The sequence below is a fragment of the Ceratotherium simum genome, chromosome 14, assembly GCF_057802395.1.
Source record: "Ceratotherium simum simum isolate JZ-2026a chromosome 14, ASM5780239v1, whole genome shotgun sequence".
Lineage (NCBI taxonomy): Eukaryota > Metazoa > Chordata > Mammalia > Perissodactyla > Rhinocerotidae > Ceratotherium > Ceratotherium simum.
In genome coordinates, this window is record NC_141913.1 from 7579961 (window position 1) to 7707199 (window position 127239).

Below are 127239 nucleotides of genomic sequence, written 5' to 3' on the forward strand. Positions count from 1 at the left end.
CTTGTTGTGTAGCAATGAGGCAAAAATGGGCAGCATGTCTCTTACATAACTGTAGTCAAATGGCTTTACCCAGCCCAATCTAACTCTCTTCGTTTGTTCAATTTCCAGTCATGGAATCCACGCCGAGACTGACCGCTTTCTCTGATACTGTGCACCATATAAGTCTTCGGCGTGTTCTAAAAGGAAGGGCTCTGAATAAGGTGACAGAACCCTGGGATCTAGTCCCCAGTGAGCCCCTAACAAGTTTTGTGACCTCTGAGCCCCAGTTTCTTCCTCCGCAACGTGAGGGTGTTGAGGAGACCAGATGTGAGGACCCTTGGGCCCAAACATCCAGCGCCTCCCCATAGCCCCCTGGCCACAACTTTGACACGCTGGTGGGAACATCCACCTCCCCTCTCCCTCACTATGGCCCCTTATCTTGGACACACACAGCCGGGTGTGTGGGGCTGGGGCTGAGACAGCAGCAGTCAGCCCTGGAGCTGTGGAGGAGGGGAGACAAATGCCGGGATGGGGGCGGGGGCAGAGGCCCAGGTGGGCGAGCTGCTCCCTGAGAAAGGCTCTGGAGTACCCCATGCAGGTGACTTAGGGTGGAGGGAAGGGGAAGTAAAGAGAGGAGACTTCTCAGGATTTTAAAAACCAGCTGAAGCAGGGCAACTTTCAGGACTCGCCTTGGGCGCTTTATATTTTTAGAAACAGTCTTTGTATTATTTTTCCATTAAAAACTAATAGATGAGTTTTGCAAGATGAAAAATTCTGGAGATCTCTTGCACAACAATGTGAATATACTGAACACAACTGAATTGTCCACTTAAAAGTGGTTAAGATGGTGCGTTTTATATTACGTACTTTTTTACCACAACTTAAAAGGAGTGGGGGAATGATAGACAAGCTTCACAAAAGTTGGAAAAGACTGAAAAGTAACAAAAGACAAAATCCAAGCCCCAAACACCATTAATTAATTAATTAACATTTTGACACATTTCTTGCCAGTCTTTTATTCTACAACTAGTTTGATTAAACCTAATTAGGTTTATGTTGCATGTATGCTTTAAAACAATGCACTTTGTAAACCTAACTCTTCGTGTTAGTGTGACGCTTCATAAAAACCATTTTTAAGGCCAGCCCCAGTGGCCTAGTGTTTAAGTTTGGTGCGCTCCACTTCGGGCAGCCAGCGTTCCTGGGCACAGACCTACTCTACTGGTCTGTCAGTGGCCATGCTGTGGTCAAAAAGAGGAAGATTGGCAGCGGATGTTAACTCAGAGCGAATCTTCCTCAGGAAAAAAAAAAATTTTAATGGCTGCACAGCATTTTATAGTGTATTCTAGTTATTCCCATACGTTTGGCCATTTTGCTTGTTTCCTATTTTCCACTATTATCAATAACGCTTCAACAAACATCTTTGTGCATGAAATATTATTTGAATTTAGAATTGAATTGGTTCCTGGAAGTGGAATTACTGGGTCAAATGATATGATTAAAAGGATTTAGACACATATTGTCAGTCCTCTTTCCAGAAAGAGGGCAGAGAATGGGTGCAGGAGGGAGCTTAGCACAACCTGAGGATGAGAATCACTTAGTGAGGAAGGAGATCCTCACCCACCCCCTCGCAAACCTCCTCCCCCATCTCTGGATGCCTGGAATTCTTTGAGGGGGAGACAAAGCCTTTGTCCCTCCCCTAGAGAAGAAAGCCTTTAGAGCCTCAGTTGGCAGGGGCGTGACTTCTGGTTTGTGTGAATGAAGGTTTGGGACCCAGACCTGATTAGAGGAGAAGGGATTAGAGAAGTGGAGGCAGCCTCTGGGGGACCCAGGATGTCACTGAGGAAGGGAAGGACACTCCCACCAGCTCTGCCCGGGGTCCGACCTGGGGCACTGCCCTGGTAGTGATAGAAACTGCCCTAACACAGCTCTGTGCCCCACAGGGCCACTTTATCCACACCCTTCTTACAGAGACTGTCCCTGACAGTTTCATTTGCAAAGTGTTCTGTGTCCCTTTCTATGTGACTTCTGCAGCGTCCTCTCCTTGGGAATGTTAGAGCACCTTACCTTCCTGCTAATAAAGAAAGGTAGCTGAGACTAGTGCCTCGTGGAGCTCTGAGGTCAGACAGAGTGGATTTAATTTCAGCTGTGCCACATGGGAAAATGGGGCTATACCTCCACCCTTACAGGACTGTTGGGCAGGCTGTGTATGGATAAGTAAGGAGTCTTTTCTTTGGGTATCTGGCACAGAGCAGGCACTCAACACGTTTGGCTCGGCGTATGTACCACATAAACGCACCTCTCAGTCCCAGAGTAGTAGAAGACGACCTTGTTTTGTTGAGGGCATTGGGCTATAAAAAATTAAGTTTGGGGGGCTTGCCCAGTGGCATAGTGGTTAAGTTCACACACTCCACTTCAGTGGCCCGGGGTTCACAGGTTCAGATCCCGGGCACGGACCTACGCACTGCTTATCAAGCCACGCTGTGGCAGGCGTCCCACATATAAAGTGGAGGAAGATGGGTGTGAATGTTAGCCCAGGGCCAATCTTCCTCAGCAAAAAGAGGAGGATTGGCAACGGATGTTAGCTCAGGGCTAATCTTCCTCACCAAAAAAAAAAAAAAAAATTAAGTTTATTAAGTAAAATAGAAATTGATCTAAGTGATTATGTGATTTGGAAGTTAGTTGTTTTGTGTGTGTGATAGAGAAATATATGCTCAATCACCTTTTATTTAAAGTAATACAAATATTTACCTGGTTGATATAACAGACAACGTGTTCAGTTCTGTCTTTTGTTCAGGAAAGAGAAGAGAGAGGGCAGGAAGAGGAGAAAAGGGAAGAGACAGACACAGAGAAGGGCAGACAGACCACCAGGCTTGAAGGGAGAAGGAGAAATGTAGAGAACACGGGCTGCACATTTTCACAGAGGTATCGTCCCCTGGGGGCGGCACCTGTGCCTGTCTCTCCAGGGCTCTCCCTCTGCGCTGCTGCACCCTGCCCATTGGCAGGCCCCAGGGGATCAAAGCTCCATGGTCAGGGCAGTATCAGTCTGTTCTGTCTGGTTCTGTTGTAGGATTCTGTTTTGAGTGTTTAATGACAATTCATTCATTTATTCACTCTTTTCTTCAATAAATATTGAGTACTTACTACATCCCAGACACTGTGTTAGGTACTGATTGTAATCCTCACGAAGTTTTAGTAACATCTGCAGCAGATTAAAAAAACAATTATGATAATGTGATGTGCTGGGAGCAAATAGTGATTGCCATCATTCTTACCATTAAATGACTTGGAAAACTTTTTTCATATTAATATTAAGGAAGAAAGTGATGAAAATGAATTAAGGAGGCTGCCCATAAGTCTGTGAGAGGGCCGGTATGGGGGAAACACTGCTGAAGGAGAATTCCAACAAGACTTACTTGTACAGGCAGAACAGACTCCCTAGGAAAGCATGAAAACGACCAGCCAGATGCCCAGGACCCAAAGGGCTCCTTCTGCTAAGACGTGGGATCTTCCATCAAGGCTGGGAGGATCCAACAGTGGGGGCGACCACATAGCTTCTAAGCTGGAGAGCAGAGAAGCCACCCATGCAAGTCAGCCTTGGGGCAATGAGTGGACCTTGTGCCACACCGCTGAGCCGAGCTGTGCGCAAAGTCCCAGGGAAGTGGGATTTCCTGGATATCCTGAGACCTCCACCTCCGCAGCCCAAGGTTGACCAGTAGTTTCCAGCACCTTATTCCTGATGAACTCAATGAACATTTGTATGCATGCCAGGATACACGTTTGCGTGTGTGTGATAAAAATCTTATAGACCAGAACTTGTGTCTGTTGATTAGTTACCTTTGTCTTTGCTTTGCGGTGTCATTCATGGAAAAGATTTAATTTCATTTGTCTCTGCTCTGAACCCTGGCCTTTGGTTCCAGTCACGGAACTTTGTTTCCCTGAGATTTGGAGGCTGCCATGGGTCGCCTGGCCTGAGTCTCTTAGGTCTCTCCATGCCACCCGAGCCTTCCTAGGAGCTGGAGCCTCTCCCTGTGCAGCCCCACTTCTTGTTTCCTGTGCTCCCCGGCTGCCACCTCTGCCCATTGGTCCGACTCCCACTTGTATCTTCTGCTTGGACCCCTGACAAGATGCTCCATCCACCTTTGGGACCCCCTCCCCCCACCTCTGTAAGAAGCCCTCAGGCCACTTCCTCACCTCCTCCTGGCACTTGTGGCTTGACTGTCCCTGCCCCTGGACATCTCTGGATCTTTTGGACCTATTCATCTTTTTTCCAGTCCTTCCTATAACCAATTGGGCTGTTATGTAATGAAAGGTGCCAGGAAAGATATTTAAAGCTGTGCTGCACTTTCACAACTAAAGGCACAAATGGGAATTTTTGGTTTTTTGCTACTTACCCCTGTGGATTGGATTAAATTAAATTAATCTGCATCATCCCCGCCTCCAGGCTGGAATGGTCCGTATGCTCTTTTTCTGGTCCCAGATTCCAGCTAGACATGACATCACCATGCAGGTATGTTGGAACTGAACTTATCATTTGCCCCTACATGTCTGCACCAACCACATCATCATGCCCATGATCAGATTGTCCAGGTGTTCAACATTTAGAAGTCTTATCTCCTGGATTAAATTATAAATTCCTAAGGTTAGAGACTAGACTTCCTGTATGTTGTCCATAATATTCAGCATATTACTTAACATGCAAATGCACTTTGTAAGTGATTATGAAAGAAGAAAATAGAATGGCAGAAATTTTATAGGACAGAAAGGCTTTCCTTTCTGAAAGGAGGACCCAGAATATTATGATGGGGAAAAAAATTAATAATGCTTCCCTAAACAAAGAGGTTTTTATTAGGGTTTTCTCACAGTTAAATATAAATTCAGATGGCGTTTTAAAAATAGAATCAGAATGGTTCACAACTGATTATGATCAACCAGTTATTTGCCTGAATTCCTTTTCTAGTCGTTCCCTGCTGGTCCCTTTAGCACCTGAATTTTGTATCTAGTCATAGTCTTGGCCCCGAATGTTCCATAGAAGGCGTGATGGGAAGGTAGGGTAGGAGGTCCCGCCCTGCCTTCCCTTTGACAAGCCCTGCAGCTTCATTTCCTGAGGCTCTGGGGTGGGGTGGGCGCTTTCTCTGCCTAACAGGCTGGCTGGGAAAGCAATGAGATAACGAATATAAAGCTGCCTGTAAGCCGTAAACTGGCAAACCAAAGTAATGTGAGATTCTTATTGTTTCTTCTCTACAGTAAAATGAAGGCTATTTGGAGAGTTTCACTCAGTTCAGGCTGAGAGCCCACTCCCCTCCCAGCTGTCTCAGCTGTTCTCAGGAATTCTGTAGCAACCTCTCCCTCAGTTCTCAGCTGGCCCAGTGATTCAGAAAACGTCCCTCCCCACCCACCGTAACAGCTCATCCCCCAGTTCTTTAGCCCTTCCCTAACTAAAGTGTATTGTGACTAATTTCCAGATATATGCTGCATGGCTCACTCGTTTAGTCAGGGAGAGACAAAGCCATCTGTGCTGAGTGTGCGCAGCGCCCCAGGGGGAGCCTGGTGCTCCCACCAAGGCATCTCATCTAATGATGGTCCTCTCCAAGGAAGGTATTGTTCACACTTTCACAGATGAGCAAACCAAATCTGAGAGAGGCCAAGTAACTGGTCCTGGCCACGTGTTTACACTCTAGCTTCTTCTTTTTTTATTTTTTTTACTTTATTGTATTGTGATGAGAACACTTAACATGAGATCTACCCTCTTAGCACAGCATACTCTGTACTATTGTTGACCATAGGTAGAGTGTTGTACAGCAGATCTCTAGAACTTACTTATCTTGCTCTATTGAAACTCAGCACCTGCTGCTCACTAACTCCCCGTTGCTTAGACCCTAGCTTCTAAACGAGAAGGAGGCCCTGGAGCTCTGTGGCTGTGTTTATACAGGCACAGTGCAACAGAACTGTTTCAGCTGCAATAGGATTGATTGGAAACTGAGGAAACAGGAAGAACCATTTGTCTAGTGCTCGTTCCAGGGAAGGCCAGTGCGGGGAGTCAGAAGGCTTTCCTTGTCTGGTGAGATATTCTCCTGGCCCTGCCCTTCCCATGTATCCTTGCTGGACAAGAGCCTGCGCTCACCCACCGTGAGGATGCACTGAGCAGCTGGCCTCTGCTCCAAGGCCCTGACAGAGGCCATGCCTTCTCCACCCTCTCATGTGGCTCCCGCTCACAGAACAGCTGGAGAAGTGCCACCTCAAGGGCTCCCCGACTATTTTTATGTGGCCATCTGCCTTCTAGACCAGGGCTGACAGCCAGCAACAGGCCGGAGGAATGCCACAGCAGGTGAGTGATGCCAGGACAGCTGAGGATGCCCAGCCCTGCCCCTGACTGTTGTTCTAGGGACAGTGAAAATGTGGCATGAGGATACCAAGAGGATAAAGAATGTCTTTTACACGTCATAGCTGGGGATGATGTGGGCGCCCTTGATTCCTTTTCCATTTCTGGAATGTGCTGAGGTCAGATCCGCCCTGTCATTGCCAGGGTCTGTATGGCAGGCCATGCGGGGAACATGGTGTGCAGGTCAGACACTTTGGCCAGATGCTGACCTCAGTGCCATCGGAGGGGAGGGACAGCAAATGCTCCGCAGAGAAGATGTGCCCAAAGGAAGCATCTTCCTTGTAGTAAGACCTGAGGTGTCCCTGGTCTGCCTTGACTGAAAGCTAAGCCTGGAGCAGACAAAATCAGGCAGGCAGGTCTTCTTCCAGAAACCTTGGCAGTCCACCTTGCCCAAGTGGCAGGGCCATCATCAGAGTTGTGGTTAGAGGAAGGGCTTGCTTTATTCACAGTGCCCTGGGAGGGAGGGAACATTGAAAAAATCAATCAATAAAAGCACCTTTTCATTACAGAAAATTTTAAACATACACAAATTAGAGACTAGGATGATGAAAGCCCATGTATCCATCACCCATGTAGAAGCATTTTCTTCTTTTTTTTTGTGTGTGTGAGGAAGATCAGCCCTGAGCTAACACCCATGCCGATCCTCCTCTTTTTGCTGAGGAAGATTGGCCCTGGGCTAACATCCGTGCCCATCTTCCTCCACTTTATATGGGATGCCACCACAGCATGGCCTGACAAGCAGTGCATCAGTGTGCACCCAGGATTTGAACCCGGGCCGCCAGCCACAGAGCACGCGCACTTAATGGCTACGCCGCAGGGCCGGTCCCAGAAGCATTTTCTACTTTTTTTTTTTTTTTTTTGTGAGGAAGATCAGCCCTGAGCTAACATCCACGCCAATCCTCCTCTTTTTGCTGAGGAAGACCGGCCCTGAGCTAACATCTATTGCCAAGCTAACATCTATTGCCAATCCTCCTCCTTTTTTTCCCTTTTTCTCCCCAAAGCCCCCGTAGATAGTTGTATGTCATAGTTGTACATCTTCTAGTTGCTGTATGTGGGACACGGCCTCAGCATGGCCGGAGAAGCGGTGCGTCAGTGCGCGCCCAGGGTTCCGAATCCGGGCCGCCAGTAGTGGAGCACACGCACTTACCGCTAAGCCACGGGGCCGGCCCCAGAAGCATTTTCTTAAACAAATCTTGAGTATACCTGTTTCCCAAAAGAAAGAAAAAGAAACAAAAGAGTGTGTGTGTGTCAGATTTATAAGTAAATGTTTTCATTTGCCCTTTCCAGGAAGAAATGGGGAAATAAATCAGATACTTTGAAGATAGCATATTGAATTTCTGTTACACCTTTCTTTCTCCGTGTAAAGTGTGTTCACTTCCCAAGTGTGTATGGTTGACGCTACATGCCAAGCTCTGGTCCAGCCTCTGTGTTCTCCACATATTGGAACAGCATCTGCCAGCTCTTGGAGTCCAAGGGAGGTGGGTCAAGGCGTCTGGAGCCCTGGGCTGGCAATGGCGGGACTTTGAGAAAAGCACTTAAATTCTAGATTCTAGGTTTCCTAATGTGTAGAGAAATCACAATAATGTTGATCTTAACTACATTGTTGTCAAAATCAAACACAACTATTTTCAAACCATGGAAGTATTTTTGTAATATTAAAAATATTAAAAAATTTGAAGGAGTTATTTGGAATATACCTGAACTAACAGGGGCCAGAGACTCTCTTGTGGGCCCCTAAAACCTCCCTCCTTCTAGATGGAGAGGTTGGAAAGTTGAACTGCAGCTCCCAAACTTCCCTGTGGCAAGGGTTCTAGATGCAAATGGCCATTGGCCAGTTAGATGCTCCTGGGCCTGGTTTGGAAGCAGAACTCTCCGCCCCGCTCTTTCTGCCTCCCAGCAGGACCCCAGGGTGCTCAGCCCTGCTGCTGCCTCCACCTCAGAGCCAGTGGGGTTGTTGTGGGAAGTCATGGCAGGAGCAGCAGCCCATGCGGCCTTGACCCCAGCCCTTCGGCTGACCAATGACTGTGAGCACCTAATTCCCTGTGCAAACCCGCTTCTGCTTGACCTGTCTAGAATAACTGTTCTTCCTGCATCGCACCCTGCTGGAAACAGGCGATGGAAGATGGGCTGCCGTCATGGGCACCACAGGAGCAGAGGGCCCTGACCCAGCTGGACCTTTGCTCTCTCTCAGTTTCTATTTGGTTTTGGTCTCTGTGTTGGGCTCCTTCTCTTAGGAAGGGATGCTTTGCAGACAGAAGTAACAGGCCACAGAAACCCGTAGCCAAGACAACTAAGACGAGTGCTGGACTCTGGCATCTGGGGGCTGCGTTTGCTGTTGCTGAATGATCCTGCACAACCACCCACCCCCAAAACGCAGTGGCTTGAACGAAAGGTATTTCTTTTCTTTCTTCTCTGGCTGCCACCTGGCTGCTTGGGGCTGCAGGTCAACTGAGTGTGGCTCCAGGCTGCGGGGCAGGATCAGACCTGCTCTGTGTGTCTCATTTTGGGGCCCTGCTGAAGGAGCAGCAGCTACCTGGGCATGTCGTTGTCATGACGGTCACAAGAGTGCCAGAGGCAGGACTGGCATGCACACGGAAGGCTTGACTCAGGTCCTATCTGCTAATATGTCAAGCCCGCCATCGTGGGGCTCCAGTACCCGGCAAGGCCGCGTTCACCAGGAGGGGGCAAAATAACCCAGTCCCCAGGAGCTTAGAGACAAGTCTACTGAAGAGTAACAGGGAGGAAACTATTTCTCATGTCTGAGGAACTGAGTTAATCTGATGTTTGTTTTTACAACCTATTTTTCTCATGTTTGTGACCTGCTGTAGATATTTTTGTTATTGTTTTTGTTATTTTTTGCAGCCATCAGGAACTACATATATTCTTGTCATTATTTAATAAAATTTTATTGTTTGTGTTTGTACTAATATTTTCAGCCTGTTTTAATACCTACTTTCTTATTCAATCCTTATAACGTTGTTGGTGGGCAGAAAACATAACATTACACCCACTTTACAGATGAGGAAATTAAATCTCAGAGACATTAAATAACTCTCCCAAGGTCACACATCTAGCAAAATAGCAGAACTGGAACTAGCACCTAGATATTGTATGAGCCTTCAAGAAAAATCTATGCCCAGCAAACACAGGGTGATATTTTAAAAATGTCAAGAACTAGTACAGTAATATGTTAATCAATCAACCAAGATACAAAACAATTTCTTTTTATTCCTAGCTAAACAAAACTATATATTAAGCTTCTAATCAAGTCATATAATTTGTAGCATAATTTGTTTATCAAATCATTTTAGTAATTTCTAATCCCTTTTTGATTTCTAGTAAATGTTAATGTGATCTCCCTCTATGACTCGGTGCTGCAAGCTAAATGATGCTGTTGTCTGAGCCACAATTTGACACAGGAAATGCTCCAAACTCTCCCAGTGACAATAATAGACAGCGGGTGACTTGTATGGAGAAATGCTCTTTTCATCAATGATATTGCTCCTGATGTTCATTCTACAAAACAGCAAATCCATTCAAAAGACTTCTAGAATTTCTAATACTGCCTAAGATTTTATTCAATATCTCTGTTATTAACCAAGCGATGAAAACAGTTTACTGGAATGCCATATTTAATTAGCGTCATCTTATTTTTATTCATTTTCAAGCCATGGAGCCTCATACGCATCACCTGGCAACATTTTGTGATTCAATAACCTGAAATAATATAAAACGTTATTACATTTTTCACTTTCGTCATCAAACCACAAATGCACTTTAATGTAATTGATTAGACATAATCAATAGAAAAAAAAGTTTTCTCCTGGAATTGAAATTTCAGTGTGTTTATCTCCAAATAATGTTTCATATACCTTCTTTTCTACAGTATCTTCTGCTTCTACCTCGTAGTTTATTTTATTTTATATATTTGATCACTTTTATAATTTATAGAATTAATCTATCATCTTTAATAACCAAAAATCTTCTTTCTTATAAAACTAAAGGAAGTATTTGCACCTTTATTAGATCATAATTTATAATTTCCAAATCTCTAAAGAAAATTTTTCTTTTCCACAGTTTTAAGGACTTCCATTCCACAGCGTGTTATTAGAGTGAACAGACAAGCATGATACGGTTCTCCTGCCACTTTTTCAGCTCTAGCCCTGCAAACTGTCCATCGAGGCCCAGCTAGTCCTCTTACTGCAGCTCCCAGCTTGTCAGTCATATTAGTCAGTTCTCAAGAACACTGTATGACAGCTGCAGTAAATAAAAACTTTATTAAGGAAGATTTAAGGCAATTCCTGGTTTACATATTCTGTTGCATTATCCAGAAGTAATTTAAGTAAGGTGATTTAGACAGTGACTTAGACCTCTGGAAATTTTCCAAAACTTTGGCTGAACTAGACTTTTCCTAAACATTACATTGGCCCTTCTATACAAAATCCAGTGGAATTTTCAAGTAAATATTTCTATTTTTTTATTTTTATTTTTTATTTTTATTCATTTATTTATTTACTTTTGTGAGGAAGATCAGCCCTGAGCTAACATCCATGCCAATCCTCCTCTTTTTGCTGAGGAAGACTGGCCCTGGGCTAATATCTGTGCCCATCTTCCTCCACTTTATATGGGACCCCTCCACAGCATGGCTTGATGAGCGATGTGTCAGGTGCGTGCCCGGGATCTGAACCTGCGAACCCTGGGCTGCTGAAGCAGAGTGTGCGCACTTAACCACTGCGCCACCAGGCCAGCCCCTCAAGTAAATATTTCTTATTGAAACAGTTTTTCTTGAATATCTAGATAAAGTTGCTATGTTATGTCAGATGTTTTTCCAGCTTTATGAAATCAACAAAAACTATAAAACTATCTTCAACAGAGGACATGAATCTTATATTTTAAGAAAATGATTAAAACACTTTTATGTGAAACAGTTGAAGCTCCCTTGATAAGCTTTTACTGCCTTGATTTACGTTTTCCAAAAAAATTTTCTCATTTTAATAGATACATATTTTAGAACAAGCAGGGCCATTAGTTGAAATTGTTGTATCTCCAGCTCATGAAAACCAAGTCAAAACACTTCATTGGAATATCATATTCTATATGAATGTTTTCCTGAAGTTCTATGAAATGTGTTTATCTGAAAATGCTTGATTTTTAAACACTTTTTATTATGGAAAATATTAAACATATACAAAGGTAGAGAAAATAGCACAGTGAACCCCCATGTACCCATCACCCAGCTTCAACAATGATCAGTTCATGAGTAATCTTGTTTCATCTATATTCTCATCTACTTTCCACACACTCCAAAGCATCTTGAGGCATATCCCAGATATTATTTATTTCGACTGTAAATATTTCAGTTTGTAGCTCTAAAAGGGAGTCCTTTTGGAAACATAACCATTATTATACCTAAAAAATAATTTCAAATATTATGTTTATTTTAACCATATGATAGACAATTGTGAGAACTTTGGTGTCTTCTAAATGCTTTTCATTTGCTTTATCAACTTTTTTTGATTAATTTTTTGAAAATTTTCATTATTATAAATGGCTTGTAGGGTGAATTTTTTTCCTTATCAGCAATTACACTTTTTCTTTTTCTTTTACATACGAGCTTTAACACAATGTGATTGCCATTCTGATGAAATATGTTTTTAGTATTTTCACCTTGAATGAACCAAAATTTATGTCACTACCAATAATAAGCCACTCTTTTTTGTTGTTGAAATAATTAGGTTAAAGTTATTTTTAATCCCCAAAATAAAATGTAAGGAAATGAAAAAAAATGCAGTTGATATTGGTTTTTTCCTTCCTTTGAAATCATTCTCTCTACAGGATAATAGGAGGGGGAAATCTACAAATCTGAGTCATTTGCAATTGAATAGCTCTTATAACTTTAAAAAATGTTCTCACAGTCTTTGTGAAGTTTCACCCTCACAACCAGCCTGAGATCTGATTTGGAGTGAGTGGATATTGTACTTTTATTATATAGATTCAAAATGGTGCACAGGGAGGCTGTGCCCTGCCTATGGCAGAACTGGTGGCGGTAGGCCGGGTGGAGGGAGAATGAGAGCCTTTTGGTCGTAGGGCCTCACACTGCAGTCTCCACTAAAGCCAGGTTTCTCTGAGTGGGCGTCTAATTCTCACTCCGAGAAGTTTTATACTGTATTTTAATTTAGACGATAACTTTACATATCATGTATGTGTATTTCAGTCCTCTGCATATTTTTGTGCTTGTTATTGCAGTGTGCCAAACAATCTTACCAAGAAAAGAGCAGAGGGGGCCTTCCTTCATTTGCTTGTTCCATTGACCAACATTTATTGAGCACTGTCTATGTGAAGACGCTCTTCTCAGTGCTGGTGGATGGTGGGAAAGTGTCAAGTGAAGGTGGCTGAATGAAGAAAAGTTCTGCAGTAGCCTGAAGAAACAAAGTGACAGGAGAATTGAGCGCTCATACAGTAGGTCACAGTCTCATTGCAAGATGCCATTTAATTTCAGCAAGCAACATCTACGCCGTTAAATTAATGTTAATTTGAATTTAGTGTTTTTTAATTTTTGTTTATATTTATTAGGAGAATTTTAAAAATGGTTGTATAGAAGCTATCAGCATAAAGGGTTCATATCTGATTTTATGTTTGTACATATTTAAATAACGTTATAATGAAAGTAATAGAGCTTCTTTGGGATTTTCCTCCCCTCCTACCCCCACAAGAACTATTCAGCAGTTTCACATCTCTCCTCTAACAACACAGGCACACGCACACATGCACACATATGCACACACGAGCACACAGGCTCACAGCACGCGGTGCACACACATGAGCGCGCACACGCAAACACGCACACAGCATGCTCACACACGCACACCCTAACATCGCCCAAAGGCCGCTCTGAAGGTCCCAGCACGGCTCAGAGCCTGAGCCAGCGGCGTTCCGGGTCCGAGGGAGGAGGAGGCAGGCGGGGGCTCCTCCTCTCGCCTCCCAGGGGTTTGGAAGTCGCTCTGGGAGGGGTCCTAGAGAGATCCCGCCGCTGACGCTCGGAGCCGGGCGCCCCGGGGCCAGCTGTGCCCCCCGCGAGCCTCCCCAGGCGGCGCGCAGCCTCTCCCCCGATACCCCCTCCCCACCAGCGCCCCTCAGGGCCTCGCCCCAGAACCCTCCTGAGCAGCCCGTTCTGAGGCGGGACCCGCACAGCCAGGGAGACCGGCTCCCTTGTCCTGCTCCTACGGGAAGGCTTGTTCTTGAACTTGTCGCGTCCACACTGGCGGAGACAGCAGGGGAAATAAAAGAAGTTAACGAGAAGAATCCGGATTCGCGGAGCGCTCCCTTTAGGTTGGGGGTTGGTCCAAGGAAGGGCCAGAATCCCGGACATAAGAGGACACTGGCGGTGCAGAGCAGAGGGCCCAGGTCACTGCCCAGGCCACTGGGGAAAGGATGGGAGGGACTGGGGCAGGGTACTTTGGGGGAGATGCTGTGATCAAGCATTAAAGGCACTGCTTGGGGAAGTAGGTAGGTTTTATTTTTTATAACTCAAGAGGGCAGAAGTAGAACCTGTGGGTGGAAGTTTAGGGACCCAGATACATGGCTAAAAAATCCAAAACTAACAAAACTGTCCACAAGCAGAATCAGTGGGCTTTGTGAGGGATGTTGTCCTTGAAAGTCTTCAAATCAGGGGTGAGGAGAGAGCACGAGGCGCCGGTGTGGGGTGGGAGGGTCTCTGCACACACTCATGACATCTGTGACTCGCACTGTGACTACAGCTCGGCCCTCAGGAGCCATCCTCCAGATCCTAATGCCGTCACCTGGGCCAGGCCCCTCCTTTGAGGGAAGAGGCGATCTTTTCTAAAACAAAGTCCTATTTGGAGTGAACGCTGGTTTATCAGGTACAGGGATACGTCAAAGCAACATCTAGGTTTTTACTTTGTGTTGTTTGAGGTCTAACTCTACACCAATGAGGCCAGTGTTGGTGTGTGGCTTGAAAGTAAGCCCATCTTAATTGTTTTCTCCCATCGCGTTCCATGAATCGGGTCCGAGAGGGCAAGGGCAGCCCGGTGCAGAGAATGTGCAGCACAGCATCTGTGACCCAGATGGTGGTTTCAACGTGTGCATAGTCTTTCTGCTCCCCCTGCCCCCAGCCTTCTTGGCGGGGTCCTGAGTTTCCAGCCCAGCCTCTGTGATGCTGAGGCAGTAACAGAAGGGGAGAACTGGCAGGATGAGGGAGAGGCTAGGTTCACTTAGAAAAGATGGAGCACTTTTAGGAAGAGTCAGATTCTGGATCCTGGAGTCAGGGATGGGGGTGGGGGTCACAGTCCCCCTAGAAGACTGGGGAACTGACACGCAAGAACCTGTGCTCTCTCACCAGTGTACTTCTGAGTTGTGCATACCCTGCACAGACCAGAAGCCCCAGACAGTGGCTGTGTGGGTGGGGGATCCCTTCTGCCCTAGCCTGGCCATGGAGCTACAGAATGTTCTCCTCTGTGGCCAGGCCAGGGCAGACCTGGTTCCCAGCAGTGCAGGTTGCGGTGGCATGAAGATGCAGGGCAGGAGGGCTGGGGAAGATGCAGTATGGCCTTCACAGACTGCCCTCCAAAAGGCACAGCGGTGAGCATCTTGGGTGAGGCCTGGGTGGGACACGACCACTGAGGGTCAAAGTATGTGCCCCAGTGTCTTGGCACATTAGCCCCCCAAGGCCTGGAGTGAACTCCTGGGGTGTGAGGTGGGGGGAGACCACTCAGCGGAATAGAGGCTTGAAATTAAAAGTAGTGCGCTGACAATCAGATGTAAAAAGCACAGTTCTTTAAATGTTATGTATATTTACCACGCACACAAATGTTGGAGCGGGGAGCTCCCCTCCCTGCCCACTTGAGTCTGTGGACGGAGACTTAAACTTGCTCTAAGAGTTGGGGGCAGTTGTGCAGCTGGAGGCCAGTGATAGCAGGTTTCCACCTTGGTCCTGTCTGAGGCACCAGCACAGGAGTCCCCTGGAGCTGTGCTTTTCTCAGGGGGCAACAAAAGTAAGAGCCCCCAGGACACGCCAGGTGTTTGCAATTGTTCATCTGAGGGTGGTTCCTACTACTTTGAGTAATTACTAAGATAATTGTAGCAAGGAACAGGAGTCAAAAAAGAGAAAGGTAGCAGAAGGGAGAGGAGATGCTGTCCACAGTTTTCTTTACATACAATTTATTTATCACAGAGGAGCGGGAGCAGGAGACAGGAGACCCCCTGAATGGGAAGGGCGCCCCTCAGATGTGGGGGCAGATCACAGTCTGTGGCTCCTTCTGGGCGGTAAGCACGCTGGGTCCAGCTTCCCGGAGAAAGGCCACATCCTCACAGGTCTGGGGCACTGAAGGAAAGCAACCTGGTGTCCCCAGGTGGGCCAGGTGCAGGGTAGGCCATGGGTGATGTGCCCACCTCACTTCTCTGGGTAGGAAGAAAAGCTGCGCTGTGTGAGGAGAGAGAGAACTTTCCTCTTAGGAAATGGATCTCAGATTTAGGATCCTAGTCTGAAAAAGCCTATAGCAATGCCACTGACTGGGGGCCCAGGGGCCAGCCAGGTAACAGACGCCTTCGCCAGGGATGGAAGGAGAGTAGAACTGTGTGAACTAAGAAGAGTCAGGCCGGCCTTGCGTCTGGCCCGCCTGTGTCTGGCAAAAGGAGAACGGAGAAGTGCCAAGAAAATCTGTCTGGGAATGGAATTCCTGGACCACCTCGTTTTGATCCTAATTTTTCAGATAAAGAAAGAGACTTGGGACAGGGAAGTCTGTTCACAGCAGGGTGATTTTAACCAGAGTCGGCCTTTGGCCATGAGGTAATGGCTTTTAGAATATTTCATTCAACGTCCTCAGTTCATGCCAGGCCTGTACTCTGTTCCCTGCTCATGGCAGAAAGTGCACCTGATTATGCGGTGGAGACAGCCAGGACATGTGGGGGTGTGGAGCCAACTGTGTATGTGCACCTCAAAAGGCGGGCACATTAATAAACATCAAGGTGCACTCAGAAATGGAAGGATCACGAACCCTGAGCTCACAGGAATGATTTCCTGTTTTCTGAATTATGATTCCAGAAGTCAGTAAATCGAGGGCACGTGGAAAGACCCTGAGCCCTTGAAAGGGACACATGCCACCCGAGCAGATTCAGCTAATGACTTAGTTATGGGTGACATCAAAAACCGTGCAACAGGGCCGGCCCCGTGGCTTAGCGGTTGAGTGCGTGCGCTTCGCTGCCGACGGCCCGGGTTCGGATCCCGGGTGCGCACCGAGGCACCACTCCTCCGGCCATGCTGAGGCCGCGTCCCACATACAGCAACTAGAAGGATGTGCAGCTATGACAGACAACTATGTACTGGGGCTTTGGGGGAAAAATAAATAAAATCTTTAAAAAAAAAAAAAAACAAAAAAAAACCGTGCAACAGTTTCTCCACAGAGTCCATGCTTGGTGGAGTTTTGCTGAGCAGCCCGTGCCAAGAGCTGTGGTTGAAGCCAGCCCGGCCCACTCCTGCTCACCATGGGGACCGCGCCTTTCTCTGGGCTAGTGGGCTAAATGTGGGTTGTGGAGAAACTAAGATTAGAACAAGAAAGTGCCGCTTTTGGAATGCACGTTGCCTAATCCGAACCAGAGACGAGAGGGAGCTGCACCTGTGGGGACCCTTCACGTAAATGGAGCCGGTTTTAATTCTGCCAGTTTTCTCTATCAAAAGTCTCATGAAGGGCCCTCTGAAGCGTTTGACTCAGCAAAATCAGCCTTCGTGCTTTAGAGCCTAGAAGCCCTTTGAGGCTTCCCTGTGGGTTCTGCAGAGGCTGCTCCATCCCCGGCCATCCCAGTAAGTCAGGGACATACAGGGTAGCGGAAGGCTGCAGGGTGTTCAGAAACTCCCAAACTCTAAGTAGTCCTTCTTTTGAATTAATCCTCCTTTTGATGATGAGATGACACTTCTATATTCTCCTTTTGCTTAATTTCCACCTTAAAACAGGCCGGGGTGCCCTCTGGATACCGTGAGGAAAAGGACACGCCAAGGGGGGGCGGCAGCTGAGGCAGCGGGATCAGGCACTTCAGTGAAAATTCCTTTTTTGGAAGCCAGGCAGGCACTTTCCAGGACTGCGAATCCTTGGGAAGTGACGCAAGCCCAGTCAGCGAGGGGCAGGGGCCAGCGCTCCTCGGAAGGTGCCGGAAAGCATGGCTGGCTGGCCCCGGATCCCGAGACTGATGCTCGCAGTTCCTGGGGCCTCCTTCCGTCTCCTCGGCCGGCTGGCCCGCGGCGGGGAGGGCTCTCAGCAGAGCTCCTTATATAGGAAAGCTCCATGAGGGAGGCTCTCGCAGGACAGCACAGGGCTGCGTCTCAGCAATATTGGTGAAACTCCCTCTACCAGCAGCAGTGTCTTGTTCTGAAGGATAGCAGAAACAGAAGGCGGGGGGGTGATGCTAAAAGTTCCTGTTTTCCCCCTGTGTTAAACAGAGAGGCTGTGTTCTGAGGAACGCTGCTGCGGTGCCTTTACTCCGGCCTCTCCGGCCTGCGGGGCGTTGGTTCCAGGCCGGCTTCTCCAAGTGGGCAGCTCAGAAAGAGTGTGAGCCCAGGACTGGGGTGGACACTGGTCACGGGGACTGCAGAAGGAGGCTCTGGACTGTGTTGGTGAAGGAGGGAAAGTCTAGGCTCCCAGGAAAGGTTTGACAGCGGGCAGGACCTGCAGGAATGGAGCGGGGCATTCTTTGCTTCTAGGGTTTGGGACAACAGGTGGCATCTTTTCACTGTGCCTGAGCTGTCAGCAGGAAAGGAGAAAGGCCTCTGGGCATTTCTTAACAGGAAAATCACAGATCTGAATAGGAGTAGATTTGTCTCCTAGCATCTGTTCCCCCTTATTCTAGTAGCAGCACCCCCATTTCCTTTGGGGAGCCACATTGCCCCCACCCCATTCATGTGGTTGGGGCTTATCCTTCCCTGTCTGCAGGACAGTGGCCCTGTGTGTCATGCCAGCTGCTGTGATTGCAGTGGGGAGGGGCCTGATCCAGGGGTCCCCCTGGGATGTAGCTCCAGGACTTCCTGCTGTGGGGGCTGACATCGCACTTCCCTGTGAGGAGGGCCTGCCTGAAGGTGACACCAACTCAGAGGAAAGCAGGCCCTTGTGGGGAAGCACTGTGTCAGACGGAGATGACAGATGGAGAGACAGATGCCTGGCCACCTTGTTTGAGTGCCACCTGCAGCTAGAGCCACTGCTGCTATCCTTGGCTGCCTCTTGGCTCACATCAGCCTGAGTCAGAGTTCTGTCACTTGCAACCAAGAATCCCGACTGACAACACAGGTGACATTAGGAAGTCAAGATGTGGTCCACTAGTACCGTGCATCAGGTCTAGGTTTCAAGCAGGTTTTTTGTTTTTTTGTGTTTTTTTGGTGAGAAAGATTAGCCCTGAGCTAACATCTGTTGCCAATCCTCTTCTTTTTGCTGAAGAAGATTGGCCCTGGGCTAACATCCGTGCCCATCTTCCTCTACTTTTATGTGGGATGCCGCCACAGCATGGCTCGACAAGTGGTGCCTAGGTCTGCGCCCGGGATCCAAACCTGCGAACCCCACGACGTCGCAGCGGAGTGTGTGAACTTAACTACACCACTGGGCCGGCCCCTCAAGCAGTAGTTTTGTTTTTTTTTTAAGTTTTGTTTTTTTTTTAAAGAAAAACACTGAAAGTGTTGCTTGGAGACCTCCAAAAATTCAGGTCCTTAAGCTTTTGGGTCCCTTTGGGCCCATTCAGGACCTATATAAAAAAAAAACAACCCATAGTAACATTTAACAGCTCGTTATTTCTGTGGCACCAAGAACTAATAAAGACTTAAAAACAATTACATCTGTCAGCAGAACATTTCTGGCTGAGTTTTGCTTCTATTTGAAAGTTTTGTGTTTTTTGGGGGGAGATGAAAGAGACACAAGAAGTATTATACATGTTAAAAGTAACTCTTGTGATTGGTTTATTGCAGGAGGCGAGGAACTGGAAAGGCCTAATGCGTGTGCGTGCTGCTCCTTAGCCACCCAAGACATTCCTGCTCCCCCCACGGAGGCCCCTACACATCTCCTCCCCTTCCCGGCATCCGCTGCACAGCCCTCATTTCTTCCACCTGGGTACCACTCCTGAGCAGAAGTGCCCGGCAGCCTACAAGTGCATGTGGTTGAGAACATAAGCATCTTCAAAATTCGTCATCTGAGAGGGAATGTTTGTGTCAAGAGCTGGCTGAGCCCCTGCAGCATGCAGCCCTATTCACACGTGAACCCTCGCCTGGAGCGTGACCCGGGAGAAGCCTGCTCTTCCGTGTCACCCAGCATCCGGAGCATGTATGTGCCCGTGTAGATGAGAAACCGTCCGGTCGCCTGGGCAGCATGGGACAGGAAGCGCATCAGGCTCCTGCAACAGAGGGGACAAGGGCCCGTGTCAGGCTTGGAGTTCTGGGCCAGCGAGGAGCAGACGGCGTGAGAATTCTCCACACGCACCTCCTGCTCCCCCTAAACGTGTGCTCAGAGCAGGCAGCCCGCTGGCTTGAACGCTGGAAAGAACGCCCCTGCCCCCCGCCCCCCGCCCCGGGGCTTGCTGACACGCGGGGCTGATTCAGGAGGTCTGGGCAGCAGCGGGGACTCTGTTTCTGGTGAGCTCCCAGGTGATGCCAAGGCCTTCCCGTAGCCACTTCCGAAAGTGGCCTGTTGTTCAGTGACTAGAAGACACTGAGCTGGCAGGCTGCGCTCCTGAGAGTACACACCCTGTGCTGTCCGCCGCACTGGCTTATCCTGTCGGCCTCGGGGGTGTGGGGCTTGTTGCTGAAATCAGTCAAGTCAGGTGCCAAAGGAGAAGTCAGGCTGAAGGACAGTCTTACACCAACTGCAGGCGTAACCCTGTGACCCAGTGTGCTTAGGGCGGCTGGGACAGCCCAACTTGACCCTGTTGTGACATCTCAGTCCTAAGGCTAAGCCTGGCATTCGTGTTATTTCAGACGAGAAAAGTAGCTCTAACTCGAATTCTTATTCTCTACTGAGCCCAAAGCTACAGGGTTTTATTCCAGTTTTAAAGGCCTATCACCTCATGAGGACAGCCAAGGCTGGGGTCAGCTGTGCTAGTCAGGAGAGCCCCCGACTCCCGGCATCCCACAACGGGGCCCTGGCAGGCAAAGCCTTCGATTTGGGGGCCTTTGTGACTTCTGTGGCTGCCTGTGGTGCCATCAGATGTATCAGATGGTAAGAATTAGCGACAAGACGGCTAAATTTGTCTTTTTGGGTAAGGTTTTCTTTCTTCACTATACTTTTCTATGTTGTTGTAACTCTCCTGTCTCACTTTAAAAATCAAGCAATAAAGCTATTTTCTCCCATCTCAGCCAAAAGAGGAAACTCTCCTGGGGGGGCTCAAGATTTCAGCACTACAACAGCAACTGTTGTCTAGGAGTTGGCAGTTGATGGTTCTCAGCGGGACGCGGAGGCCATGCAGGAGCCACCGCCGGCGCCAGCCTCTGAGACCCGTCAGAGGAGAGCAGTCGCATTTCTGCAGCATTCCCCCTCCTGGCGCTACGCTCAGCGGAGGTCAGAGCGGTCCACACGGGGCCAGGGGAGAGGAGACAGCACCTCAGAGAAACAGGAGCCCCCCTGCCCAGAGGGGCTATGCAGAGAGCACTGGAATATCAGAAGTTGCAATCTTTTTAGACTGGCTTCGAAGACCTTCTGCCACTGTCAGTCTCTCTCCTTCTACCCATCCCTCCACGGAGAATTAGTTCTGTAGAGAATCAATGACGAATTTACTAGAGGGCTAGGTGTATTGAGAGCCAATGCAACCATAAAGAACTTGGAGGCAACCTTCTCATTTTAGAGATGATGAAACTGAGGATCAGAGAAGTTAAGTAACCCGTTAAAGGTCACACAGCTGGTTGCTCAGAGGCAAAGCTGGGAGGGACTGCAGGTGTCCCTCTCAGTCCAGGGCTCAGTGGCAGGATGTCTGTCCCCTTTACAGCCGGGGAGTGTCCCTGGTGAACATACAGAATTTGTTCAAATAGGTCTGGGGTAGGGAGTGGGGAATCTGTCTTCTGCAGGCTCCCCTGTGAGGCTGTGTAGCCAGCCTGACCCCAGCCTGTGGGGTGATGGTGCCCTGGCGGTATGTGGAGAAGGAATGTGCCAGTGCCACCTTACCACTAGCTGCCAGTTGGCAGTAATACAGAAGATACGTGCAAAAGAGTGCTTATCCAGGCTAGCACAGCTGCTCTGTGCAGAGCGGATCAGAGTCTCCACGGCTCTGGTTTTACCTGTCATTGCTTAGAATGAAGGTTTTAAAGTGCACAGCTCTAGTTTGCGAAAGAAATTTGGTTCTTCTTTATAGTTATTACTTAGTTTTTGTTTCATTTAGTATTTAATGGTCTTTGGAGAAAAAAATATATTTTGGTTCAGGACTTTGTTTTCTGAAATAAGTCTGTGGCATAGGAGTTAAACTACTGTATGACCACTCGAATCAGAGTGAACTTCAACACTACTGGTCAGGTCAGGACCTCTGGGGGACTGGGCTCTGGGAGCTCAGAGGAGCAAGCTGGGGACTGGCTACCTGGACTGTGCCTTGTGCAGTTTCCAGACCCCCAAATTGACCGCAAAGTCTGTTACCTCAGCATGGCCTTGAGCCCTGTACACCGGATGTCATAGGACACTGAGTACATCTCATACATGGTGGCCTTCACGTTGAGGCAGCCAATGACATCCCTGGGATTCAGCTTGTACAAGTTGAAGGTGACTCTGGCTATTCCTGATTTCTTTGGCTGCTGGCGAGCTGGGACGGAGTTACTAGCCTATAACAGTGAAGAGAGGAAGAGACTTTAGGAGCGTCCCCAACTATGACATGCAAATCCTATAATTCTGGTTTTATGCTAGTTTTGACTCTTTTGGTTCAAAATCTGTTAGTGGCTAAGCTGCTAATTATTTGAAGAACATTTTTAGCCGATTGATGTGCTTAAATTGCTACCATGTCCAAACCCATGAGAAAGTATCCTTCTTTAACCTACTTTCAGCTTAGTGACTTGAGATGAGTGTCATTCGGCTTCGGGGCCTGGATTTCAGGATCCAGGGTTCAATGAATGGTTGTGCTATCGACATGTGGTATTGAGACACACTCACACCAGTCGCTTAGGGCACCCTATGGTTACTTGACTGACATGGACGGTCCCATGACTATAACACGGTCTGCTCAAAGAGAAGTAGGCAGCATTATTTCCATTTTACAAGAGGCTCCTGGGCGGAAAGTTTCAGAATCATGTGGCTAAAGTGAGAACCTTTGCAGGACTTCCCCTATTTTCTTGTAACTGCCCTGGATGAAAGCTGACTCCCTGGGGACACTGAAGGTTGTTTGGTTACAGTATCCACCCTCAGTCTACCTGATACAGCAGACCCTTCAGGTTGGGAGAGAAAGTCAGAGACCTCTGTAAATCCCCAGCGTTATAAATAGCACTGTGATATAGTCTGCCCCCCAAAGCTTTGAAGAAAGAAGAGAACAAAGTTGTCCTAGGGTACACATGCCCGGTCAGGGGCTGCTCTGCCTACAGGTTTTCTCCACACACAGATCTTGCGGTTTTCAGGATTCAGAGAGACACAATCAATAGTGTTACAATGTCTCCTGAACCTCTTGGGTTGGGATTGGTTGAGGCTGTGAATGTTAAATTCATTAATGACAATAATCTACTATATTTAAAGTTAAAACATAAATTCCCCTGAAAATCCCCAAACCCTTCTTGCTGGAGCCACTCTTCTTTCCTCCTCTATTCCTCCCCCACAGATCACACACACATTTCATGCGGGACAGGTCCTGCTGCCTCTTTAGGGGGTACTAACTAGCCATCATTTAGGAAACAATATTTTAAAAAATTAAAATTACAGAATCAAAAGGGGTTTTCACCTATAATCCTGTCACAACTCTTTCTCATTGCCTCACGTTCCTTTCTGACGGATGAAAGTTTTTATCTTACTCTCCCTAAATGTCTTCCTCAAGTCTGGGTCTTAAATCAAAACCAAGATGTCCTCACAAAGCGAATCTGCTCACGACCTGGCATATGGATTCTATAATCTGAGGACTAAGGAAGAAGGAAATGCTTCCTCACAGGCTAAGGCATTTAAACTGAAGAAGGGAGACCCCTGGTGGCAATTTCTTGGCTGGAAGTTCTTGTCCAAGTCAAACAAAACTGTCCTCACTGATAAAAACACGTACAAGTGGGGTATGATCTATAATCAGCTGTGAGGTGCCCGTTTCCACCCTGAAGGAAGATGGTGTAAGTCAAGAGAAGCCTCCAACCTAAACTCACATGTCAACTAGCCTGTTACTAGATGGAGAAGGCTATACGCCCCTCCTTGAACGCATCACATGGCAGTATTATTAGCAGCCATTGCATCCTGTCACCGCCTGGTAGGTCGGCTCAGTAACTCAGGGCCCACCCACTCTGGGGACTTAAACATGTTACATATTAACCGTCCTCCCTAGTAACTGAGTGTCTTGTATATAAAAACAAACAAAAATACCCTTCCCTTCTGAATTAGTTTCCTATTACTGCTGTTACAAATTACTACAAACTTAGTGGCTTAAAACAATGCAAATTCAGACTCTTACAGTTCTGGGGGTCAGGAGTCCAAAAGGAGTGGGCAGGGCTGGCTCCTTCTGGAGGTTGCTGGAGAGGCTCGGGTTCCTGGCCTCTTCCCGCTTCTAGAGCTGCCTGCATTTCTTGGCTTGTAGCCCTTTATCACATTACTCCTTCTCTTTCTCTGCTCCTGGCTCTCACTCTGACCCTTCTGTGTCCCTCTTATAAGGACTCTGTGATGACACTGGTCCACTGGGTAAGCCAGGATCATCTCCCATCCTTAACTTAATCACATCTGCCAAGTCCCTTTTGCCATGTAAAGTAACACATTCATGGGTTCTGGGGATTAGGATGAGGATGTCTTTGGGGGGACATTATTCTGCCTGCAACACCTCCTCAAACAAAAAGCAGTATAGCCCAAGACTGTCTTTTAAAAGATCTATCTAATTCACCCCATGATCTTCCAATTTACTGGCATGATCTCCTCACCTACTTTAAAGATACTTTATTTTAAATTTTATGCTTTTTATAATTGGTCTATAGTCTTTTTCTTCCAGTCAGAAAAATTACGAAGTATTTGATATGTATAGGAGTATACAATATGTGTAAAAATAAGGAATCATGAAATGATGGGTGTAGCCACCACTCCACATAAAACAAAACATTATCACCCCAGGTCCTTTCCCCAGTTATATCCCTCCATCTCCCCTCAAGATGAAACCATCTAAGTTGTGCATCATTCCATTTTCTTTATTTTTAGCACTTGTATATCTCAAACATTATATTGCTAATTCTGCATATTTTTGAATTATCTACAAATGATTAAATGCAGAGGTTCTCAAAGTGTAGTTTGGAGACACCTGGGGGATCCTGAGACTCTTTCAGGGGACTGAGAGGTCAAAACTATTTTCATAATAAACACTAAGATGCAATTTGCCTTTTTTGTTCTCATTCTCTCACAAGTAGTGGAGTTTTCCACTGTACATTTAGGAAACCTGCATAACTCAGTGAATCAATATTTCCTAAATGACCAATGCATGATATTATAAATCATCCCTGGGAAAAAGATCCCTCCAAAGTGCAAGACAGACCAATGGATTCCAGTGCAATGGGGAGGCAGCCTTCACTGGGATGCCTTCAGATTCCACGTTGCAGCCAGCCTTTATGAAACCCCACTTGTTGAGTTTTGGTGTAGTATCAAAGAAGAATATCCTCAATTTCTTGAAAAGATCACTACAATACTCCTCACTTTTCCAACTACTTCTCTGTGTGAGGTCATATTTTCTTCACATACTTCCATCAAAACAATATATTACAACAGATTGAATATGAAAGCAGAGATGAGAATTTAGCTATCTTCTATTTGGCTAGGCATTAAAGAAATTTGCAAAAATGTAAAACAATGTCACTTCACTAAATATTTTTGTTTTGGATAATAGTTACTTTTCATAAAAATGTGTGATTTATGTTACCTTGTATTGGGTTATTATTTTTAATGAAGTAATGCATATTTTAAAATTTCTCCATTTTAAGTTTGAATATGGGAAATATCTGTATCTATAGCTTATAGCTTCTCACTCTTGGCACTACGACATTTGGGGCCAGATAATTCTTTGTTGTGGTGGCTGTCTGTAATATTCATTACAGAATATTTAGTAGCATCTCTGGTCTCTATCCACTAGATGCCAGTAGTATCCCCTCCCCTAGTTGTAACAACCAAAAATGTCTTCATGCATTGCCAAATGTCCCCCAAGAGGCAAAATCGTCCCTAGTTGAGAACCTCTGATCAATGGATATCTACAGAGTCTATTTTTTTTTTTTTAAAGATTTTATTTATTCATTTTTTTTCCCCCCAAAGCCCCAGTAGATAGTTGTATGCCATAGGTTCACATCCTTCTAGTTGCTGTACGTGGGACTCGGCCTCACGTTGGACGGAGAAGTGGTGCCTCGGGGCGCGCCCGGGATCCGAACCCGGGCCGCCAGCATCAGAGCGCGCGCACTTAACCGCTAAGCCACGGAGCCGGCCCCAGAGTCTATTGATATAATCCACATAGACAAAAGCTGTTTGGGGTCCTCATTAATTTGCAAGAGTGTAAAGGGGTTCTGAGATCAAAAAGTTTGAGGACTTCTTACTTAACGGATTATTCTGCAATGTTTTCACTCAACATAGTTGATGAGATTTATCCATACGGATTCCTGTAGTTGTACTTCATGCATTTTCATAGCTGAAGAGTATGCCATTCAGTAAATATACAACAGTGTATTTATTTATGTGTATTTACATAGAAGTACATGGCTGGGTATCTGCGGGCTGTATATCTAGGAATGGAGTTGCTGGGTTGTAGGTGGTGCTTCAATTCTATGGGATAAAGGCAAGTTGTTTTAAATAGCTGTTGGTGGGAGTATAAGAGAGTTCATTGCTCCATATTTTAAAAATGGAAAAAATTAAAAAGCCTAACACCACCACATCTAATGGCATAAAAGGGTATCTTATTGTGGTTTTAACTTACATTTTCCTAGTCACCAGTGAGGGTTAGCATCTTTTCCTGTGTTTTATTGTCCATTCTGCAGAATGCCTGTCCCTGTTTTTTGCCTATTTTTCTATTTGATTGTCTGTTGTTCCCATAATCGATTTGTGTGAGGTCTTTAAATTTGCTGAATACTAATCCTTTGTTGGGTTATGTTGGAAACACCTCCTCCTCAATTGTGGCTTATTGTTTCACTTCCTTTGTAGTATCTTTTGATGAATGAATTTCTTAATGGAGTTGAATTTTTCATTTTATTTATTTATTTATTTTTTATTTTTTTATAATTTATTTATTTATTTATTTTTCCCCCAAAGCCCCAGTAGATACTTGTATGTCACAGTTGCACATCCTTCCAGCTGCTGTACGTGGGACGCGGCCTCAGCATGGCCGGAGAAGCGGTGCGCCAGTGCGCACCCGGGATCCGAACCCGGGCCGCCAGCAGCGGAGCGCGCGCACTTAACCGCTAAGCCACGGGGCCGGCCCAAATTTTTCATTTTAAAAAACACGTGTGTGTGTTGTGTCTTGTTTAAAAAAAAAAAAAAAACACCCTGAGGATGTCAAGTAGACATATATTAGATCTTCTCAGTCATGTCTCCAACTTCCTTCCTGTTTTGTATCTCTATCATTTTGTGTTATATCATAGGTACCTTCTTTACACTTATCTTCCAGGTCTTTTATTATTCAGTCCTGAGTCTTCATTTACTTTAATTGCTGTATTTTTCATTTCCAGAAATTCTATTTGAGTCTTTCCAGTCTACCTAGTCCTGGGGCCAGCCCCATGGTTTAGCAGTTAAGTGCACGTGCTCCACTACTGGCAGCCCGGGTTCGGATCCCGGGCGCGCACCAACGCACCACTTCTCCGGCCATGCTGAGGCCACGTCCCACATACAGCAACTAGAAGGATGTGCAACTATGACATACAACTGTCTACTGCGGCTTTGGGGAAAAAAAAGGAGGAGGATTGGCAATAGATGTTAGCTCAGAGCTGGTCTTCCTCAGCAAAAAGAGGAGGATTAGCACGGATGTTAGCTCAGGGCTGATCTTCCTCACACACAAAAAAAGTCTACCTACTCCTTTTTTTTTTTTAGGAAGATTGGCCCTGAGCTAACATCTGTTGACCACCTTCCTCTTTCTCTTTTTTCTCCCCAAAGCCCCAGTATATAGTTGTAGATCCCAGTTGTAGGTCCTTCTAGTTCCTCTATGTGGTACGCCACCTCAGCATGGCTTGATGAGCAGTGAGTAGGTCCGCGCCCAGGATCCAAACTGGTCATCCCCGGGCCGCCAAAGCAGAACGCGTGAGCTTAACTGCTATGCCACCAGGCCGGCCCTACCTAGTCCTTCTTGATTACCTCTTGTTCCTTCTTATTTTTTATTACTTTTTATATTTCTTTGAATATTTTAAATATATTTATTTTATAATCTGTATCTGATGAGTCCAACATCTAATGTCTTTGCAGGCCTGACTTTGTTATTTCTGCTTATTCTCACATACAGTGCCTTGAGTCCTTATGTTTGGTGTTTTTTTTCCCTGATATTTTATATTTTATTTTGTTTTAAAAAAATGTTCACTGTGACTCACAGAATTGATTTCATGACCTACCAATGGTCACACACATAATGTGAAAAACGTGGATAAAGAGACCTTTTCCTCTGTTGTTTTGGTAGCTTGAGTATGTCTGCTTGATGATCAAAGAAACTAGCTGATCTGATAGAATGTTGGCTGGTAGAGGAACTGTCTTGAAGTAGTAGGTATACATCTCAGATTTTCATTCCTGATACTTTTCGATGGGAAGAGTTTTAAAGGTGCCAGTTATGGTCTGATCTAGTGAGGATCCAATGAGTTTTCCATGGCTAGGTCAACTATCAGGTTGAAGCTGGTGACATATTTTTAGAACTTTCTTGGAATGCATCCTTGACCTCCAGCCCAGCGCCATGAACCTTGCGTCTTGCCTGTAGAGCGGCAGTTCAGCTCGCCCCCCTTCCCTACTATGTTTTGTGTTTTGATTGTGAACTCACATTTGTTAGAACTTTAGGAATGAAAACTCTGTGAACATTCAGACCCTATTTGCTCCTTCTAGTTAAATGGGGGCACTATCAACCCTGGGTCACTAGGGCTGGAGGGAGGGACTAGCTGAATAAAGAGAATTCAATGAGTTAACTCCTTCCACTGATGCTTCGTCCCCAGATCTCTGTAAACTAAATTCTCAGCATGGGTGTTTTTGGAATCAGCAGTCCCTGAAATCTCATGAGGGCAGCTTGTGGCCATAGATTCTCAGGAGAGACCTTTAAGATTCTCTGCTTTATGTGCACATCTCTAATCTGACCCCCCAATTTTGTGCCAGCCTACGACTTTGTCTCCTGTCCTCCCAGCATCCATCAAAACTGAGGCTCTTAGTCACTGAGGTCAGTAGATGCCTATGGGTGAGATGCCCACAGGCAAGACACCCACAGGTGAGACACCCATGGGTAAGATGCCCACAGGTGAGATGCCCACAGGTGAGTTGCCAGCTTCAGTGTTTGCTTTCCTCTCTGGATTCTGGCTTCCTTAAAAATGTTGGCCTCTGAGGATTTCCCTTTCTTGAAGGTGAGTTAGGCATGTAAAAAGATGTTTTAATATTTTGCTTTACATTTTGAGGTGTTTTATAGAGGGAGGGTTTCCTAAGATATAAAATCTATGGTTTTCCCAGAAATAGAAGCCTTTATTCTATCTCTTTATTTTCCTAAATCACTGTATTTACACACATACACTCACCCCTACTTAATGTCACTGGCAATGTTGGCTTGCCGGCCTCCTAAGGACAGAGACAGTAACAGTCACCAGGTTACATCTGCATGCTTTAACAGGATCTGTAGCTACTAACTGGCCAAAGCCTGTCCGTCAGAAGTATTTGCTTTAAATCATATAGCCGTAGTTCACAGAGTTTCCTAGGCATACTTATAAGAAACCTTTTGAGAGTAGTAAATCCAATTATTAGGTGAATAAAAATATATATTTAGAAAGTGGCCAAGTCAACACCAAAGTGGGGATGTACTTTTATAGGTAAAAAATCTACCCAGTAGCTGTTTGGATAACAGCATTTTTGCTTACCGGTGTCCACTTCTGTCCTTTTTCCAAGATCATGAAATGCGTGTTGTCTCCCAGGGTTTGAAAGAACTCTTCTGTATCCACCACCGTGCCGTCTTCTTCCAGCACCAAAATGACCAGTCCACTGGTGATGACAAGGGCATCCAGGGTCTAGAGTCGCAGTGCGTCAGAGACATAGAAGGAAGCGAGAGAGTCCATTTGACCAATCAATGACATTGATTAAGATATGGTTTCAGAAACGTTGGCTGATTTTGATCAATTTTTAATGGTAAAGATATATCTTAATTGGTGTCTATGGCTCAATCTTTGCTTGGAAAAGAGGAGTTAAAATTTTTAATGGACTTATCTTCTTTAGAGATTTCAATGACAAGAGATAAGTGATTACACTGAATAATATTTACAATTTCTAAAGTTACCTACTTGTTTTGACAAATAAAGAAGAATAATCCCGCACATATGATATTTAGAGAGCCTGAGCCTCAAGTGGCATATCTGGACATCCCTCTTGCTTCAGAGAGTGCATGTTGGATACCAGTTCTCATTTCCATGGGTCTTTGTCTGGGTCATGCCTCCAGGAGAGTCTAGGAGTCTTTCTTATTTGGTGATCTATGACACTGTTTTAGCTCAAGGACTATTCTTCCCTGGTCTTTGTAACCAAAAACAGATTTCCAAAGTCTCCTGGTTCCCTACATTCTCCCCTGTCAAAGATACAAAGCTACATTATCAATTGAGGACTACTTTTAAAGTTTTTGTCTCTGTACCTAAATATTTTGTGGTACAGTGATGCAGTAATGTTTCCTTTCATTCTTTTGTCCTCTCTTTAACCACTTAGGAATGGCTCCCTTCAGACTCTCCAAGGCCAAGACATTGATATTCTGTCTTGCTTTGGCTCAGTTCCCAAGACCATGGCCCTGGGAGAGTTGAGGGGACCTTCTATGAGCCGCTGGAGGAGGCACTGCCATTCATGGTACCTTGCTGAGGAGTTCCTTCAGACTGTTCGCCATCACCCCTCGCCGGCTGCTCCTGTCATGGTTGGAGACCCGGAAAGGGCGAGCTGAATGCATGAGGGGAGTTAGTAGGACTTTCTTAGTCTGTGATCTCATAAATGTCAGGGGCCTGGAAATGGAGGAGGAAAGTAAAAAATATCTATGACATTCCTTTTAAAAAAGAGTCTTTAAAGAGAGGTTTGAAGTACACAAAAATAAAATGATTTTAATATTTACACCTAAAAGAAAGAAATTCAATGTTGAAGATTATTAAAATTTATATATATATGCCCCAATATCCAAGGAACAAACAAATAATACATAAAATTAAAAAACACAACCATCATTACACCTATTTTACCAGAACATTCCAAGTCCTCACAGTAACTATTTGAGAAGGAATAGTAAGGGTAAAAAATGCGAAAAAGAAATAAGAAGTATATTCTTCAAACATGGGATTTAGAGCTGAAAAATCTAAGAAAATGATTTCTAGAGGCCATGGCATAGCTAAACAGAGTTAAAGAATTAGGCACACACACACACAAACAGTTACATATTTGTACAATAAGACTAAGCCAGAAATTTAAAAGCCAGATATTGGTCACTATAGCAATAAACCAATTTTTAAAATTAACTTAGGATAACCTAGGAACAACAGAATATTATAGTAACTGTGGTTGGAACAGCAAGAAGCAGAAGGATTTCAGGCCACATATCACATGACTCTTTGGAGTAAGTTCCACATTTATCAAAGAATTAGTTCAAAAATTCACTATATACAGGAAGAAAAGCAGAAAGGCACGAATGTGTGGCGATTAAACAAAATGCTACTGAACAACGATTGGGTCAATGAAGAAATCAAAGGAGGGCCAGCCCCATGGCTTAGTGGTTAAGTGAGTGCTCTCTGCTGCTGGCAGCCCGGGGTTCGGATCCCGGGTGCGCACCGACACACTGCTTCTCCGGCCATGCTGAGGCCGTGTCCCACATACAGCAACTAGAAGGCTGTGCAGCTATGACATACAACTATCTACTGGGGCTTTGGGGGGAAAATAAATAAATAAATAAAAAATCTTAAAAACAGAAAAGAGAAATCAAAGGAGAAATAAAAAAAATACCTGGAGACAAATGAAAAAGAAAATACAACATGCCAGAATTTATGGGATACAGCAAAAGCAGTTCTAAGAGGGAAGTTTATAGCAATACACACCTACCTCAACAAACAAGAAAAATCTCAAATAAACAATCTAACAGTGCACCTAAAGGAAGTGGGAAAAGAAGAACAAATGAAGCCCCAAATCTGTACAAGGAAGGAAATAATAAAAGCCAGAGCAGAAATAAATGAAATAGAGACCAAAAAAAAAATAGGAAACAAAATCAATGAAACCAAAATCAAAGCTGGTTCTTTGAAAAGATAAACAAAATTGACAAACTTTTAGCTAGACTCACCAAGAAAAAAGAGAGAAGGCTCAAATAAATAAAATCAGAAATGAAACAGGAGAAAGTACAATGGACACCTCAGAAATACAAAAGATTCTAAGAGAATACCACAGAAAGCTATATGCCAACAAATTGGATAATCTAGAAGAAATGGATAAATTTTTAGAATCACACAACCTTCCAAAACTGAATCAAGAAGAAAGAATTTGAATACACCAATCACCAGTAAGGAGATCGAAACAATAATCAAAAACCTCCCAAAAAACAAAAGTCCAGGACCAGATGGCTTCTCTGGTGAATTCTACCAGACAGTCAAAGAAGATTTAATACCTATCCTTCTCAAACTGTTCCAAAAAACTCAAGAGGAGGGGAAGCTTCCTAACCCTTTCTATGAAGCCAACATTACCCTGATACCAAAACCAGACAAGGACAACACAAAAATAGAAAATTACAGGCCACTATCACTGATGAACATTGATGCAAAAATCCTCAACAAAATACCAGAAAATAGAATACAGCAATACATTAAAAAGATCATACACCATGATCAAGTGGGATTTATTCCAGGGATAAAGGGATGGTTCAAGATCTGCAAATCAATCAACGTGATACACAACATTAACAAAATGAAGAATAAAAATCACATGATCATCTCAATGGATGCAGAGAAAGCCTTTGACAAGATATAGCATCCATTTATGATAAAAACTCTGAATAAAATGGGTATAGAAGGAAAGTACCTCAACATAATAAAGGCCATATACGACAAACCCACAGCTAATATCAGACTCAATGGTGAAAAACTGAAAGCTATCCCTCTAAGAACAGGAACCAGACAAGGATGCCCACTTTCACTACTCGTATTTAACATAGTATTGGAAGTCCTAGACAGAGCAATCAGGCAAGAAAAAGAAATAAAAGGGATCCAAATTGGAAAAGAAGAAGTGAAACTGTCACTATTTGCAGATGACATGATTTTATATAGAGAAAACCCTAAAGAGTACACCAAAAAACTTTTAGAAATAATAAATGAACCCACTAAAGTTGCAGGATACAAAATCAACATACAAAAATCATTTGAGTTTCTATACATTAACAATGAAACAGCAGAAAGAGAAATTAAGAATACAATCCCATTTACAATTGCAACGAAAAGAACAGAATACCTAGGAATAAACTTAACCACAGAGGTGAAAGAACTGTACACTGAAAACTATAAAACATTGTTGAAAGAAATTGAAGAAGACACAAAGAAATGGAAAGATATTCCATGTTCTTGGAGTGCAAGAATTAACATAGTTAAAACGTCCATACTTCCTAAAGCAATCTATAGATTCAATTCAATCCCTATCAAAGTTCCAACGACATTTTTCACAGGACTAGAACAAAGAATCCTAAAATTAATATGGAACAACAAAAGACCCCGAATAGCCAAAGGAATCCTGAGAAAAAAGAACAAAGCTGGAGGTATCACACTTCTTGCTTTCAAAATATACTACAAAGCTATAGTAACCAAAACAGCATGGTACTGGCACAAAAACAGGCACACAGATCAATGGAACAGAATCGAGAGCCCAGAAATAAACCACACATCTATGGACAGCTAATTTTTGACAAGGAAGCCAAGAACATACAATGGAGAAAGGAAAGTCTTCAATAAATGGTGCTGGGAAAACTGGACAGCTGCATGCAAAAGAATGAAAATAGACCATCATCTTACACCATACACACAAATTAACTCAAAATGGATTAAAGACTTGAATGTAAGACCTGAAACCATGAACTTCTAGAAGAAAACATAGGCAGTACTCTCTTCGACATTGCTCTTAGCAACATATTTTCAAGTACCATGACTGCCTGGGCAAGGGAAACAATAGAAAAAATAAACAAATGGGACTACGTCAAACCAAGAAGCTTCTGCACAGCAAAGGAAACCATCAACAAAATGAAAAGATAACCTAAGCAACTAGTAGGATGTGCAACTATGACATACAACTATCTACTGGGGCTTTGGGGGAAAAAAAAGGAGGATTGGCAATAGATGTTAGCTCAGAGCCGGTCTTCCTCAGCAAAAAGAGGAGGGTTAGCATGGATGTTAGCTCAGGGCTGATCTTCCCCACAAAAAAAATAATAAATAAATAAATAAATAAATAAATAAATAAATAAATAAATAAAAGATAACCTAAACAATTGGGAGAAGATATTTGCAAACCATATATCTGACAAGGTGTTAATATCCAAAATATATAAAGAACACCTACATCTCAACAACAAAAAAACTAACAATCCAATTAAAAAATGAGCAAAAGATCTGAACACACATTTCTCCAAAGAAGATATACAGATTGCCAACAGAAACTTGAAAAGATGTTCAATATCATTAACTATCAGGGAAATGCAAATCAAAACTACAGTGAGATATCACCTCACGCCCGTCAGAATGGCTATAATTAACAAGACAGGAAACAACAAGTGTTGGAGAGGATGTGGAGAGAAGAAAACTCTCATGCACTGCTGGTGGGAGTGCAAACTGGTGCAGCCACTATGGAAAACAGTGTGGAGATTCCTCAAAAAATTAAGAATAGAACTACCATATGATCCAGCTATTCCACTGCTGGGTATTTATCCAAAGAACATGAAAATATGAATGCATAAAGATACATGCACCCCTATGTTCATTGCAGCATTACTCACAATAGCCAAGACTTGGAAGCAACCTAGGTGCCCATCAAGGGATGAATGGATAAAGAAGATGTGGTATATATACACAATGGAATACTACTCAGCCATAAGAAACGATGAAATCCAGCCATTTGTGACAACATGGATGGACCTTGAGGGTATTACGCTAAGTGAAATAAGTCAGAGGGAGAAAGTCAAATACCGTATGACCTCACTCATAAGTAGAAGACAAAAACAACAACAAACAAACACATAGAGACAGAGATTGGATTGGCGGTTATTGGAGGAGAAGGAGGGAGGGAGGAGGGCAAAAGGGGGGATTAGGCACAGTGTGTGGTGATGGGTTGTAATTAGTCTTTGGGTGGTGAACATGATGTAATCTATGCAGAAATAGAAGCATAATGACGTACACCTGAAATTTACACAATGTTATAAACCAGTGTTACCACAATAAAAAATAAATATATAAAATTCACTATAAATAGAACTAACATAGGAAAAGAAAAAAAACTGTAGCAAAATCAAATCAAGACAATTTTCTGAGGAAAAAAATCCCCAACCCTTGATTATTAAGCTTTGGTTACCTAGCAAGTACAAAAAAGTGATAAAATGAGGGATAAATGAGACACAGCTGCTAAGAAGCTTACTACTTTAGTAGTTATTTAACAAATACATAATTTACTTTATAAATACTAACTCACTCAATCCTCAGAAAACCCTGTGATACAGTCCTCGTTTCTCAATTGACAGATGAGGAAACTTAGGCAGAGAGCCGCTGCACAGTTGGCAGGAGTGGGAGCTGGGACTCAGACCAGGCTCCTGTTCTTTGCCTCAGTAACGCTAAGTAACTAAGAGTAAGAAAAGTTTGCATGTTAGCAAACGCACGAAGGTTTTGATAGCAATTAAGGAAGTGTGAAACCACCCTTGACACACAACCATGTGCTTTTAAGCCAACGAGAAAAATGTTATTTATAAATAACTCCAGGAGGGGAAGCAGACGTGCCTTGCTGGTGGCACTAGAAGGTGGTTCATTCTCTTTGGAGACAAGTCTAGCAACGTGTAAAGAGCTCTCACCCAGAATGGTGGATGTTTCTTTTTCTTTTTTTTTTGTGAGGAAGATCAGCCCTGAGCTAACATCCATGCCAATCCTCCTCTTTTTGCTGAGGAAGACTGGCTCTGAGCTAACATCCATGCCAATCTTCTTTCACTTTATGTGGGACGCGGGCTCAGCATAGCCTGACAAGCAGTGCGTGGTGCATGCCCGGGATCCCAACCCGGGCCGCCAGTGCGCGCCTTCAACCGCTACGCCACAGGGCCGGCGGGACGTTTCTTATATTTAGGGATGTATCCATAAAGCGATTATTCAAAAGATTATGCACATAAACTAGCAATGCTTCAGGCAGGTCTTGCTTCCTGAGGGCGCTGCGATAAGTGACACGTGACCCGATTTAATCCCACAGTCACGGGGGCACGAGCATCTGGAGCTGCACTGCCACCACACTCAGAACAGCGCCCACCTATTTCAGCTGCTCAGATAGTTATTGACTATTTGGGCAAATACTTACACAGTGACATTCAGGAGCATGAAAAAAGGGGCTTTATTTTTAGGACAACCTTGTGGAAGATAAAAAGTGAGGACAACACTGCTTTCTGACACTTTCAACAGTTTATCTAGATTAACCCTATGAAGGCTGAAACTCTAGGGAATACCTGTACTGTTTGCCAATGCCTATCACCTACAATTTAGCACTTTATTTTATAGCTATATATATTACATATGTAATAATACATACAATATATAATTACATACAACATATAATTATATACATATGTAATATATACATATATAAAAATACATACATATATACAATACATGCATATACGTATACACACACGCTCATATTGTCATTTATTTATCTCTACTTTATTTTCCCAGTGAGATTGGAATTTCCTTATGGACAAAGGCTTCTTTGTTGTATCTCCCATAATACCTAGCCTGGTGCCAGGCATATAAGTTTTAAATAGTATATTTTCTAACTCTACCAATGGATATAAGTGAAAATTCAATGACTTACCAAGTAATCTGCTATATGAAAAACTGATATATTTCAATAAAAAAAGAAAAACCGGGGCCGGCCCAGTGGCGCAAGTGGTTAAGTGCGCACGCTCCACTGCGGCGGCCTGGGGTTCACTGGTTCGGATCCCAGGCGCACACTGACGCACTGCTTGGCAAGCCATGCTGTGGTGGCGTCCCATATAAAGTGGAGGAAGATGGGCACGGATGTTAGCCGAGGGCCAGTCTTCCTCAGCAAAAAAAGAGGAGGATTGGCAGATGTTGGCACAGGGCTGATCTCCTCACATACACACACAAAAAAGAAAAACGGATAGTATAGTTATGAACTGGCGCATAAAAACTGTCAGGGTTAAGTTCATGCTATCAGCATGGTCAGCCAGTTTCAGGAGGGTCTCCATAGTAGTGAGTGTCTCTGTCTTATTCCTATGCCTCGTCAACAAATTGGCATTCTGGAATCAGATCCAGATTGTTAGCAAGCATTTGGTCTGAAGTGTAGTCAACCAGCATTTCATTAGTGCCTTGTAACTGCTCGCATCGGAGCTCTTGCTATGGCCTGCAGTGTGCTGGCTCTTTAAATATATTAACTAATTATCATCACAACCTTACAAGGAAAGTATTACCCCATTTCTCAGATGAGAAGACTAAGGCTCAGAGGGTTTTCTCAAGGTCACTCAGTTAATAAGGAAGGAAGGTAGGACATAATCTTTCTGAACTTCAAGTCCTAAGCAATAAACATCAGCCCTGAGCACTGTGAGGAGGAGCTGCTCCACGGCTAAAAGGGCAGTAGTGTGCTCAGTTCACACCTGCAGCTCCTTTCCCTTTTAGTCTGCCAGAGTCACTGCACAGCTTGTTTCCCAGGGGCATCTGCAAGGGATTGTGCCAGGTCAGTGGTCCCTGACGCGGGCCCCCCATCAGAATGAGGAAAGACCCACTGAGTAAATCCAAGCCTTGAACCAACGCAGCAGAGGGACGGGCATACTGCCTCTGAACTTTTGCCCCGATTCCAAGGAGTTACACCAGGTTCCTTGGTTACACAACACAATGAACAAGATGCCCACATTCTGCTGAGCTGACGCTGCAGAGAACTCACTCACAGTCTCATCCCTGGTGACCTGGTGGACAGGGCAGCAAGGATTATCCATATTATGCTGTACATTTAGAACGTGGCTTTGTTCTCCACCTAATCCTAGCATCTGAAACAAATTCGCTGGGGAAGTCCCTATGAGGAGGCGAGAAAGAAAGATACGAGTTCCACTCTATGCCAAACACGGTGCATATTAGCATGTTACCTAATAACTCTACAAAACAAGTATTACAGATGACTAAAACTGAGGCTCCAGGGACGTTAAGAAATTAATAAGGCCAGAATTAGCAAGCGCTAGAACAGGGGTTTGAATCCAGCTCCTGCTTTCACACCACAATGCCTGCCCCACCAGAGGAAAACTCTCCTGCACGACAGGGGAACCCTGGACCCTCACTAGCAAGAGCCTCTCTTCTCCCCAAAGCAGGAAGTCATTGCCATTGAACCTGAGGCCTTCCAGAATCTATGCTCACCAAGGCCAGGGTCTGTCTGGACATTTTTTACTTCCCCATAGCACCTAGCCCACTGTTGGCACATGATCTATTTACCGAGTAAAAGATAGGCTGAGACAAAATTAAGAAATGAGAGAACAAAGTTCATGTCTTGGAATCTGAGGTCAGGCCCTGCTAGTCAATGCACAGCCTGTGGGCACGAAGAGCTCTGACCTAGCTGGTTGTGGTCCTATATCTCCTCATTGGATGCAGCCGCTCACGCCTTAGTAAGCGCCAATGCGCAAGTAACCCAGCACAGCCGATTGTACAAAGTTCATATTGTCTTTTCGCTTCTGACAAGACAAGTCCTGGCAGTCATTTCTGGTCTTCCCTCTTCACACTGCCCTCGAGATAGCCATTCTTGATAAAAAAAGACATGCAGCCTATTCTTCTTCTTACCCACCACGATTCCTCACCAAGAACTGGGGCATTGTTGGAGAAAAAGCCTATGGGGCACATATAAAAAAATCCGTGAAGACATGAAAATTAAATTCTGCCATTCTTTTCAAGGAACAGGATGAGTGATTTTATATACCAAACTATATAAAATCAAGACTATCCTATAGATAATACAAACAGGGATTAAATAAAATTTTATGTACACGAAACCTGTTTAACAAATGCTATATGAATACTTACTCTGCTTCAGCTAAATGAATAGCAGGTTAACCAGCCAGCTAAAAGAATAAAGCAACATATTAATCCAACTCACTTCTGGTCCTCTATTTGGGATAATTTATGTCACCGGCCACTAGCATGATGCCTAAAATGTGTTGCCATTCTCCCCTCAATATTTTAATATATCGAAGTTGAAAAGGGAACACTAAGAAGCCTTGGAATTCTGCTTTTAGGTCCACCACTTGTTAGTGGCCCTCTAAGCCCCAGGAGAGCACAGACAATCATATGAAGCAGGAAGGGAAACAGCTCACTAAAAGGAAAAAAAACAAGGAAACAGGTCGTGTAAGGAAATAGACTGTTTCGGGGAAATCAAGACGATAAGAGAAGTCAGACTTCATAGAATATTCTTGAAAACTGTGGAAGGGCATATCTCCCAGAAGTGAGGGAAACAGAGAAGTCTTTGTATTTTTTCCTGAGGGAACTGTGAAGTCCTCAACTTATGAAGGTGTGTGAAATAAAGCAACAAGCCACAGACTGACAGTAGACGTGAGCTTTACTCCAGCCAAGTAACCCCCATAGATCATGAAAAAGCATCCTCATACGCCACTTTATGGATTGATATTTATTCTGAAAGTGCTGGTGGAAAGAGACAGGCCCAGGAACAAGGTTGTGGCCAGAGAGAAACATTTTGGTGTCAGTAGTGACGACGTGGCTCTATAAGGCCATGTAAGATAATTGCCCAGGGATTATCTGGAGTGAAATGATGACCGAGGGAGCCCCACAGTTCATCGTTAGGTGGAAAGGAGGAACCCACATGAAGTAATAAAGCACAGACAGGAGTAGGACACAAGTCAACCAGCACTATTGCCAAAGCCAAGAGTGACAAGGAGAATGCTAAGCAGGGAAGTGGTGACAGCAAATATGGGAATGCAGAGAAACAGGACAACTTGGAAAGTATTTGTCAGCCCTGGCTAGGTCTCTGTGAGCTGTAGGGACAGTGTCAGAGGGTGGCAGGGTCTCACACAGTGGCAGGAGGTTGAGGAGGGGTGTCTGCAGCCTGGAGAGACTTCCTGGTCCCTAACAGCTCTGGGCGCCCTGTTACACACACACCCATATTGGGACATGTCTGCCCCAGAGAGGAGCCTGCTGACAGGGGCTGCGGCCGGCTCACGGCTTCGTGTTGATCAACCTGTCAAAATGCTTGGAGTAGTCAGTATATTCAATACATGACCATGAAGTCTTGAACACTTTGCAGTGTTATTAAAATAAGAGTTTAGACCCACGAAGGAGTAAGCATTAGCAACCTGGGAGATTTATTTGTAGAAAACTCAATTCCTTGCTTACATCACTAATAAGACTGTGGTAAAATTTGTACTGAAATGGCAGCTATCCAAACCTAGAGTTCCTTGTTCAAGGAGAGGAAAGATGTACTAAGTAGCTACAAAAGCAGCTATTTTGCACAAAGTATAATATATATCAGCTTCATAAAACTTCAAGGTTGGCAGGAATGCTATCACTGACAGGAGGCAAAGACAGAGCAGGTTTTGTCTACGACAACACACATTCGTGCGGACACCCTTGATGTCCAGAGCGGTGCTGAGACCTCACGCTGCTTTCATTTGTGACTCAGGCCTCCAGTGGTTACAGACAATTAACATGCTAATGACTGGTTTAAGATTTTATAATGGCTTACAATTTACATGCCACCATATGGTGCCCCGCTTGACCCAGTGGGAACCTCACACAGATACATTTTGAATTTGGTATACTGTTGCAGGAGTCAGGTGCAAGGGCAGGGTCAGCCTTAATTCCACAGGTGTCGCCGCCTCCTCCTCCCCCTGCTCCAGGCAATACCAGTGAGGAATTAGTGCCCTCCTTATCCCTCCTTCAAACTCAGCTCACCAACTCCTCAGCACTCCAGAGGAACTTGGAGAATGGGTGTTTGTATATTCATGGGAGAATAGTTTGGAGGACGCGCTCCAAACAGTTTGTATCCCCTGGGAGTGGGATTGTGGGGTGGGTGGAGCTGGAAGGAGAGAAGAAAAACAGGAAAGAAACCAAGGGCCTTACTTTTAAGCTTAAACCACGTTAGTGAAGATGCATGCAAGAAGTCTGTTTCTCATCTTCCCTGTGTCCCACGGCTCAACTCCCATTTCTTGTTTTTTTTTTTTTTTTTTTTTTTTTTTAAAGAAAAAACCAGTGCTGTCCAGACAAATCACCTTTACATTTGGCTTCTATTTTTCTAACCTTGAGTATTGTCCACAGCCTCCTTTAAGAACCCAAGTTCAGACCTTGTAGATCACACTAGTTTCCCTTTTCACCTACCCCTTGCCTCCACCCCTGGGAACAAATGGGATCTGTCACCCCTCAAAACCTGCGTATTAAAGTACTCAAAGTCTTCTCCATCTTTTTTGAAGTACTTTGAAGATCTTCAGAGAAATACGATCCCTCCCTTAAATCTATAAAGTTACTGCCACACAATATCTTTAGGATTTTACCAACAAGGATTAGTTTGGGTATGTCAGGATGTGAAGAAGAACCCAAGAGGGGGAAAAAAGTGATGCGGTGCCTTCAATCACGCAGCGGGTGGAGCGGGGCAAAGAGGCAGCGGGGGTCCAAGGGTGCCTGGTCCCTCCCTGGGCAGCGTCACCGCCTTTGGATGCCGCGAGAGGGGGGAGCGCTTACCCCCAAATCCCCCTTACAAACCTGGGTGGGCTCAGCCAGCAGGGGTCAGGGAGCGTTCAAGGCCCAAGGCGCGCCCCAGGTCAGCCCACCTTCCCCTCGGAGCCCAGAGCCCGCGCTCACCCTGAGGAGTAACCCTGGGCCATCCCGAGGCCGTCACCAGCGCCCCTCCCCTCGCCGCAGCTCCTGTCGCGAATCCGAGAAGCTGGAGAAGCCCTGTCCCCGCGCACCGCGGAGGCGTTGCCCAGGGTTCCCGGGACGCGGCCCTTATCTGCACCGGCGGCTGCGGCAGCGGCAAGAGATTCGACCACTCCCGCACTCACCACTGTCACCTGTTTCGCGGACGCCCACGCACCTCCCCAGCACCACACCTGGCACCTGCGGCCAGCTGGAGGAGGAGGAGGAGACTCGCGGCCGGTTCCGCCTCTGCCCGCTCGCGCTGGCCCACTGGCGTGGGCACCAGACGGGCGGCTGGGTGCGTGCGCTGGGACCCGGGCCTCGGGGCGCGCGGGGAAGAGGGGCTCGTAGCGTGCAGGGGGATGCGGGGCGCAGGCGGCGCGGGGGACGCAAGGCGCAGGCGTGGCCCTGAGCCGGGCCAGCGCGGTACTCGCCTGATGAGGGCTTCGGCGTAGTCCCGGGCGATCTCCATCGCTCGGGTCCCCTTCTCCGGCGCGGCCTCTCCCCGCCCGCGCCGCCTCTTAAAGCGCCGCCGCCTGCCCCGCCCCGCCCGGTGCAGCCAACCCCATCGCCGCCTGACCGCGCGGTGCCGGGACCTTGGCAATGGGCTCGCCGCTGCCGAAGGTAGCGGCTTCGCGTTCTGGTTGTGCGCCCGCGTCCACGCCCTTCGGCTCCCCGCGAGAGGAGCGGCTCTCCGAGACCGCTGCAGCGAAAGGTGCCGACGACCCTTGAACCCCTGCTGCTCCGCAGGTTCCTTGATGGCGCCTGTGAGCCTGTTTGCCTCGCACGTTCTGAGGGTTGGGGCAATGGCGACCTTACCAACCCCGGCAATATGGCCTTGGCTGTGGAAAGGCAGATGTGTTGTTTTTAAACCCAGGCCACAGGTGGGAGAAGGAGGCGCAGGATGTGCGCATCAGTGACCCCCCAGGGCCGCGCGCAGTCCGCCCAGGGACTGGAGCCCCCGATGCCCTGCTCCAAGCTCCGCGAGTTGGCTGGCTCCTGGAGAGGTGAGGAATTGCCGCAGACACCTGGACCCGCAGCCCACTTCAGGCTCTCGGAGGCGCCTGGGCTTCCTTCTCGTTAGGTTGCTTCACGGCTGCATCGTGGGCGTTTGGGGGCAGTAAGAAGGGCGTTCAGTATGGAGGGACTTCATTAACAATCTTTTAGCTCAGGGTAAGGGACTTCCTCAGAGTAAGGAAGGCAAGAGAAAAACCGAGCCGGGGCTGGAGGGGGTTCTATCCACGTCCTCCGTGCGCAGATGTCCACGTCGAAAGATGCAATTCGGCGTGGTTTAGACCCTAGAAGGGAGAGGAAGGGGGGCTTGTCAGGGATTCAAGAGAGCTCTTAATTACAGAATCGAAGCAGGTTAGAGTGGAACAGTCCCTTAATTCCAGCCCTTTTAAAGATGTAAACTTTCGGGAGCAGAGGTTTGCTAGTGCATACTCTCCTGCACGTGGTCAAGCGATGGCTTCTATAAATTATCGGTAACTGCTGACTGCCCTCTTCTGAACCGTGTTTCCAGAGAGCCATAGCTTGACCTGTGCCTTCCTTCTCCCAACTCGACTTGGTTTTGGGACATTGACTTAATCCCATAAAACGTGACCCCTTCTGCCTACACTCCTCACTTTAGCTCACAGAAACACACACTTCTTCCCCGTCGGGGTCACTGGTGTGAACAAGCTTCATTTGACTTGTAGGATTATTGAGACCAAAAGCGATTTCCTTCCAGAGTCCTGGACTCCACAGGGCCTGCTGGAACTTCCCAGCCCCAGAGCACAGAGGGGGTGTTTCCTGCCCAGAGCCACTGGGGCTGGACAGGGCATTAAGAGATCATTAGCTGCGCCTCCCACTGACACCCTGCTCTGGCCTGAATGTTTGTGTCCCACCCCAAAATTCATCTATTGAAATCCTAATGCCCGGGCTGGCCCCGTGGCTTAGTGGTTAAGTGCGAGCGCTCTGCTACTGGCGGCCCGGGCCGGGATCCTGGGCATGCACCGTCGCACGGCTTCTCCGGCGATGCTGAGGCCGCGTCCCACATACAGCAACTAGAAGGATGTGCAGCTATGACATACAACTGTCTACTGGGGCTTTGGGGGGAAAATAAATAAATAAAATTATAAAAAAAAAAAGAAATCCTAATGCCCAATGTGATAGTATTAGAAAGTGGGGCCTTTGGGAGGTGCGTGAGTCATGAGGGTGGAGCTCTCATGAAAGGGATTAGTGCATTATAGAAGAGGCTCCAGAGAGCTCCCTAGTCCCTTCTGCCGTGTGAGGACACAGTGAGAAGGTGCCGGCTGTGAACCAGGAAGGGAGCTCGCACCAGAACCTAGCCGTGCTGGCACCCTGATCTTGGACTTCCAGCCTCCAGAACTGTGAGCAATAAATTTCTGTTGTTTGTAAGCTACCCATTCTGTGGTATTTTGTTGTAGCAGCCTGAACAGACTATGACATGCCCCCAATTTGGTAGATGAGAAAAGGGGTCCAGTCCATTCAAGTCAACTCACCTTTTAAAAAACTTTTTATTGGGAAAAATTTCAAATATAAAGACAGATAGAAAGAACATTACATGAGCACCCTTATACCCTATGCCTGGATTCAACTGCTATTAACATTTTGACATATTTGCTTGTTATTTATCTGTATTTTTATTTTAACCCCTTTACATAAAATCCTTCGACTTACATCTCTGAAGAAAAGGAACATTCTCATACATACCGTAGTGACATTATCACTCCTAACAAAATAAAAATTATCTCCTACTAGCATCTAATACTCACTCTATAGTCAAGCTCCCCCACCATTCCAATTTAATCAACCTTATAAGGCCCCGTCCCCGTGCCTGAGACACAGGCGTTAGACCGGTTCTGGAGCAGTAAAAGTCAGGATCACAGGAGATTCTCACACACCAATAACCAATCAGGGCAGTAGGTGCAATTCATTTACTTATTCCTACTGCTTAGAGAGGTGTCGAAGTCAGAGGGCATTTAGTGTAGGCTTGTTAATGACTGACTGAATGAATGAGGTGCTATGTTAGCAGTAATACACGAATGCAAATTGAATCCTGCCTAAAGGGTGTCCAGGAAGGGTGAGTGAGGTGAGTGGTGCGTGGGGGTGATTGTGACTATTCTGCATGGCTTTTAGGAAGAGCAAAGGCACAGAGGGACAGTAATGGTGTGTCTGGCAGTCTTGGGTGTGTGTGTGGGGGGGTTCTGGAGGAGAACAGTAGGAACCAGTTGGGGCAGCTGTGTCAGAGTGAATCTGCACAGCTCTGAACACACAGTGGGTATTGCTCTTAGTGGGGAAGCAAAGGACATGGCAGGGTGACCTGTTCAGACATAGATTTGCAAAGATCACTCTGGGGGTGGCACAGAGGCCAGACTGGGCCAGGGGTAGCCTGTAGGTGATTCTAGTAAAAGATGTCAAAGGGTAAGAGCTGGTCATGGAGAGGAAGGAGGAGCCAAGGAAGATTTTACAGGATGTGGTGATGCACAAAAAGTGGAGCAGCTGAGATGACTCTAGTATTTTTAGATTGGCTGACTAGAGTGGCGGTGATGCCCTTAACTGAGATGAGAAACGCAGGAGGCAAAGTTGTAGTTGAGGCTGAGATTATGTTGAAACCCTTGGGCCTGAAGACCACACCAGACAGAGATATGGAGAAGAACCCATGGGCCTATAGACCACGTGGGACAGAGATGTGGAGAAGAACCCATGGGCCTGTGGACCACGTAGGACAGAGATGTGGAGAAGAACCCATGGGCCTATAGATCACACCAGACAGAGATATGGAGAAGAACCCATGGGCCTGTGGACCACATTGGACAGAGATGTGGAGAAGAACCCATGGGCCTATAGACCACACCAGACAGAGATGTGGAGAAGAACCCATGGGCCTGTGGACCACGTTGGACAGAGATGTGGAGAAGAACCCATGGGCCTGTGGACCACGTTGGACAGAGATGTGGAGAAGAACCCATGGGCCTATAGACCACATTGGACAGAGATATGGAGAAGAACCCGTGGGCCTGAACCACACTCAGATGTGTGGGCTGGTGCTCAAGGAGAGGTCCAGGCTGGAAGTCAAGGCCGGCCAGCTCCCTGCCTGCTCCTAAATTGGGATCTGTGCCATTTGAGTAGGTGGGTCACCCTAGGAGTGTGTGTGGAAAGGGAGAAGAAGGCAGGGGGCATGTTCTCCTCCAAAGGGCGTGGCTGCAAAGCCTGAGACAGCCGAGAAGAAAATGGGTACGAGTGGCCCATGCAGGCCTGTGTGGGGAGAGTGCCTTTCCAGCACATCTCCATCTTCCGGCTCTCACACAAATAAACTCCTTTCTCACTCAGTATCATTTAATACATCTGTATTCAGCCACTACTATGTTCCAGTGCAACCGATTAGAAATCCAGTGTTTTGTGCTTAATTCAACACCGTTTGTTGACGCGGTTCCTGTAGAGTCTGTGTACAGTGTCTCCACCTAACATCATGCCCTAAGGGAGGACTTCCAGAGCGCTGACCTTCCCAGTTGGCTTCCTGCAGCTGTCTATGGTGTTGATGCTGCTGTAGGCTCGGCTCCTTCTCCGAGGGGAGGGACACAGGGCTCTCTCTCATAGGGTTCAGGGGGAATCAAATCCTGTGAGGGGAGGGCTGGCCTGGCCCAATGTCCGGCCCAGAGTGCTCCATCAGTGTGGGCAATGAAGACCTGATGCAGGTGATGGCCAAGTGGACTTCACCTCTTAGCCAAGAGGGAGTATCTGATATGAAAACTGCTGCTCATTTATGGAGACTAGATTATGGGGAACATAGATGCTTAAAGCTCAAAGAAACTAGCAGCCATCTAATCCGATTTCTGTATGCTTTGTAGCAAAGTGGATAAAACAATGAACTCAGTCTGAACCCTGGCCTTGCTACTTTCCGATTCTGTGACTGTGGGCAAGTTTTCTTTGCATTTCTTTTCTTTTTATGAGCTTCACATTCTTTATTTCTAATAATCCCTGACGATCTGTATTCCTTACCAGCTCTCAGTGGGTTGCAATGAGGGTTAAATTAGACAATGCTTTTGAAATATATTGTAAGCTGTCAGCCACTAACAAGTGTTAGGTCTTATTATTGTATTGATAAGGAAATTGAACCCTGGAAAGGGGCTAACTCAAGTACTGTTGACCACATAACCAGGGCATCTTCCTCAGAATTGGAAGAATTGTCAGTAAGGCAAAGAATTTCTTTCAGTTTGCTCCACTATTTCCCAGAGCCAAGATTCCCAGTGTCCTCCTATTTCCATATTGCTTTTCAGCCAAGCTTACTGTTAGAAAAAAATCTCATATATTTATTGGTGCTAAGGTGTAAATGATTACTATCCCACTCAGCAAATATTTACTGAGCAACATGCTAGTTATTCCCCACCCGCTATCCATTCTCTGCCATTCTCTGCCCAGCCCTGGGCTCCAGAAGGCCAACTCTTAGGATTGCACTAGAGTCTCCTTGCCCTTTGGCTTCTAATTGGTTTCATTAATGGGAGGCACTAGTGGACTTTTTTTTTATTAAAAATAATTGTATTGCAGAATAACATGTATATGGTATAGTGCACAGCTCCTTAGTGTACAATTCATGAAATTTTTATTTTTATAAGCCACTCAGATCAAGTCAAAGAGTATTTGCAACACCCTAGGAGGCTCCCTCTTGCCCCTTCTAGGCAGTGCCCTCCACCAGCAATAACACTATTATGATTTCTATCACCACAGATAAGTTTTTCATGCTCTTTTTGTTTGTATGTTTGTTTGTTTTTGTTTTTTTTGGTGAGGAAGATCAGCCCTGAGCTAACATCCATGCTAATCCTCCTCTTTTTGCTGAGGAAGACCAGCTCTGAGCTAACACCTATTGCCAATCCTCCTCCTTTTTTTTTCCCTTTTTCTCCCCAAAGCCGCAGTAGATAGCTGTATGTCACAGTTGCACATCCCTCTAGTTGCTGTATGTGGGACGCTGCCTCAGCATGGCCAGACAAGCAGTGTGTTGGTGCGCACCCGGGATCCAAACCCAGGCCGCCAGTAGTGGAGCGCGTGCACTTAACCGCTAAGCCACGGGGCCGGCCGGAGTTTTGCCTGCTCTTGAACTTCAGATAAATTGAATCATACAGGATCTTCTCTTTTATGCCTGGCTATATTTGCTCCACATTGTGTCTGTGAAATTCATCCATGTCATTGCATAAATTAGTAGTTTGCTCATTTTTATTACCAAGTAGAATTCCATTGTGTGACATCAAATTTATTTATCCATTCTACTGGTGATAGATATATGGCTAAGAACAAGGCAAGGCTGCTATGAGCATTTTGTACGTGTCTTTGGGTGCACATATGTGCGGCTTTCTCTTGGTAAATACCTAGGAATGTAATTACTGGCTCATAGGGCGGGCGTATGGTTAGCTTTGTACATATTATTGGCAGGAAATTGGAGACTAAAGATCAGAAGGCAGCAGGATTTGGGCATTGCCCACCCACCTCGCCTTTCTTTGATTTGGCTCTGGTTCCAGGAACATCCCCAACTCCCAGCTCTTCAGACCTAGGGCCGTAATGGCTTCCTTCTGTCGTAGTGCTTCCGGGGCCTCGTCATCTCTGTGACTCCATTCACTCTGCCCGCTGCTGTCAGTAGTCCCTTTATTAAGTTCTTTCCAATTAAATCCTTTTAGTTTTACTGCCTGTCACCTGATTTTCTCACACCTACTGTGTTTCAGGCTCCATCATTGGAACTGGCTTGAAAGATGAGTGAGAGGCAATCCCTTCCCTTTAGGGGCTCAGCCTGAGCGAGAGCACAGATGCGTCCTCAAATCATTACAGTACAGGGCGCTATGGGAGAAAGGAGGAAAGCATCCATTTTTCCCCTCTGGGAGAGCAAGGAATCTTTTGGAGAGGAGCTGAGTCTTGACATCATGCAGGATTTTTCTAGAATAAAGTGAAGAACCAGCCAGGGAGCATAAAGCACGTATAAAGACACGGAGGCATGAGGAGGCATGGCACATTCTACAGAAAATGGGGCCATTCAGTTGGATGGAAGGCAGAGCAGTCAGAGAGACAGAGGGCTGTGTGCCATGGGGACACATCTGAATGGGCCAGTCAGAGGGGCAGAGGGACAAATGGGGAGAGGACACATTGGAATAGAGAGAAACTGCAAATCTCAGGAATGCAGTTCTGATGGACACACTTCATCTCTCCAGGCAGGTGTGGAAGGTGTGGTTTGGGAGCTGGTGCACAAGGTCTGGCCTGAGCATCTGCCTTTCTACCAGTGCAGGTTTGTATTCTAATGCCTTTGAAACCAAGCACAAAGACACAGGACTATGCCTTGGTCATGAACTGGGTTAGAAAAATTAGAGATGAATTTTCATAAAATCGAGGAGCATTGCCTGTGGTTGACTAAGCTGTTTTTTTCCACATGAGTTAACTAATGAGATCAGGAATTGCAGTTAGGAAAGAGGAATCGGGGATTTCGTGGATGTGTTTTTAGTCAAGAGGGGAGGGCTGGCAGGGCATTAGCCAATTCACCCTTCACAGCCCCAGGTCTGACGAGCCCCCATGTATGGAAGGGGTGTTCAGAAAGCCAGGGCCCAGTCTTTCCTTAGCATTTCAGTAGTCTCGATTCCACTCACCATCACTGTAATCAGGGAAGAGTGGGTACACTGTGGTGTGTGAGGGAGAGCTGCCCTTGAGCCAGCCCAGCCGCTTGTGGGGGCAAGACCTTGGACAAGTCACCCAGTCTGCCTGAGCTTGATGCCGGCTCTGATGTCGGTTCCCCTACGTTGAACCCAGCATATATGGGGTTAAAAACCAAAAAGCACTCATTCTCCCTTCCCTGCTTCTCTAAGGTCCGTTCACATGTAGATATTAGTTGTTTTAGCCTTTGTATCCCTGAATTCCACAAGGCAAATGGAAGTAATAAATTTTTAGAAGCCCGGGTGGCTTCACACGGAGTTCTGGCTAATTACCAGTTCTTGAGGTTTGTCACAGGGAAACTGACATCCAAAAGCTCTCAAGAAGCTGAAGCTCCCAATTCCTTGTTTCTGGCGCCAAATCCACCCTTCATCACGGAGACAGACAAACGGAGGACACCTGCAGCTTCCCTTATCTCGGCCAAACGCAGGCCGATGGGAGGACACAGGATGGCAAAGCCACAGCTCCCCCTCCCCCGTCTAAAACCTTGTAAGCTTTGTAATCATTAATTGGCGGCAGTTTCCTTCCCCTCCCTGGGGCCCAATTTCAGGTGGCGCAGGAAGATTGATCTATGGGGCCCTAAACCTCCTGCTGTAGACAGAGATAACAGCCACCCCAGCGCCAGATGTCTGGGACCCCTGCAATACTTCCCCAACAAATGGTTGGACAGTACATTCTTTCCCATGGATTTTCCTTTAAAAACCCCAACTCCTAATGCCTCGGGAGGACTGTGGGTCTTGGGGCACGAGCCTACCGCAGCCTCATTTTGCTGGCAAAATTAAACCATTTTTCTTTTCCTCAATCCCTGGTCATTGTGTTCATTGATTCGGCTATGGTGACAGGGTCTTGGGTTTTTCCAGCTACAAGCTTAGCCGGGACACTCTCAGAACAGGATGGATGAAAATTCACCTCTGCTGGCGCTGCCCAGTTGGAGGGCAGAGGATGGGTTTGAGTGATGTAAGCAACACTAGGAGAGGCCAGGGTGGGCGGGAGACTTGTGCAAGGAACCCTCAGTCTAGACAACTGTTTCTCCAACTAGATTAAGAGCAAAGGTGCCTTTTAATTCTGGAATGGACATTAAGATTTTCACAATTTCTTGTGTAGCCTGCATTAAAAACTCAATGTTGAGCTATTACATGGCTATGGTATTCATTGAGGCCCCCAATGCGGCAGTTCTTAGCCTTTTGGAGTTCAAGATTCCCTAAAGATCTGATGAAAGCTACAACCTTTTCTCTAGAAAGACTCATATAATTAACCTCCTTGGACGGGTCCGGGTGCCGCAGGCTGTGAAGCTGGCTTGGTTGGGAGGAATGGCTCATCCTGGCGGCCCCAGCCTGGCCCTAGCGAGCAGGCTGTGCTGGGCTGTGAGCCACCTGGGGTTCTCGGCCTGGGCAGGCTGTGCTGGGCTGTGAGCCACCTGGGGTTCTTGGCCCCCAGGCCCCGCCCAGCTCACATTTTGGTTGTTGTCACTTGGTGTGGATGTTTCTTTTCCTTACAAATATAGGAACAAAGGTGATGTTCTTTTCTGCTGACTTCAATTTGAATTTTTCTCTCCAAAGAAAGTGCCCAGAGAAGCCTGTTTGGGGCTAATTCCAGCATGAAATGAGTCCTTGGCCTTTCCCAGCTGGGCAGAGGACAGAGCAGAACTCTGCTGTATATAGTTGTGCCGACATCAGCAACAATGCTTTTCATACAAAGTGTCCTGATCTTTTAAAAGGTTTCAATGAAATTTTAACACTGTAAGTAACACACAAATACCTTGTCATTATGAGACATTTTTATTAAAACGTTACAGCTGTCAACTGAAATAAAGAATCTAGGTGACATTAGTGAAGGAGTTTCTTCAATAAATCAGTGTGAGGAGTTCGAACCCCAGGAAAACAGATCAGCAGAGTGCTCTGATAGAACTGCTCCAAGGGTTAAGTGCAGCTTAGATCTCTTTCACAGTATGAGGTTTTTTGTTTTTCTTTTCTAAATTTAGATTAGCAGGAGAAAATATTGGTGAAGCTAGCTTCTTGGACTCAGCGACTCTAGGATCTGGTTGAGTACTCATTGGTTAATTGATCCTTTTCCTCCCAGAAATAGTCATTATTGCTCCTTGTCTCTGTCTTTTTTTTGTCATTTGTCATAAGACACAGGCATCTCTATAAGCCTGTTGTCTGGGACTAAGCACGTGAAGTGAAAAGCTTCACTAAGGGCATCTTGGAAGCGAAAAGGCCGAAAAGTTGGTAGGCGTGGGTCGAGCAGTTGAGAGCCGCTATGGCCCACACCACCTCAAGAAGTCTCCAGTGAAAGGATGAGTCGGGTCATGGAACGGGGTAGATGACGCAGGTCCCCCTGCCAACTTTAAGAAAATGTCCATGCAACGACAAGGTACTCTGTAAAGCACACACAATCCCCAACCCCGAGGCACCTCCCCCCTAGGTATTATTCTCGCTCAGAGAGACCTGAGGCCTACCTAAAGCTGTTAATGTGCGTATTAGATGAGGTTTTTTCCCTTTGTCTTGTTCTGTGTCTTGAGAGCTTGGCTTCGTGACCTTTCTGGTCTCTGCCATCCAGAGGATACATGTACAGGCACGCAATCTTGGTGATCAGTTGAGTAGATCAGGGTTCTGGGACACGCTCTTTGTCCAGCTGTGTCTGCTCTTAGGGGTTTGTCATAAGGGGTCCCATTTGCTTTCATAAGGGGCCTTTGTCATCTCTACCTTTGTTGCTGTGCTTTCTTATTTTGGGGAGTGAATTCTCTGGATCTCTTTTGGGGACGCCTCTTGCGTCCATGGTTAAACTTTGATGTGAGTTGTGTTAAGATCCTACTCATCAATGTGGCCAGACAATGGATCGTTTAAATTGGAAAAACTTCTAAATTGGGGGAAAAAAATTTCGAGAGCTCTCACCATAATTGTTTTATTGATAGCTATAAAAAGGCCGGATTAAAAAAAGGAAAAAAAATTTTTGACTAGCTTTAAGACCCTGACTCAGGTTACAATTAAATTGAAAAAAAATGTAAAAGTGTAAGTGTTGATAAGATTATAAAGGTTGGAATGTTTGAGCTAATTTTATATAAAGAGGTTATATCTACTTTGCCTGAGTATGTTTTAAAATGTCTGACTGGGAATGCTTCCCCTGTCCAAAATTGTAAGACCAAGACCTATTGATAAAGTCCTCGGGGGCTGGCCCCGTGGTGTAGCTGTTAAGTGCGCGTGCTCCACTGCTGGCGGCCCGGGGTTCAGATCCCGGGCGCGCACCAATGCACTGCTTGTCAGGCCATGCTGTGGCGGTGTCCCACATAAAGTGGAGGAAGATTGGCATGGATGTTAGCTCAGGGCCAGTCTTCCTCAGCAAAAAAAAGAGGAGGATTGGCGTGTATGTTAGCTCAGGGCTGATCTTCCGTACCAAAAAAAAAAAAAAAATGGATGATGTCCTCTATGATTAGAGGTATAAGAGGTGATGGAATTCAGATGAAATTTTGTAGAAAAATTGATATATTTATGGGCTTTTATGTGAAGTGATTGTGTGTGTTTTTTGCCTGATTGTATTATAGATTGTATTGTGGGCATACACATTGTGTCTCACTGGGGAATGTTTCCCCTGCCTGATTGTAAGACAGCATGTAAATCTGCCCTTAAGACAACGGTAATTAAACTTACAAAAGGGGGAGTCAATAGGGTTGTCTGAGCCCACACTGAATGAGATGAAAACTGGAGGCTAATATCAGGATAATAAAAGCCCCCCACCAAGGTAAATTGGTCTAGGGTTAAATTGTACACTTAGAAAAAAGACCTGAGTTAAATGCTTTGTACAGACTTTTAAAGGTGTGATATACTGTCCTGAAGTTTTAGAATGTACAAATCTTTTGACTCACCTCTTAAGTTAAAATTTTCCCTGATATAAAAAAAAAATTGGAAAAAAATATATAGCTGGTAGTGTGGGTCAACTTCTTTGTCATTCAAACTCTAATCCAGTTCTTTGGGGGACCTGGAAGCAACTGTCTTTGTCTTACGAATCTCTGCAAGGCCAGACGTATGGCTCTAGAAAGCAGTTCAAAGTTCATTTGCCAATCCCAAAGCCTCCCCTCCGAACTCCAGAGACTCGTGCAAGTGCTTAAAATACCTAGCCCATCCCAGATTCCTAAGACTGAAAGAAAGAAAAAAAATGGAAAAAGAAGCTTTTGCAGATGCAAACTGCTAAAATTTTTAACAGAGGCTGTAAAAATCTTTGTTGCACCTGTCTGTTGTTCATGTGTCTGTCTGTCTGTATGTTACGTGTGTGATATTTTACCTCCGGATAGTATGGCCAAAATTAAGAGCTCTGTTTAATTGGCTTAAAGTAAGCGCTTACATGTCTTTCAAGTTAACGTGATATGAAATGATCTTTGGCAAATGAAAGCTTGTTTAAGTTTGTTGGTTTGATTAAAATAGGCATGTCCTCAGAGTCACCAGCACTGGAGGTGATGCAGACCTGCAGCCCGGGTTTACTAGTGGAAGAAGCTCGCGTTATCCCTGTTACAAATTCATCAGCAAAATAGCTTTAAATAATAGCTAATTTTGTCTAATGTCTTGTGAGGTTTTTGTGGGTAATCAAAATACAATTGTTGGAAACAAATGATTGAGATGTAAGTGATTTAGAGTTTATAGATAAACTTTTAGCAATAATTATAGTTTGTACTTAAAATAACTTGCAAAATCTCTTTGGTAACTTGAAACTTCAAAGTTTTGCTAGGTTAATTTAAATGATAAAAATTCATTGAGTATTTAGATCATTTTCAAAGAAGATATTAGACATTTAATTACTAAATATAGGTTTATCTCCTTTTGGCTTATTACAGAAAAACTAAAAGGTGTTTTGGGTCTATTGGTAAACGTGTCTTGTGTTTTATTAAGATTGTATTATAAAGTAACGTGCTTCCAGAAATTGTGAAAAGCGTTTGTAGGTTTGTCAGGCCACAGAATGCTAATGTAAAAGACAGTTTATAATTGCTTACTTCTTTTACTTAAAAACTAAAGTTTCTAAGGGTTAAAAATTCTAACATGTGATTGGGTCTACTAGAAATTAATAAGGAAAATATGTTTGTATTCAAGGAAAGGAAGATAAGTTGGAGTAAAGAAGGTATGAAAAATGGAAATATTTTTGTTTTGTTAAGAAAGATAAATGTGGGCCGGCCCCGTGGCTTAGCGGTTAGGTGCGCGCACTCCGCTGCTGGCGGCCTGGGTTCGGATCCCGGGCGTGCACCGACGCACCGCTTCTCCAGCCATGCTGGGGCCGCGTCCCACATACAGCAACTAGAAAGATGTGCAACTATGACATACAACTATCTACTGGGGCTTTGGGGGAGAAAAATAAATTAAAAAATTAAAAAAAAAAAAAAGAAAGATAAATGTGTCCCAAAGTACTAGGAGGAAAAAAAAGAAAGGCATGGGATAAATTCCGAATGCAAAAAAACACAGGTTATAGGGGCCAGCCCAGTGGCACAACAGTTAAGTGTGCGCGCTCCGCTTCAGCAGTCCGGGGTTCACAGGTTCGGATTCCGGGCGTGCACCGACACATCGCTTGTCAAGCCATGCTGTGGTGGAGTCCCATATAAAGTAGAGGAAGATGGGCACGGATGTTAGCCCAGGGCCAATCTTCCTCAGCAAAAAGAGGAGGGTTGGCATTGGATGTTAGCTCTAGGCTAGTCTTCCTCACACACACACACACAAAAAAAAGGTTCTAGAAGGTTTGTGAAAGAGGAATTCTAAAAAAGAGTTTTGTACATGGTCAAGTTGGCTAACATTAAAATAAATCTAATTAAGTAAATAAGTTTTAATATCAGCAGTAAGCTGGCACAAAAATTAGAATTTTTCTCTTTCTCTTAAAAGGATAATTTTCTTAAGTTTACCTAAAAGACACAGATCTTTGTTTTGTTAAGGTAATTTTCTATGTTCAAAAGACTGAGGTGTCTCTAGTAAGGCTTTTTTGGACTGTTTTAATGCTCTGTTTGCCCTTGAGTGTTTCTGTTGTTACTTTGTTTGAAGGGATAACTAAGCATTGTTTCACAGTGACAAGATCAGCAACCCCTTGATCTTGTCTGACCAAGTGTTTTAAAACCTTTTGATATTTTTGACAAGCTCCTCAAAATTCATATCTTAAATGAAATCTTTCTTTTGACTTTTTTCTTTGAGACTTTTCAAAGGGCCCTGGGACTTTTCACAGAACTTTGCTCTCTACCTGTAAGGAGGAAGATACTAAACTTACTAGGTTTATTTGGTGTGTTAAATTGCATGGGAAGCATCGTCAAATAAGTGATGATAAAGCTTCTTAGGTGGTATTATGTGGGTGAATGTTATTGATATAGGTGTTTTGAAATTGTATAATATTACGGAAATTCTGATCTGTCCTGGTTATCAGTCTGGTTCTGGTTATTATTTTAAAGTATTGTATGTCACAAAATTAACCAAATTTCTTTGTCAATTGCCATTTTGGGGTCTTGTTGTTTACAGACAGTTATTTCTTTGCTCTGATGCTTTTACAAAATATGTTTCATCTTCAGAGAAGTTCATGGAAAGGACTCTGGTGCTTACTCTAGAATACAGGTTTCTGATAAACTTTCAGATCATAAAACTGAACTGGGTAAGAAATTACAGAATTCTAACTGAGAAACTGATGACTATGTGAAACTGCTAAGATTAAGATTAAGAATTGATTACACTGGACTAAATGAATTGAGGAGGATGATTATAATTTTTATGACTTTTGTTTGAGATATTGCTGATTTTTTTAATGTTTTGTTTCTTCAGATTTAAGGAAAACTTTTTCTTTTTTCTTCTGAGCTAGCTATGACTTATGGTAATTGGGTAAATTATACATTTGTAAGCAGAATTGAAATATTTATCCTTTTCTCCCTACCTGATCCCTCCAGAATTTGGAAACTCTTAGTGAGTGAGTATTGTTATTTTCATGACAATATAGTTATTTGCATAAGTTCAATAAGAATCTGTTCTCCTTATAACAGGACACAATTGGAAACATTGGTTATCTTACCAAAGCTTTGACTGGAATATTATCTTGAAAAAACATACAAACTCAGATACGACAAGACAGCTTTTGAGAGACAAAGATTGGACTTCATGGAATAAAGCCATGTAAAAATATTGGCCTAGTACCTTATGTACAGCGTTCCAAACAACACTTACTGGATGTAAGGAATCTCACTTATCTGGGAGGTGCAAGGAACCTCAATATTTTGGGGGACTTCGAGAAAAGAGGAATTCACCCAAATCTGTGTGTATTGCAGGCAAAGTCGGATGACAAAATCCTTGGCTTGGTTTTCCTGGCCTCAACAGGCCTTTGAAGTTTAATCTGAGATTCCTTATAAAAAGTTCCAGCAAAGCAGATTTAAAAGAGCCTATATGATCAATTACTATTCTTTCTGTACTTATGTAAATAATTGGGCCAAATTTATTGAAACTAGACTTACTTTACAAACTAGTTAGTCTTAATTTGGCTTTCTTTTACAAAGAATGAGGATGATTTTAGAGAGAAAAATTATATTTCAGTAAAAACTATAGTACATGTTTGTGGATAGTAGATCCTAGTTTTGTTAATTGTCTTTGAGGTTTTTGTTTTATATTTATTGACTGGACTGGATCCTGAACTCTTCTAGTCTCCTGAAATATCTGGCTACAAATCTCCAAACTAACGTTTTTGATTATTTCCATCATTTTCATTTGGAATCATTGAGAACTGAACCTACATTTTTTCCTGAAGCCTTGCAAACTGAAGCTGGAGGACTTGATATAAACTTAAAAGAGACTACCTGATGACATCATCAGAGACATTTTAAACTGCAAAAGATGCTTTGATGCTGACATCTAAAAATCTTCTTGACTGGCTGTCCTTTGAAGTCAGAAACTGGTTTATAATTTACTCCAAGCATTAACCTTGTTTTTCTTTTGTTTCCATAGAAATGCTTCTTATTAAATACCTGATTGCTGGCTTCCACAATATAGGCCTAGCTTTGGGAGCCCACCTGCATCACTGCCTTCTAAAATGAACTTAACTAGACTGATCTATTTGGACTAAGAAAGGTGTTCAATGAGATGGAACAATCTACCAACTCAGCTTCTGGACTATGAAACTTCTTTAAGTTTCAAAAGGACTGTGAAACTTCTTAGTTTCAAAGGCAGGACTATGGGAGATCAGAACTGGCCACCTCAAAATATGTCTCTTTACCCCGATTATTTTCTCTGAAAGAAACTTTGACCCCCCCCCCCAACCAACTGCCTAAAAGAATTTAATTCTGGGTATAGATAGACTGGGAAGGTCCTTGCTAAGCCCATTCCAAATAAAACTAAAAGTTATCTTTTGTAAGGGACATTTACATTTATAAGGGAAATCTCCCTTTCTGTACCAGGAAGAAGGGGGGATGACCTTATCTCTAGAAACTCTTATCACTGTGGAAGGCGGGGACTTAAATCTGCATACTTTTGTTTACTGTGCTTTCTGGTAATCTCCCATAGCTGACTCCCCTCCACCCCCAACATCCTCCTTTGTCTTTAGCTGAAGGTAATATTTAAGGTGAGAACCTCCGCCATCTTGTTGAGATACCAGTGGGTCTCTCCCATGTATACATGTTATAAAACTTTGTTTGATTTTCTCCTGCTAGTCAGTCTCATGTCAATTTAATTTGTAGCCCAGCCAGAAAGGACCCAGAGTAGGTAGAGGATAGTCTTCCTCCCCTTCACCATCAACACTGGTGAGGGTGCAATAAAATAGGAATTTGTACTCTTACTTCTGATGGGAGCATAAATTGTTCCACCTCTTTAGAAAGTAATTTGGGAATACGTATCACAAAAATGAAAAAATGATCTTTACCTTTGATCCATTAATTTCACTTCAGGGAATCTATTCTGGCAAAAATTGGTATCATTTATGTGTGTTTTGTCTTCTCCGTCAATCTATAAGCTCCAGGTGTCTCATACAGAACTGGTACAACAGAGGATTCAGTCAAGGCTATGAGATCATGTGGGCTCTAACCGAGGCTCATTTCCCTCAACCGCCCCTGTTCTTTCTCTGCAGTGGGACTGAGTCTCGGGCGTTGCCCTTGGCTCCCTCTAGCCTGGAGCTCCTGCCTCCACTCTCCCTGGTGCCTCCACTTCCACTTTGCAGGAATGTTCTTTCTTTGACCCTGTTGGGTTGGGTGGCCCTGCCTGGAAACCTGCCCTGCCTCTTCCTTGGCCTGGTTCAGTGTCTTGGGAGATGGATGGAGCGCAGTCACCTAAGGGCCTGGTGAGGAGGAGTACACACCACAGCTTCTGCACCTCCAAGCCCCTCCAGGGACTCAGGGTGTCCCCTGCCAGGAGGAATGCACCCCCACTGTGAAGGCTCAAGCCTTCAGCACATTTATAGGATGGCTAATGTTCTTAGGATGGACTCTTTCTTTTTCGGTGGGATGCGCCAAGCTCTGACTGTAGCACCAGGGCTGGAACAAAAAGAACTTGTGTGAAAACAGGGTACAGTTTTGACGTTTCAGGAGGATTTATAGTAGAGCAATAAATGGAGCATGTGTCCAAGCACTTTCACTTTATGAATTAGTAGGCACATTCATTAAATGAGGTATCTGGATTCAATGGCCAAGAATTTAGAAAGAGGGACGCTTTCATAAAAAAGAAGTTGTGTTAAAGCGGCCTGAAGCTTCTCTACTTTATTATATAACACCCAGGACTGGGCCAGAGACAGGCAGTTCCTATCTTTCCACTTTATCCTGAAAGCCAGCATGTAATGGTAGAATCCCAAGGATCATGCCAATACATGATAATTGCTTAAAGGAGAAAAAAATCAGGAACCCGCTAATAAAAGTTGTCTATAGATTGCATTCATAAGTGACACACTACATGCAATTTTTTTTTTGCTTTTTAAGAAATATATCCTAATTATTATTGTCTTCCTGAGCCCCTCTACTTTTCTTTCTGTTAAATTTGCAATTTCTGACATTCATTTGGTATATGGATCTAATGAGTCGGTCAATAAATATTGCCAAAAGTAGAAAGAAAAAGAAAACGAAAAGAAAAGAGAAAAAGCTCACCCCTCTCCTTCTTTGTGAACTTGAAACTCAATCATACAATATTTCCCTCCATATACATGAGTAAGTGAGAAGGAGAGAATTAAATAAGGCCTGTAAAAAATTCTTAGGCACTGCTTTTCATGTCTTAGGTGAATCCCCTAGAATATGCTAGGAATTGTTTGTAATACCCAGATCATACTTTGTACCTGTGACACACCCATATGCACACACTCAAACACACACATACACTCACAGGCCTCAGGAAGCCAATCTTTTTAAGTTACTCAGAAAACTGCTAACAGCATTTGCCTTCGTGGATGGCACTGGGGATGTGAGAGAGAGAGATGGAAAGGAAATTGAATTTTATTCTATATTCTTTTGTACCTTTTGAAATTTATACCTTTTAACTTAAACCACATGCATGTATTACCAATTCACATTATTAATTGATCAGTTATTTTTTTTTTTAAAGATTTTATTTATTCATTTTCTTCCCCCCAAAGCCCCAGCAGATAGTTGTATGTCATAGGTTCACATCCTTCTAGTTGCTGTACGTGGGACTCGGCCTCGCGCTGGACGGAGAAGTGGTGCCTTGGGGCGCGCCCAGGATCCGAACCCGGGCCGCCAGCATCAGAGCGCGCGCACTTGACCGCTAAGCCACGGAGCCGGCCCTGATCAGTTATTTTTTAAAACTTAGCACAGAATGCTCTTCAGTTGCTTCTGTGTAAATATACAAACATAATTATGGAGAATCCTTAAAAGAAAAGTAACACCGACTGAGGGGCCAAGGCAATCTAGTGGGGGAAAGGAGAGTCTTTTTTAACAAATGGGCTGGAACAGCCGGATATTCACATAGAAAAAAATGAATCTTGGCCCCTATCTCACTCCATCTACAAAAATTAACTTAAGGGGGATCATAGGTCTCAATATAAGAGCCAGAACCATAAAACTTCTAGAAGAAAACAATCTTTGCAACTTTAGGGTAGACAAAGATTTTTTGGACATGACACAAAAAGTACTAAATACAAAACAAAAATTTGAAAAATTGGATTTCATTAAATTTTAAAGCATTCTGCTTATCAAACAATGATGTTAGGAAATTGAGAGTCAAGCTACAAACTGGGGGAAATATTTGGAGAAAATATATCTGACAAAAGACTCTTAGCCAGAATGTTTGGAGAACTCCTACAAATTAACAATAAAAAGGTGAACAATCCAAATAAAAACTGGACAAGAGACTTGAACAGTCATTTCACAAAAGAAGATATACAAATGGCCAGTAAACACATGAAATGTACACAGCATTACTGGTCATTACTGGCCAAGACAGTCTCAACATTTGAAAATCAATCAAGATAATTCTCCATGTCAAAAGACTACAGAAGAAATACCCACAGGATCATCTCAGTAGATGCAGAGAAAGCATTTGATGAAATTTAACGCCATGCATGAGAAAAACCTCAGCAAACTAGAAATAGAAAGGAACTTCCTAAACCTGATTAAGGGCATCTAAAAAAAAAAAAAAATACACTGGATTTCATCAAAATTAAAAATTTTCATGTGTCAAAGGACAATAACAACAAAAGTGAAACGACAACACACAAAATAGGAGAAAATATTTGTCAATCATATATCTGATAAGGGTCTAGTATCCAGAATACGTCAAGAACTCTTACAACTCAGCAATAAAAACCCGATTAAAAAATGGGCAAAGGATGTCAGAATGGCTATAATTAACAAGTCAAGAAATAGCAAATGTTGGAGAGGATGTGAGAAAAAGGAACCCTCATACACCGCTGGTGGGAGTGCAAACTAGTGCAGCCACTATGGAAAACAACATGGAGATTTCTCAAAAAATTAAGAATAGAACTACCATATGATCCAGCTATTCCACTGCTGGGTATGTATTCAAAGAACATGAAATCAACAATTCAAAGAGCTTTATGAACCCCTATGTCCATTGCAGCATTATTCACAATAGCCAAGACCTGGAAGCAACCCAAGTGCCCATCAACGGATGAATGGATAAAGAAGATGTGGTATATATATACAATGGAATATTACTCAGCCATAAGAAAGACAAAATCGTCGCATTTGCAACAACATGGATGAACCTTGAGGGTATGATATAAAGTGAAATAAGCCAGATGGAGAAAAACAAACACCGAATGACGTCACTCATATGGAAGATAAACTCATGGATAAAGAGAACAGATAAGTGGTTACCAGAGGGGAAAGGGGTGCAGGAGGTGTGCAAAAGGGGTAAAGGGGCACATATGTATGGTGACAGATAAAAACTAGACTATTGGTGGTAAGCACAATGCAGTCTATACAGAAACTGATATATAATACTGTACACCTGAAATCACACAATGTTATAAACCAGTATGACCTCAATAAAATAATTGAAAAAAAAACAAAAACAAAACCACTATGCTGAGTGAAAGAAGCCAGACATAAAAGAGCACGTGTTGCAGGATTCCATTTATGTGAAGTTCAAGAATAGAAGAAAGTATCTGTGGGGAGAGAAATGAGAATACTGGCTGCCTTGGGCAGAGGAGGTCACAGACTGGAAAGTTATGGAAAAGATCTAGTTTTAATTAGGATTTGGTTACATGGTATAGACATTTGTCAAAACTCATAAATGTATACACCTACAAACTGTGCATTTTACTTTATATAATTATAACCTAAAATAAAAAAATAATATATAGTAATGGAAGTCAGATGTGATTGCCTAGAGGGAGGGTGCTGACAGGAAGGGCACACAAGGGAAATCTCTGGGGTGATGGAAATCTTTATATGTTGTTTGGAGTAGTCAAAATCATCAAACTGAACACATAAGAATGATGTAATTTATTGCATGTAATCTATACCTCAACACAAAATAACGTAAAAATATAAAATAATGCTGCAGAAAAGAGAGAACAGTAAGGCCAACAGGCATCATGTTTTTTAAATAATTAAAAATATTTTTAATTGTAGTAAAAAACATAAAATTTACTATCTTAAGCATTTTAAGTGTATAGTTGAGTAGTGTCAAGTATATTCACACTGTTGTGCAACAGACCTCCAGAACTTTTTCATCTTGTGAAATTGAATCTCCATACCCTTTACACAATAACCCCTCACAAACCCCTCCCCCCAGTCCCTGTCTCTGTGAGGGACCACCATTCTACTTTCTATCTCTGCGAATTTGACTACTCTAGGTCTCTCATATAACTGGAATCATACAATATTTGACTTTTTGTGATTGGCTTATTTCACTTAGCACCAGGTCCCCAAGATTCATCCATGTGGTAGCATGTGTCAGAATTTCCTTCCTTTTTAAGGCTGGATAATATTCCATTGTGTATATATACACCATATGTTGTTTATCCATTCATCCGTCAATGGGTACTTGGGTTACTTCTTGGCTATTACAAATAATGCTGCTATAAACATGAGTGTACAAGTACAGCATTATGTTTTTCAAAAATATAAAACCAGGGTGGCACAGACTGTCTTATTGTCACCTTTTCCTTCCTACATTGTCTACCATGGACTACAAAGTCCTACATTTACTTTGCTGCTGACCAGAGATTCATCAGAGGCCGGTGTAGTAACAGAGTAGGACACCCACACCAAGTGCTGAATCACGACAGTGACCCTGGGTGAGCAAAAGCTCGTGCTTTTCTCAAAGGCTAAAAATGTGTCTTTGGAGGCAATGTAGAAATACAGTTGGAAGTTATTCCAAGCCAAAGACAGGAGAGGTTGTCTTACGTACAGGCACAGGAGCCAGGCACGAGAGCTTTGTCCAGGCACAAGAGCCTCTGGACTGTCATCAGGAGCGGTGGCTCTAATTCTCTTACACAACACACTGACTCCTGGCCCCATTTGGCTCCTCACATGGCCCTCCACCTCCCTCAGGAGGTGTGGCAGGGAAGCCTGCAGGGAGGAAGGAGGTGTGTATCTACCGCCAGCCACCAGGTGGCAGTAAATAGGACACTCCTCCGGGTACTGACAGACCTAGAGAGGGTGTCCAGCTGAGAGACGAGATGCCTAGACCACTGGCTGGTTTTTCTCTGGCCTGCTGTTCTCTCTCCTCCTCACTCGTCCCTCTTCTCACATTCTATGCTTTGCGTAAAGATTCTCTCCTCATACCTGTCAATGGGCAAATTGGTGATACCACTGAGGCTTATGCACACATCTGTTGGTTTGCAAGCTTGTTTATTATATAAAGCTCTGGAGAAGACAAACTGATGGCTAACGTAGTCTGATTGCTTAGGTCTTTCAGAGCCTGTAGTAGCAGTTATGTCGTTTTTGCATGCCTTGTACACATGCCCAATGCTGGTACAGCTTCGAGCATCCCTAAACAGTACCTGACAAGTCTGTGGGAGAACACAAAACCAGCCTCCAAGTGCACTCACAGTTAGGCTGGGAAGCTAGGCATCTGGGCTCCACTGCAAACACGTGATTCCCCCATATCCTCACAACAGGGAATGCACACCTCCTGCAGCTGTGGCCCCAGGATGACTCCTTTCTGTCACAGGGGCTAATCTCCTCCCACTGCCTTGGGAATAAGATTCTACATTTAGATGCTCTATACCTGTTCTGTCCAAGCTTCATAGAGCAGTGGTCCTTGATAGATGGAAACTTCTTCCCTACTTGGCCTTACAGTTTTCATTGATTCTAAAACAAGCCATGTGTCTTGAATGTTATACCTACTCATTCCTCCTAGGTATCAACTACATTTGGATATGTCATTACTAGGATGTCTATTCTATATCCTTTTATACCTGTCTGGGACTTGCCACCAGAAAGACTCTCTTTACCACCATCCAGTTCCATTTAATTCGATAGGCATTTACCAAGAGCCTGCTTTGTGCTCCATCCTTCGGCAAATAGGGATCTGGTCAGATATCTTTGATGGCGCCTCGTTGTCTGTAAGACAAATCACACAGTCTTCAGCGTGGCTCATGAGGCCTGGTGATCTTCCTCCAGTCTGTTGTGCCTGGCATTGGGTAAGCCTTCCCCAAATGCTAGCTACTGGTCACGACCATTTCTGGGGCCTCACTGCCTGGTGCCCCACCCCTATCTCCCACCCTCCGGTCATACTGGCCACTGGCTGATGCTGAATTTACTGCACGCTCTCACGATGACTCAGCGTAGCTGTTCAGGCAGTTTCTTCTGCTGAGAATGCTCCTCTTCCTCCATCTAAACCCTAACTCCTCCTTCAAGACCTAGCTCAGATGTAACCTCTCCTGTAAAACCTCCTGGTGTCCTCACACTCCGACATCATCCATTTCCTCTCTCTGTCCCCCCAGCACCTTGTTATTTCTGGTTTTCCTGGCATTGATCATTTATAACCTTATATTCCTGTTCCTGTACATGTTTGTCTCCCTTTGCTTCAAACGGTAACCTTCTTGAGGACAGGAATCATGTTTTATTATGAGTCACTCCAGCACTTAGTTCAGAACAGAACTGTAGTAAATATAAAAATAATTACAAACCTATCACATGAGCCCTCACTATGGCCGGGAATGGTGCTAGGAGCTTCACATACACATCTTATTTAGTCCTGACCCTGTGAGTAGGTACTACTATTTCCTATTTTACAGGTGATGAAACTGAGGCATAGAAGCACAACAACCCTACCCAAGGTCTCACACAGCTAGTAAGCAGTGTGTTGGGATATGTTAAATAATCGATTATTAGCGTGTTGAGTTGAATTAAGATTTTTCCTAGTATTCTTGGAAGATGTCAAAAAATAAAAGCCATGTTCCCTGTCCCTGAGTACTTATTTAATTAGCAACTCTCTTTACCATCACAAAATTGTATACATCAATATCCAGAAGTATAACTCCAATTCCATCTTAAATTTAACTAAAAATTGTTAAATGGCCTTTCCAAAGTCATTATTGTAGCCATTAAAAAAAAAAAAAAAACCACGGGCCGGCCCCGTGGCTTGGTGGTTAAGTGCGTGCACTCCGACGCTGGCGGCCGGGGTTCGGGTCCCGGGCGTGCACTGAGGCACCACTTCTCCGTCCATCCTGAGGCCGAGTCGCACATACAGCAACTAGAAGGATGTGCAGCTGTGACATACAACTATCTACTGGGGCTTTGGGGGGAAAAAATAAATAAAATCTTTAAAAAAAAAAAACCAACCTCGTGTCAAAAACTTGATTAAACTCTGGATGAGCTAGTTTTATTACATTTTCTTCTTAGTGGACTTAAATTTTACTTCATATCTCTACTTTGGCCGTGGCCTATGTTGACATTTTTTGGTTTACACAGAGACTATGTCACATTACATGGAACAATGGCATTTACTTGCCATAATTCCTAAATCCTGTGTCCATGCAATCATGGATACAGAGGAGCACCGCAGCTAAATTCTCCTGGTCCTCCAGGGACAAACAATCTCCTATCACACCCCATGGCTCAGGATACACTCTGAGCCTAACGGCTGTCTCGGGGCTCCCATGTCTGAGAGCGCCGGAGGCCTCGGGCGCTGCGCAGTTCGCCAGCGCGGACAGCAGGAGGCGCGCTGCTCGCCTTGGGGAAAGAAGCGCCTCCGCCCAGACCTCGGCCCAGGGGTGCAGAGAATCACCCCCAGGTGGCTGGGCCAGTTTTGCCAGAAGCTAAGCTCCTCTTGGGAGAAGTCCGTCAGAATGTTCAGTCCGCAGAGTCATTGCCCAGGGGCTTGGTGAGGCGAGGCTGAGCCTGCCAGGACCCAGCGATGGCATTGCCATGTCACCTCACAGGCCAGGGCTCCATGAAGATGAGGGTACAGCTGCCATCTGCCAGGACTCAGGCCCTGGAGCGCAGGTGTGGAGCGGGGCCGGCGTGGTCCCAGGAAATAGGTGTAACCAGCTGTCTGAAAGCTTTGGTGGGCCAAGGATTGTGGTGCGACCACAATGTGGGGACGCCCCTTGGGTGGTGGAGGCTGCTTGCAACATTCTTCCCAGCCTCACGGGGCTGAGGGCATCGGGTCTTTAAGACAGGCCACATCCTGTCCAAATATCCCTTTTCCCAGCAGTAAAACGGACCTTCCTGCTCTGGGGAGTAACAGAGCTATTCATGGGCAGGCTGGCCCTGAGGTAGGGGCAGCTTTGGGGGTTTAGGTGGTGTGACATGAGGGGCTTGGGGAAACTCACTTGCTTCCCTCACCCAAGTGCCTTAGTGCTGGCATGATTTTACTAAGAGGAAGAGAGAATCAGGATCCCGAAGATCTGAAGGCCAAGCTGACCAGATGGAATGCCACAGGGACAAAATAAAAAGCCCTACATGTGGGTTTAAAAGCCAACTCTACAGGGGTCTGACGATGGAGGCATATCTTAATAGAAACATGCATCAAGGGCTTTAATTTTTGTTGTTGAAAACTGAAAAAGAAGACTGCATACCCGCTGTGTGTGATTTTGTCATTAATCTCTTAGTAAAACTGCCTCTTTCCCAAGCCAAGGAAGTGTGGACCTGCCCTCTGTGCCAGGTGGATCCTGCCGCGTGGGAAGGGTGGGGAGATGCCTCGCTGTCAAGGGCAGAGGCCTTGGGGCCACCTGTGACATTCCAGTTGAGACATGGGGAACCAAAGACATCACGACACACAAATACTTCTGGTCAGCAGCAGTCGGAAGCCGGACCCCAAAACAAGGACGCAAGGGCTTTTCATCATGCTGGCTTTTCCTGAGATGGTTTTTGGTGAATTTAGTCCAGGCACCGGCTGTGCACGGCACTTGGCCGATGCAGGGGTGAGAGATAAGGCCATCCCCAGGGGATGAGGAGGAGATGGAGGACGTGCCCTTTTGAGTCAGGCCACGTTCCTAACCCGCTGGCCGTCCGGACCCAGGGAGTGGGTATGAGATTGCACACCATTTGCCCTGAGCCATTGATGGCCTAGCATGGCCTCCTCCTCCCCCAAGGTTGATGGGAGAATTAACTGATCAATACTGTTGCTTTTCTAGTGGTGAACATGTCAGGCATACCTGCAGTATATCATGAGGCTAGTGACTGGTGGGACCTGGAGAATAGAGGTCATTTACCTGTGTAGGAGGTTGGATCAGGTGATTCCTAAGCCTCCCCCTCCCCCACTTTGGAGATGCCATTGTTCAGTTCTAGAAGCCTCCGGAGACACTGTCAAAGTCCCCAGTTACTTTATGCACAGATGTAACAGATCATTCTGCTGAACAGAGGACAACCCTATTGCAGGACTGAGGAACGATGAAATTGCCTCAGGGAATCGCACCGCACCCTCCACCTGCCTGAGAGCTCCCTGTCCTCTCCCTTCAAAATTGTTCTAACCAGCTCTCTGGTAGGCATGTGAACACAACGAGTGACAAAAGTGCTCACCAGTTGTTTTCAGCATGAAGTGCTGACTGCTTCACTTAGTGTTGAGGCCTCTGAGTGGGCCCCAGTGTCTTGATCACTTCCCTGTCATTGTCCCGAGTGATACCATGCCCTCTCTACTGGACCTCCTCTGTGCCAGGCACTGGGCGGGGTGCTGTGGGCCTCCAGGGACTCGGTGTTTACAGATGTGTATGCTAAGACCGGATATATGAACTGTCAGGAACCTGACCTCCCAGAGGCCTAAGAACACTCTAGGAAGCCACGTTGCTTCTTGCATATGAACATGTGTATTTTGAGTCACACCTAAAATCTCCCCATTCCCAGGGGAGAATCGTGTCCCACCAGCCACTCACACTTGTTCTTATTCCCCCACCCTTTTGATTCCCTCTTCCTCCCAACAGGCTCTTTTGGCCTCTCTAGCCCAGCTTAGTGATGGTGGCCCTGCCCCTCACCTGCTTGCACAGGCTCTGTGGACACCTAGAACCTGCACGCCTGGTTTTTTTGTTTTGTTTTGTTTTGTTTTGAGGAAGATTGGCCCAGCTAACATCTGTTGCCAATCTTCCTCTTTTTTCTCCCCAAAGCCCCCACTACATAGTTGTATATCCTAGTTGTAGGTCCTTCTAGTTCTTCTATGTGGGACGCTGCCTCAGCATAGCTTGATGAGTAGAGTGTAGGTCCATGCCCAGGATCCGAACCGGTGAACTGCAGGCCGTCAAAGCAGAAGGCGCGAACTTAACTGCTGTGCCACCAGGCCAACCCCATTGCACGCCTGGTTCTGAAACTCTGCCATTTTGGATCTCTTGCAACAATCCTCCCCCTTTCATATACCTCATCTTTCATTTTCTGTCATCCTTCCCTCTTCCCAGAGGTTGGTCTGGATCAGTTGTGGGGCTGCTGATGACGTGTGGTGACTGAGTGGCACCTGAGAGGACAGGTCCAGGCTAACACCAGGAAGCTGTGGGGCTCACTAGTGTTTTTGGTGAACCTGGTCCGGGCCCCCGGCTGACACAGTACAGGACTATACGATCATCTAGACTTTTGTCCCCCCATGTCCTTCACAGGGGGCCTTTACGAGGTGACTGAGCTGCACTCCACCCTGAGGTCTTCATCTCTGGGAAGGGAAGCCCACCTAACGAGGCTGGGCAGAGAAAGGGCCGGAGCAGCGAGGTGAGAAGCCCTTGCCTTCGGGTCCTCTGTTCTGGCTCCCAGTCTGCCTTCTCGTCTGATTGATGCAGCCATCTGTGCACACACTGCTTGCCCTGGGAGGAGCACCATTTAGCTCATTTCACAGAGGAGCCCAGAGAGGCACCTGTAAATCAAGTTCACCCAGCTGGTGAGTGGCGCCCACGTGCAGAGCCCCTGCACTTCCCACCATCTACTGGGAACACAAAGTTGGTTCAAATGGCCTGGTGCTTCTGGAGATCATCCCAGTTTTTAGGCCATTGATTTGGTTCTTCGCTTATGCTCTAAAAAAACTGTTCTATTTATACCTTGCCTCCATGGAAAAAAACATGGTGATTAAAGTGTGTTGCATACTTTATTGTGGTTACTACTAAGGAGAGCTAGGAGAGGTATTTTCTAAGACTGCCTAAAGTCCTGGGCACAGAATAATTACAGAACTGATTGTAAATGGTTGAAAAAATCAGGAAAAGTCTGTCTAAGCTGTGGTCATCTGACTAAATATTTCTCGTTTTCTCCGATAGCTGAACCATCCCATTTGGCTGTGAAAGATACCATGACCTTTTCACTCTTGAATAATATTTAATTGTAAAAACAGTATCACCCGGGGGCCGGCCCAATGGTGTAGTGGTTAAGTTCGGCGCATTCCACCTCGGCAGCCTGGGTTCGCGGGTTTGGATCCCAGGCACAGACCTACACCACTCGTCAGCCACCCTGTGGCAGTGACCCACATACAGAGTAGAGGAAGACTGGCACACATGTTAGATCAGGGCTAATATTCCTCAGCAAAAAAGACAAAACACAAAAAAACAAAACAGTATCACCTGACATTTCACAGCTCTCGAGACTTGCACGTTATCCTTTGACCTCTTCACAATAGCCCTGGGAGAGGGGTTGGACAGTTCCACATCACACATTTTACCCAAGACCGACAGAGGGGAAGTGACTTCCTCAAGGTCAGACAGTTACTTTAACGTGAACTTTGGACCAGAATCTATGCTTCCTGACTCCTGGTCTGTTTGGATGGTGACATTTATGATGTACAGGACAAATGTTTTACTTTTATTTGAAGTTAGATTAAAAAGGCACCAAAACATTTGACAACTCTGCTCCACAAGATGCTTTAAGTAAAAATAAAGAGAAAAAATTAGGGCAAAACCAAAGCATTTGGAAGCCTACGAGAGGAATTCTGAATGAATGTAATCATCAAAGAGTAGGTGAACATTATTTTGCAAGGAAGTCAAAATGATATGATGAGTAGTTTGCTAGCTTCGAAGATCACAAAAGTGAGCAGAGCATTTGGCTTCTGGAGGCTCATCCCAGGCTGGGGCACTTGGGCCTCAAGATTCCACGGTGGGCTGTGCTTTGTGCCCTGGCCTGGCCTCCAACCTCAGGGTCTCAGACACCCCCCTGTTCCCCAGAGGATCTCTCTGCTTCTCCTGAAGGAGCAGTGATAATGCTCAGGACAAAAGCTTACCAAAGTCTCAGCTTCAGACTATCAATGACTGAGCGAATCAAGAAACGCAAACACACGGATGGGTGAGAGGGCCCATGACACTGGCAGCCATTTGTTTAAGCTGCATCGTCCAGGGTCTCCTACTGCCCTTGGGGCCCTCTGAGAGGCTTTCCCCGTGGGGAGTTATTTCTTTGAAGAAAACCTCCATAAACATTTAAGAACTAAAAGACATTTCACAATTAATGAGCATTACACCTTGAAATGCATGTTGAAGAATATAAGAAATTTCTTGTGTGACTGCCTATATACTCAGAAGGGCTATTTGAGTATATTCTGAGAGAATAAAAACTTGCAAATCTAAGCCTAAAAGGATAATCAGCAATTTGGCAAAACTTTGCCAATTTGGCAAAATGTATGCAAAAGCATACATTTTAAATCTCATTAAAAAAATCCATACTATTATGAAAAAGTCCCATTAAACAAAATTAATGAACACAGCAATAAAATGAGAAATCGAGCTATTTCCAGAGATGAAAGAAAACACAGTTTCCTTAAAGCTGACTGTAACTCTGCTTCTGGAACCAGTCAGGAGCTTGGAAAGGCCAGGGCGCTTGGCCCATGGGGACAGAGCACTCCAGGCGGGTCTGGGGTTCTCCAGGGGAGGTCAGACACTGGGTAGGTTCTATTTCTTCAAAGACAAAATTATTACAAAATGTGATAAGACACAGTGCTCACTCTAAAGTGAACCTATGGGAAATATGCAAAAAACCCAGAGCTAATTTGAAAACAAAATGCATTTACTACCACAGCTGGAACACACACACTGCCTCTCTCTTCCTGCTGGCACTTTGGTGAGGCCGGTACTGACTGGGTCACAGGCTGAGGGAGCAGAATCTGGAAGGAGCCCTGGAGAGCTGTAACACACAAATGTTATAGGTACCGACTGGGGCCTCAGTTTCCTTAAATGATTGCCCAGCATCACATGGCAAATTAGTATAGAGCTGGGACCAGAACACAGAACCAGGACTCTGATCCTTGTGCAGCATGCTGCCCACGCTTCCATACATTTTTCCCGGAATCTTTAAGCATTAGAAATTTATGCTCAATAATCCAAATCAATGTTTTCAAAGTCACAAATGTATGCCTAAAAGATATTAACTTATGTTCAAAATGACATAACTTTTATATGATATTTTGGTATTACTTTTCTTTAACTTGTTCTTTTTTCCTTCCAATACATGTAAGCTTCAAGGAAGGCTTCCTTAACCTTCATTTCATGGTGTCTTCACTCTCATAAGTGGACGCCCTCAAAGCTCTCTTCAAATGCAGGACTTGTTGACGCTGGTGTACTGTTCTATGTGACTGATAAACAGGATAAAGACCGGGAAGGAGTAGGTGCCAGTCCACTGGGATTATGGGGAAACAAAATATTAATGTTGTCATAAATATTTTCAGATAAACAGAATTCAGATAAAAACGTATCTGCTAATCTCTGGCTGGTCAAATTGGTTCTGTTCATTTAGCATTTGTTGATCATCCATTTCAAAGTGTCCTGAATATGTACTAAACGAGGAGCCAGGACTTGCAGCTGGGCACATGGGTGATCCTGGCTTTCAAAGTCACCCAGGGGAAGCTCTGACATGGAAGGTTCTGGATGCTGGTGACGAGCTGGTATGCACTGAGTGTCAGTGGCAGTTGGGCCCTTTGTACACCTCAGGCAGTCCCCTCAACAATCCTGGGAAGGAGGCAACGTCTACAGTTTTCAGGGTGGCACCTGAGCCCAGGGAGGAGGAAGCTGGAGTTAGAATCAGGTTTGTTGACCCCAAAGTCAGCGCTCTACCCGCTGCAGCAGTGGGCTGGCCTCCAGGAGGCAGTGAGGGCACGATGCAGAGCAGCCACCTGTGGGAGAAGAGGCAGATCTTCCAGGAGGTTCTAAAAAAGACCTGGGGCTACTATACAAGCATCCAGCTCACAGATGCTCTCCTTCCCCGCCCCCACCATCACTAGGGCACAGTCATCTCAACCTCTTTCCCTTTTCGGGAGGTTTTCCCTTTAATGCTGCCCTTATCATAGACGCATAGAATTAATTACCTGCAATTCGAGGATTCTCATCTGGTTCTACCTTTGTAATAACATGGCTGGTAACCTGCCTTGCTCTCGCCCTGCTTTGGCCGCGGGTTAGCCTCTCCATTCTGCTCACACACCCCAAGCACATCACACAGTGGTGACCTGGAGCCACCCTGCAGGCAAGACTGTCCAGGGAATGTGGGGAGACTGGAGACTGACAAGAATTCTTCTGGTTTCCAAACACCAGGGAAGAATGTAGATTCCATAAAATAGAAGTTAGAATGTTATATATAAAATAAATCCAGATCTTAGAATAGATTACTAAAGAGTGTCATTCTATGCAGTACCATCCAGTAGAACATTCTGAGATGCTGGGACTATCTGCACTTTGTCTGCACTGTCCTGTATGGCAGCCACTAGCCATATGTGGATACTGAGTGCTTGAAATGTGGCTAGTGTGACTGAGGAGCCGAGTTTTAAATTCAATTTAATCAATTTAACTTTAAATAGCCACAGGTAGCTAGTGGCTAATGTATTAGACAGCACAGCTCTATGCATCTAGATTTCAGCAAGACATGTGACAAGATCTTATGCAGTCCTGTGGACAGTGGACAGAAACGTGGGCTGGCTGATACCACAGTTAGATGTACTCAAAACTGGTTTGAACAGCCAGTTCTGAGTGGTGATTAACAGAACCATGAGAGGGCCGGCCCCGTGGCTTGGTGGTTAAGTGTGCGCGCTCCGATGCTGGTGGCCCGGGGTTCGGATCCCGGGCATGCACCGAGGCACCACTTCTCTGTCCATCCTGAGGCCGAGTTCCACATACAGCAACTAGAAGGATGTGCAGCTATGACATACAACTATCTACTGGGGCTTTGGGGGGAAAAATAAATAAATAAAATCTTTAAAAAAAAAAAAAAAAAAAAAAAAAAAAACAGAACCATGAGAACCTGAAAGAGATCTTGAACGAGGTGCTGAAGGATTCTGGGCTTACTCTGGCTTATTTTTCCCCATGATTTGAATAAGAGCTCTTGATGGCAGGCTAAGCCAACGTGTAGCTAAAAAGCTTCTAGAGACTGCCACCATACTGGAAGAAAGAGTCAGAATCCCCAAATCCTGACAGGCTGCAGTTATGAGCTGAAAGTGAGGAAGTGAAATGCAGCACTGACAAACTAACGGTCCTACACAGGGTCAGACAATCCAGCTGTGCTAGGCCAGTATGCTGAGGCCAGTATGCAGTCTTAACAGCTGCGCACATTAGGGGCTCTGACAACTCAGGGCGTAACCACAGGATGGTGTGCATGACCAAAAAGCAAATGGGACTTGGATTGGTTGATCAGAGGAGGGTCAGTGATGGATGATCAGATCAAACCTGAAGTCTAGAAGACACATCTAGGTGAAGGACCAACCCCTGGGGGCTCAGGGAGGGAACCAGAGCTACTTCACCTGGAGAAAAGGAAAAGGATGAGATATGTATTCATGTTCAAACACCATCACATGGAAGATGACTTGCTCAATTATTCACGGACCTACAAGTGAAAATTAGAGTGGAGATGGAAGCTTTAAGGGACACACTTTGGCTTGACATAGGTAGAACAGTCTAACGACCTGAAGGATCTTGGTGTGGGTGGGAGGTCTCTGGAGGAACAGTGTGCCTCTACTACTGATCAACCAGAGGCTGAACACTGGGAAGGGGTGTAGAGGAGACTCAAGGCTCCAAGGGACAGCAGGAGCGTCATGTGGCTGCTCAGGCCCCGACCCTGGAGTTCTGTGGCTCCACAAGCAGGCTGCCATCTTCCTGTAGGTATCAAAAGTGGAGGCCCACATGCAATGTGGGCAATAAGCTCCTTAGTCCCAAAGGAGACCTCAGTCCTCACACGTCCAGACCCTTGAACTGTGCTCCCACTGGGGGAAGGTCACCTGGTCACTCCATTCAGTTCAGAAAAGGAAACTCCTTCCTTTAGATAGCAAATTTATCAATTAATAACCCAAGGGGAAGTGGAGGTAAGGCATCTGGGTAATTTACTCCCAAGGGAATAACCCTCTGCAGAATCCCTCTCTGGGGTCCACCATCTGCAGTGAGCCGGGCCCTGCATGCAGCTCACCCTGTGAGAGGAGGATGGAGTGGGTGAATTAACTGTGAAGGGATTCTGAGTCCCACCTGTGTCCAGAGAGGACAGGGGTTAGCCAGGGGGTTGCCAAAGACTCTTCAGGGGTACAGTTTGGTGAAAGTGTCTGGGGTTATTGTATAGGCCAACCTCCAATGTTTAGGAGCCAGAGATAGCAGATGAGAGGCTCCCAAATACTCTGTATTTGTTGTTGCGAGAGAAAAAGTTGAGTGGGTTGGAATTTTCTCTATCTTAAGACTTTCCCAATTCTTAAACTTCAGAAAAGATACCCGTGGCCAGTCAGTGAATATCCTCATTAGAATCATTCTTATATATAATTCCATCTCCTACAGAGGAAAAAAATAAGGCCCAGAAAATACTTTATAATTTCTCTTCATTAAACTGATCACAAAAATAATAGCATTTCAGAGATTTGTTTTTCTTCAGTTTGACCTACGTCTTGGATTTTAAATACTAACATGCTAACTACTGAATCGTTTTCACAGTGCTTATCGAAGGCAGCAGATGGACAGCAACACTGTCATCTTTGGGCTGTAATGTGCAAACCTTCCCAAGAGCCTAGATCTACAGCTGTGGATTTTATGGTTATGTGGGGAAACAGGCGACACAATTACGGAGGGAAACGGATAAGCAGAGTGCCATTATTTTGATTTATTGCATTGTGAAGTACCAGCGAGGAGGGCCTGAGAACAAGTCCGCTTTATCAGCAGTTCTAAAGCCTTATTACCTGAGATTTGCATTCTGGAAAAGGAAAAATCAAGACTATCAATACATACATCATATGAGATTTGGGTTTTGGCTGTGATAGAACTTGTACTAACCTGAAAAAGGCTATGTGAGATTAAAGAGAGAAACCAGCTAGACACCAAATCCCGGTGAGAGACATGGATTTAACCCGAGTGCCACATACTTTAGCATAACACCTCCCTGGGGGGTGATGAGGAACGGGTGAGACATTTGAGGGCAGGCTGCTCAAGGCCACCAGCTTCGGCGTTCCTGGAAGGCCCAGACCTGGGTTGGCAGTTGTCTGTCATCCGCTCCCTTTCACTTCTCATCGTCGCGCCCATAGTTAATTGTTTGTAAGGCCCGAGCTATGAGCGTCGCCATTTCCCGGGTGCCGGCAGCAACCACTCTGCAGGACATGAGGTCGAGAGGTCCGCCTGAGGACAGAGAAGGGGAGAGGGCACCTGGGTTACTGGAGAGGGAGGAACAATCCCGAATAACTCAGCACACGCACATTCCAAGGAAAATAGAGCTCAGGCCGAGCTCGAGGCTGGACCAGAATGTGGTCTAGCCATGAGCCTGGTCAGAGGGGTGAGCCCCTTCAGCTTCTGCTCTGCCCCAGTATGAGTGCAGTCGAAGCCGCACAGAACCAGTGCCACCTTGAGGCTGTGCTGGGAGAACGTAGTTTAAGGTTCAGGACTGAGATTCAAATATCAGTTAGACCAGGAGAGGGGAGGGCAGTTCTCAAACTCTGCACTGCATGGTGGCATGGGGGACCCCATAAGACAGAGATCCTGACTCAACAGGTCTGGTGGGGCCTGGGAGTCGGCCTTTCTGATCAGCTCCTGGTGACCTGGTGCAGCTGCTCTGGTGCCCTGGTAGCTGAGGGTGGGGGAGGGGATGAAGCCCCAAGTTCTCCTGGGGGTGTAAACAGGACTAATCGCCTTGCTGGAGCCCTCCGTGCACACAAACGTGCTCGCGTGGTCATAGCCACTGTCGGACACGTTTTTAAAGGGAAACTGGCCTTGCCACCCAAGGCTGATACCTCTTCATTTTTATACCTTTCTAGTAGCTCAGTTAAGGCCTTTCAGAGGAGAAAGAGGAAAAAAGTAGAAATCAAATGACAGAAGACCCACTGAACATCCCCAGTAGTTAAAAGGGAGCCACAGTGGTTACAATAACAAGCTTGGGACTAAAAAGCTAGGAGAGAATGCAACCTAAAAGGATTCACCCAGTCTCTGACTCTTGTTCCTAAACGTCAGATGAGTGGTCAGCCTGAAGCTAGGTGGATACAACCGGAGACAGAGATGCTACGGGATTCGCCCCCCTGGGGTCAGTCACTGGGGCGCAATGCTCTTGAAGCAGAAGAACAGGTCACCTTTCGGATCCATTCTCCTAAAAACTTCATTGTAGATTGGGGAGCACACCCCTGCTCTACCTCTCTCATCGGATTTTGTGGGGACAAAAACGTGTGTGCTTAGAAAACTTTCAAATGTTATATAAAGTAAAGTGGTGCTGCTGTTACTATCCGGTCATATATCCTGATCTTAGGGTCTATTTTCACGCCTTGAGGCCTAGAACAGGAAGGCAGGAAGGGTAGGAGGGAGATGTCTGGCACTGGCACACTGCTTTTCTGATACCCTTGCGTGGTCTCTCATCAGTAGAGACTCCAAGGAAGTGGGGGAGATTCAGTCTGGTGGCATCACTAGGTCTTGTCTCTGCTGTTGTACCCCTGGGGATGGAGGGTGGGCCAAAGGTGAGAGGGGCTCACCTGAAGTATCCATCACGATGCCACCTGCTTCTCTGATGATGACCGTGGCAGCAGCCAGGTCCCAGCAGTGCAGGCCAAACTGGTAATAGGCATCTGCGGCCCCTGAGGCCAGGTGGCAGAGTGCCAGGGTGGAGCTCCCAATCACTCGGACCCTGAGAGGAGAGGGAAGAGAGTAAATGCACGTGTGAGTGGCACCACGCACAAGTTGGATTTCTCTTAAATGGCGTGCACACTGACTTCATTCAAAGTCACCCCCTCTGCTGGGCATTCCCAATAATTAAAAATGAGCCACAGGACTTCTACCAGCAAGCTCAAGATTCTGACTCTACTGTCCAGAGCAGCGCTGTCCAATAGAACTTTCTGCAATAATGGAAACATTCAGCACTGTGGTAGCTACTAGCCACCTGCGGACACTGGGCACTTGAAATGTGGCTAGTGCAACTGAAGTCAATTTTAACTCTATTGGACTCCAACTACCTTAAATTTAAATCGCCTCATGTGGCTAATAGTTACGGCACAGACCTAGAGGGAGGATGGGAGATGAAGAGGATTCACCTGGACTTGGGTTGTTTTCCCCAAGTGGCTATGGAGTCATATCATTTCTGAAGGGCTCTAAGCACACACAAGATTTGCTGGCTGGGTGGTTTGAGATCAGTTCCTTGGCTTCTCAAAGTGCTGCTTAGAAAGGAACAAAGGTCCCCTGTCCATTTCCTAACAGCTGGCTGTACGAGCTATCCTACTGGACGACGAAGCATCACGCGCTCCCTGGGCCTCAGCATGGAGAGCAATGTGCTCCTTCTGCTCCTATCACATGGGAGATCTCTTCCTCTTTCAGTCCCTGGGGAGCTGTGAGCAAGATCTGTGTGTCTGGCACACTCCTTTGGCCCCAGGTTTTCCAGGAACTGAAGTTCGTACCCATGAGCTTTGGCGTGGAGTAACCTCTCCATGTTGCTCAGGAACAATTTCAGAGTAGCAGGGTCACGTTTGGGACCAATTTCTGTTAGAACCAAGGCCTTTGAGAGATCTGCAATAGAAAGAATTTCCCAAAATCAGAAAAATCAAGTCTTGGTTCTAACTGAATAGTCGGGGTTTTCCCTGAAGCAAACTTCAAATATCAGCCTCTCATTCCTTCTCAGAATAAGTATCCTCTTTTGAGTGGTTTAGGCTATAAGGTTTTTCTGATGGCTATGTTGAAAAGGGAAGGATGTAGTGAAGAGAGAAACAAAATTCACACTCTAACTCCATTTCATCATCATCCCTTTAAAGCCATCTTCTGTTTCAGATTGCAGAGGGAGCAGATTTTTCAGTTCTCTCTCTTTTCAGGGACACTTAGCACAAAGAACTTGGAAAAGTTGGTAGCTTATGAAAATCACTATTATAGGGGATCAGCACTGGCCACCTCAAAATATGTCTCTTTGCCTTCATTATTTTTAAGAAGAAAAGACTCTGAAAGAAACTTTGACCTCCTCCCCACTATCTATCTAAAAGAAATTTAAGATAGAAGGCCTGTCCCCAGGACAGGCCCTCACCATAGATAACTCTGTGTATTGATAGACTGGGAGGGTCCATGCTAAGCCCATTCTTATCAAAGCTCTGAAAACCAAGTAAAAGTAGAGGTTATCCTCTGTAAGAGACATTTACATTTGTAAGGGAAATCTCCGTTTGTAAAGGTTATCTCCCTCTCTGTACCAGGAAGAAGGGGGGATGACCTTATCTCTAGAGACTCTTGATCACAGTGCAGGAAGGCAAGGACTTAAATCTGCATAACAACCTTACTCTTGTTTACTGTGCTTTTCTCGTATTCTCCCATAACTGACTCCCCCCACACCCAACATCCTCCTTTGTCTTTAGCCGAAGATGGTATTTAAGATGAGAGCCTCCACAATTTTGTTGAGTTACCCATTTTATTCCTGGGTATCTCCCACATATACATGATATAAAGCTTTGTTTGATTTTCTCCTGTTATTCTGTCTCATGTCATTTTAATTCAAAGCCCAGCTAGAAGGACCCAGAGTGGGTAGAGGATATGTCTTCCTCCCCTACATCATCATTCAATCACAAATAAAAACAAAATGACTCCAAGCTGCGAATGCCTACTCTTTGGAGAAAAAAAAAAAAAATGGCTCATCAAATAAATCTTTCTTTAAAAAACCTTTCTCTAACTGCTGTGATCACAAAGATGGAAATATCACCCTTGTGGAGAAAAGCAATTTTTAAATCATGTTGTTTTTGGAAAGGGAGTCTTCAGGTGTAAGCCCTGGCTGCATAGAGATGGCCAAGGCTGTATCTGTATGGCCACTGCAGCGTGAGCACAGGGTCCCTGCGATGGGAGTGCCAGGCTTCCTGCGCCAGCAGGGCGGCCCGTGGGCATGGGTGTGGGAGACATGACCGGGCTCCCTTCCTGTGCCTGACTCACTGGCGGGGGATCACAAGCACTTGTCTGTGCTTTGCCACACACCCAAACAACCAAATTTAGTGTGTCATGTCTCATCAGGCCTTGTTGCTCAGGCATGATCGGCCACACCAGGTGTGTTCAAATAACAGAACAAAGCCATTCCATGAATCAAGCAGAGGGAAAAACACGCCACAAGGTATTTCACCAAATGGGCCCAATCCCAAGTCGACATCTGCAAAGTCACCTCTCATGGGGGACCAGATGACCGTGAGAAGTCAATCTCCTCTCAGACAGAATCTATATCCATTTTCCCCTTTTCCTATATTGGAGGCTCTCATTTAAACTTTAAACATTTCCTGAAAACCGCTTGGCTCCATGCCAAGGGCCCCTGTCTTCCGGAGGTTGAATCATTCATTCCTCACCAGGCACACCCAGCACCAAAGCTGAGCTGATGACGTGCCTACTGCATGTCTGGGGTGGCTACACGGGGCTCTGCCCACAACAACAGACGAGGGGGCCCGTGGCTCCAGGATCTCCATGGACAGGGCCCAGCTGACCCCACCTCACTGGGCTGCAAACTGAGACAGTACTTCCCAGGGGAAAAAAAGACTTCTTTTGAAGAAAAAGACATCAACAGGGCCAGGTGCAGCAGGCACTCAATAAACTGAGTGAATGAACACTTTCCCTCAAACACTGGCATTAAGGAAACATTGATAAGAGTCTTCTTGTTTGGGTTAATTTGTTAAATTAATAGTATTTTTAAATTTATGGGAGGAATTTTTGAGTTAAGTAGAATTTTGTTGGCTAGCCTAAGAATCTAATCACTATGTACATCACTATTTTCTGGGGGTAAATGAACTCTGAATGATAAATATTTTAGTCAAAAATGCTCTTTTGAAAGATAACATATTGTAATTCGGGGAGTGCCTGTTAAACTAAAATTTAAAAGCAAATGGATGGTACATGTTATTTTAGCCAGGGAAGATCAGGAAGGACGAGCTGTCCCAGAGGAGGCCACGGAGGAAAGCGCAGGGAAGCACCAGTGGCATCTTGCCTAATCCTACTGCTAATTCCCTTGTCTAACTTCAGGTCTTACATACACCCACATGTGTGCACAAACATCATATTTTTAAAAACAGTTTTACAGGTGATTCTGTAACTCACTCTTTTGACATAACAATATATCAAGCACACCTTTCACCATCCCTCCGTACTCACAAAGACGATTGTACTCAATGGAAGAAGTGCACTTGGTTTAACCATCCCCCATAGATGAACATTTCAATTCTTGTTATTATAAACAACGCTATCTTTTTTTCTATATAGGTTTGTGCAGCCATGTTGATATTGTTTTCAGGATAGATTAATAGAAGTGGGATTTCTGAATCAAAGAGTGTGCATGTTTTAGATTTTGATAATTTCTTCCAAATTGCCCTCCAAAAAAGCTGTATCAGTTTCACCACCATCCCCCTGCCCACTAGAGTATGATCTTGTACTATTTTCAAGTCCCTAATAGGTATCCCTTACTGCAGAATATATACTTTAAGACCGATTTTCTTTGAGAGCTAACATCAAGAGAATAACCCTTACATACTGAGCACTTCCTGGCTCCAGGATCTTAATCACCCTGGGAAGATATTAAGGAAGACCCTAAAGATTCCCCCCCTAGGAACTAGAAAGCCAGACAGTCAATTTCCATAGGAAGATAAGCACCTACTTGTAATCAGGTTCATAAGATGTAACTACTCGGATGTTAACTAGCTTATTGTGGTGATCATGTAACGATATATACAAATGTCAAATCATTATGTTGTATACCTGAAACCAATATAATGTTATATGTCAATTATACCTCAATAACAATAGTAAAAAAAGATGTGACTACTCCTTCAGGCCAAAGCCTAGCCCAATCTGTCCTGCTGCAGGAAGAACAGGGATTTTCAAACTAGATACCACAGGGCTATTTCACAAAGGAAAATCAAGCAAAGTGTGGAAACAGCAATTGCTCACATTTACCAAGCCTTACTCTCTCCAGATAGGCCTGTGCTAAGCACTTTCCATTTATGATTCCATTCCTCTATTACATTTATGATCCATTTATGGTTCTATTCCTCTACCACATTTATGATCCATGTATGATTCCATTCCTCTATTACATTCACTCTCTCACTGCCCTTGTTTCACAGATGGGGAAACCAAACCTAGAGAAGTGATCTGTATGAGGTTGTACAGCTTTTAAGCAGAGAGGCCCAGACTTAAACTCAAGCTTGTCTGGTGATTATGTGAAAGAAAGGGTTTCTTCCCATGGCTTTTTTTTTTTTTTTTTTTTGGTGAGGAATTTGGCCCTGAGCTAACATCTGTTGCCAATCTTCCTCTTTTTGCTTGAGAAACATTGTCCCTGAGCTAAGATCTGTGCCAATCTTCCTCTATTTTGTATGTGGGACGCTGCAACAGCATGGCTTGATGACCGGTGTATAGATCCTTGCCCAGGATCTAAACCCGCAAAACCTGGGCCGCCAAAGCAGAGCACGTGAACTTAACCACTACACCACAGGGCCAGCCCCAATCTTCCCATAGCTTTTAAGTTTGTGAAAAGATACCTCTGTATCCAATACCTTCTTCTTCTAGCTGCACCATATCCATTCTTTCTCACCCTTGCTAATCTATTTTTTTTGCAAATGAAATCAAGAATAGAGTAAAAAGGAAGTCTGAGTGCTGCCACCTACAGGCAAATGCTTTCTACTGTTTTATTTTGCCCCAGATAAGGAAAAAAAGATAAAAATTACAATCCCCTCTACTTAATATCGTCTTATTATTTCCGACTAGTTATCCAGAATTACTATGACTTTTGCATTTTATTATTCTTTATCCGATATTTATTATAATATTTTAGCTCTTAATGAAACACTAATATATTTAATTTAAAATATTCTGTGATTCATGGGTGTGTGTGGGGGAATGGTGAATTATTGCCTAATGGGTACAGAGTTTCTATTTGGAGTGATAATTTTGGAAATAGTAGTAATGGTTGCACAACATTGTGAATGTCATTAATGTCACTGAATTGTACACTTAAAAATAGTTAAAATGGCAAGTTTTATGTTATATATATTTTACAACAATAAAAAAAACCCTAATGGATTTTAAAGTAGGGCATCTCTGTATACTCTTTCAATAAACAGATTTTGGGGTGAAAAAAACAATAGTCTGCTAATAGACTTCCAACAGTTTGAAAACCCTCTTTGTGGTTGAGCAAAGTTAAACACTCAGAGTATCAGAGTCGTGTTGTCTTAAGAGAAATTTTACAACTTAAAGGTAAGAGAAGCAAGTCATTTGTATCCACTGAAATATGTGCTCATGGAGAAAGAGGTGACTCTGCTTTACAGTCTGGAAAATACCCGCTATGAACACAGGCTGGTTTTGCGGAATGCAGAACCCTCGTGACAACATTTATACCAGCAGGTATTTTTATACATATGTCCTAATTCTTTCAGACTTCTTACAGACCGTTAAGAGCTATTCGTATGAAAATAAAATTTAACTTTATTTAACCTAAAAATATAGGTACTGGACAGAACAAAGGTTGGTGGTTGCTGGAGGGCTGGGGAGAGGGGGTGGGGGGCGAGCGCTTACCAGGGACGGGTTTTACCTCGGAGCGATGCGAAGGGCAGCATTGGGGATGAACTGACTGGTGCTTAATTTTTACTTTAAAATGGGTAACTTTATGTTATTTGACTTTCACTTCAATATATTATTTTAAAAAACAAACAAGTAATTTAGGGGGAAAAAACGTACTGTTTAGAATCGTGGGAAAGACAGAATTGGAAACCTATGTAACAGCCACATAGTTTTTAACCTCTCCAAATCCTCTCTGATGAAAACAGACAGAAATAGAGAGCAAAAGACGAAACTATACACATCAGCTACAAAAAAAACTACATCCACAAAGTATATCCAACCCCCAGGACACAAGTGGGTGGGGCAAACCTCCAAAAGCTACAAAACCACATGGCATCAGGAGGAAGAGAGAAGCATCAAGCAACTGTTGGACCTAAGAACAGGAGAACCTCAAAATCACCCACAGACACCCACCGGAAACCAGCTCAGGCCAGTGTGAGAGGAGCACAGACTGAGAGGGGCCGTGTACACATCGGTTCCGGGATCCCTGCTATGGGGTGCGGGGTAAGGTCTGAAGGGAGGAAGCTGACCAGCCCCATGACCTGTCATAGCCAAATGAGCAGGACCTCTTAGGGCAGGACCCAGCACTGTGCAGAAACTTATGGGAGTGAATTCCAAATTCACTAGATAGGAATAATAGGGGTAAAGAGAAGATCCAGATAACAGTGAAGGAGGGGGAACACAGACAAAAAAATCTAATGTCAAGGCCAATTTTTGAACACTTCACATAAACAACAGAAGAGGGAGCTCTAGAGCCATGAAACTACAAAAAATGTCCAGAACTTGTTCCTTACCCTCCATGCCTCCAAAGTTCAGAGCAGATTTCTAGTACAAATAAGTAATTAAAAAGAATCATGGTTGAAATCCACACACCATTATCATAAGAAAAAAGAGACTCAGGAGCAGAGTAACATCTCTGCAGTCGATCAAATGCCAGAAAGATTTGTCCACAAAACTGAAGTAGCTTTATGTAAAAGAAATAGAGTATATGGAATGAAATCTTACTAATTGCAACAACATGGATGGGCATTATGCTAAGTGAAATAAGTCAAGACAGAGAAAGACAAATACTGTATGATTTCACTTATATGTGGAATCTAAAACAAACAACAACAAAAGCCAAGCTCATAGATACAGAGAAGAGATTGCTGGTTGCCGGGGTCGGGGCAGGGGAGGGTTGGGAGATGGGCGAACAAGTGAAGGGGGTCAAAAGGTACAGACCTCCAGTTATAAAATAAGTCAGTCCTGGCGATATAATGTACAGCATGGTGACCACAGTGAATAATAATACCATACCGCATATTTGAAAGCTGCTAAGAGAGATCTTAAAAGTCCTCATCACAAGAAAAAAATTTTGTAACTATGTGTGGTGATGGATGTCAACTAGACTTACTGTGGTGATCATTTCACAAAATATACAAATATCAAATCATTATGTTGTACACCTGAAATAATATGATGTTACATGTAAAGTATACCTCAATTAAAAAAAGAAATGAGGAATATATGAAAGAACAGTGTAACTCAAAGTAAAGGTGACAGAACTTAAGAATTAGAAAAGAAAACATTTCAAGATGTTTAACAAACAAAAACAAAACAAGCAGATTAAACTAAAGGAACACAGAATGAATAAACCCAATAGACTGTACTTTACAAGAAACAGAGGATGAAGGAGCAAATTTTTAAAAATAAAAAAATTGGTGGAAAAGGTAAAAAGAATTCAAGAGAAAGTGACATATAAACAAGGTAAGCAGAGAAGACCCAACATGCATATAATAGGAGACCCAGAACACAAAAAACTAAGCAATAGAATTTGGAAATGAACAAATACTAAAAACTATAATTCAAGAAAACTCTTCAGAAATAAAAAAAAAAAAAGGACTTGAAATTACTATTGAAAGGGCACACCATGTACCTAGGAAAACTGACTCAGAAGAAACAATATTTTATGAAAATTACTGTACTCTACAGAAAAAGAAAAAAATCCTTTCAGCATTCAGGCAAAAAACCAAAGTCCCACATAAGGGAAAGAGAATCTAATTGTCTTTAGAGTATAAAGGCCACTGATAAACTTTAACGAACGTATAAGAACTCAGGAAATACTGTTCCTGTGAGCCCTTCCTAAGAAATCAAACGGGGAAGTTCTCAAAATGTGGTCCCTGAACCTCTTTCAGGAATCTGTGCAGTTAAAACAATTTTCATAATAATACTAAGACATTATTTGCTCTTTGCACTGTGTTAACATTTGCACAATGAGTGGACAAAGCAAGGCAGAGCAATGCCCCTTCTAGTAGTCACTGCAAACTTCTCTGTGACACTCACATAAGAAGTCAGTTTTACTTAAGAATGATGAAGCTATAAAAATTACTCATTGTATTAAATCTTGAACCCTAAGTACATGTCTTCTGAATATTCTGTGTGATGAGATGGGAAGTGCACACAGAAAACTTAGATAAACTACAGTTATTCAGAGTTGGGTATTTGAAGGCATTTTCTTGAAAATGAAAGAAGTGAGCCCATCACTTCAATTGCCAAGGTTGTCAATGATAAAATTCAAGGTTTCAAGCGGAAATTAGAATTTGGGAAGACTTGTATCTATCACTGAAAGCTTGACACCTTCCCAACACTTAAAGATTTCTTATAAAAAGAGTGGTGATATTAATTAATATGACTTTTTAAAGTATTTTAAGATGAACGATGTCAACATTTGAAAGAGCTTGATAATCTCACTGATCCCATATTTTCCAAATGACTGATGCATGATGTTACAAAATCATCCGTGAGCAAAAGATCCATTCAAATAGGAGACAGCCTAATGGATTTCAATGTAACTGAGTAGAAAAAAACTTATTGATATGTCATTAGACAACCCACTGCACCTAACCTTTAAGAAACCACCACTTCTTGAGTTTTGGTGTGGCATCAAAGAAGAATATCCTCAATTATCTGAAAAGTCTATTAAAATATTCCTCATTCCTCCATTTTCCAACCACTTATCTGTGTAAGGCCAGATTTTCTTCACACATCAAGATAATATATTACAACAGATTGAATACAGAAGCAGATATGAGAATCTAGTTGTCTTCTATTACAACAGACATTAAGGAAGTTTGGAAAAAATGTAAAACAATGCCACTCTTCTCACGAAAAATTGTTTTGTTTTGGAAAATATGGTTGTTTCCCACAGAAATATATTATTCATGTTAACACAATGAGCTTTTTTTATTTTAAAAATAAATTAATAAGTATTTTTACAATGTGTTTAAATTTCTAATACAAAAATATCAATAGATACAACTTAAACAAAAGCTCTTTGGGGGCTTCAATAATTTTTTCAAGAGTATAAATTGGTCCTAAGATCAAAATTGAGAAATGCCATACCAGTGAATGAGCTCCCACAACCAAAACGAATGGAGAAACAGCAACGTAAAGGACTGGTGGTGGGTATTAAATTTACATTTACCTTGGAACCAAGACGAAATACTAAATGATAGTTTTAGGGTGAGAGCATGGCACACAATGGCTGGCTGCTCTGCCAATGCACATACCACGCAACCATCCAAAATTGGAAAGATACCGAGGAGAGGACGTGACAAGGAGAATAAGCTTGCCAACTGTGTTGTAGTTACTAAGAGTCAAAGGGTATCATTTTTTAATCATGTACTAGAGCATCTGAGAGGGGAAGAAGAGGTTACAAGCTAAGTTTAGTATTACTGATAACATAGAACCAACAGACAATAACCCAAAAAAGAGAGGACTAGGGATATTATATAAAATTTTTAATATAAAGGAAATTATTAGAATAAAAATATAAACCTTTCTAAATACCAAAATGAAGAATAGTAGCAAACAAAACAGCTGCTTATTTAAAAAAACACACCTAAGATAAACAATGGAATGAGAGCCTTTTTTAAACGGTTCTCTCCAGGGGGTGGGAGAGAATGGGGTAAAAGGCAGGATGGAAGCCGAGCCTCTGTGAATCTACTTCGTTTTACAGATTTGACTTTGGAACAAAGTACTTTTTTTTTTACATAATTACAAAATAAAACCAATTTTTAAAAAAGTAATCCTTCTAAATTAAAAATAAAGTGAAACAAATGAATCTAAGTGATTATCCTCAGTTGGTGGCGTAACAAAGGGAACCAAGAACCACTTCAGAGGCTCACAGCCGCCTGACTCCAGATCCCAGCGGGATGTTTGCTAAGGACGAAAAGAACTCCAAAAAGACATAGCAATGCAAAAAACTCCTTCAAGCTACATTTGGTAATTATTTGTCGAAAGTAGGGTTAGTGTGTTTATTCTGAAACTGATGTGTGTGGGTTGTGGGATAAAGCGAACAAGTGACTGTGACATTATTACATTTATCATTCCTGGTGTCACGTGCACTAGGGGGCAGAGGAGACAGAGATGGAAGAGTTAAGTAGAGAACCTCGTAGTCATACATGTGAATCAGGAACACCAGTATAAACTCATGATGAATTTTATATTTAAAGACAATTTATTTCCTAGCTCTGTCCACTGAAAAAGCCTAGCAACAAAGCCTGAGCCAGGAGCCACACGGACCCCTGGACCCCAGAGTGTGGCCTGGAAAGGCCGTTTTCCATAAGATGAGACAAGTAGGAATCTGAACACTGACTGTGATTTCAGGAATGATTGCTAATTTTTGGAGGACTATGATATCGGTATTGTGATTGTTTTCCAAAGAATCGTTTGTACATTTTTTAGATACATACTGAAATACTGACTAGAAAGGGATATTATATCTGGGATTTGTACTGGGGAGTTGTTTGGGGCGGTGGGAGTCGGGTGGGGTATGGATGAAGCAGGACTGGCCATGAGTTGACAATATTGGACACATGATGGGTCACACGGGTTCACTGTACTTTTTGTATCTACTCGGTACACGTTTTAAGTTTGCATGGTGGAATTTGCAGAAAAAGCTACCTTGAAATTCTGGCCTCCATCTAATCCTTTACCCCTAACCAGTGTAGTTTTGTTTTATTCGTTAATTTGTGAGTTGAAGACATTTCAGAAAGGTGTAATAGGAACAGGAAAAGAGAAAGCAAAGAAAGCAAGGAGAGAAAAATTAGTGGTGGTTGTTTCAATGACGGTTTCCTCCAGAAATGCATCCTGATTTTAACAACGGGTTATAACTGATTGAGCCTGTGGAAGACTCAAGTTTCTTCTTTGATAACGACTCTCATTTTTGGGTACTACGTAATAGGGACTTTCCTGAGTGCTTTCTCTACACAATTTTATTTAATCCTCACAGCTACCACATCCCACTTTATAGATGAGGACTGAGGTTCGGAGAGGCTAAATGACCAGTCACAGCATCAAAAGGTGGCAGAATCAGGATTTGAAACCAGGTCTGTACAACACCTGACGACTGTGCTGCTGAAGAGTGTGCTCCACCACCCCCCGCAGAAACCTAGTCACCCACCAAATAGACAACAGCCAGGCTGAAAACACACTGGACTTTGTGAGTTAGATTTTTTTAAAAATCACCAGTGAGCTTTGGAACATGAGCAATTCTGAGAGAAATGTGAACCACAGCCTCGTTGTAGGGAGGGGTTATGACATGTGAGCAATGAATGCTTGGGGGACGGGAGGGCCTACAACAGGCCAGACACAGTGGTGACCCAGAGTCCCTGCCCACGTGGGTGAGACAAGCGGGGCTGGGCGGGTGGTCTGAGAGCCCCACTAAGGACGTGAAGCTGCCATGCATGACTAAGCCACGCAGGCAGCCGACCAGGAAGCCAAGTACGTATGAATAGAGCTGAGTGTTATAATCAAATGGAATATAGAGCAAAGTTCACCTAAACGTGTTTAATAACATGCTTCCTCACTACTGAGTTACACAATTCAGCTTGAGCGGTTACCTCTTGGCATGTGTAGCTGTAATTAATGCTACTTTTTACATAGCCAAACAAAACATTTCTGGGAGAGGGAGAAACGGGGGCAGGGCTGGAAGCTGTTCTGGAAGCTCTCTGTGATTCAGAAGCAGTAACTGCTCACTGCGTCCTGCTGGTCCCACCTCTGAAGCCTCCTGTGACCTTCTCCCCTTACCCGGGCATGCTCACGACTCTCCTGGGCCTCCAGGGAGCCTCCTCAGTCTCCCCATGGTCCTGCCCCATCCATCCTTCACCTGGTGGTAAGTCATCTCCCTAGCAGCCCAGCTGATCACTGGGTCATGGTGCTGCCCCACAGGGCTCCTGCTGCGCACTCTCCCCTCCCTCCAGCCCCAGGCTCCTGCACGGCACTGCTCACACTGGGACCAGATCACAGCTGGAGGAGCAGCTGGGGGGCAGGGACTCACCTTACTCCTCTCATTGCCTCTGAGGCCATCTAGGCACAAATGTGTCACCCAGGGAAGAAGAAAAGGCAGAGTAGAGACAGTGAATAAAGGGTGCTAGGAAACGAATTTTAAACAGAGAGCCTGGAAATGGGTACAGAGGGGAGGCAGTAAGGAAGGCAGAGGAAGCTCAGAGGGGCAAGTGTTGACACCCACAGATTGAAGCCGTGATGGGGGCAGATACCTCGTAACGTCCCACTTCACGGGGTTAGCAATTAGCAGGAACTGTGCTTTCTAACCTTTTCAGACTCAAATATGGACATTAGGGAGCTTTTCAAGTTTCCTCCTAATCCAGTGCTTCTTGTCTGGGGCTCTTTTATTTCTGGCTTACGTTTTTCTGTCCCCTACAGTACCTGTCCCACAAGGCGATAAAATATCACTAATCAGCGTGAGATGCCAAAAAGAGTGAAAAACCTGAACTGCATATTATTAGCAATATATAGTTACATGCAGTTTAAGTCTAACAGTAGCTCCTTTATAAAAGCTACTGGATGTCCTCGAGGTTCTGCTTTAGCAATAACGACAGTGGAACATCTGTGGTGCGTGAAAACATCGCCTATTTACACGCCTCTTTCCCGCAGCCATCTGTCTTCTCACAGAAGCTGAAGCCAACTGCAGTTCGTCCACATCCAGGAGCCAGAGTCTGCACCTGGAGATTGACCTTAACCCAGATGCTCTGAGGGCCACAGAAGAGCCATGACTCTGCCCTTGGCCTTGAACTCAGTTCTGCTAGAGACCAAATCCTAACTGGTGACTGGATTTCGTTTAGCATTAAAGATGAAAGATGTGAGTGCAAAACAGAATGAGACTATTTAAAGCTCCTGGCCACATTTACAAAAACATTAAGATACAGAACTGGCTCGACTTCCAGTTCATCAGGGACATGATGTCCCTAAAGAGATTGAACCCTCAGCAGGAGATTTCCACCACCGTCTCATAGAATGATGACTTTTGGCATTTTCCATACACATTTTTCAATGTGAAATGAACTGAGACAAGCCACGTGAAGCCCACCTGTCTCCCTGGAGACCCGGAGTTGCTGGCCATTGCAGAAGGCCCCCTGGCCCCTCCGGCCCGTGTACAGCCGCTCCTCTGTGCAGTGGTAAATCACTCCAAATTCGAGCTGTGGGACACAGGGGCAGGACAGAAAACAAACTCGGTTCACTCACTTGACACAGAAAGTAACACACAATTCAAAGGGGAAGGTGCTCCAGATGTTACAGCTGCTGCAAGCACAACGTGATACAAATGGCCTTTCAAAAGGGAATTGAAAAATCAGCATCTAGATTCAAAACTAGGTCTGGACATAAAGCTAACTTTCTCTTTTTAAATAACTATATTTAAAACTATATTAAAACTATATTAAAAATTAACATCATAATCAAGCATTAATAAGTAAAAGTTATTGAAAATGCTTAATTCTTTACATAGCCCTCTTTTTTCTCTTTTTCTGGGGTGACTCTAATCCAACCCCACAAAAAACCCTCAAAACTGCTGATGTGTGAAGAATTAAGAATGCATCTTTAAAGCCAACAGAATCACAGAACCCAAGGACAGCCCCAGGAAGAGAGAGGTGGTCACCAAAGAGGGGCTCATCCCTGAGCCGGCGGCTCCCTCAACAGCAGGCAGACAGCACACAGCAGGTGACAAAGGCCCTGGACGACAGTCTCCCAGGAAGGCACGGGAAGGCACGGTAGAAAGAAGAGGCGCGCATGGAAACAATGCTGCCTTACTCCCCACACGTTTCTGTTGCCTTTCCTCTACCGGCTGCTCATTCAGGGTTAATAATGGCTAGTGTGCTTGGTTGGGGGCTTAGCCAAGCGTCCGTCTCTCTGGAAAATGAAGACAGACCCAGGCCAAATGCCTTAGGAACGTCTCGGCCAGCCCGGGGTGAGCACAACCACAGTGGAATGGACTCCCTGACCTGCAGGAATGGGGTTTATTTCTGGGGAGGATCGCTCGGTCAGCACTTACAGAGAGCCTACACTTTCCAGCAATACTTATCTGTCCTTCCTCCTCCCTTTCCACTGCCCTGGCTTTCACAGGGTTCCCAAATCCGGGTCAGTCCTAGAACCCCGCTGGCCTCTGAGACCCTGTGGTGCGGGCCTTGCAGCCCTGGGGCAGGCAGGCGGCCGGGAGGCCTCTGCTGGCAGGAAGGAAGGGTGAGGAACGGTGGGACGCTCCCCTTGACGAGGGGCCCTCCATTACAAGCCGGGACCCCCTGTGTGCAGTCACACACACCAGACCCAGCACAGGCGGCCGGCCTCGCCATCGTGACTTTGCCATTGAGACCTTGCCGGCTGCAGCATTTTTGTCCCCCACCCCCACCCCACCCACATGAGGTCATGAGCATCACCCACTGAGCTTACGGCTCAACCTCCCACTCCGTCTCTATGACAACCTTTAACAGAGAAACAAGTGAGCAATTAACTAACTCCTTAACCAAATTTCAATATTAAAGTTCTCACTTATCTTCAACGTAAGTACTTTTACACAGGTATAAACTTCTCAGTTTCCATACTAGGGAGTCTGCTAACATTGAGGATTAAGATGAGACAACAGTGTTCTAAAGGAAGATTGTCTTTGAAAAACACCGAGCCCCAGTCCTATGTAAATAAAACTGTAGTAATTACAAAGAAATTAAGGCTTTTCCTAAGTGTTACTGCCTTTTATGCAGGTCCTATAATATTGCTTAGTTCCGAGGATCTATGGGAATCCTGAAACAGCCACGTTCTCATCCTAACAGCTAGAGGAGATAAAGAAGAATTAATAGAATATTAGGATTAAAAATGTCCTCCAAAAATAGGAGTTCCTTTTGAGTGTGACTAGATCACACGCCCCAGGGGTCAGATGGAGACTAACTCGGACCATTTGCTCAGAACTTCCCCCTCCACAGCAGCGTCACAAAAAGACCACAGTGGAAACAAGGGCCAGCCATGGTGGGGTGAGGGCCGGCCATGGAGCCCCAAACCTACACACCCCCAAACAGGTTTGCATTTGTTTACTTCCTCAGATTTGAAAAACACATACTTGGATTTACTAGTCATGATTAAGGCACATGACAAAGAGAAAAACAGGAATGTAGAGGTTGAAACCAAACAGGAAGATGACTAAAGGAAGCCTGGAGCCCTGGGGACCCCAAGGGGTTTGGGGGCCGCCGGCCCTGGGGCCCCACCCACCACGCACCTCTTGGTTCACAGCAAATCCAATGCTTACTGCCACAGTTGGAAATCTGCAAAAGAAAACAGAATGGTTTCCACTCTAAAACATAACTGGTCTTTACCAACATGGAAACTCTTAGGAGTCTCTGTGTGGCTGTGTAGCATCGTCACTCAAGGCAAAGAAGGACCTTTCTACAGTGTGAGTGTGTTTGCTTTTTTAAAAAACTACTTCCCACAATTTCACTAACTGCTTTCAAAGACAAACAGGTTTAGCTGACCATGTTGTAAGATAGTCGACCCAGAAAGAAAGCAGTATTCTGAAAATCACGTAAGATTGATGTAATTCAACAATGACCATCCAGTACCCAATTGAGAGAGATTTTAATAATCAGCTTTCTGGTTCTGAGAGACGGCCAAAAAGGGCAGACCTATGTCCCAGGCGGGGTGAGAGGGCCCCCAGGAGGTACCATTGCAGGCCCCAGGCCACAGCCTCCACCTAGAGGCCAGGTCTGGGTGACAACGACACCCCTCCTCGTCCCGTCTCCTGCGTGAGCTCCCAAGCAGCCAAGAGCAGGCACGGGCCATGGCAGTGGAAGGCCAGTTGTGATGTCGCAGTTTGCTTGGGGTTTGATTTTGTGATTTTGTTGTTGCTGCTCCTCATCTTCAAAATAAACTCTCTTTTATGTGAAGATCATCAGAGCTTAACAACAAGTAGGAACAAGGGAAGCCTGGGTACAGCTAACTTACAGGAAAACTATGAAACCAGTCATACACGGACCTGAACCCTGAGCGAGGTGGCAGCCACGTGCACTGCCATCACCAGTGGCTGGCTTACGAGTAAGTACACCATGCGCCAGGCTCGGCTTTAGTTCCAACTCTCAGAAGCGCTCTCTTCCACTTGCTTTAGTCCCGACTCTGCTGGACACAGAATGAACAGGCCATACCTGAACTGCAGTGGCCAAAGGCTTCCAGATGTCTTTAGGCCACGAGGATTGCTACAGCTGTGGCCCTCAGTGGTGTTCTAGAACTGTAAGGGTCAGTACCACAGCTTCTTTTCCAAATAATGCCCTTCTGCAAGTTGTGTCTCTGGACCCACATTCCCCTCGGCCCTGGGGCCACCAAAGCCACGAAAGACACTCAGGTGGACGTGTGGCCTTCACCATACAACGAGGCTCAGCCACCCTGCCCCCACAAGCACACTGGAATGACGAGCAAGACAGAGTAACAGGCGCTCCATTGAGCAAAGCACACCTGAGAGGGAGACCTGTGATTCCATGTGAACTCCCCAGGGGAGCGTCACACTTGAGGTAAAACTGTCGTCTGGTGACCCTGTTGCTATCACCAGATGGCACTATTCCATTGCCTCAAAAGGGCCACCTGTGTGGGCATGACTGACTGAATTCCCAAGACAACCCACTTTAAGAAAAGGGTGATGATTAACATGATACATTGGAATTACTTTACATACTTACAAACAAACCTACCACTTGAGGCAAAACATAGAGGACAGCACGAAGAGCGAACCCCGTAACCTGGCTCTGCTCACACTTTCTCACTTGAAGTAAGGAACCGGACTGTTTCCTAGTCATCTACGGTAGGGGTCCAGCTGTGCTGGCATGGCCTTCGAGCTTGTGGGGAATGCAGATCCACCGGCCACCCCAACCGACTGAATGGGAGCCTGGGGCTGGGCCAGGAACCTGTGTGAACCAGCTTTCCGGGGGCTCTACATGGGTTGAAGTCAGAGAACCACCCTCTGTGGAAATCACATCACTTTCTGTGCCCTTGGGTCCCCAGACTAGCCGGTACAGCTCTGACACCCACCCCACTAGTCAGAGCTTCTGGGGCCAGGGCCACGTCCCTGCCACCTCCCTGAGCTCTTCTGCTCACTTCCCCTCCCCCGAGAGCCCCTATGACCTTAAAACCTACTGCTTTTTGGCTGCCGTTTGCCCAGTCAGATAAGGCCCAGCCAGCTGCCAGTGGGTTCCTCATCCCGTCTCATGGCGACATGAGGTTTGCTCCCGTCTCTGAAGACAGCTCTGGAACGTCACCCCTCACGTGCCACTGTCTACACCTCGTGTTCCTGCAGCTGCTGAGCCACACACGCTTGTTTTAACCCCACTTGTTTCTCCAGGGGGCCTCCTCAAGGGGTCTTTCTTAATTCAACCAAACATTTTAAAGATAACAAACACAACGGTTTTTACACAAGTGCAGATTTCCTACATGTTCTGAGAGTATCTCACAAATGGAAAAATCTTATTTTAAAAATATCAAGACTTGATCACCTTTTTGATGAGACTATAAACCTACTAGAGGTTTGCTTATATACTTCTGTCTCAAAAAACACTGCTTTGGAAAAGACCCAGTCTTGGAGAAGAGAACAGTTTAGGCTCTAGAATGAGGGTGGCCCTCACATGCTCACCTGTGCACAAAGTTGCAGGTGCCGTCAATGGGGTCGACGATCCAGGTGGGGCTGGGGGTGAGCACGCACTTGGCCCCGGCGGCCGCAGCCTCTTCTGCAATGAACCTGTGGTGGGCAGGAGCTCAGCCTGAGAAAACGCACCAAGAACTCAAGACAAAGCGCTTCAAACTGCTCGGTCCCGTCACAGACAAAGCAGACACAGTGAAGAGATTTCATTATGGCTTCTCGGGTCAAAACGACGCAGAGTCTGTAAGACCTTCTGCTTTTCCATCTGTCTGCTAGTCTACTCACGCAGCAGGATTCAGAAAACGCAAAGTGACATCTCGATTCAGGAGTTGTGGAAAAGCAGCAGGGAGAAACACAAGAATGAAGAACACTGGGGACACATCTGACAAAGCAAAGCTACGTTCTGCTTTAACCTGAGTCTGGAGGAGAGAAGGCCGAGCACAGACGAGAGAAGAGCACGAGGACACTGGCCAGGGCGCAAGGCCCAGGACTTGGGTTCAGCTCTCCACTAGCAGGGCTGTGGCCTGAGGCAGACTGTTTCACTGGACCCTGAGGCAGACTGCTTCACTGCACCTGAGGGAAGGCGTTAAAAGTGACCCACAGCTGACACCTCCCAGGTCTGCACCCAGCTGGCCTCCCCCTGAACTGCAGACAAGGTGACAACTGCATCCATGTGTACCCACCCCCACCATTCGGGCTCCATGGGAGCTGACAGGTCTCCACAGAGGCCCTCTCTACCCGGGTCTCTGGCCTAGGAGCCCCGGGCAGGCCACACCTATGGGGCACTCCTGCCCCCTGAGAACCCAAGAGAAAGGAGAAAGCACGAGGAGAGTGAAGGTAGGATACTCGCCCGCTCCCTCTCTTCGAGTGCCCCCCACTCACCAGGAAAAGCCTCCACTCCTCCCTTCTCCTCCAGGCTCTGATACCCCCCATCAGCCTGCTCCCAGCCCCAGGCGTGCACCACAGTACTGGGCCTCATTCCTGGCCCCTCCTTTGTAATGAGTTCTCCGTAGACAAGCCCTCCTGGAACTACCCTCGCTTGAGTGGGCCATCTCTTTCCTGTTAGGAATCTGAACAAGACAACCAACATCTCAAAATTAACCTGCGCAAAAGGGAGCTCCCGGGTGTCTCCATTCACGTCTATCTCAGCAAAGGGCACTGCCAGGTACCCAGCTGCTCAGACCGAAAACTAGGGAAGCATCCTTAATTATTCTCTCTTGTCCTCCTCCCTCCCATAACCAGCCACACAGGCTCAGCACAGCTCAGTGAGGATCATTGGGCAGTGGTTTGTGCATCACAGCCACCGCCTACAAGCTGGGGTCCCTGCAGAGCGGGCCTCTGCCTACACCTCCTGGAGGTGATCTCAGGAGTGAAGAACATATTCCACCTAAAGCAGACAGGATGGGGCTTGGCACACAGAATGCTCGGTACCTGCTCTTTATTGTCTTGGAACACACTCAGGGTCACCAAGGGTAGGGCCTCTGCCCTGTGCACTGCCTTGTCACCAGGACCTGTCTATGACAGGCACCGAGCAAACATCTGTTTTATGCGTGACTACAAGGCCTTACAGAGGGGTTTTCTATTAGGTTCTCATGCATGTCCACATCTGTACTAGAGGAAAATGGAGACAAGAAGATAATACATTTTTACCAAGAAGGAAGAATGAGTGAAAAACAAGAAATGCTTCATGTCCTACTGATGGCATTTGGTGTGTTGTCAATCATGGTCATCAGGCAGCTGTTTAGCCCGTGAAGAGGTCAGAGCGTGGGGCAGGTTGCTCCCCCTCAGCCTCAAGGCACCCCTGGAAACCACTTTCCCCAGAGGAACCACATGTCCTAAGATATGGCATCAACGAACTGCAGATAAGACTGACATCACAGTATAAATGAAAAGATTGAAAATGGAAACCTCTGTAACTGCTCTGCAATAAAGGAGCCACTAGCCACATGTGGCTGTTTAAGTTTAAATAATTTAAACTAAATAAAATTTTAAAAAATTAAAAAGTCAGTTTCTTAGTCTCACTAGCCACATTTCAAGTGCTCACTAGTCACATGGGCTAGAGGCTAGCACAGTGGACAGTGCAGACAGAATGTTTCTGTCACTGCAGGAGGTTCTGTGGGCCAGTGCTGTCCTCGTCTGTAACACTGTGAAATAACAAGTGCCTTGCATTCTGATGTCACTTTTCAGTCGATACAGTGCTGTCATATACACTGTAATTCATCTGGTCCCCCAACAACTCTGGGCCCATCATTTCCATTTCACAGACTATGAAATTCATGCTCAACAGGCACACACAGTCATTATAAATTACCTGAAATACATCAGTGTATATGATGAGTGCACATATATCATTTTCAGGTTGGTGTTTCCACCCCCTCCTCCCCACCCACCGTGGTCCCCTGGAGACACCGATGCAGAAGCAGGCAAAGCACTGGCGTTGGAAAGCACTGTGTGAGACACCTGAGAAACCCACACCCTAAAAAATCGCAGCCGTGCAGAGAAAGCCTGGGTAAACACAACCTGCCCCCAGAAGCTTACAATCTACTGGGCAGACCAGATGCAGTGGACGCTGGTTCCTTGCATCTGTCTGCTCTGCATCCCCTCCTCCTGCGGGAAATGCCTCCCTACCATCATTCCCCTCCACGGGCTTTTGGATCATTTGGGTCACGGGATCCAGGCAGGCGAGTCTAGAGGGAACAAACAGTGCGGTGAAAGACACGAAATCAGGGCAGCCAGGCCGGGCAGGGTGCGGCCAGGCGGTGAGGCCCGAACTCCTGACTACAGCAGAAATGCAGGTGATGTGCATAAAGAATTTCTCCACTCGCTGATGATGGTACATGGCATTAACTCTGCCAGTTTTCTTAGCCAAAGACTCAAAGAATTAAATCTGTTTTCAACGGCTTCTTCTGTAGCTACATGATTTTCCTCCGCTGAAATGGCTTGCGATTATGTTTTTAAAGAAAAGTGTCCACACCCTAAAAACACACACATACAAGGACCAAGTGCCAAAGCTTCAACTGGGCACAAGGTCGATAAAGCAGTGAGAGGACATTACTAAGGTCAAGAAAGGAATGGAAATGACTCACCTACAAAGATCAGTTCCCACGAAACTGAGGAGGAATGTGGAGTTTTTTTCCTTTTTAAACCTGATTTTAAGTGGGAAGCTGGTACGTACTCGAGTTGGAGGGGAAGTTGCTGGGGTCTCCTGGAAGGAAGAGGAAGAGCCTCTCACAGGACTGACTTCTAACACGCGTGCCAGAGAGCACAGCCCACAGCACAAAGGTCTGCACTCGGCCCTCTGGGGGTGCTCTCAGGACACGCAGGGCCACATCAGCCGATGTGGGGGAGAGTCTATGGGCTTCACCAAGCAGCTTGCTCTGCGGCTGCCCCAATCATGCTTCCCTTGACACAGCTTTTGTTCTGCACAGTGTTTCTCAGGGGAATAACTCAAAGCGCCCACATGGAGCCCTGGACTTGCTTAGCAGTTGACTGTTCACGCCCGAGAGTTCTCCTCCTCTTTACCCAGCTGCCTGAGTCAAAGGAGATGAAGAAGATCCATCACCTCCCCACTCACTGCCTGCCTGTGGGCGGCACTCTGAGGAAGGGGTCCATGGGACCTCGTGGGACCACGTCTACTCTTCAGGCACCAAATACACCTCCCTGGTATGTGGGGAGGGATGTAGAGTTTTTAGTCACTTAAACCTGATTTTCCTTGTATGGGAAGCTAATACCTACAGAATGGGAGAGAACATTCTTCAGCTCTCTGCAGATGGAGTGGGGACATCAACTTGGACAAACGGAAGTATGAAATAATAAAGACCTTAATAAAAGCATTGGAACATCTATATAAAATCCATAACACTGGGCCGGCCCTGTGGCTTAGCGGTTAAGTGCGCACACTCTGCTACTGGTGGCCCGGCGTTCGGATCCTGGGCGCGCACCAACGCACTGCTTCTCCGGCCATGCTGAGGCGGCGTCCCACATACAGCAACTAGAAGGATGTGCAACTGTGACATACAACTATCTATTGGGGCTTTGGGGGGTGGGGAAGGAGGAGGATTGGCAATAGATGTTAGCTCAGAGCTGGTCTTCCTCAGCAAAAAGAGGAGGATTAGCATGGATATTAGCTCAGGGCTGATCTTCCTCACAAAAAAAATAAAATAAAATAAAATAAAATCCATAACACCAATAGAAAAAAAACAATGCACGTGACTAAATTTATGGAGCTCAAGGGACATTTCATAAGCCTGTCTAATGTACAGGAGGAAAAGAGCAGCTGGTGGTAAGGTTAAAAGCATGGTAACAAATTAGAACGATACATTCTGCTGCATAATTTAACTACTTCCCTTTTTTTCCTAATAGTTGTAACAAAATCTCCTTATAATTTTGATGGCCAAGTGCATCTAGGCCTTTTTTTCCTGATTAGTGTGTTTATCCTGTGATAAGGTCAGGGTCACCTTTCAGTCCACCAAGGAGCCAGGTGACGTTCCTAGGCCTCACCTTCTCAAGCCACAGCCCGACCCCTGCCAGCATCACAGCAGACATAGCGCCCAGAACAAAACACAGTGGGAAAACAACCGAAAGCAAGCGTCCAGCTGGCGGTGGCCAGGAACACATTTTTTCCAAGTCCAGGGCACACTAGACACACTGCAGGGCACAGGGGTCACCCTGATGGACGAGGCCATGTCCCTACAAGGGGGACCCAGACCCGGGCAGAGGAGGCAGCTGTGTATACGGAGCAGCTCAAGCGGCTGTCCTCCTGCCTCTGCCTGTGCCACCCAGACAAAAGGGACAAGGACGGGCTGTGTATGAACACGGTTCAGTGAGGCTACCGAATACCTTCAGTCGCTAAACCTGGATCTCACTCAAAATCATCACTGAAAACAGGTTTAGGCACCAACAAAGGCAGGCCTGGCTGGAGACTGAGCTAATGTGGTCAATGCCCACACTGTCTTCAAAGACCTGACCTGTGACACGCTCACCTTGACCTGCTGGTCTGCTTTCTGTCGTTATCACTGTAGGTCAGCACTAGTGTTGGAGCCGCAGGGATGGCCCTGGTAGGGCCCCGCATTCCCAGGTGAGGAGACTGAGACCCTGAGAAGTGGAGGGATTTGCCGCAGCTGAGGGCAGAAGCAAGTCTAAACCTTACTATTCTTTGATTCAGTCTACGCCTGTCTTCCAGATCAGGAATCCAAACTTCGGGTTTCACAAGTGAGTAAAATAAAATACTAAAACCAGGGAGCCTACATCAGCTTGTTTCTTATTTTATTAAAAATAAAATAGTTGCAGGGCCGACCCGGTGGCGTAGTGGTTAAGTTCGCCCACTCTGCTTCGGTGGCCCGGGGTTAGCAGGTTTGGATCCCAGGAGTGGACCTATGTACCACTATCAAGCCATGCTGTGGTGGCATCCCATACACAAAATAGAGGAAGATGGGTACAGATGTTAGCTCAGGGCTAATACTCCTCAGCAAAAAGAGGAAGACAGGCAATGGACATTAGCTCAGGGCCGATCTTCCTCAAAAAAGGAGGAAGATCCAAAAACCAAAAACCAAAAAAAAAAAATAAAATAAGTAAAATAAAATAGTTGCACTCTATCTTTTAATATTGTTTCGTGAAAGTCTAAAAATGAGGAAGAGCATAAGTTCGAAATGAAAGTTGCTCCTAAAAAGGATGATAGGCAACCTTATGCTAACTTATTGTTTAAGGGAGATACTTAAATACTCTGAAAGCAGAAAAATTACAACATACTATTTTATTTTACAACATGTATGCAATTTTTCTCATCACAAATTTATCAATTTGTCTATGATCTAAAATACAATTAGGGCTGGCCCCGTGGCTTAGCGGCTAAGTGCGCGTGCTCTGCTACTGGCAGCCCAGGTTTGGATCCTGGGTGCGCACCGACGCACCGCTTCTCCGGCTATGCTGAGGCCGCGTCCCACATACAGCAACCAGAAGGATGTGCAACTGTGACATACAACTATCTACTGGGGCTTTGGGGAAAAAAAAGGAGCAGGATTGGCAATAGATGTTAGCTCAGAGCCAGTTTTCCTCAGCAAAAAGAGGAGGATTAGCACGGATGTTAGCTCAGAGCTGATCTTCCTCACAAAAAATAAAATAAAATAAAATACAATTAAATGCCCCCAAATTCTGGTGCTTTCTTTTAAATCTTAGTCATTGGCAAAAAAACAAACTTGACATATATTTGTTGAAAAATGATTTCATCTTTTTGAATTTTCTAGGCAAACTGAGCAGAGAGTAGGAGCAGTGACATCCAGCCTTTGGCCTCATCCCGACACTGTGTTCAGGGCCACGAAGGAAGTGGTGGCAAAGGGCTGGGGGCTGACCACAGGGCAACCAAGTCTTGAGCCTCACAGCGTGGCTGGCGCTAGCTTCTGGACTGCAGTTTGGGAACCACTGCTCTAAATCACCGATTCCTGGTCAGATGTGGCATCTGCATCTCCCAGGGCTTTTTCAGAGATGGAGGCCTGATATTAGTGGGTTGGACAAGTTCCCAGGTGGGCCTGATGTACATCCTAGGTAGGGTCCACTGCTCTGGGCCGACACATTGACATTTATCTTGTGATATACAGCAATGAATATTTATTTATTATTATTATTATTTGTGTGTGTGTGTGTGTGTGTGCGCGCGCGCACGGGTGTGTGTGAGAGAAAGACTGGCCCTGAGTTAACACGTGCGCCAATCGTCCTCTATTTTGTATATGGGACGCCGCCACATCATGACATGATGAGCGGTGTGTAGGTCCACATCCAGGATCTGAACCCGCAAACCCTGGGCCACCAAAGCAGAGCGCACGAAATTAACCACTATGCCAGCAGGCCAGCCTCTTAATTTTTTTTTTTTTATTGAGGTAGCACTGGTTTATAACATTATATAAATTTCAGGTGTACATCATTATACTTTGATTTCTGTGTAGACTACATCATGTTCACCACCCAAAGACTAATTACCATCCATCACCATACACATTCAAGTCTTTAATCCATTTTGAGTTAATTTTTGTGTATGGTATAACATAATGGTTTACTTTCATTCTTTTGCATGTGGCTGTCCAGTTTTCCCAACATCATTTATTGAAGAGACTTTCCTTTCTCCATTGTATGTTCTTGGCTCCCTTGTCGAAAAGTAGCTGTCCATAGATGTGTGGGTTTATTTCTGGGCTCTCAATTCTATCCCATTGATCTGTGTCTGTTTTTGTGCCAGTACCATGCTGTTTTGATTACTATAGCTTTGCAGTATATTTTGAAATCAGGGAATGTGATACCTCCAGCTTTGTTCTTTTATTCTCAGGATTCCTTTGGCTATTCTGTGTCTTTTGTTGTTCCACATAAATTTTAGGATTCTTTGTTCTATTTCTGTGAAAAAATGTCTTTGGAACTTTGGTAGGGATTACAGCAATGAATATTTAAATTTACCTCATACAAAAGGAACCCACCATACTGATATCATAGTGGATCCAAACCAGGAGCAACTGCTGTCCACACATACAAGAGGGCGGGCGATTTGAGAATTTGGTTTGTCAGAGTAATCTGACTGAAAAACGCCAGAAGCCCTGATAATGCCATTATGCCTAGTCTTGCAGTGCCCTCAAGGTCTTTACCAGGACCCTACTCGGCTGGTCCAGCCCTCACTTCTGTCATAGCCACCTGGACCGATCTCACCAAAACCTTGGGTACCAAAATAGTTCCTCAATCAGAAACAGCTGGTTGGTTACTGTAGCCTTTTTCCTCTCAAAGACTAAAAGCAATCTATATAGTCCTTTTGACATTGCCATTTAATTTAGATTTAAACGATTTTAAAAGTTAAATAATCATAAGCATTTTAGAGCTTATAAATGTAACAGATGTCAAGGATCCCGACTTCACTGAATAAGGAAATAGGAAATAATAGATGCTCAAACACAAAGGTTGTCAACAAAACAAACACAACATATTGGCAGAGAGAATTTCTAAGGGAGAGTTGGTGACCTTGAGATAACCTAACCAGTTAGAAGGAAACAACAGGGGAAAAAGGGGGGTAAATTTGAACACTGGTTTGTCCTTTCCTTCGCTTAATTATTCACAGCGAAAAAAAGCTATGGTGCCTACCCTGTGCTAGATGGATGCTGAGGGAGACTGCCTATGTGTTTCTGCCGCATAAGTACAAACATGGAATCTGACCTTTACAATGATCTATACCCAGAAATCCAACAACTGGTATTCCAGCTTTAGCAATTCTCCATAAGGAAAGAAAGAGATCCCTTGCATCCAAGGCAGTGGTTTTCAAACTCTGTTTTGCAGAACTCTGGGGGTGAGGGAGGGGCCTGAGGAGCCCCCAGAGCTCAAGGAGAGTCTTCCTCTAGAGTCTAAGGCTCCCTTGGAACTAGGTGCAAAATGCTGTGTAAATATTTGAACTTTTCCAAGGAAAAGATTAATAGCTTGCATCAGCTTCTCCACACAGTGATCTCAAAAGGGTTAAGAACTTCTGCTCCAGAAAAGAGCAAGGTGGGATCCTCATAAAGGCCTTCCCTGTCGCACGCTTTGGCCTGGCGAGGGGAGACTGCGTCACTGAATACCAGCAGGGGCACACCATCAGGCGGTGGACCTGGGTCCACGCAGCTGATGGCGCCATTCTGGGTCACATCCTTCTTGGAGAGTCTGCGTGGGGCCACCAAGCAGACACAGGCTGCTAGGGGACACTAATGCTTCAAATTCTTCCAGAAATACGCAAAGTGGCTTAGTAGAGGGAAGCAGGGCGCTCCCCCCGAGCATGTGTTGTGGAAAGTGGAGCCTTTTCACTGTCTATAATGTAATATATTGACATGAGGGTTGTCAAGATGATAGTAAAAGGAATGAAAACTAGGACCTGTTTGTTTACCATGCAGTCGAAGTATCAGGGGGCAGGCCATGAGGCTTCCTGTTTTATGTCTGCCCCCATGACCAATGGTGCAGCCTCCGGGGTTGGACCCTGGCCGTCTTCAAGAACAGGGCAATGTGTTACTGGGATGTTTTCCCTGAGAAATACACCTACCTATGCGAAGGAAACCTCTTCTGCAGCTCAGAAATAATTAAATCTTCCACAAGGTGATCCGTTTCTGTCACAAGATCCGCAGCTGATGTTTTTGTTGAAACATGTTTTTCCTCAGAAAGGGCTTTTCTGATGATCTGAAATAAAAGTACGAGAGGTCGGTTAAGCTGACAAGCATTCTCCTCCCCCAGACAAATGAGCTCTCCCCTCCTGTGGGGCCAACTCTGAATTTGGCGTGCGTTGGGGAGGGGCAGTGAGCATGGGTCTGTGGATCACTGACTTCCATCGTGACAGGCCTTCAGGAAATATTACACCCAAGCCTTTCTGTTTGGGTTTCTAGTGAGCCTTAACTTCTACTCTTCTTTTTACAAGACAGACTTACTTGTTGAAGTTACTTTGTCCTACCTGTGGGACAATTTTTCTTTGAGGGAAAAGAAACACATAGTGGTCTTTTTTTTTTTTGTGAGGAAGATCAGCCCTGAGCCAACATCCATGCCAACCCTCCTCTTTTTGCTGAGGAAGACCGGCCCTGAGCTAACATCTATTGCCAATCCTCCTCCTTTTTTTTCCCTTTTTCTCCCCAAAGCCCCAGTAGATAGTTGTATGTCATAGCTGCACATCCTTCTAGTTGCTGTATGTGGGACGCGGCCTCAGCATGGCCGGAGAAGTGGTGCGTCGGTGCACGCCTGGGATCCGAACCCGGGCCGCCAGTTGCGGAGTGCGCGCACTTAATGGCTAAGCCACGGGGCCGGCCCCCACGTAGTGGTCTTGAAGAGCACAGAACTTCATCCAATGTAAAATGAGGTAACATACCTTTCCCCCACAGAGTCCCATGAATTTGAATTTATGAGATTTCAGTGTAAAAACTTCTCCCTAATTCACTTTACGAATCATATGAAACGGAATATGTCTTTGAACCCAGATGACAAATGTTCAAACTGAGACAGCTGGGAAAGCTAAAATGTACTTCAAGGACACAAAGCCAGGCTCTCCTTGCTGCTCTGGGTCAGGGCATCACTGACTGTCCAGGGGGCACATGCACATGAACTGGCTTTGGTGCCAAGCATCCTCCCTGAGCCCACAGGGCTGAGCTCTCAGGCGCTCCACAGTGTGTGAGCTGCCAGCACATCCGGTCTAAACCCACTGCGGCTAAATATAGGGGCGAGGAACAGAGGGCACCAGATCTCCAGTACCTCCCACCAGGCCTAATCCAGCTCCAGGAACCCCTGAGAGACCCAAACAGGAAGGCGTGTGGAGTGGTTAATCAGTCACAGGACACTTCGGGAAGGATCAGTTCTATTTTGTGAAATAAAAAGCACCCCTACCCCAGCGTGGGCCTTTCTTCTTCATTTCTGTCCACTGTAACAACTCGATGTCTCCCTTACCATGTGACATTTCAGGACACCTAAAAACCACTTCAGACCTTTCCTCCAAAACTGGCTACCACTGCAAGATCCTGCATTTCCTTCCAAAGCACCATCAATCGCTCAGCTACTCAGACTTGACATCCTTTCCCCATCGTGATACTTATTCTCCAACCTTAGATAAGCGTTTCCTGAGTGCCCTTCCCTGTCCAGCCTGTGCTATGCACTAACAGTGCTGAAGGGGAGGAGGGCAGACGAGATTCACCCGGAGTCTGCAGAGAGGAGGAGATGCTCACGTGGACTTTTAAAGAATAAGCAGGAGAACCCCCTAGACATGGAGCAGGTCCCCTTCTTATGTTTCTCACATAGTCCCCCATCCTAGTGCTGGCCCAAATAATACTGAGCCTAGACAGGTTTTGTTTGTTTTTTTCGTCTTGGTTGCAAAGATAACAGATACATATTACAGAAAATTTGGAGTATAATGTATTTTGTAAATAATATAAAAGACAAGGCATAGCAGTCATGTATGATCCATTAACTAAAGACAGTCTCATTCATCTTTCTGGGCAGCCACCTGGGGCCTTCCTGTCCCTTCTATTTGCAACATCCTGCTCACCACTATCAGGTTAATCTTCAAACACCAGTTTACACAGCAAGCTTTCACCAAATGAACCTCCACAGGTTCCTCGTTTATAAATTTCAAACTCCTCAAATCTAGCTCATGTAGCACCTGCCCTGTCCTCCAGGAATCTCTAAATTATGAGCTAGTCCAGACCTCCTGTCCACAGGTCATTTGGCAGGGAGCTTGTATCTTGCATGGCAATTCAGTGTGGGTGTGGGGGTGGATGGAGTCTATGTGGTATGTAGATATGGTTTATATGTGTGTAGCATGTGTGATGTGTATGTAACGTGTGGTAGAGTGTGTGTGCAGTTTATGTGGTGCGTGTGGGGGTATGGTGTGTGTGTATGCGTGGTATGTGTGTATGGTTTACATGTGTTTGTGGTTACATGTATGGGTGGGGTATGTATGCATATAGTTAGGGAGGAGGAGAGAGGAAGGTACCCTAACCAGAGGGCACGCCACCAGAGCTTCTCAAACTTTAATGTACGTGAGTGACCTGGGGACTTGTCGAAGTGAAGACTGGTTGAGGAGCTGTGGGTTTTGGGGTCTTTGCATATTTTTGACAAGTTCTGTCATGACACCAATGCTGGGGGCCACATTTGAGGGCAGCAGGGGCTGGAGCAAGTTCTCAAACCCCAGAGTAAGGAAGGGTGTTCAGGAGGCTGGGATGGTCCGACTGGGCACCACACGTGAGTCCTGGGCCTCCTCCCTGAGAGGACACAGGCTTCCTTTTACACTTCCCCCTATTCTCACCTGTGTGGTAAGCATTCACACAATTAAAGGCCATGATTCCAACCATCTACCTTGTAGTCTGCGTGCAGAAGCTCGATTGATGATTTTTAAACATAGATCAGCTTGCACCACTTTAACGCTTAGAACTACCCAATGGCTTCCCATTGCTCTTAGAACAAAGCCCCAGATCCCACATGACCAGGCCCTCGCCGCCGCCAATCTCACCTCCCACAGGCCACCCCCACGCTCACTCTCCTTCCACCACCCTGGTTTTCTGGCTGATCCTAACCAAATTTGTTTCTGCCCCAGGGACTTGATAGCTTCTGGTCCTTCTGTCTAGAAACTTCTCACCATCTGCAATCATCTTGTTTGTTTTGCTGTTGATGGTATGCCTCTCCCCACCAGCACACGAGCTCCAGGAGAGCAGAGTGCGCTCTCTTTTGTTCCCTGCCACTCTCCTAGCATCTACTCTACATGTGGCACAGAGTAGGTGCACAAAATTCTTTGAATCATGAATCAAATACACTTCAGACAGTTTGAATAGATTCTGCGCCATTTTCTCCAACCAGCTCACTGACCACCTTGGTCTTTTTGTTTTGCTTCATTGTTTTCTGTCCTGTTAAAAAGCTCTGATGTGGGCCGGCCCCGTGGCTTAGCGGTTAGGTGCGCGCGCTCCGCTGCTGGCGGCCCGGGTTCGGATCCCGGGCGCGCACCAACGCGCCGCTTCTCCGGCCATGCTGAGGCCGCGTCCCACGTACAGCAACTAGAAGGATGTGCAGCTATGACATACAACTATCTACTGGGGCTTTGGGGGAAAAAATAAATAAATAAAATTATTAAAAAAAAAAAAGTTCTGATGTGCTTCAAGGCTGTCACCCTCTAGCCACCATCCACTAGTCCTACCTCCTGGAGCCAGCGTGAATCCGCCTCATGGCACACAAACCCATTCTCCACACCACATCCAGATGAGCTTGCTAAAACCCTGATCTTAATCATGCATCTCCCCAACATAAAGCAATTCATGGCTCCCTATTACTCCAAGGATAAAGTCAAAACCCGTGAAGGTGGCATACGTTGTAGCCCAGATAATTTGACCACCAGTCTCGTCTTCTTCCTTTTAGAAACAGAAGCCCCAAGTCTACCAAGGCAGAGCCACCTCGGCAGTCACCTGCGCCTTTAGTGCAGGTAGGTGTGGCCTTGTGACCAAGTTCTGTCCAAAAGCATATAAATGGAAGTGATTTATGCAACTTCTGAGTCAGATCCCTAAAAGGTGCACTGTTTGCACTCCACTTCCTCTTGTCGTTTTCCCCTTTGCCACCGGCTGTGACATGGTTGTGGTGGTGAGAGGTCAGCTTTGGTCACGTGGGAAGAGACTACCACCTTAGAGGAACAAGCAAGAAGGCACCTGGGCCCGAGTGACTTTGGGAAGCAGAGCCTACTCCCCAGACCTCTAACTGGACTTCTAAGTGAAAAAGAAAGAAACCTACCTTGCTTCTGTCATTGGTCTTTATGAAGGAAGCCAACCCATCAACCTAATAAAGGCCTAACCTAAACTTACTTTCTCATCCCGCTCCAGGACTGATATGCTCCAGCCAAAAGGAATCATTCGCCTTAGAGTCTCCTTCCGACAGAACTGCCAGCCTTCCTCTGGCCCGTTTGTTCTCTTCCTTGGTGACTCAGTTCAAATGTCACCTCCTCTGTGAGAAGTTTCCAACTTCTTCGGGCAGAGCAGGGCATTCACCCCTTAAGTGTACTCCTAGGGCACTTATGCAAACCATACAACTGGCCCCTTGGGATTCCACGTCAGTCCACTCCTCATTAAGGACCCTCGTCTGTCCTATTTGTGTATCCCACAGGTGGATTTTGCAGCCTGTACAGGGGCTGCCACACAGTAGAGTCTCAGTGAACATCTGCTGAATGAATGAATGAAGATTTCTTGGCTGCCACACACAGCTCATAGATAACTAAAATCTGGAAGACTTTTAAACAAGTGCTCTTGTGAAGCCATATCTAACCTCACCGGTATTTATGCTTGGTCTTGGTCTTCCAGATCCAAAATACACACAACTCTAGTCTGTCAAGGAGATGCACGCTCAGGCACCCATGTGGGCCGTCTGGGGAATGTCTGATGTCATCTGGGCACACTTTCTGGAGGAACCAGGCCCCCAGCTACAAATTATACAGAGGAGGGGGAGGTTTAGGGATGTGGAAGGAGGATGTTGTATCATGCTCTTTTTTGAAATTTTTATTTTCTGTTTTTATTAATATTTATTATTGCTGTGCTATGATTGTTTCACTGTGGGCATGTCACCAGGAAAGCCATGGGGCACGAATGGGCCTGTGTCCTTTAGCAGGAGGGCAGGCCACGCCGCACTCTGCGCTCTCCGGCAACTTGCAGTGGCGCGCTGTTGCCCACCCTCGCTCACCTGCTGCTGCTCCTTCGGGCCCCGGGTCACCATCCACTCGGCCGCCTGAGGAACCTGCAGATCATTCGTGACTCTTCCCTCTCCCCCGGTTACATCCCTAGATATTTAGATTGTATTTCTGAATGATTTTCCCAAACTACACTGCCCTCCTCAGATCACCCACCATCACTTGCCTGGGGTGCTAAACCAGCCTCCAAACTTCCCTCGGTCTTTCCTCTGAAGGGTCGTCCACCAAGAGCAGGGTGGCCTCTGGGGAAAGCAGATCTACCTCCTGGCACTCCTTGTGGCTTACTGGGCTCGCCAGGAGGACAGCAGGCCTGGGTGAGGTCCTCCACGACCAGCCTGGGCAGCACTCGGCCCCCAGTACCTTGCCCTGCCCCTTGCCATGCTCAATCACTCTTGGGTGGTCTCCCTCCCATATGTCTTTGGACTCCGTGTTCCTTCCGCCTGCAGTGGTCGTCCCTGGCTACTGCCTGCCCATTTGTCCTTCAGGACTCTACTCAAGCCAGTCTCCCCCTGGAATCTGCCTGTGTAGCCCTCCGTGCCCCTACCCTGGGAGAGGCCTTTTCTCTTGGATCCTGGTGGTTCCCGTAGCACTGAATGCAGATCTCAGTTATGCACACACCACAGTCTTTTATCACCGTCAAGCCCTGTCCTCTCTCTTCCACTAGACTGTAAGCTTCTGGAGAGCAGAGTTCTGCCTCTCACCTGAGTAGCTCCAGGGCCCACCCCTCCCTACAACCCTAAGTAGGCTCCACCCTGTCCACCCCAGGCCTCAGACCCATCATGGCAATATGCACTGTAATGAGACTCTACCAACCTACTTGGGGGACTTCCATATGTGAGACAGCTAGATAAATTAGCTTCCTTTCAGTCACCAATGATTAGAAACTCTAGTTCTTCATGAAGGAGATGCATATGAAAATTTCCCCTGCCTAGAATGTGATTCTTATTTTCACCATTTCATAACATCAGTAGGCAGTAGAGAAGATAAACCTACAGTTGAGAATAAGACAGATATGAATTCAAACTCCACTTGGGAGACCTTGCAAATCATGAGACTTCTCAGAACCTTAGTTTCTGCATCTGTAATAACAGTAGTATCTAAGACACTGGGTTGTTGTAAGAATTACATGAGGAACTGTACGTAATGTTCTTGGGACACAAAATGATTTATATATACACACAGACCTTCACCACTCTAAATAGTTATTTGTGAGAACATATATCTGACAAAACTTAATGACTTACGACAAAAAACAAAAACCTACCATACACACAAGGTACAAATCTCAAACCGGATGCTAAAATACTAGGCTAAGAAAAGTTTAACTCATAAATTTTCCTACACTGAGGAAAGGCAGTGATAGAGTATTGTATTTGTTTAAAAAATCATTATTAGACTCAAACAGCCCTGCCCTTTAGCCACGGTGGCATCCACAGGAGGATGGCCCAGGGGGCTGCCAGGTAAGTTACCTGCTAAAGCCCTTTACCACGGCTGTTTCTCTCAGTCTTAGAGAGTTTAAACTTTTGCATTTTGCCAGCAATAAGTTAGTGTATGCTGTTTTTTAATTAATGTTTTTCAGCTACTCACTAACTAAGTATGCACTTCACAGACCTCCTGGCCTGGGTCTCTCCCTCCAAATAACATTCTGTTAATGTTTAACATATAAAATATGGGCCTTCAGTCACTGAAGCCTGAATTTCAAATATAAGAAAGGACATCGTCAGTTCCAACATCAGAGGCATCATTCAGAGACACATCCAAATACCTCTTTCTTGTCTGTACACCATCTGGTTCTGTGTTACTGTCCCCAAGTCTGCCCTACAATTGTAGCCATCACTGCAGAGCAACTTGTGTGTGCTCCAGAACCCGTGAAACAGCACGCTCAAAGAACTCTGCCAGAAGTAGGGCTTCCAATAGGCAATGCACCTTTCTTTTGTCAGATCAGAAAAACGTGGCTACAGGAGGTGTGGTCCTAATGTGACTGCCACATTTTAGGTCCTAGACTTATCTGAACACAAATGAGTGTGGCATGATGGTTAATTTTATGTGTCAACTTGACTGGGCCATAGGCTACCCAGATATTTCATCAAACATTATTCTGGGTGTTTCTGTAAGGGTGTTTCTGGATAAGATTAACATTTTAATCAGTAGAGTAAAGCAGACTGCCCTTTGTAATGTGAGTGGGCCTCATCCAATCAGTTGAAGGCCAGAAGAAAAAGACTGACCCTTCCCTGAGTAAGAGAAGTCTCCAGCAGACTGCCTTTGGATTTCATCTGCAACACTGACTCTTGCTGCCTTCAGCCTTCGAACCGGGACACTGGCTCTCCCTGGGTCTCCAGGCTTGCTGGCCACCGATTGGTTCTGTTTCTCTGGAAAACCCTGACTAATAACATGTGACAATCAATAAAACCTACAAAGTAAATCAGATACCCGGGTAACAACGTGGCTATCACATGGCACAAGTGCTCAACAGTTCACATCTGTTAATACATTTCAAATGACTGCAGAACTTTAATCCCGGGGAAGAGGAGGAGCTGGTTAAAGTGGAGGTGGGCCGAGGACGCCAGATCCTCCAGGGATCACACACCAGCGAGTCTCAAGGCTCTCAAGCGTAACTGCCTCCCTCTTTATCTTCATAGCCAAGTCTCCTCAAACTTGCCATCTCTACTTTCTAATTTGCTATCACCCCTCTGTGTCCCCAGCACTCCTCTGAACCAGCCCTGCCAGGCACCTGGCCACCTCCCATGCAAATCCGGGGGACACTTACCCACATCTCAGCTGCCTTCTCTGTGTCATCTGACCCTCTCCACCAGGGCCGGAGACCACCACCCTTCTCAGACACTCCTTAGGAGAGGTGTGTCTAAGAACCCAGGCTGGGCCCTGCCCTTGGGCTGTGCGCCCCGGAGACCCCACCTACTCCGTCCCGCGGCGTCATCAGCTGTGTTGGCGCTCACACTTGCTGAGGACGTCCTCTGTCCCAGGCACTGTTCTAAGCAGTTCAAACATACCAACTTACTTAATCCTCATAAACTCTGAGGTAATAATAATTATTATTCTCGTGTTAAAGATGAGGAAACTGAGGCACAAAGAAATTAGGAAAGTTGCCCAACCTCATACAGCTCTAAAGTGTAGGAAAAGAGATTCTAGGGCCAGCCCCGTGGCTTAGCGGTTAAGTGCGTGCGCTGCACTGCTGGCGGCCTGGGTTCGGATCCCGGGTGCGCACTGACGCACCGCTTCTCCGGCCATGCTGAGGCCACATCCCACATACAGCAACAAGAAGGATGCGCAGCTATGACATACAACTATCTACTGGGGCTTTGGGGGAAAAAATAAATAAATAAAATTAAAAAAAAAAAACAAAAGAGAGATTCTAACACAGGTGCTACAAATCCTCCATCACTGAACAGAGCCGACTCCCCCGGCTGCGGTTATCCTGACTGATGATTTCCAAATCCCTATCCAGTCCAGATTCTCTCTAAAGCAATGAAATCCATCCAGTTGCCTAAGCCAGAAACCCAGAAGTTTCTTACTCCTAGGTCACCTTCAACTTACAATTCATCACCAAGTCCACCCAACACACAATCAATCATCCAGACTCACCTTGGTCACTCTTGGGTACGATACCCACCTGCAACTCGGCCCCCCAAACTTCTCCCGCCCAGTGGCCTGACTCTCCTCTCCCATCTTAAGCTTCAGCCAAGGGGCATTTCTTGCACTGCCTTCCCTTTCACCCCTTGCAGTGTCCATCTTCTCTCTGCCTGACCCCTTCTGTTCCCCTCTACGCTCCCCAAACCCGTGACCCAACTTCTCTAGTGATTCCTGCTTTTCCTTTTAAAGATACAATTCGGGTACTACTTCTTCCAGGAAGCTGTCCCCAGTCTTCCAGGGCCTGGGAAGACCGCCACCACAGCTGTCCTGCCTGCTATTGTGATCATCAGCTTAGGCATCTGTTGTGGGCAGCCTGTGGGGGGCCTCCTGCAAGGCCTGCTGTGCGCTGAATGCACCACTCCGGTGGCCCAGGCACTGCCCTAGCCCCTGGGGTTGGGAGCTGAGACAGGGGACACCGGGATCATGAACTTGGCTTAGCTACATGGATGCAACACTGCCCCTCAACTGAATTCTTCCCTCATTTCCCAAGGGAGAAAAGAAGTGAACCAGGCCAACCCTAGGTTCTGGCCCAATGAGGCCAGGAGACAGGGAGGAGCCTGGACTCAAAATTCCCCCTTTCCTCTCCAAACCTCGGGTTTCTGGGGCTTGAGCTCCCCCACCCAGCCCCCGACTCCCAGGGCTCAGGGAGGAGGGCAGGGCCTGGAACTCACTAGCACAGTTTCCATCCTCTGGCTAAGTGGTAAGATTTCAGCTTACTGTCCCCCGCCAGCCCCAGAGACAGTCATCTCCACTAATGAGTGTTTCATATGGGTTAGCAAGTAAACATCTCAGGGCCACACAGGCCAATTCACTTTCACGTGGGGGTGACACCAGCCTTTCCTTCTATCCCATACTGAGACACAGCTGGGATTTCACAGACTCAATCATGCCAGGGCTGCGGGTGCAAATGCCTCTGAAAAAGAGAGCTCATTTTTCTCGAACAGCTTTTGTTAGCAAAATGGCATAAGGAACACACCAATTTCCTTACGACGACATGTAAGGAAAATGACAGCTGGCCTCGCACACAGGGTCAGGGAGTAGTGGGCCCTGGACACACAGACCGCATGTACCCCAAAAAGGGGCAGCTGCTACTCTGCATCTGCCAGTTGTTGTCTCAGGGGAGTTCTGTCTTCACTGAGCTTTTAAATGTTGGCACAAGTTTTACAATTGTTAATGCAGGCTGAGCCCCACCCTAGGGAACTAAGCAGAAACTGGAGGCCCGGACTCTGGACATGCAGTGCAGTGTGGGGCCAAGGTGAGGCGGGGGACTGAAGGCGGGAATGGGGAACTCACCACCCACCACCTCCCTTCCAACAGCGGTCGGCGCATTCAGCCAGGCAGGAGAGGTGGGAGTTTTTTCTGAATTGAGCAACCCAAGACCTCCACATACGGCCCTTTGGGAATCTCCCAGAGAAAAAAAAACAGGAGCTTGACTTGGGATCATCCTAAGGTGGTGCCCATGGGTGGACAAGCCCCCTCTCTCCCTGTCCAGGGACCTGGCCTGAAATACCATCCCAAGCCAACGGCTCCCAAATTGGCATCCCCACCCCTAACCTTTCCCCCAACCACTAGATCCAAACTCACACCTCCACTTAGAAATCCACTGGCAATTCAAGCTTAACATGCTCAAAACACAACACTTGACTTCCACCTACAAACCTGTTCCTCCTGCAGTTTCACCATCTCGGAAAACAGCCAATCCATTCGACCAGTTTTTCAAGCCCAAACCCTTGAAGGCATCCCTGGCTCCTCTCTTTCTCTCACACCCCGCCTCCAATCCAACGGCAAACCCGGCAGCTCAGCCTTGAAATACATCCGTTTCACCACCTTCTTCACTACATCCCAGTCAAATCTACCCTCATTGCTCACTTGGACTATTTTAGTAGCTTCCTATCAGATGTCTAATTCTGGTCTCCCCATGGCCTTGTAGGGCCCCACACAGCAGCCAGAGTGGTCTCCCTATCGCCCTATAGGACCTCACGCAGGACTCGGCCCAAAACCTCACATCACACTCAAAGCAAAGCCTAAAGTCCTTTCCAGAGTTACTCAATAAATATTTGTTCATTAGTCATATGAGACATGTAGATTAAAACCACAATAAAATACCACCTCAAACCCATCAGAATGGCTAAAATGGAAAAGACAGATAATGGTAAGTGTTGTCCAAGATGTTGAGCAACAGGAACCCTCGCCTACTGCTGGTAGGAGTGTAAATTGGTACATTCTCTTCAGAAAACTACCTGGCAGAATTTCATACCTAATGACACAGCAATTTCACTCCTATTATTAATATATCCCCAGCAGAAATGCATACATACATAACAAAAAGACACACGCAAGAATGTTCATAGCAACATTATTCATAGTTTGGACATTATCCAAAGTTTCCTCAAGAGCTGAATGAATAAATTGTCATATAGTCACAAACAAAATACCACACAGCAGTGGTTCTCAAAGTGCTGCTCCAGACAAGCAGCACCAGTGTCAGCTGGGAATTTGGTAGAAATGCTAATTCTCAGCCCCACTCCAGACCTAGCAAATCAGAAACTCTGGGGGTGGGACTTAGCTTGCCTTAACAAGCTTTCCAGGAGCTTCTGATGTATGGCAAAGCATGAGGACCACTTCTCTACAGCAATGAACCTGATGAGTTTGGTCACACTGAGATCACTAAAAATTCTGCTGGGAAGTTGGAAGATGACCGCCAGCAGGTACACAGAAAACTAAGCAAATGAAAAAAAGATTTTTTTTTTTAAATTTTTTATTTATTTATTTTTCCCCTAAAGCCCCAGGCGATAGTTGTATGTCATAGTTGCACATTCTTCTAGTTGCTGTATGTGGGACGCGGCCTCAGCATGGCCGGAGAAGCAGTGTGTCTGTGCGCGCCCGGGATCCGAACCCGGGCCGCCTGCATCGGAGCACACGCACTTAACGGCTAAGCCACGGGGCCGGCCCCATGAGATTTTTTTAACTTTAAGGAAAATACAAGTGGTATAAGAAAGAAAAGAACGCTTAATACAACTATACTGCCCAGCTCAACGATGCATTACAATTGTATGGTCACCAGAATGTGAACATGGATACCAACGAACCAAACAGGCAATGCAGCCATGCAACACACACACAATATCTAAAACAGATAACTCAAGAAAGAGGGGTAGAAGCCTATTATTTAGAAAATGGGTGTAACTATCAGAAAATCGAAAACAGTGACCTCTGGGGAAAAGAATGAGGAATGACATGGGACAGGGGACTGCTGTTTTTCATGACGGTCCTTTTAGCAGTATTTCACTTATGAAATACTTTGTGAATAAATGATAAAAATTAAAACCACAAATCAAAAACAACGCCGTGTTGGCAAAGCAAGCCAGACAAGAGGTGACATTGGGTCAGAGCCCACCAATGTGCACTTTCCGCTCTGGGGAGCCAGAGGTGGAAGAAGAGCATCCACATTCAGAGGCCCCTGTGGGGCAAGCACAGCCACCAGACCCGGGATAATACAAGGCTGAGAAGAGGCACAGGAAAGATGAGCAAGGTCACAGGGGAAGGTCCGAGAAGGAAGGGGCATGGGAGCTAGGTCCTGGAGGGAAAGTATGGTTTTCAACAAGCATAGGCCAGCAGAAAGGCAGGAAAACGCAATGTGCGTTTTGAAAACGCCAAGTAGAGTAGTTAAATCTGGCTGGACAAAGGGCTGGTCCACGCAGGGGCTGTCAGGACACCAGACTGGGCCTTGGGCAGCATGACCCACAGGAGTATGTAAGGCCAACTAGAGAGGCAGAGGCCTGGAGTGCTGAGGGTGGAGTTCTGAGATTTTGTCACCAGTAAACAGAGATGGATTTACTGTGAAGCTAATGAAGCTGAGCCTTCAAGGCCCCTCCCTGGAGTGAGGCTCTGCTAGGGATCCTACCACTGCGTTCTCATGGTCACACATGAACACCTTTCCTAAGTTTGCCAAAGTCAGCTATTCTAACTGTAGATATAACCGCTGTCTCTTCCCACTATGACCTCCCCTCCATCATATTTTGTGACAGGTGGCACTGGAGTGGGTACTGGCATTTTTGGCTAAAGCAAAATTGAGTGGAGATGAATTTACTTTGGGTTTGATGGGATATATCCATGGGGTTTGCCGTCACATCTGTCTGTAAGTAATTGTTAGTCATCCTGTGTAGGAATGGCTTCCAGAAATGCTGCTACTGTCCACCACACAGACTGACTTGGCAGTGACGTCAAGGGTAGGACCAGAGGAGCGTGTGCAGTGGCAGCCGGCATATGGGATCATGGAAAGAAACAAAGCTTCAACATATGGAGCCAGAGGCTACTCTGTGGAAAATTCTTTCCCATCTTACAACTAATATCTAAAAGAAAATTGACAAGATTCTCAAATTTGATGGCAATCCTAAAAATTTATATGACCCAGCAATGACAAGTTTGAAGCCTAAATAAACTTTCCTAAACTATCAGTAATCAATTTCAGTTAGCTGTGCTACAGGGAAGCCTGAATTTATCTTTCTATTCTTTCCATAGAAAATACTACCAAATCATTGTCGTTAGAAGATGCAAAGAGTATGAAGCCAAAAAATGTCAAAAAAGTATTACAGAAGATTGAGAGGCAGTTAAAGAATTATTTTTCTGCATTTTGTTATATCTGTTAGCATCTTAATATTCATACTGTTGTGATTTTTCTTATTCTAAATAAACAATTTTATATCAAATTTTGAATTTGTAATTTTGTATTTTTCTTAAAAGAGGGCCCCTAAATTATCTAAGCTTCAGGCCCAACAAAACCTGGATCTATCCCTGCAGGACACCTGAAAAAAGCATAGTTTTCTACAATACTTTTGTTCACACGTCACACAAAAGATGATAAACACCTATTTCGATAAATATTGCTATTTGCATTTTCGGTGGTGGTGGGAGTAAGGCTGGAGTCATGCCCTCCTGCAAGGCCCACAGCCAGGAAGGGGCTCCTGCAGTGGGGTGGGTGGTTGGGACTGGAAGCGAATGGATGAGTCCCAGTGGCAGGGCAGGAATGGGTGGTGGAGGGGCGAGGAGGAAGGGAGGGGGAGGAGGAGGGCCTGGTGGAGAGGGCAGCACTTTGGGGCAGGGAGGCCAGGCAGGCTGCTTTTGTGGAGAGCTCTCAGGACGGGGCAAAGGAGAGGTGGCAGGAAATTGTCTAGGGCTGCCCTGACCCTAAGCAATGTCTGAAAAATCAAGGACAATGACATTGATCTCTTGGGAGCTCCCTCTCTCCGCTCCCTCTATCTTTCAGCATATAGGACCCAGGCTCAGGAACTCAGCACAGAGAACTGTCTCAGCAATGTCTGAAAAATCAAGGACAATGACATTGATCTCTTTGGAGCTCCCTCTCTCCGCTCCCTCTATCTTTCAGCATATAGGACCCAGGCTCAGGAACTCAGCACACAGAACTGTCTCAGGAGCAGCTGCGAGTAGCAAACTTAATAAAACAGCAGACCACTGGGTGTTGGTGAGGGATGGGCATGTTGGGCCACAAGACCTCGGTAACTGTGCCAAACCCCCACTGCCTTAGCTGAGAAGGACTCAGGAAACGATCAGACTACCTTTTCATACCCCTCTGGGCTATCTGGCTAAAGGCCAGATTTTCTCCAGTCAGCACCCCATTACTATGAGAACATTATTAAGACAATTTGCACCCCTTTACACAGGTTACAATGACCTAGTGTGGCTTCTGCTTGTCCCAGCCACAGACCATTCTGGCCACTCTCTCCCTCACTGCCCAGCACGCAGGAAGTATCAGCATAATGCCCAAGAGAGAGCCCAGAGTCCTGACCTCCCTGACCAGACTCCTAATGGCAGAATCCTTATTTCACTCCTCCCTCGCTTTTTTTTAAAAAAACCTTTCTTGTTGGTAAATTGCAAAAACATAAGATATCTCTTAAATAACTTAAAATTTGTAAGACCCTTAGAATTGCGCCTGCCATACTGCAAGTTCTATATAAGCATTTGTTAAATAAAATACAATTTTTGAAAACCCTCTGTTTCTTAGGATCTAAATTTGAAAAACCACAGAAACCCATAACAACTCACCAGGGTTTACATAGTAGTGTCTGAATCCTAAACTGACTTCTCAAAGCCTCCAGGAATAAAAGTTTTACGCTGGAAACTAAAAGTTACTAAATATCCTGACAATGCTCACTCTGGAGAGGAAGTGAGGGGACTTGGAGGGAAGGGGGAGAAGGACAGAAAGTGCTCCCCACACACAGTGGATCTGCTTTCCAGGAAGAATGTGTGCCCTGCAGCTACAGGCTTCATCATTCTAGCAGTAAGGTTTGGGGTTCTCCTTTTCCTACAGGAGGCAAGGTAATGGAGCCAAAGAATAAAGTTTCACAACACTCCTTTTAAGTAATGTAGGGGACCGGCCCCACGGCCTAGCGGTTAAGTTCAGCGTGCTCCACTTTGGTGGCTCAGGTTCAGGTGCCGGGCACAGACCTACACCACTCATCATTCCTTACGGGGTGAGTCTTGGCTCCTTAAAACCACAGACAGAGGGCCCTCCAGCACAAGAATGTGTCCACTCAACGTTGAAGAGTAACTTTTAAAGGGGATTAGAGGATTCACACCAAGGCAAAGCACTATCCACTGTGCCTGTGACAATTCACTTCCAATTTAAGATTGGTTAACACCCTGATTTTAACACGAATAGAAAACTTGTAGAGCATTTTCAGATTGGTAGACCTAAAAAAAAAAATGCTGTTTGGATATAAAACGTCAATCTGCCCACATTGCTCTCTCTCCTGTCCACCTTCATTCCCCAAATCACCAGAACACAATCACTGACCTTCACAAGCAAAGCAGGAGCAAGCAATGTAACCACTCAATCTAGCCCGCCCCGACAGTCCTGAGAACCAACACTCACTCATTCACCCCACTATCATGGACTGTTTACCTACTACGTGCCAGGCTTGCTGAAGATACTGAGGAAAATGTGGGGAACAAAACATGCAAAAGTGAAAGTGGGAAAAGAGAGGAGCTGCACTCCACTTTCAAACTCTAGACTCCGGTTTTCTTTAGCTCTCCTGCTTGATTTTCATCCTTCCAGTCAGTGTTAACAAGTGCCTCCAATCACGGAGTGGAAGCACTTTTAGGCTGTGGGTCAGAGTAACTTTGGATTCACGATGCTTGAGGAAAGACAATAAAACAGCATGCCTGCCAGATCTCCAAGCGGCTGGGGTTTAAACCTGGGGGCAACCACACCCCTGTCCCGGCCACTGGATCAATTCAAAGGTCCTGAAAAACTAACAGCTGCGGCATTCTAGCCTGGGAGGGATTTTTGAAGCCCGAATTGATTTGCATAGTCCGTATATTTTAGCCTGCTCTCTCCAACGCAAAAGTCGTCACCTACAGTTAGCCACTCAACTGCCAAAGGAGAAGGGCTGCGTTCGGCATGCTTCACGGGTGGCTGCCACCGCCACGGGAGAGGGCGAGACGACACGAGAGAAAGAGGCGCTCACCTCCCCCGGCCCCTGGGGTGGAGAAGAGGAGGTCTGTGCAGCAAACCAACACAAAGACTTCTTTCACCGTATCACGCCTCGATCTGCGTATACCAAACGGCCAACGCACGCGGCACGGCCGCGCGGGTCGGCATCCGCATCCGAGGACCACCCCCGGCCCCGGCCCGGCCCGCCACCCCCGCGGCCGCACGCCGTCCTGGGCCTGGCTCCCCGCGAGACCCGCAGGAGCTCCTTTCATCTGACCTGACTTCTGCTCGAACTTTCAGAAGTTCCGAGGGGGCGTGATGCGGCCACAGCGCCAGCCCGGCCTGCGGGGCTGCGTCCCCCGGACCCTGACGGGGCGGGGAGGAGGGCGGTGCGCTCACCTGTCCCGCCCGCAGCGCCAGCTGCACGGCCGCCTCGAAGCACTCCTGCCAGGGGCCCCGGGCGGGCTCCTCCTCGTCCTCGCGGCTCGGCTTCATCGCGGCCTCGCCAGGCCCCGCCACCTCCAGCCCTCCTCGCCGGGCCCCCACCGGCTCCCGCCGCCCCGAAACCAGGCTCCGTACTCCCCCCTCTTCCTCCCGCCACTCCGCGCCTCGACCGCCGCCCGCCCCACAGCTGTGCCCGCGGGAAGCGCAGGGCGCCGGCCGCGGCCGGGGGAACGGCGCCGCGCGCCCCGCCCCGGCCCTGCCCCTGCCCCTGCCCCTGCCCCTGCCCCGCTGCCCCCGCCCCGCCCAGCGCCGAGCCCCGCCCTTCCCCGCAATAAGTCCGGGCCCGCGCCGAGCCTCACCCCTTCCCGCCGCGCGTCCCGCTCCCGTTCCCGGCCCCTCCCCTCTCAGCTTCACCCGGGGCCCCGCCCCTGTCCCCGCCCCCCGGGCCCCGCCCCGCCCAGCGCTGAGTATGGCTCCGGGCTTCACCCAAGCCCCACCCCTCCTCGCCGTGCGTCATGCTTTCCGCTCCTCGCGGCCGCGCTCCTCCACCCCAAGCCCCGCCCTTCCCACCGCCCTCTCGGCCGAGCCACGCCCCGCCAGCCCGCGGCCCCGCCCCGAGACACGCCTTGCGCCCTGTCCCGCGCGCTGAGCGTGGGCATGGCTGGGCGTTGTGGGAGAAAAGAGGATGCTGGTGACGGTGGACGTGGGCGGAAGGCTTCGTCCCCGCCAGGACTGGGGTCCTGAGTCTGGCTGTGGCCTGGGTAGGCGTGCATGGCCGTGGCCCACACTCCTCCTCCGCAGCGGATGTGCAGTGGGCGCCGGCGCGTCGGCTCCCGTTGGGGGTGCCTCTGACCCCCTACCCCTCGCCTGGCGGCCCGCGCGCACGTGGCCCGAGGGGTGGGTCGGCCCGGAAGGAGGTTTTTTCAACTCTTTCTAACGAGTCCACTCTTTGTCAGCGGAAGGCTGCTCACGCCAGGTATTGTTCTCAGCCTCCTCGGTGGGCTGTGAGCGCTTGTCCTCGCTGCTGCGAGCACAAAGCGCCTATGTTCCCGAGTGTTCGGATGCAAACAAGAAGCTTTCACCTCAGCTAAAGAGCAAACACTACGATGACAGTCATTGGATTTTATAATGGTCTGAACTCAGACTCCAATGTGGAGTCTGAACTGTTACTCGCCCCTCTCTGTAAGGAGGAATGACCTTTTCAACCTTGGAGTCTTAAACACCGCTCGACAATGGCATCGCCAAAACGTCAATACAAGGCATTTCCCGAGAGAGGGACTCCGTGCTTTCCAGGAGTTTAATTTCATAAGCTCCTCTGCCTACCCCTTTATAAAAGATGCTGACCCACATAAAGTTATTCTGGAGTGCCACTTCTCAGAGCCTGGGAGAACAATGAGAGTTTATACGAGAACCTTGATGGGACCCTTTTTCAGATTAACCTGATGATGGGATTAAATGTTTTTAGCTTTTGTCTGTGAGCACTTTATATTGAAAAACCTTGTAGAGAAACTTTGGGTGTGCTGTATGAAAGACAAATAAAAATTACAAACAACAAGGAGGAATTAAGCAGCCACAGCTGGGTAGGACTTGAATCTTGTCAACCTTGAAAATAAAATAGCCTGTTATTTTACCAGCAAAATGAGTTTATTTGGGAATAGCTGAAAGAATTGCAATTCCAGATGTACATGCTATTGTTACCAATTTCACCTCACTACGGTGGCACTCTGACCCACACTCAGAGGAGCTCAGGGGAGGGGCCCATGGGTGGGCCTTGTACTCATAATCCTACGGTGGCACTCTGACCCACACTCAGAGGAGGGGCCCATGGGTGGGCCTTGTACTCATAATCCGTGGCTTCCTCAGAGGGTTCTTTCCTGTTCCGTGTCTCAGATTTGAAATGAAACCGAAGCTGAGTGTTCAACAGCACAAGTTTTATTCAATGGCCAAAGAATGGAGAAGCAGGAACTAAGTTCACAAATCAACTTCTCAGCTCTTGGAGTGATTAAGCAGCTGTTATAAGGGGTCTAGGTAATGAAGTTGAGGAATAGTTTATTCCAGGAAATGGGCAGGCTTTTCTGGGGAGCAAGGGTGCCACCTCTTTTCTTTCCTTAATTGGTTATATCCTGCCATTGCCATGGGTGTGTTCTATAATATGGTGGTGTATTACAATGAGCATATAATGAGCTGCGGGGTCTATGTCAGGTCAAGTTGGACTGCCATGTTGCCTTCAACCGGTTTTAACTGGATTTGATCTACCTCTCAGCCATCTTCTCCTTCCTCTCTTTGTGGTTTTCTGTAAGCTAAAGAGAACGTGTTAGGCTTGTTCTGAGCAGGGTTGTGGTTAACGTCTTATGGGGTCCATGGGCTGGGTAACACTATGGCAGACCATAGGCAAATCCAACAAACAAGGGAGAGGAACATTACTTTATAGAGAAAAAGGAGGAAGTTGGGAGGGATTGTTTAGAACCAAAGTCCATTGGAGAAAAGAGAGAGTTCATTGTGATGGTGGGTTCTCATTGGCTTAGTTGCTGGGAAAGTCAATTTCCTCTAGGAGATAAAATGTACATATTTCCTACAATTGATGATTCTTTCCTATTGAGGATTCTTCTTGTTGGGGGTCTGTAATTGACAATCCTTCCTGTACTTGATCTCAAGCGGTACTGCGTGAGAGCTCCCCATTCTGGTCTCCTGACTCCATTTTTTTTTTTTTTTTAAAGATTTTTATTTATTCATTTTTCCCCCCCAAAGCCCCAGTAGATAGTTGTATGTCATAGGTTCACATCCTTCTAGTTGCTGTACGTGGGACTCGGCCTCGGGTTGGACGGAGAAGTGGTGCCTTGGGGCGTGCCCGGGATCCGAACCCTGGCCGCCAGCATCAGAGCGCGCGCACTTAACCGCTAAGCCACGGAGCCGGCCTCCTGACTCCATTTTAAATTGTTTCCCTTTATTAATTTTCACCATCTCCACTCTAGTCTTGCCCAGTTTCCTCATCCCACCTCTCAGAAAACCAGACCAAGAACTGCTCCAGCTCCCATTACTGGTTGGTTTGGGGCAGCCAAAGGTATGCTCTACTCCATCTTTTTTGTTCACATTTTTCATAATTTTCAAGATAGGGAGCTGGACTTCTGAACATATTTAAGACTGTGCTCTGAATGCTTCATTTTAAAATTAAATGATTCAGTTTTTGATCTTCATGGCAGGTTTTCATTAGGGATCACTTCCAACGCCAAGCAAAATTAGGAAATATCAACTTAAAAAGCAAATTTGCCCATGATTTTACCATCAAAATGAGTATTTGGGAATAGCCAAAAGAATTGCAATTCAGGATGTGCACCCTATGACGAACCATAGGCAAATCCCGAAAACAAAGGAGGGGAGCTGCTTTTATAGAGAAAAAGGGGGAGTAGGGAAGGGCTGTTCTAAACAGAAGTTCATTGGAGGAAAGTAACAGTTCAGGGCAGCAATGGCTTCTCATTGGCTGGGCTGGTGCCAGGTGGGGAGAGAAATCTTCCTTCAGTAGTAAACTAGTTTTAGTTCCTGTCAGAAGGTGCAAGGGTAGGTCTTTTCCTGTTTAGTGTAATTGAGGATGTATGATAGGGAGTGAGAGCTCCCCCTACAGGCCTTCCTGCCTCCAATTTAGGTAAGTTTTCTTTTATTAATTTCCGCAAAATTAATGAACTTTCTCTTTGGCCTCTTCTCAGCTCCCCTTTCTGAACACCTCTCCTCCCCACTCGCTGTCTGTACCAATCTGAGTTTATCTTCACATAAACTCTTATTATGGACCTCATCCTAACTAAACATCTAGAGAAAAAGACTTCATAACTTCCTTGCCTTACTTCCAAATATCTTAAGGCAGAATCATGTGGTTGTTACCAATATGAAATTTGGAGCCAGCCAGATTTTCCTAAGTTAAAATATTGGCCTTGTTTCTTCCTTGCTGTGTGGATTTGGGCAAGTTACAAATAACCTCTTTTGCTTCTGTTTCCTCAATTGTAAAATGGGTTTTTGGTAAGTATCATATGGGTTAATATACATGTGCTTGGCACTTGTGTGTTTGCCAGTATTATTAAAGACTTGCTCACCAGTGTAGCCTCAAGTGACCAGCATACTGCTTGGTACATAACAGGTGCTTAATAAGTATCTGTTAATCACTGAATACTGAAATCAGCTTTTTCTAATGGGTTATCCAAATTTCTCATGCTTTAATGATGATTCTCCATGGAAATGTAAAATAGTTCTTCACCATGCCCTGTATGCAGTCTGCGTGTTGCCTCTCTCAGAGGCCGTGGGAAACCACATTAACTTTGGTAAACCCCTAGAGTACCATGTTCTGCCTTGAAAAACTTTCCTAACTGCCCCTTCCCTCACCCACCTGAGGGTGCAGCCTCAGGGGGCACTGTGGTCACCTGGAGGCATATGCCAGGTGCCTCCGCAGTGGCCAGAGACCAGGGAGTGGCAGTGAGAGGGTGAAAGGGTACTCAGGACAGACTGTCTCTTTTGCACCTTGCCCTTTATGTCCTTGTTAATCTGGGAGTCTCCTCCCCTTGTGTCCTTTCTGGAACAAAGCAAAGCCTAAATAAACAAAATGTCAAACAAAGTTTTTCTTTCCTTCTAACCACTTCTCTAGCTTCCCAGGTTACTTTGAAATCTGATCTTATTCTCCAGGGCCAAGGTGTGCTGATTTGGACATTTGATGAGCATTTTTGTTTGTTTTATTTCATCTAAATCCCTAGAAGTGGGCCCAGCATAAAACTATTTTTAACCTCAGGTGTGGAAAGTTGATGTCATGAGCTGAATTGTGTTTCCCCCAAAAGTCATATGTTGAAATCCTAACCCCCAGTACCTCAGAATGTGACCGTATTTGGAGACTGGGCCTTTAAAGAGGTAATTAAATTAAAACGAGGTAGGATAGGTGGGCCCTAATCTTATATAACTGGTGTCCTTATAGAAGAGGGAATTTGGACAAGGAGATATAAAAAGGGAGAAGGTCATCTGCAAGACAAGGACAGAGGCTTCGGGAGAAACCAAACCTGTGAACACCTTCATCTTGGACTTCTGGCCTCCAAAACTGAGAAAATACATTTCTGTTGTTTAAGCCACCCAGTCTATAGGATTTTGTCATGGCAGCTCTACCAAACTGATATAGTTGGAAGCCAAGGAGATTTGCCCCATGCATCACCACACTTAGGATCATAAGGAGCTCTTCTCAGCCAAGAGGCCTCGTAGAGGGTGGTAGGGAGCGCGGCTCTCCAGGACAGAACAGCAGAGCCAACCCTGCTGCCCATCACCCTGCCGGGCTGCTCAGGGTCACTTATGCAAGAGTCAGCCAGCGCCACAACTTCCCACTGAATGAAGTCAGACAGGTGATTACCAACAGTGCTCTGTTTTTAAATATTACCCAACAGTCTGTGCAGGGCCCCGAAACAAAGAACAATCCTAGGAGTCCTTGCAAAGCTCTTTTCCAGCAGAATTGTCTGTAAAAAACCTCTGCAGGGTTATTTCTCCTTCTCATTTATTTTCGCTGTAAAACTGGAAATGCTTCTTCCTACTCTGGAAAAACCTCCTAAGTCCTTATTTCCCATTGAGGAAGGAGTTAATGTGGTGGTCATTACCCCTCCTGTCGAGTGTGACCTTGTACCAGATACTTTGTGAGAATTCGCATGTATGCTGGCTTTCAGAACTTGCACAGCTTTTCCGGGACTTCTGTTTCTTCTTTGCTATGCGCTCTGCTCACTCCTTACTGCTCTTCTATGCCTGCAGATCCCAGTCACAGATCCTGGAGATGATAAAACGGTACTTCAATAGTTGGTCCCACCTTCATTCTGTTAAACTCTAAACTGCAAGGCCTCAGTCCTGTAAAATACATTTTGTCAATATTTCCAATTCCATGCATCTGAAATATACATGATGATGTTCGTGAAATTAACGATACTTGCAGAGCAGATGATATTTCACAATCCGTAGACTCAGAGGTACAACATGTAACTTTCTTTATTTCCCCATAACTGAATTCTCTTTTTAGCTTCCCTTCCTGACTGATGGCAGAAAACTGAATCTACTGTCTTCAAGGACAACTCAGACATGTCAGTGGTTTTTCAGACATTTCAATTTTAAAATTCAATCAATTCAGCTTTGAGCTGTCTGCTTTTTCCCTAGATGGGTCCATGCAAAGGGGACTGAGCCTTGGGAAAGAACGCTTGCCCCTTGGACCTTGCTCTGTCCTCCATTGGCAGATGCTGAGATGAGGCCTGCCCCATCCAGGCTGCTGTGGTCATTCCTTTCTTTGTCAGCCCTGCTGGCCTCTCCTGAGTAGCCCCGGCCATCCTCATCTGGGGTATTGACAGAGCATGATAGTTTCTTTCTCAACCCC

The 127239-nt window shown here is 45.7% G+C and overlaps 2 protein-coding genes across 2 annotated transcripts; both read right to left on the minus strand.

Moving 5' to 3' along the window:
- Positions 1 to 19283: 19283 nt before the first annotated feature.
- CIDEA (cell death inducing DFFA like effector a) lies at positions 19284 to 42325 on the minus strand. The gene is made up of 5 exons (XM_014780301.2): positions 42191 to 42325; positions 30500 to 30644; positions 29532 to 29678; positions 21961 to 22142; positions 19284 to 19738 (listed from the first exon to the last, which is right to left on the minus strand). The coding sequence occupies exons 1-5, from the start codon at positions 42226 to 42228 to the stop codon at positions 19591 to 19593; spliced, it is 660 nt and encodes a 219-aa protein (XP_014635787.1). The 5' UTR covers positions 42229 to 42325; the 3' UTR covers positions 19284 to 19590.
- Positions 42326 to 75268: 32943 nt separating this feature from the next.
- On the minus strand, positions 75269 to 120995 carry IMPA2 (inositol monophosphatase 2). Its single transcript, XM_004421054.3, has 8 exons — positions 120825 to 120995; positions 104177 to 104310; positions 95140 to 95244; positions 92746 to 92791; positions 90574 to 90682; positions 78047 to 78155; positions 77132 to 77283; positions 75269 to 75797 (listed from the first exon to the last, which is right to left on the minus strand). Exons 1-8 carry the CDS (start codon positions 120918 to 120920, stop codon positions 75682 to 75684), a joined length of 867 nt encoding a protein of 288 aa, XP_004421111.1. The 5' UTR covers positions 120921 to 120995; the 3' UTR covers positions 75269 to 75681.
- Between the last annotated feature and the right edge of the window lie 6244 nt (positions 120996 to 127239).

Excerpts from the sequence above, each read along its gene's own strand:
- CIDEA (XM_014780301.2), bottom strand. The coding sequence starts at position 42,228 with ATGGAGATCGCCCGGGACTACGCCGAAGCCCTCATCAG. Across the intron at positions 30,645-42,190 it reads TACGCCGAAGCCCTCATCAG|GCCCCTGACATTTATGAGAT; the intron begins GCGAGTACCGCG and ends CTCCATTTCCAG. Across the intron at positions 29,679-30,499 it reads TGAAGGAACTCCTCAGCAAG|ACCCTGGATGCCCTTGTCAT; the intron begins GTACCATGAATG and ends CTGCGACTCTAG.
- IMPA2 (XM_004421054.3), bottom strand. The coding sequence starts at position 120,920 with ATGAAGCCGAGCCGCGAGGACGAGGAGGAGCCCGCCCGGGGCCCCTGG. Across the intron at positions 77,284-78,046 it reads CTCCACGCCAAAGCTCATGG|GGTCCGAGTGATTGGGAGCT; the intron begins GTACGAACTTCA and ends CTCTCCTCTCAG. Across the intron at positions 75,798-77,131 it reads CATCGTGATGGATACTTCAG|GCGGACCTCTCGACCTCATG; the intron begins GTGAGCCCCTCT and ends CTCTGTCCTCAG.